Below are 127,976 nucleotides of genomic sequence, written 5' to 3'. Positions count from 1 at the left end.
CCCCTTTTTTCTCCCTTCCCCTCCTTCTCCTCTTCCTCCTCCCTTTCTTCTCCTCCCCCCTTCTCCCTTCTACCCCTTCTCCTCCATTTCTTCTTCTCCTCCTTCTCCCTTTCTTCTCCTCCCCCTTCTCCCTTCTCCTCCTCCTCCCTGTCTTCTCCTCTTCCTCCCCCCTTTTCCCTCCTCCTCCTCCCCACCTCCCTTCTCCTCCTCCCCCACCTCCCCCCTTCTCCTCTTCCTCCTCCCTTTCTTCTCCTCCTCCTCCCTTTCTTCTCCTCTCCTCTCCCCCTTCTCCTCCCATTCTCTTCCTCTTCCTCCCCCCTTTTCCCTCCTCCTTCCCCACCTCCCCCTTCTTCCTCCTCCTCCCCCCTTCTCCTCCTCCCCACCTCCCTTCTCCTCCTCCCCACCTCCCTTCTCCTCCTCCCCCACCTCCCTTCTCCTCCTCCCCCACCTCCCCCCTTCTCCTCTTCCTCCTCGCTTTCTTCTCCTCCTCCCCCCTTCTCCCTTTTCCTCTTCCTCCCTCCTTCTCCTCCTCCTCCTCCCTTTCTCCTCTTCCTCCTCCTTCATAAAACAACTCAAAACTTAGAGACTATAACTTATAAACTTCACCTGGTTCCTCTCTCACCCAACAGGGTCGCCCCCCTCCCCTCTCTGAGCCTGCAGATATTTATAGAGGAATCGTCTGTCAAACCCGTTGCTGTTGCTTATCTCCATGAGTGTGTGTGTGTGTGTGTGTGTGTGTGTGTGTGTGTCTGTGTGTGTCTGTGTGTGTCTCTATTTCTGCCTCTGCTGCTACATGAGTCTCAGCTCAGTCTCCGTCGTCCTGCTGGAGTGTGTGTGTGACCGTGTCAGTGTGTGACCGACCGTGGTGTTTTTGTGCGACCCGAAGGATTCGACCGTTTGGAAACTTTGGACGTTTTTTTTTACTCTTTTTTTTGGGCTGGATTTTAGCAGGTAACCACGACAACAACAACAACACAACAACAATCTGCTGTAAGTTTCAGTCACATTCTCCAGGTTTTTATTTATAGCGGACGAGTCGAGGCCTGACACACACACACACACACACACACACACACACACACACACACACACACACACACACACACACACACACTAACACACAGACACACACACTTCACTTCTCTGGAACATTTGAGTTTTTTTATTATTGATTATTGATTAATTCTGGTCAGCTGGTTGAAGGTTTTTAAAGTTTCTCATATTTAAATTGATTTAAAGTTAAATAAAGCTGCAATAATCGATTATTAAATGAATCGTCAACTATTCTGATCATCTAATAATCAGTTTCAGTCGTTTTTTTTAAAGAAATAAAGTCCAAATTCTCTGATTCCAGCTTCTTAAATGTGAATATTTCTGGTTCTTTGTTCCTTTATGACAATAAACTGAGTCTGAGGCATTTGAGGACGATGTCGTCTGGTGGTTTGAGAAACACTGGTTGATGTTTTTCTACATTTTTTAACATTTTATTGACCAAACAACTAATCAATTACTTATTTAAATAATCAACAGATTCATTTATAATGACAATAATCGTTAGTTTCAGCTGTAAAGTTTAAAAACACAGAGTTTAAGTTAAAACCATTTCGTCGTGGTCGAGGTGTTTACAGCGACTGACTCAGGACCAGCCGCCTCTCAGGCCTCATATGGAAGCAAAGCAGACACACCACAAGTAATCAGATTACAACAACACAGAGACATGAGTGTGAATTAAAAAACAAACAGTATATATGTGGTTTAAAGAGCAGCAGCTGGACATGTTGTATATTATGGGATGCAGGGGGGGAGACCCCGGCAGCAGCTGCAGCCGGTTGATTGATCTCTGAAAACACATTAGTTGGTTACTGTCGTCTGATTGGCTGGAGAGGAAAAGGCATGACTCAGGGTTTTTTTATTTTTTATTTTTCAGTTTTTTTGCTTCTTGATGTTGAAGAAAAGTTCAAATATCGATCAATTATGCAACAAGAAGACGAAGGTTCAGTAGCTGAAGAGTCAGAAATGTTTCTGTTTATAACCTGGTCTGATTCTATTAACTACTGACAACACTTCTCCCAAATTTAAAATGAAAATGTCATTTAGAAAATGTATTTATTGCAGAAAATGACAACTGGTTTACAATAAAATAAAAACCTGCAGTGTTTCAGACCTCGAATAATAATAATGCAAAGAAAACAAGTTCATATTCATGTTTTTAAACAACACAACACTAATTTGTAACTTAGGAAGAGTTCAGAAATCAACGCTGGTGGAAAAACCCCCGGTCAGTTTTTAATCTTTTTAATTTCTAATCTTCATTAAATATGACTGGGTTCAGTGTCTCATTAAGTAGAATGAGTTGAGCTTCTGTTGGAGTTCAATAAACTCTGGATTTAAACGACTGCTGAACATGTAGAGAAGCTGAGTTATTAACAACATGTTGGAGCGGTCTCTTCAGTTCTTCCAGAGCCGTTTATATTTGTATTATTTTGTAGATTATTGTCAAAATACGGTTGAAGATACACCCCCATTACATTATTTAATGATAAGATGTTTCTATATTCTCAAAGGATTCTATTCAGTGATTAGTCGACTTGGAATTACCTGCACTTCGCTAAAAGTGTCAGTAAGACTCTTAATAACTAACTTTTAAGTGCAGTTTTCAGCATAAGGTTGTTTTTACTCATTTATAAGTCGACTCTTAGCAGCGTCAGATATTAGGAGTAATTCTCAGAAGATGGATAAATACGGCCCCCTGATGTTCTGGAGGTGCAGACAACAGACGCACTCTGACTTAGAGCTGCAACTAACGATTATTTTCATTATCGATTAATCTGTTGAATATTTAAACGATTAATCGATTACAGTAGTTGTTTGGTCAATAAAATGTTTAAAAACATCAATCAGTGTTTCTCAAACCACCAGACGACATCGTCCTCAAATGTCTTGTTTTGTCCACAAACCAAAGAGAGACTCAGTTTATTGTCATAAAGGAACAAAGAAACCAGAAATATTCACATTGAAGAAGCTGAAATCAGAGAATTTGGACTTTTTTTCCTTTAAAAAACTACTTAAACTGATTATTAGATTATCAGAATAGTTGATGATTCATTTAATAGTCGATTATTGTTCTTTTGCTGCAGCTCTACTCTGGTTTCAGTTCATATTAATATTAATGATTAAATCACTAGTTGAATGTTCCTGCTCTTGTTTGGGCTCCTATGTGCTGTGTAAAGTTGGACAGACTACGGTGGCCCTGAAGGCTCATATATTGATTGATTGATCGATTAGGCCTCGTTTCAGCTTCAACAAACTCACACATCAATATTAATATAATAAATATAAAATCTTGTTGCAGATTTTCACTCACTTTCATCTCTCTGTCACTTCATCGTCAGGTTGTGTGTCGCTGCTCTCCCTCTCTCTCTGCACACACACACACACACACAAACACACACACACACACACCACTGTCACCGCTGCCGCTCTGAGATCCCACCTGGCTGACATCACTGTGACATCACTGTGACATCACCACCAGCTGACCACCCCCTCCTCACCCCCCCAGCCCCTCCCCCTCCTGTGCAACATGGCGCTGTCGTCACGGTTAAAACTGTGGGAGAAGAAGGGAGGTGCAGAGTCGCTGCATGCTGCGTTCAAGGAGCATGAGGAGCCGTCTGCACTGCATGTACATGTGTGTGTGTGTGTGTAACTGTGTGTGTGTGTGTAACTGTGTGTGTGTGTGTCCAGTAGTCAAGTTGTAAAAAAAAATTCAGGGGGGATGGTCTGGATTTTTTTAACCTTAAAAAAAAGGGGGGGATTCATGTAAATTCGATATCAAAACAAAACACTGAAAATAAGACTTCTTAATCCTCTCAAATCAAATCAAGCCAAGTTTATTTGAATTTTTTTATTTATTTGTGCCCTCAGATTTGATTATTTCTTTTATTCAACTCTCTAAAGATGAAATAATGAGGGCTGTCAATCTATTAAAATATTTAATCCCGATTAATCTCATGAATGTCGTACTTAACTCGCAATTAATCGCAAATTAATCGCACATTTTTATCTATTATAGCCTAAATGTCCCTTGAATTATCATTTTAACACAGGGTAAATACAGGAATCTTGAAGTTAATTTTAATACCTTTTTAAGACTTTTTCAAGACCTTATCAATATTTTTTAACACCTCACCGCCACTTCAAGCTGTAACCATTTACACTAGTGACACTGTTAACTGAACAGTTTTAGTTTGTGATAAAGACTATAGATCACTATGATGCTACAGAATTAAAAATAGGCTGAGAGAATAAATCAAAGGCAAATTTTATCAATTTACAAACAATTTACGAACGCACCCACAATAGCCTAGTTTTCTATGTACCGGTTCATCTTTGTTTTTTAATAAAACTAATAAATTCACACACTTTCACAATGTTTTTTAGGACTCTAGCTAATTCAGCTGATTCAGAAAAAATACCTTCAAAATTTAAGACCTTATAAAGCTGTGAAAAGACTTTTTAATACTTTTTAAGGGTCTTAATTTTCCCAAAATTGATTTATCACCTTTTAACCTACTTTTCAAGACCCCGCGGATACCCTGTAATACTTTTATCAACATGGAAAAGTGGATAGGCTTGATTTGTGCAAATGTTTTTTAATGAAATCAACTATCAATAGATAAAAAGAAACTGACGCCGTTAAAATTGATTTGACAGCCTATAATTACAAGTTATATGTCCAACATTTAATGTAAAAAGGGGAGGGATGGAGAGGGGGGTTGGCATTTTTTCAGGGGGGATGAGTTTGATCGTTTTTATTTCAGGGGGGATGCCATCTAATTCCCCCTCATCCCCCCTCAACTCGACTACTGTGTGTGTCCCGTGTTCTCGGCCTGAATCATCACAACATGTGTCACCGCCGGCTGTGATTGGTGCGTTAGTCATCCTGCATGTTCAAGCTACGAGTTCTGAAAGCTTCAATCTGTCACTGATATTTATACATTTATACATCCACGATCAATACTTTGATGTTTACTGTGTCAGTCATAGTAATATTTACTCAACCTCGGTACAAGTACCAATACAATAATGTGAAATAATAATTATGCGGTGAAAATACAACTTGAGTAAAAGTACTGAAAGGGAAATGAACTTTAAATCTTAAAAGTGAAAATAAATGCACTGCAAAAACTCATAATCTTTCCAAGAATATTTGTCTTATTTCTTGTCAAAATGTCTCATTTCTGGTCAAAACTAATCTCTTTCCACTTAAAATAAGACTCATCGCCTAAAAATTAACTTGTTTTTAGATCATTTTCACTTGTTTCAAACTAATTTTTACTTGAAATAAGTAGAAAAATCTGCCAGTGAAAGCAAGTTTTTTTTGTGTTTGTAATAAGAAAGAAAAACTTGTTCCACTATCAGATTTTTCAACTTATTTCAAGTGAAAATCTGCTTGAAAGAAGTAAAAAGTGTCTAAAAACAAGCTGCTTTTTAATGTGATGAGTCTTATTTTAAGTAGAATGAGATTTGTTTTGACTAGAAATAAGACAAATATTCTTGGTAAGATTTTGAGTTTTTGCAGTGTGATCCTGTGATTGATCCTGAATTATTGATCATTCAGCAGCGTTTAACCGTCCAGGTGGAGCTGGTTTTAACAAAATCATTCATACACTTTGATAGTTTAGTCCACATGGTTTCCAACCTCGGGGTCGAGTCCTAAAAGCGTCATAAATGTGATAAATCTGAAGCGTCGACTCGTCTGAGAGAAATAAAGTTCAGATAATAAAACTTAATGTCACTTTCACTCATTTTGGACATTTTGACTTTGTTTGATCTATTATATTAAAATGAAACCGTGAGATAAGTTCAGAGAGAAGTTATTAACAACTCACAGAAACATAAGACACAAGGTTGATTTAATCTTAGACAATATGTTTTTTAAATGTAAAATCTAAATCTAAATCTCATATTTAGAGCAACAGCAATCAGTCTTTTGATAGATGTGTTAATAGACAGAAAATTAAGATATTCCTTTATCCTGATAATTTCACATGTGATGATTTGCTGCTTGAACTATAATAAGCATCCTATAGGTCTAAAACGGTTATAAAAGTAACAGGAAACAGTCAATGTAAAGTTTCTTTTAAGTAAAGTTGGTGTTTTTTGTGTAAAAATTTATAATATTAAATAATAACAGTTTTATATTGTGGAGTTGTTAAGATTGTGTTTGAACCTGAACGCACCTCTCTTTAGGACCATTTTGCAACAGTTAAACTTCCCAAACAACGCTAATGTAATTTTTTTTTAAGTTAAGTTGTGATAATATAAAATATATTCTAATGTAATGGTTCTATATTGTGGAGTTGTTAATTATAGGAAAAGAGACAGAGGAAGGATTGTGTTTGGGACCATTAAATCTGTTTTATTTGACTTGCTATGAGCCGAGGTTCGTGGCATCGTGTCCGTTTCCTCTGGTTACTCATCCAACACGCAGCCGGATGATAAAAGCACTTTGAAACACTTCTGTGTGGCTCTGGGTCTAAATCTAAATCTGGCGTTTAGGAACTGCGTCGTGTGCGAGGAAGAAAATGATTCTGGTGATGGTTTTTACTGAGTCCAGTTAGTTTGCAGCCTGTTCTTGTTCTCGTCTACGTCTGATGTCAGTGTCATGATGTTTAGTAGGGGTGTGCCAAAAAACCGATTCACATAAGAATCGCAATTCTCATTTAATACGATTCAGAATCGATATAAAATGTCCCAAAATCGATTAAAAAAAATAAAACAATGAAACAAATTCTAAAGAAAATCCATTTCCTTAGAATTTAAAAGGCGGTCCTATCCTGCGTGTCATTCCCCTCCTCTCTGCCTCCCATTTTCTGTCTATCTCAACTATCCTGTACATTAAAGGCGAAAAAGCCCCTAAAAATATATTTTAAAACATTTTTAAAAGGCAGCTGTTTAACTGCACTATTTTTTTTATAAAGAGGGCACTTTTAATTTTGTTACTTAAAGCAGAAGTAAGCGGAATATTTGTGTTAATCTAAGTCTTAAATAGTTATATCTTCCGACAGCAATCACTTCTATAGAGTGTTTGGTCTGAAACACGGGTCTGTCAGTCACTCTGCTCTGCTCTGAGCCCAGGAGAAAACATTCCTTGTATCCTACAACCTTTATCCAATGAGGAGAGAGAACGGCATAAAGGGGCAGTCCTCTCTGTGTGTGCAGCCAAGGGATGCGCCTGAATGTGGTGACGTAGGGACGAGGGCGGGGACTGCTAACTCCATCTGCTGACAAGAAGTTAGACAAACCCACCGGATCGCTTACTGACAGCTTTAAGCAATATGTGATATTGCTTTTATGCAACAGTTTCAACAATTCCATCTAAGCATGGATAAATGTTTAAAACTCAATAAATGTGAAAAAGACACTTTAGTCATTCTGTCTTGCAGAGCAGACTGGAGTAGATCATGAGGATCCGTTGCACACCGACAGACTTACACCCCGTCCTGACATACAGCGATGCGACAGCAACATGAGCGAGCGAGCGAGGAAAAGTGATTAGACTGTGTACTTTTCAATCAGCCTGTCCTGACGCCGCGAAATTACAACCCTGAAATTATCGCTCGCTCTGTCTCTATCTGGATGACATTTCGCCCCTAAACACTTCTTATTGGTTGAGCAAGTTATCAGAGAGAGGAGAATATGAGAGGAATAAAATTTAAAAAACACTCCAAGATGTGAAAAACAGCAACCAGGAAATGCCAGGAATCTCAAAATAGCGCCGCAAGTTTGTGTAGCTACGTCCCTCGATAATTTGATTGGTTTGGATTCTGAACCAATAGAATATACTCACGACAAAATCGTCACGCTGCATATCAGGACACCTTCGCGCGAGTTTTCGTTGCTGTTTCGCTCGCTCGCTGTATGTCAGGACGAGGTGTGAAGCAGAAATCATTAGGAATCAAATCGTTTTGAATTGAAAATCCATTTTGAATCGAATCGTAGCCCCAAAAATCAGAATCAAATCGAATCGAATCGTGAGATAGTAAAAGATTCCCACCCCTAATGTTTAGCGTTACTGTCTTAAGTTTTCCCGTGGTTACAAACTGTAGGTTGTCAGACCAGGGTATATACAGGAATCTTGAAGTTAATTTTAATACCTTTTTAAGACTTTTTCAAGACCTTATCAATATTTTTTAATACCTCACCACCGCTTCAAGCTGTAACCATTTACATCAGTGACACTTTTAACTTAACAGTTTTAGTTTGTGATAAAGACTATAGACCACTATGATACAACAGAATTAAAAATAGGCTGGGAGAATAAATCAAAGGCAAATTTTATCAATTTACAAACAATTTACGAACGCACCCACAATAGCCTAGTTTTCTATGTACCGGTTCATCTTTGTTTTTTAATAAAACGAATAAATTCACACACTTTCACAATGTTTTTTAGGACTCTAGCTAATTCAGCTGATTCAGAAAAAATACCTTCAAAATTTAAGACTTTTAATACTTTTCAAGACCTCGCGGATACCCTGCAGACAATGTGCAGCAGCAGCAGCAGCAGCAGCAGCAGCAGCAGCAGCAGCAGCAGCAGCAGCCGTCCCACTGACCTTTATCACCTTCCCTATTGTGTCAGCAGGTGATGCCTATTAGTTTAATGTCAGGCCCCGGGCCACCTCGCCGCCTCCTCCTCCTCCTCCTCCTCCTCCTCATGATGATGATGATGATGATGCTCGTCACTGCCACTGACTCACATTTCCTCAGAAAGCTGGAAACACACACACACACACATGATGGAAAACATTAAGACGTTGCACTCAGACACAGATTAAGACGATGAGCTTCCTGTCCAGTTTACAGGATTACAGTGATGGATGGTGTGAAGTGTTCCTGGCCTCTTCACTGCAGACAGACACTCTGTCATATTTTATTTTTTTAAAGTCAGTTATTGAGGCCAAATCACAGTTAGCTATAACCAGCTTTTTTTTCTCTGATTATTGCTCTCAGCTTGACAAGGACATTTTGCAGTGAATGTGCAGAATGAATCCACTCCAACAAATAACTGTTTTGAGTGTGTTGATCAGCTTCACTGCTGCTGAGCCATATGCTGCTGCTTTACTGCTGTTTTTATTTTTAGGACTCTTGGCTGTTGTTTTAATGTCTGAGGGATTTATTTATCTGGTTTTAAAAAAAAATAGTTAAGTGAATAGATATGAAATACTATTGGGATGTTCCAATACTGAGTACTACTCTAATTTACATTCAGATAGATAGATAGATAGATAGATAGATAGATAGATAGATAGATAGATAGATAGATAGATAGATAGATAGATAGATAGATAGATTGATTATTAATTGTCATTCACACCGTGAAACATGAGGAATGAGATGCAGTACTCAGGTCTCAGTAGCCTACCTATAATAAAATAAGTAAAATGCTTAAATAGAAAAGGTCTATTTAGGTATAATAAATAATGTATTTAACGTACTATTATAAGGGGAAATAAAAATGAATTTAGGATTAACAATAAATCCCTGGCCGTTAAAATGCTGCCAAAATTTATAAGGAAATATAGGCCTATGAAGTTTTATGAAGTGCAGTATAAAACAGAAATGCAACGGTAGCTTCAAAATTAAATACATCCAGGAATAAGCAGCAATTCCTCTGAAAGAAGAACTACTAAAGTTCAACCAAACATTAGGAAAAAAAACAAAACAAACCTTTAGTATGTCAGATATGTCACCTTCATACTCGTGGGACTTTCCAACATGAAATCTTTCCAATCTACCAAGCTAGCTCAGGCTAACGTTACACTATGGCCCAGTAAAATAAAAGCTGAATTGCATACCGATGCTCCATCCAGTATTTTTGGCAGCAGCTCTAAATAGCAGAGAGTGTAAAGCTGTGTCTCAAATAGGACAAAGTAGGTCACAGTCAGTCAGTCAGTACATTCATACAGTAAATAGTAGCTACACTCATTATGTAAACCGTTCATTTCAAAATGGCGGCCTCATCCCTAAAAGAAAAACGTTCCTTCATTTGTAGAAGAAAATACTTTATTAATCCCAAGCCAATAAACGCTGCCTCCTTATGAACATTAATCATGATTAATCAATACTTAATCGATATTTATGCAGCCTCCTTATCAACAGAGAGACACTTTAAATGTCAGTAATGTGTTTTTCAGCTTCATTCAGTAACGGTTACAACTGTTAACACTGAGCAGTGGTGACAAGTTGACAAGGTTACTAGGCAACAGGAGCCGCAGCTGTAACGGCGGGAAAAGCTGATGACGCACCGTGAAAAGAACGGAGACTTTCCCTGACAACGGCCAAACGGTTAAATTTCAGTTGGGTCTTTGCGGTCAGAGCGATAGATATAACTGTTATATCTATCGCTCTGTTTGCGGTCATGTGGGACACAGATAAAAAACCAATACTCCATAGATACAGAAGATCTCAACTGTCGCTCACCTACCGGCCGCTTTGCTGCTAAAATCAACCATGACTAAACAGAATACAGATGGAGGCAGCTGGACGCCATGTTTGGCTAATATGAAAACATCAACAGGTAAGAAGAAGGGCGTGTCCTCCTATGTCCAGAATTCTTCGTCACTTTCCGGCTTGTGGGAGTCAAAACGTCTCTGGTCATACGCTCGTTCGCCTGTCACTCAAGTTAAAACGAGACATTTCTTCTTTAATGACCTGCGCTAATGTCAACTTTTAGCAAAAATCTTTCTTAGGTCGGCATTTTACACCATTTACAGTAGTCCTCCTGCCCCCTTCGACTTCAGATCCAAAATGGCGACAGTTGAGGGTAGGATACAAAGTTGGACCGTTAATATAATACATCCATGGACACAGTCAAAAATTTAAGAGCACAGCAGCAACAACAACAGAACAACAAACGAAAGATTTTCTGTTTTCTGACCGTTTTGAGCACATCAAGTTATAAATAAGTACTGACTGTTACCATTTATCAATACGAACATGGTAATGCTCTCAAAAGGATGTAAGTGCAAAAATTGACGCACAGCAGCACACTATAATCTTGATCAATGTGATTTAATTTGATTTGTTAGCACCTGGATTCACTGGTAAACTACATTTACCTCCACTGGTTTGGTATCATTATGTCAAAACCTGGACTGGACAACAACTCTTGATTAATAACTCTTAATTATCTGAATTCAACCAAAGTAGCCCAATCCTAACCTGCAATTTAAACCTGTCCACTTTATCTATGTCACTTATATCACCATTTACATTATAGAGTCAATTAGTAAGTTTTCTTTTTCAAAATTGAGTGATAGCCATGTGAAGGTACATGCAGATGTTTCTGTGATAGTGTTGAACTTTTAATATGATGTGTGTGAAGTGTGTGCTGATGCAAATGAAGACTCAATAATCTGACACAGCATGATGATGCATGCACCAAATGTAGTGTTCTGTGATATGTTCATAACCCCACAGTGACTTTTACTTCCTGTCTAATTGTACCTTAATTCGAACCACAGATAAAGGAGGAGAACACCAAGGAGGCGACGGCCGCCGTCCCTCCACCGCCTCTGTCAGCGCTGCCGGGCGGCTTCCTCAAACAGCTGGTCAGAGAGACGGAGAAGGAGACCAAACAGAAAGAGCCCGAGGTCAAAGAGGAGAAAGCAGTGAGTTTGATTTAATCTAGATTTGGATTTAAAGCTTCTTTAAAGGTCTGACATTTTGGGAAATGCACAGAAAATAAACCTTATAGTATGACCACATTTGATGTCATACAGTTCACATACAGTTGTCAGGCATAAAAGAAGCTAAATATTCATTTTTGTAGTACATGCTGTGAGAAAGAAGGAAAATTACCTCAAAAACAAGTCAAGTTTGCATGTTGGAGAAGGTAAAGCTGCTGTTGACCCACTAAAACCACGTGAGACAGAAAACCTAAACCTGTCATGTGTTGTTTTATGTCAATATCTAAAGCCATACTGCCTTAAAAATATAATATACATACACACTGAGTCAATTTTAACAGTTTCCTGTCTTTAACAAGAGTTTGCTGACTGATAAAGCTGTTTGCCATCTTTATTATAGCTATAAGATGAGCAGCTTTTGGTTATAACTCCATATTTACATTAGAAAAACACCACATTATTAAATTTTTTCATTTAATCTTTATTTATATCTTGAAAAATGTCCAATGACGTCGAGAGCACAATCCGAAACAGAACACAAAGCAGAGTTGGAAGATATGAAGCACATTCAGACAACAACAACATGTACAGTCATCATTAAAAACAGGTGTTTTTGATCATGTTTTTAATGATGATGATAATATTATATCTTAATTTTTGCGCCCACAGCCAAGCAAACTGAGCGACAACCTCGTACAACAGTTCCTCCTTCCGGATCAGACTCCCCCGATCCTGGAGGCTGAGATGTCGCTCCGGGCCGAGCAGCTGATTGGACGAAACTCGGCCCAGTCCGACGGCCGGTCGCCGTCCCAGATGCAGCACATCGTGTCACCTGAGCCCGACGGTAAAAAACAGAGCGTGACACCAGAACCATCGAAACAGCAGCAGCAGCAGCAGGACACAACGTCAGAGAGGAAGCGCAAGATGATGCTACAGATGGAAAAGAAGGAGGAGGAGGAGAAGGAGAGGATAGAGGAGGTGAAACAGGTGGAGAAGAAGAAGAAGAAAAAGGAGGAGGAGGAGAGGAAGAAGAAGGAGGAGGAGAAGGAGAAGGAGAGGATGGAGGAGAGGCAGGAGCCTGAGGGAAGACAAGCAGACACGGCTGTAACAGAACAGAACAGGAAGGAGGTATGAATGTTTTAAGAAAGTGAATATTATCATGCATTTAAGTTTTTATCCCATGAATAAATAAATCAATTCATTATTCAATTCATTATTTATCCAGGTTGTTGCTTACTGTACATATTGCAGTAAAACCCTGCTGTAAATAACATATATTATATATTTATGGGTCAATGACATGATGCAACCCAGTGTCAAGTGGTGTAACCAGTATTTTTTCATAAAAATCTGACTAAATACAGGGAAATAAATCTGGACTCAATTGTGGAAAAAAAAAATAAAACATTTTTGCAATGCAACACTATGTTTCTTGACAAACTTTACATCATGTTTTTAGTTTTTAGACCAGGTCCTGCTCAGTGTTGACAAAATGCATTCAAATGTGAATATAGAAATACAGCAAAAAAGAAAATCTATTTCAATTTAGCCTAATGTTTTCAGAAGAGAGTATTACGCTTAAATCCTCTGTTGTGTCCTCGTCTCTCTCTCTCCCAGGTGAAGGATGTGTGGTACGAAGCTGGAACAGTGTGGTGTGTCCAGAAGGATGGATTCACCCTGGGTGAGAACACACACACACACACACACCTCTTAGTGAAGCACATTGATTTTTAACACATTTTCTTACATAAATCTCACAGTTACACATGAATTCATTAGGTCAACAGCAGCAGCAGCAGCAGCAGCTCAGTGTCTTCATGTCAGACATGAATATACACAACCAGTCAAAAGTCTAGACACCTTCTCCTTCATGGTCTTTACTTATTTCTATCACTTTCTTCACTGTAAATTCAAACTGAAGACATTAGGGATGCACCGATTGTAAAACTCTGGGCCGATGCCGATACCGATGTTCTTTCTCTGTTGTTTAATCTTCTTTTGTGTAAAGGAAACCAAGAAATCTTCATTTCTCACAAAAAAATCTATAATTATTGCCATAAAAACATTTCTCAGAGGATTAGACAATTAATGATTGCATTATTTATTTATATATATATTTATTTTTGTCGCGTTCAAGCTGAGAATTAATGCTGGCAAGTCCGGCCACATCAACTTCAACACCCGCAGGTCGGACCGGGTCACGTTTTACTTTACTTTTCAACAGGAATGAAGCAGCTTAGAAAGGGCTCAAACAGGCGATCGTGGGTTTCAGAGGTTTTGTTCATTCACAAAAACGTGTAGAAAATAGAAATGGACCTGGCTTCTAATTGAGACCGGCGTCTATTTGCTCAAACCTGAGACTCAGCTTTCATTTGAGAATTTATGGTATATTAACAAACACTCTGTGATTTACAGTAATCTTCTCATCTCAGATCGGTGTCATTTTGAGTTTTTCTTTCAAAAACCGAAGCACGTTTGAAGTGCAGCGCGTTTCATTCAGTGTATTGTTGACTCCGCGGGTCTATTGTTAGTCCCCTGTAACTGTCTGTGCTGCACGAAGTTGCACATTGTTCATGTAGTGACAGTGAAATGCGCATTTTCAGTGCAAAAAACCTTCTTTGTCCCGACTGCTTCCCAGCAGAGTCACATACCCTCAAAGAGAGGGGGAGAGAGAAAAAAAGGCTTGATGATACCGATGTTGAGCCGATGCATCAGTGTGCATCCCTAGAAGTCATCAAAACTATGAAGGAACACAGATGGAGATATGTAGTAAACAGCAACAAGGTCTCAGCTCCTCTGGAAACTCCTTCACCACTGTTGGGAAACAGAAACGTAACATAACTCCATATGTGTTCCTTCATATGTCTTCAGTTTGAATCTACAAAAAAGTAGAAAGTGATGAAAATAAAGGAAAACCATTGAATGAGAAGGTGTTTGTTATACATCCAACAGACAGCAGTGCAAAACATAACACAAACCTATGATGCTGAATTTGACTAAACAGGAATTCACATTTATATCATATTAAATATTAAAAGATGAAATCAGAATCAAAAACAACTACTTTTCAATGTTCTCTCTTTCATTTTTACTACTGACTGTTACTCTGCTTCCTGTGCTTGTGTGAACATGTGAACAGTGTCTCTGATTGGGCCGTAAACTGTGTGTGTGTGTGTGTGTGTGTGTGTGTGTGTGTGTGTGTGTGTGTGTGTGTGTGTGTGTGTGTGTGTGTGGATTAGTGTGGGACTGCAGTAAATCCAGACTCAATCTCTAGTAATCTTCTAGTCTGTTCTATTACCTTGGTATCATGTTGCTACTGTCACTGTGTCTCTCATGCTGCTGCTGCTGCTGCTGCTGCTGCTGGTGACCATATGTGCTCGGCTCGGCTCCGTATCCATCTGTTCATCCCATCCATCCCATCATATCCATCCATCCATCCCATCACATCCAGCCACTTACCACACTGCACTGCACTAATCCCATCAGAGCTTCATATTCCCTCCTGACCTCTGACCCCTGACCCTGCTCTTTAATATCTAGGTATTAGAGGGTTATGATGAACATTTATTTCATTTTATTTATTCATTCCAGTCCTGGGGTTTGAAAGGAGCAGGATGAAGAGAACATATAAAACCTACTAATTTCTTAAAAAAAAAAAACCCACTTTCATCAGATGAAATTACATAATAATAATGAACCGGTTTACAGCCAACAATATAGAAATCAAAAATCCATAACTGTTCTTTTTTAGTACATGTTTTTATTTGCTTATACATCCTCTTAAACTGGAAGAAGAGAAGATTTGTGCAGCTTTTTCCTTCGAATGTTAAAGGGATACTTCACAGAAAATCAATAATTCACCAATCGTCTACTCACCGTCATGCCAAGGAAGGGTCTGGAGAACTTTCAGAGTCATCAAAACTCTTTAGGAGTTCCAGGGGGCAATGGATTTTCATATCACTTTTGATTGGTCCAAAACACACACTATGAAACATCCAGATACCTCCATACTGCTCGTCTGTACTGACCCAACTGTCCTGAAGCCGCCACATGGAAAAGTTGTTGGGGAAAAACATTAATGTGATCTCTCTCTATCTCTCTCTCTCTGTCTCTCCTTGCAGCCACTCAGCTGAAGCCGGACGAGGGAACACCTGAACTCCCAGAAGGCCGAGTGAGGGTCCGCCTGCACACGGACGGCTCGCTGCACGACGTCACCGAGTACGAAATCGAGAAGGTAACGACTCCGTCACAATACACACGTTCAGTCTGATGTATTTATAATGATATAAAGTCATGTAGATACTGTAACCGCTGTAGATGAAATTATACAAGAAATTTAGCAGATTATTAATGAAAACTAATGAAAATGTTTTCCACCACTGATTTAAAAATGTTTTCTTTTTTGGGGTTTTATCTTTAACATGATCAGAAAGGTGAGTAAAGTAAAAACATAGATTTAACACAGATCCATTGTGTTTGCTTCCAATAAAAAGTAAATGTATTTTTATTTTGATAATTCTTTACTAATTAACAATTTTTATAAACAAACGTGTGCAAAAATAAGTAAACAGTGATTTAAAAAAATGTGAAAATTAAGCTGTATTTAATTAACACACTGTAGAACACCAAATAGGATTTTTTTTTTTTCTTACAGTGGGTACTAGTTTCATTTGGACGTTTCCCTCACGTAACGCGTGATTCACGCGTTGCGTGAAGTTGTAGGTCACACTGTAGCCACTAGGTGGAAGCATCGTACTGAGATGCAGCTCAAAAGATTTTGGGATAATACCACGTTTGACCACAACGTAGCTGCAATGGAGAGTGGCGCTGTTCATACGCCATAGGCTACTTCATTTGCAGCTGTGGTCGAGAGAGCTAGAGAGTGAGTGGAGAGAGGGACCGCTACACCGGTCAATCAGATCAATGTTGTTGTTTTATTGTATCATTGGTTACAGACAGTAGCCTACGTTCAACAGGATCAGTGGTTCTCAGCCTTTTGGGGGTCCCCTGCATATTTTTGATCTCTCCTGTAGCCTGGCCGGGTCTGGCTCCAAGTTTGAGTAGTTTGAGTTCTGCAAGTTCTGGTGAATGTAACAATCCACTCAGCCCACGATCGCTACGTCCGTGCCAGCAGCCTGGACCCGATGCTGCTGGACTCACGAGCGGAGCAATAATGCACATCTGTCAGCAGCTGCTCTTGAAGGGACAGATTAGATGCTGATTTTGTTAACAGTGACTTTGTTGCATCCAAACATTTAGCATACTGTATCTGTCGGGTGCTGTCTCTTATCCGGTACAAAGTGGGAGATGACAGAACTACTTTAATCGAGGGAAAGCTACATTGTTGCGAGTTGACTCCGGCCGGCGTGTGCACATGCACTAAGCCTGTGAATATTCTCGTTTGTCCCGGACTCCCGGTCATAGCCTAGTTATCTCAAGGAAATTTAAATCAAATGCAACTGGACTTGGTTATTGGTCTAGGAAGACGTTTCACCTCTTAGGGGCCGTGTCCACCGGACGCGCTTTCAGCTCTGACAGCCTCTCAGCGCTGCTTTCCCAGCGCTTAGCGCGCTCTCTCTCTCTCCCTCGTCCGAATGCCGCTGTTGCTAGGTTACAAAACGAGTCCTCTGACACTTCCGTGTTCCGGCCTTGTTTAATGTAAACACTACAACGAGTGTCAGAAATACACAATAGCATTAGCAGCAGCTTTTGACATGGACCCTGAGGTCGGCCTACCTTCAATACAAGTGTGGGTCATGATATAAACCGAGCCACGTCTCCGGTTGTGTTGCTGTCGGTAACGTATGTCCCGCCCCTTCTTGATTCTGATTGGTCAGTGCGGGGAAAAGTGACATTGACGAGCGCGGCGCTGTTCTAAAAGTTGAACAGATTTCAACTCGAAGCGCTCTGAGCGCCGCGACAAAAAGAAGCAAGCGCCCAGGGCGTTTTACCGCCGAGGGCGCTGAGCGCTGTGAGCGCCCAACTCAATAGGGTTTGAATGTAAAATAGACGCCCAGAGCGCTGAAAACGCGTCTGGTGGACACAGCCCCTATCCTCTTGGATTACAAGTTACAGTTGCATTCGATTTAAATTTCCTTGAGATAAGTGCACACTGTTTCTGCTGTCAATTCGGTCATAGTTCATTTGTAACGTGTTTTCTTCATTCTTCATTAGGCTAATGTTAACACTAGAACCACCCAGATGGTCTCACACAGACGTTTGTGTTTTTCTTACGTAAATGACTTTGTTTACATTAAAACTACAGGTCTCTCAGTCCGTGACTTTTCCATGTGTGATGGTTTCTGAAGCTTACAACTTACACAAATGAAACATTCGATTTCTGGGCATTTATACCTCGGGTCGACAATAGCTTATTTTTTTTCTTCAATTATTGTTTTCATCTACAGTTATATTTATCATAATATGCCCAATTCGGGAGGGAGAGAGGGGGGAGAGAGTGCCACGGTCACGTTACATAATGTAACAGTTTCCAGAAAAATACAAAACAGGATATTTATTCATGTTACCCTCTGTTTAGGTAGATAAAGGTCTCAGTCACATTTGAATTAAAATAATGCAATTAGGCTTAAGGCTTTTTAAAAATAGGCCTATTTCATTTTTAGTTCCATAATTCAGAGATGATTTTCACTTAACGAAATGAAACGAAACAATGAAGCCTACAGTTTTGTCCTCCGACTTATGAAAAGTGTGAGGAGAGGTAGCTACTGTAAGAACCGGTTTTTCTAAGCTGACTGAACAGCTGTGTGAAGTTCTGTGGGGGGCAGGGCTGAAGTATCCACAAGCACACCTATTGATCAGAGATAAATGAAGGTGCTAATGTGTCGCTGATGTGTCTATTAAGCTGGTCCTACAGACCGCTGCATATAAACCACACTGTAGCGATAGCCTCGCTTTCAATAAAACACACACTAGCATTCTATAGCCTAATTGCAATCAGTGAAATATATGAAATCAATATAAAACACAATTTAAATATGAGAGTTGCTGTTGCTCTAGTTTAATAGCGCTGCAGCTGCATTTGCCGTGCGCCCTCATACTCCACTCCCAGAATGCCTCAGCACAGCACAACCATATATGGTCAGCACGTGCATAATTAAGTAGCCATGTGCTCTGTGGAGCGGCAACAAAGTAACAACAAAGACAACACCCGGAATGATGCTTCGGCGGACCTGCCCTCGCTTTTGAGGTCGGTTGTGAGAAAAATGCCAGCTGTCCAGTAGTGCTGCACGATTTGATAAAAATGTGCGATTGCGATTATGGTGGAAAATATTGCGATTTGCGATTGCGATTACGATATTGTAAATTAATGCTGTAAGGAGTCTATTTGCTTGATTATCAAGCACAGCACAGGAAATAACCATATTTTAGGAGTGTATTTCTCAAATAATAAGTGTTTCCTTACAGTATCTTTGTATTAAATAAAAATAGGTAACTTTTTGTGCAGTTTCATAGTCTACTGCGATGCCATCATTTATTACAATGCCTTTCTCCCCCCTCCCTCCTCTCACAGTACACAGGTAACACAGAGACAGACAGACAGACACACACACACACACGCACGCACGCGCGCACGCGCGCGCACACACACAGAACGGACGAGAGGAGACGGCAAATGAGTGTGGCTGTTACCGTAAAATAAAAATAAAAAATAAATTAAAAAGACAGTTAAAAGAAAACCAAACACCGGAGCTTTCTGGTCGTTCGCCCCAACAGGCATATACCTCCTCGTTTTTTAAACGCACTGCACATGTTGCGGAGGAAAACACAGTTCGCTCCGTGACGCTGCAGCTCCACACCTGCTGTAATCACGGGTGACGGTCCTGCAGCACATGGAGCGCTGTCTGCCAGCTGGGTAGTCACTAGGGCTGCCACAAACGATTATTTTGATAGTCGACTAGTCACCGACTATTTTTTTCGATTAGTCGACTAATCGGATCATACGTAAATTGAATGTAAAACATACAGCTTATCGCACCAGCATGCAGCTGCTCTTATATACCATCATTAGCTTTCAGCTTGAAGTGTTTAAGGTATATGCTAACTAAAAATAAAGACAATTAAGATGATAGTTCATTAAACTTTTAATGAAATATGCAGCTTTAACTGTAGCATAAAGTGCAAACAGCTGAGTAAAATAAGGATAAGGCACTGGCCTAAATAACACCAAAATAAATACTTAAAGGTTTTTTTGTCTTTCCTTCATTTGTCTCTGGCATTAAACATAGCTACATTTAAATAAAATGAGGTGGACACCTGAAACTAAGGAATTGTTCACAATAATAAAGTTTTGGTAGGCCTATCAATCAAATATAGCCTAACTTGTGCTCATTGTAGCTAAATAATATGAGTCGTTCTGTTAAAAAAAATCAAATAGTTTATAAGACAATCGTCTTGTCTGAAGAAATGTAAATGTGCCTTTTTACTGTCACAGAAGGAGAAACATGGAAAGACTCAACAGAAAGTTCTGTGTGAAACTGTCAAATGAAAACAAGTGAAACTGAGGTGCAGCTCAAACTCTGCAAGGTGCGGACTGTGATGAGAAGCTACCGGAAAATATTGATGTAGATTTACGCCGGGAGAGAAGACTTGCTCGTAGATGAGCGCTCATTACGTGACCAGGACGCTGTGACCAGACGCGGTAACGTTCCAATATAAGTCCGCGATTTTATTTTTAAATGACGAACGGCTGTTTTTCAGTCCGTGATTTAAAACGATGGAGCGGCGGTACCGCTGCTAGTAGCGCTTCTCATTTAAAATGACACACAGAGAGAGAGAGAGAGAGAGATAGAGGGAGGGAGAGGAGCGGCGGCGGCGGCGGCGGCGGCGGCGGGGGGGCGGGCGGGGGGTTACACCGGTGCCGCTTGATGAGGGACAAGACAGGTAGAGAGAGAAAAGAGAGAGACCACCTGTAAACTCACCTTGAGTGAGTGAGTGCATGTGTGTGTGTGGTGGGCGGCTGCAGCGGTGGGTGCGTGTGTGGATGGTGCCCCAGCAGTTTTGAGAGAAAAACAAAGTTTAAAAAAAAGAAAAGAAACGACGCATCGACTATTAAATTAGTTGTCGACGATTTTAATAGTCGACGTAGTCGTGACTAGTCGACTAATCGTGGCAGCCCTAGTAGTCACGTGATCAGACCTGCTGGTCACATGACTACTGACGGAGTCTGCTATGCTGCACACATTAGCGGCTCTGCTCCACACACTACAGGAGTTAAAGTCCCATTTACAGGCTCACGCGGTCGCACATTTATGTACTTAAAATCGCCAATCGCACTCTTTCGTGCGATTACGTAATCGCACGGCGTGACATCGCGATTGCGATTGCGATTAGATTAATCGTGCAGCACTACTGTCCAGACAACGGTGTTTTTTTTAAAGCACCCCTGCATTACACAAACACACACATACGGTATATATAGCCGCACATATAGGCTATAGCCTATCAGTGATCATAATAATGATGATAAGAGAAAATGCATTGTTCACTAAAACTGCACGTTGGCATCCCAGACTGAAATAAAATCTTTGCTTATAGTGACAGCTGCTCTACTAAGTGAACTATACCTTTCTTGCATTATAATGTTATTGTGTCTCGAGTGTTTCAGAGTCGGCCGGCTGTAAACCAGCTGACCCCGACTGAATTTTTTCTTTGCGGTCACATCAGCACGGCTGCATCTTCGGTCGCGGCTGCTGTGGCATTTGCCCATATTGCCCTATGGCCAGTCCGTCCCTGCCACTGGTTGTTTGTGTTGTCTGTCAAAACATGGATGAATGAAACCTATATCCACACATCTTGTAGCCTATTTCTATCGAGGGAAAGTTATTTCAGGATATCCTGTTTTATCGCCCAGCAGTGACATAGGCTATTGCCCGTTCATTCATGAGAAATCATCCAGCTACACTCTCAGTCAAACAAGGTGGAGAATGAACACTACTGTACAGTAGTTGGCTCATTTTAAAAACACACCAGCAGCATCGCCCACTGAGTTAATTAACTGCTGTGTGGAAAACCACGCTGTGGTGCGTAATCCCGGTGCAGATGGGTGTGTTTGGAGCTGACAAGAGGATCGATAAAAGAGAGTGAGACGTATAGCTGCCGTCGTTACATTTTTCTCATTGAAAAACTATACTGTATTATTATTATATTGCATTCCCCATTCGTGTTCACTGCTCCGTGCTGCTGTCTTATAGAGGCGATCTGCTGCTCACAGATGCCACCTGGCGGTTGTTTGGGCACATTGCAGCTTCTGGTGAAAACAGAATTACTCCTCCACAAAAAATCCGCGTGAGCCTCCCGTGACTCACGCGTGAATCTCGCGTGAAACCGTCCAAATGAAACTAGTACCCACTGTAAGTGAAGCAACAAAATGGAAAGGGGATTATTGATCCTCACATGTTGTATTTATAATGTATAACTCATATAGAGGCGTTAGAGAACTGCTGTAGATGATGTATGTCACAGAAATTACATAAGACATCGATATGTTTTACTTTTTCCCACCACCAATTTAAAAACATTTTCTTCTTTTCTTTTTCTGGTTTTATCTTTTCAAACATTTTCAACAAAGTAAAAACATAGATTGAACATAAATTGTTGTGTTTGTTTCCAAATCAGAAGTAACTAAGTCTCAATGATTGACTGACTGCTGACTACTGATTTACTAAATAACAATTTTAACAAACAAACTTGTGCAAGAATAAGTTCACAGTAAAAAAACAGTGAAAATTGATCTGTATTTATGTAGAACATCAAATAGGATTAAAAGCGACACAATAAAAAAGGAACAAAACATAAATCAGGTGTAGTAGAGTATTGATTATTGATCCTCACATGTTTTATAGACACAGAAATTAATCTGAGGATGGATTCAATAGGAAAAACAACCAACCAGCTGATCTCTTTGTAAATCTAATCTTTGTAAATCCAGTGTAACCCGTCGGAGCTGGACCTGTGCGAGGACCTGAGCGACCTGCAGAGCGTGAACGAGTGCGGCGTGCTGCACACGCTCACCAGCCGAGCCAAAGCCAACTCGCCGCTCACACACGCCGGACCCAACCTGGTCAACTTCTGGCCTCCGCTGCAGAGCCACAGCAAGGTGAGACCGCACCACCGCTACCAAACTGCCCTTTATTAAATATTATGGGTCAATCAGTTAAACAAGTCTTATTGGATCACTTTATTGCTGTATGGAAATGTGGACACTGTAATGAAGACAAGAAGACATCAGGTCCACTTTGTACTGTAGCTGCTGTTATGTGTTTGTAAAAGTGGACATTATGCTCCTCTTCCACAAATTAAAATAGTTCCCAAGTGTCTTATAGGATCCATCACCTGGTATTTATATCTGTTTCAGATGTTGAAGGGGTCTTAAATGCACATTTTTGAGAAATAATATGCAACATTCACCTCTATTTAGCCCGGTTTAGAGTAGAGAAGTATCTTTCTGTACCCTAACCATGTTATATAACTTAATAAAAACATTAAAAAAATACAATTAACTTAACATAAAGGCTACTAAAACAGTTCCCTTCCAGTGCCGTCATCAAGTTTTCACTTCCAGCTTCACTTTCACTCAATTCTTGAAGTTTATATCATAAATATTAGTGGATTGTCTGTTTGTCTTACATGAGTTTGTGTGTTTATAACAACAGGCTGCAAACCAACACCGCTGCAGGGACAATAAAGTTACTGCTGCACCACTACTCACAATATAATAATAGGGCCTATTAATAATACATTTTATTTTTAACACACTTTATATTTAACAAAAAATCTCAAAGTGCTACAACAGCAACCGAAAAAGAGAAATAATATAACCTGAGTTGCAATATACAAATCTCAGGGGGTGCAATTTTGTTTTTTGTTTTTTTTCTGTTGTACCGTTGTGTATTGTCGGCACTGTAAGTGTTGTGTTGCTACGGAGACGCCCTGGACAACAAATCATATTCTCAATAAGACCCAACACACACACACACCACATCATCAATTTTATATATTTTTTTTAACTGAAAATGAAGCAAAACTGACCGTTCACACTGAAATTGAAAGTGTAATATCTGCCAATAAAAATGCTAATATGATTTTTTTTCATAGTTTTATAGTTTCTTTTATTAGATCCAACCAGAAGCCAAAAACAAACCAGAATTCATTCAAACTTTTCATTCTCTTGATTATTTGAGTATTAAAGGGGACATATTATGCTAATTTCTGCTTGGGTTCTCTACACACCAGTTTCACAGCCCTGCTCTAAACGGTCGGTTTAGAGTCTTCGCTCTGGTAGCTGAGGTAACCATGGTAACCATGGGAGCGATGGGAGCGAGGGCTTGAATATTCACATCACCCAGCTTGTGATGTAATAAGCGGGGTGAAATTAAACCCAAACCCTACTAAAACCGAATGACAACGTTATGACATTGACATAATGTTTATGACATGTTCATGACAGTGTCATGTCAGTCTTATGACGATACCTTCAAGTAAAGTGTTACCAAACAGTTTCTGAATGTTAATCTATGTGTTGATCGACCGGTTTCCCCCTCCAGACGCCCAGGTCGCGGCGAGGAGAGTCGATGTGGGACGCCCCCCCGGCGCTGGCGGCGCTGGTGAAGCGGGTTTACGTGTCCATGGTCGGCAGCAGGAGAGACCACAGCGTGTGCGCGGTGGGACGCAGCGGGACAGGGAAGACGACGGCGTGTCAGGCCTTCACGCACGCTCTGCTCCGCCAGGCCGGGACGACCGGAGACAACATCAGCGGTGAGTTCAGGGGCAGTTGGACAGACGAGGACTCAGTCTGTGGTTGGTTTGTTTGGTTTTTTTAATACTTTATTGCAGGATTGCACAAGTCGTTAGTTCATGTTCCATTACACATCTTTTTAGCTATTGGAGCATTCCCTACAAAAATGTAACACTTTACTTGAATAGGTATTCATAAGATTGACATAACACTGTCATAACCATGACATAACAGCTGTCATAAACATCAATGAATACTTATGACAGCTGTTGTTAAGTGTCATTCTGCTATAGAGAATGTGAAGCTGACGTCACGCCACTTTGGCGTTGTGGGACGTCGGCGCCATCTTTGGAGGAACGCAAACGTAAACAGAGTGGGGAAAACGGAGGAAAACGAGCAAGAAGTAAAAGAGAAAGAAAAAGAGACGAGGAAGACGGACAAAAAGAAAAAAAAGAAATGGAGAAGGGGAAGGGAAACGAAGGAGGAACGTATCGTGATAAACTCAAATTTAACGAGAAACAAAGGTACACAGAAAAACTACAACTTATTAACGGTGTCGATCCCTACGTTTTGCTGTTAAGCGACTGGATTCAAGACCCAGATTTACTCCCTCCACTGACTCATCCAGACATCGTGAACTATCTTGTTTTTGGTATTAGTGCATATAATACTGTGGCAGCAGTACTGTCCCACCATGATTACTTTTAAGTGACTTTGAGGAACTTTTTTAGGGAGACGAGCAAGTGTTTACATCCGCGATCCTCCAAAGATGGCGCCCAACGTCCCACGGCGTGACGTAACTTCACATTCTCTAGAGGCGTTTTTCCAATCGTCGTCTTCTATTTGTATTTTGTGGTTGGTTTGTTTGATGCTGATGTCGTCTCTGTCTCCTCCTCTTCGTCCAGCGGAGCGCGTCCAGGCCATGTTCACCGTGCTCCGCTCCTTCGGCTGCGTCAGCTCCCTGCACAGCGACGCCTCGTCTCGATTCGCCACCGTCTTCTCGTTGGACTTTAACCACGCAGGACAGGCCGCCGCCGGACACCTGCAGGTACGAAACACACACACACGTAAAATGTATCAATATAATTTCAGTTAAAGCAGATATCATCGGCACGGCCGTTTCGGCTAATGCTGTGTTCAAGGCAGGCTTTTGAAACCGTAAGTTACAGCTTCAAGTCACAACTACGACTTGGTAGCGTTCCAGGTAACCCGTAGCTCGTGTTTTTACCGTCCTGTTGTCTGTGAAAGTTCCCTATAACGGCCACTCGTAACTTCCGACCCGTGAACTCGTACCAGATCGAACTGGTATGACTTCACAGGAAGGAAAAACACAAAGTACGAGTTTCCTTGAACGCACCATGAGTTAGCAGCCCCCGCCCTTGTCAGGCATCAATTGGTCCTCGTGCTATGTCACCACATTCACGCGCATCCCTTGGCTGCACACACAGCCCTTCATGCCGTTCTCTCCCCTCATTGGATAACACTTGTATCCCACAAGGAAAATTTTCTCCTCGGGTTACAGCAGAGCAGAGTGACGGAGAGACTCGTGTTTAGGCTGAAATACTTCATGTAAGTGATTGCTGACGGAAAATAGGACTATTTAGGACTTATATTAACAAAAACATTCCACTGATATCTGCTTTAATGTTTTTTTTTTGCGTTATATCCACTCTCTGTTGTCCAAAAACAGCAATATAGGTCATTAATAACTCAATATTCTCACAGTTTAAGTTATCAAACATAGTTTATTAAGTCCTAAAATAAACTGCTACTTGGAAATATTCAGAAATTGTTCAGGGACAGAGAGAAAGGGAGGTTATAATTGAAGTTTTCAAGTGTTTTCAGTCTCATTTTACTTATTTATTTGGTTATTAAAGGGATAGTTCAACATTTTAGTCAGATCCTCCTCTCACCATAACCCCTATAGTCATAGCAGCAGGTTCATCACCTTTAATTATCGGTGCATGTTGTTTTGAGATCGGCGGGGCAGAGACGTGACCTGCTCAGTGAACACAATGTATTATACAATCCAACAACTCCACAACGTTCTGGTGGACAAGTTGTGACCTGCACATTCACCACGCTATGAGATAATCATGTAACATTAGAGACAGAGTTGTTATAGAGGCAAATGCAACCGGAACTATTTGGTGAGGACTATTCTTCCTTGGGTCATTTTAAAAACAGACAACTTTAAATCACAAGACAGTCAAAATAGTCGAACAATTAAGTCAAACTACAACAATATACACTATCAACAACAATCCCATTATAATTAGTACAACAAATAGGATAAAACCCTTTAAAATAACTTATGCATTTCCCTCTAAAACAACTCTGTGTGGTAACGTTGTGTTATTATCTCATAGCGTGGTGAATGTGCAGCTCACAACTTGTCCACCAGAGCGTTGTGGAGTTGTTGGATTGTGTATTTGATGAGTTTGATGAGGGGCAGGCAGCCTGTACCGTTCACCTCCATTGTGTTCACTGAGCAGCTCACGTCTCTGCCCCGCCGATCTCAAAACAACATGCACCGATAATTAAAGGTGGTGAACCTACTGCTGTGACTATAGGGATTATGGAGAGAGGAGGAGCTGACTAAATGTTTAACTGGTCCTTTAACACAAAGTCAAACATGTTGTCATACAAACTCAGTCACGTCTCCTCCTCTTCCTCCTCTTCCTCCTCCTCCTCCTCCTCCTCCTCCTCCTCCTCTTCCTCCTCCTCTTCCTCCTCTTCCTCTCCATCAGACCATGATGCTGGACAAGTGGAGAGTTTGTCAGAAAACCCCCGGGGAGAGTAACTTCCTGGTTTTCTCTCAGATGTTGGCTGGAGTCAGCACAGAGATGAGGTAACGTCCAACACACAAGAGACTCACTGTAACTAGAGTAACTAGTTACTTCTGTTCTTATTTATATACAGCACTTTAAAATGCTCTATAAATACGTATATGTTACATAAAAAAACAGCAGGAAGTACTGTGATAATAGGAATAATTTATTGTGATACTTCAACTACAGGAAATAGTTTTATTGTGAAATCATGACCACGATACTGTCACTACTTTATTGTGATTCTTTAACCACAGAAAGTAACTTTAACTGTGATTGGTTACTGCAGGAAATGCTTTTATTGTGAAACTTTTACTCCAGGAAAAACTTGTTCTTTGTTACTGTTACTACAGGAAATACTTTTATTTTGACTCTTTAACTACTTGTAATTTGATACTTTAACCACAGGAAAGACTTTTACTGTGAAACTTTAACTAAAGGAAGTACTTTAACAATGATACTGTAACCACTGGAAACACCTTTATTATGACACTTTAAGTACAGGAAATACTTCTGCTTTGATATTGTAACTACAGAAAATACTTTTATTTTGATTCTTTAACCACAGGAAGTACTTTTACTGTAAAACTTTATTTTTTATTTAAACTTTATTGTGACACTTTAACTTCAGGAAATACTTCTGCTTTGTTACTGTTACTACAGGAAATACTTTTACTGTGAAATGACTTTACTGTGATACTTTCACTCCAGGAAATACCTTACCTTAAAGGACAATTCCGGGCAAATTCAACTCAGGCTGTATGTTCCTAACATTTTAGGTCTAAAAGAAGGAATCTGAAGGTTTTCAGTTTAATATCTCCTGTTTTGCGGTAGTTGTGTCTGTCCCCGCGTCGCCACGGCAGCGATGAATGGGAGCGGATTGAAGTTCTGCTGCTTAGGCTGTTTCCATCCCTCAAAGCCACAGACAGCGTCAGATGGAGACTCAAACATGCAGCCAGAAGTTTATTTACTTCAACAAGCCGACATGTTTGTAAAACTAGATCTAATTCAAAGTCTGGCGGAGTCGAGACCCAAGTTGACGCTCGGTGTGTTCAGGTGCAGTGGGAAGCTCCCGTTTGTGTCATAAACACAGGAATATCAACTCTGGACTTGCTTCAAGTAAAAAAAACTTCTCGGCGCATGTTTGAGTCGCCATCTGACGCTGTCTGTGGAAAAAAATGTACACTTGAAGCAAGTCAAGAGTTGATATTCCTGTGTTTATGACACAAACGGGAGCTTCCCACTGCACCTGAACACACCGAGCGTCAACTTGGGTCTCGACTCCGCCAGACTTTGAATTAGATCTAGTTTTACAAACATGTCGGCTTGTTGAAGTAAATAAACTTCTTGGTGCATGTTTGAGTCTCCATCTGACGCTGTCTGTGGCTTTGAGGGATGGAAACAGCCTAAGCAGCAGTGGAACTTCAATCCGCTCCCATTCATCGTTGCCGTGGCGACGCGGGGACAGACACAACTACTGCAAAACAGGAGACATTACACTGAAAATCTTCAGATTCATTCTTTTAGACCTAAAATGATAGGAACATACAGCCTGAGTTGAATTCGCCTGGAATTGTCCTTTAATACTTTAACTCAAAGAAATACTTGCACTTTGATACTTAAACCACACTAAAAATACTTTTACAGTGAAACTTTAACTACAGGAAACACTTTTACTATGAAATAACTTTATTGTGACATTGTTAACACCAGGAAATACTTTAATATCTACACTTTGAGTATATTTTAGGTTTTTTTTTAATGCACTGCATGTTTTATTTGAACAGTATCAGAGTATTGTCTGTATTTTCTGCACCAGTACAACATGTTTTTTTTCCCTGATGATCTGATGTCTCTGGACTTTTACATATTTATAATTTCACAGTGACTCGGCAGCGCTGATTAAATCCTGTTGTTGATTCTTCATTAGGACAGAACTGCAGCTGCACCAGCTCCCCGAGGCCAACTCGTTTGGCATCGTTCATCCCACCAAGGTACAGTCAGTGTGTGTGTGTGTGTGTGTGTGTGTGAGTGTGTGTGTGTGTGAGTGTGTGTGTGTGTGTGTGTGTGTGTGTGTGTGTGTGTGTGTGTGTGTGTGTGTGTGTGTGTGTGTGAGTGTGTGAGACTTGCAGCCAGTCAGCACAGTGAGAATCGGGTTTGTTGTTGTTGCCAGGTTGGTTTTTCCCACATTCGAGGAATTAGTTTCAGTGTTTTGGTTCAGAACAATAAAACAACACGACTAATGCAAATCATGTTGTTTAAAATGAATATTAATAGAATCATTTACATTCACTCGCTGTGCGTCCTTGGTCCGGCCTTCACACATGTTTTGATGATATTAAATATTTAAAGAATATGAGATAACGATTATTCCAGCAACAGTTTGACACTAGATGATTTAAATCATTTTACTTTTTATTTCTAAGGTCAGAACAGAAATGGGGAAGAAACATTTTAGGTTTTCTGCTCCAACTACATGGAACATTTTGCAGCCAGAGCTCAAACTGGCTCCAAAATCTGGTATCTATGAGTCTATGAGTGTATTTAAGTCCATGATTAATCCCATTATATCCAGGTTTCATGAGTGCAAATGTTTTAATAACAGAACGTTACCACACAGAGTTGTTTTAGAGGTAAAATTCATGCAAAACCACTGATGCACGTTGCCTTCAGGGACAGTTTTTCATCAACAGTCTCTGTATTTCCCTCTAAAACAACTCTGTGTGGTAACGTTGTGTTATTATCTCATAGCGTGGTGAATGTGCAGGTCACAACTTGTCCACCAGAGCGTTGTGGAGTTGTTGGATTGTGTATTTGATAGGGATGGGACTTTTTGTCGACAAAACGGCCGACATTCGACACATGCTCCCCTCGACAAAAAAAATAGTAGAGTGTCGACATGTCGAGGGGGGCGGGGCTTGTGGGATTTCCATGTGTAAATTGCATTTTGTCTTTCAATATTTCCTATTCAAATAAACAGCAGAAAGTGCCACTTTCCCCCTAATGAAATAAAATATTTTAAATAAAACAAATCCACTTTTTCTAAATGGGATAGCTACTTGAGTTGACCCTCATTCTACTTCACATGTGACGGGAGCGTGCGCGCATGGTCAAAACAGGTGGATGCAATGGTTGCATTCTTCGTAGAGGATCGCGGACATGCAGGGAAAAAACAAAGAAAGAAAAGAAACCGAATGCGTGCTGCCTTGTCCGCTTGTGCCAAAAGGAGCGTTAATAAACCACAACAAAAGTACGTGTAGCCCCCCCGCATATCTGCTGCTGCTGTTAAAAAAAAGGGGGGGCTGACAATTCGACAAAAAGTCGACACATGGGCCTCGACAATCGATTTTCCAAATCCTGTGTCGTTCCCATCCCTAGTATTTGATGAGTTTTTAATGAGGGAAACCAAGAAATCCCATAATGAGCCTCTGTAGCGTAGCTCTGAGCAGCTCACGGCTCTGCTCCGCCGTTCTAAAAATAGCTTGCACCGACAATTAAAGGTAACGAACCTACTGCTATGACTATAGGGATTATGGCAATGGGGCAATTTTATAACCAAAAGCAAACTCCTCTGGGCCTCTTAACATTAAACTCAACCTGCTCATTCTCCTGCTGGCTGCTGCTGCACAGGGACTGTTCTCAGATCTGTCACCTGCTGCTCAGGAACGCAGCTTCATGATAAGTTTATTTATTTAAAGGTGTTCAGAAAAGAACATTGAATTTGAGCCCACTATGGGTCTTAAAATTAGTGTAATAACTCATCTATCAGACGATGTCGCCCAAACTTTGTGCAAAATTCAATTTTAAGTAAATCCGGGGTGAAAGTGGGATAGTTTTTCTTCGCATTAGATAATGCAGGCACACAAATTATGCATCACTTTGCTCACGATTCATCAGCCAATGTTATCAGCATCCGTCATCTGTCAATCAAACGTCTGAGGTAAATTCATCTGCGTTGCCTTCAGGGACAGTTTTTCATCAACAGTCTCTGTATTTCCCTCTAAAACAACTCTGTGTGGTAACGTTGTGTTATTATCTCATAGCGTGGTGAATGTGCAGCTCACAACTTGTCCACCAGAGCGTTGTGGAGTTGTTGGATTGTGTATTTGATGAGTTTGATGAGGGAAACCAAGAAATCCCATAATGAGCCTCCGTAGCGTAGCTCTGAGCAGCTCACGGCTCTGCTCCGCCGTTCTAAAAATAGCTTGCACCGACAATTAAAGGTAACTAACCTACTGCTATAATGACTATAGGGATTATGGCAATGGGGCCAGTTTGCCGCCAAAATGTTGAACTATCCCTTTAAAGAGGTGAAATGATGCAGTGAAGCCGTGACTCAGCTGTTCTTCTCTGATTAAGTGGCTGATTCTCACAGACCTTCCTCACTCCCTCCCTCCCTCCCTGTGTGTGTGTGTGTGTGTGTGTGGTCAGGTGGAGGAGAAGCAGCGAGCGTCCGTCGCCTTCACCAAGCTGCTGGTTGCCATGGAAACGCTCGGCTTCTCCGCCGCGGAGCAGAAGGCGATCTGGCACGTCCTGGCTGGTATTTACCATCTGGGCGCCGCCGGGGCCTGTAGAGGTAACGCACACTGACTCATCTTCATCATCATCATCATCATAATTTATCACCATCTTCATCATCACTCACACACACACGGTGTCACTAATGTCCTCGCTACACAAAAACACACACACACACACACACACACACACACACACACACACTGTTAACAACACAATCAGAGAACTAAAGAGAAAAGCTGCTGCATCTCTAATAAAAGACACATTTATCAATACAACTTCAGTTTATTTGCTCTGATGTGGCTCAGACAGTTCATTAATATCCACTCTCTATTGTCCAAAAAAACAGCAATATTTAAGCTTCGCGTCGGGCCGAACAACGCCCCTTAGCCGTGGTATAATGAGCATATACCACGGCCTGTCGTGATATATTGCTTTTATAAAACGGTTACGAATAATGACAATATGAAAGAGGGATACGTAATCAATTTCATGTAGTTTTATTCAACCAGAAATACATATTATTCAATAAAATAGCCTCACTGTGGAAAAAATAGTCCCACCTCTCCAGACGTTAGCTCCTAGTTAGCTCTGTATCTCGTCTTTTCCTCCGCTTTTTTTTCAGGTGAAAGTCACTGCTCAATCCCCTCTACCATTGTTAACCCTCCCCGCAGGTGAAAGTTCACCTCAAACATGTGAATTCAACTACTTTAGTCCGTTTTTTAACAACGTAAAAACACAGACTGTCTTTTGCTACGGACTGCAACAGTCCGTTGTCATGGATACATGACAACAACTTCCATTCATACCAGTCATACGTGCCTGAGGCGGAGTGATAGCCTAGAATAGTAGCCGTGGTATATGCTCAATATACCACGGCTAACAACCAATCAGATCGCCGGATTTCACCTTTCCGTTTTATAAAGATAATTAATAGCACTTGGTATCATTTCAGGATCACAATAACTCATTATTCTCACAGTTTAAGTTATTAAAAAACAACATAAATAAAGTTTTTTAAGTCCAAAATAAACTACTACTTAGAAATATTCAGAAGTTGTTCAGGGACAGAGGGAACAGGAGCTTATAATTTAAGTTTTCAAGTGTTTTCAGTCTTATTTTACTGACTTATTTGGTTATTTAATATGAATTATTTCTTTGTTTATCTTAGTTTAGTGTATATTGACTTTGAGTATTGAGTGAATTATTAACAATGAGTGATTTTTGGGGACGAGCAGTGGGATTAAATATGTTTTTTTTTTTTTCTTCTTTCCACTCTGGAACAATAATGTGCTATAAAACACTTTTTTTTTTCTTTTTTTTTAACAAATTATTTCTCGTCTTTCATTTCTTGTTCATTTCATATTAGAAATATCAATTTTTTAGTTCATTTCAGCTGTTTTGATTATAATATCATTACTCTAATTGCACATATTTGACTTTTGAGTATTCAGTGAATTATTAACAACGAGTGATTTTTGGGGACGAGCAGTGGGATTAAATATGTTTTTTTTCTTCTTCTTTCCACTCTGGAACAATAATGTGCTTTAAAACACTTTTTTTTTTAAACAAATTATTTCTCGTCTTTCATTTCTTGTTCATTTCATATTAGAAATATCAATTTTCAGTTCATTTCAGCTGTTTTGATTATAATATCGTTACTCTAATTGCACATTATGACATCAGCTGTGTTTCTCCTGCTGTGGTTCAAATGAAAAATTTAATGAAGGATTCAGTTCATCATTATTATTTTCACGTTACTGTCTAATATCATCATCAATCACTTCACCAGAAGTGTCAGCGTGTTTTACTTTTTTCATATAGTATTTCATACATTCACATTAATTAGAAATATGTTTAGAATATTTTAGAAATTGATGTTGCTGTTCTGAATTTGTGGCATGTTTCATATAAATTACAGTGTTTCATAGGGGTGTGCATTGGCACTGCCCTCACGATTCAATTCGATTACGATTCAGCAGGTAACGATTCGATTCGATTCGATTCGATTCGATTCGATTGTACGATGCATTGCGATGCATCAAAATTCTACTGCACGCAACACGGCAAATTTTTCATCAATCATGAGATAATGAACAACAGATTTTTCGGCTGCTATGTATTATCACTCTTGAATGGTACAGGGTATTGGATATGGCATTTTCAAACCTGAAAAAGAAAACATAAATCACTTCTAAAAATTAGCCGACCAAAATTTCATTGGTCGATTGGTCGCAGGAAAAAACAAACCTTTGGAGCCTTGTCTTGTCAATATTAACTCAAAATCAATATAAAAGACTATGTGGCTTTTATTAGCTACAGGCTGCGCATGTCGTTGCTCCGGAAATGACCCCGGAGGTAATTGAAACTTCACAACTTTATTTGAGGCCAGAAAATAAACAGTGACATAATCGATTATGGCACGTTGCTGCATCGATGCTGAATCGTGCATGTCCCGCATTACGATCCATCGCCGAATCGATTATTGTTGACACCCCTAGTGTTTCATGTTAAAGCAGGTTACCTGTGTGTGTGTGTGTGATGGAGCAGAAAATGAAGTGTTGATGTAGCAGAGTGAAGCTGCTGATGTTTTTAAACCGCGTCTCTGCTGCTGCTGCTGACACAAACCACCTGCTGCTGCTGCTGAGAGGAGTCAGCACTTTACTCAACGCCTCACATCACACACCAATCTTTCTCTCTTTTCCCCCTCTCCACACCTCCTCTCCTCCTTCTCTCCTCCTCTCCTCCTCCCCTCCTCCTCTCCTCCTCCTCCTCCTCCTCCTCCTCCTCTCCTCTTCCTCCTCCTCCTCCTCCTCCTCCTCTCCTCCAGTGGGCCGTAGACAGTTTGTGAACTTCGACGGTGCCCAGGCGTCCAGCAGCGTGTTGGGCTGCGAGGGCGAGGAGCTGCACACGGCCGTGTTCAAACACCACCTCCGCCAGCTGCTGCAGCGAGCCACCGGGGGCAGCAGAGAGAGGAGCGCCGCTGCAGAGGCAGAGGAGGGTGAGACACACACACACACACACACACACACACACACACACACACACACTAGGTGTTGCTGGTGGGAGGCCAAAGCAGGAATAACCAGGATACACTTGAGAGAGACTCTGTGGGTGAAGTTAAACAGATCAGACACACGCTGAGGCACTTAAACGCATTTAATTAAAATATACTAATGCTAAAAATACTGGAATCAGCTTAAAACTCCTTCAAAATAAAGGTAGATGTTTGTGTTAAAGCTCCATACAGTATAAAGGTAGATGTTTGTGTTAAAGCTCCATACAGTATAAAGGTAGATGTTTGTGTTAAAGCTCCATACAGTATAAAGGTAGATGTTTGTGTTAAAGCTCCATACAGTATAAAGGTAGATGTTTGTGTTAAAGCTCCATACAGTATAAAGGTAGATGTTTGTGTTAAAGCTCCATACAGTATAAAGGTAGATGTCCATGTGTAGTGTGATTATAAAGCAGCTCTAGGTTCTATATTAATACTGTGAAAGTATCAAAGCCTCAGTCCACAGAGAAATGCACACAGCCTGTATTCAGAAACTGAGCCTTAAAACCAGCCGTCAGGACTTCCTGTCACTTTGTGATGTCACAACAAAGCCCCGCCCCCCTCACCACCTGCCCTTCAAAATAAAAGACACTAATCTATAATCGTCTTGGTCTCTGCAGGTCCCAGGTTGACGGCTGTTCAGTGTGTTGAAGGAATGGCTGCAGGACTTTATGAAGAACTCTTTTCTGCCATCGTCTCACTCATCAACAGGTACACACACTAACACACACACAGAGTGTCCGTTAGGGGTGGGAGAAAAAATCGATTCACATAAATATCGCGATATCCTTTTTGGCGATTTTTAAATCGATTTTTTTTTCTAAAATTTTTTTGCATTTTTTTGAAATATTGTCCAACACTGCAAAAACTCAACATCTTACCAAGAATATTTGTCTTATTTCTATTCAAAACAATCATATTATACTTAAAATAAGACTCATCACATTAAAAAGTAGCTTGTTTTTAGACACTTTTTACTTCTTTTCAAGCATATTTTCACTTGAAATAAGTAGAAAAATCTGATAGTGGAACAAGTTTTTCTTATTACAAGCACAAAAACCTGCTTTCACTGGCAGAATTAACTACTTATTTCAAGTGAAAATTAGTTTGAAACAAGTGAAAATGATCTAAAAACAAGTTAATTTTTAGGCGATGAGTCTTATTTTTAAGTGCAAAGAGATTAGTTTTGACTTGAAATGAGACATTTTGACAAGAAATAAGACAAATATTCTTGGAAAGATTTTGAGTTTTTGCAGTGAATGTGCATTTGTTCACCTTTTTTTACATACAGAGAGTACAGGTTTTGAAAAGGGTTTAAGTTCACTTGATGATGATGTGGTGTTTCTCAGGGCTCTGAGTGGGCAGCAGCTGACCTTGGCCTCCGTCATGGTGGTGGACTCTCCGGGCCTCAGGAACCCCAGACACTCGTCGGAGGAGCGAGCGGCCGGTTGGTCGGAGCTCTGCCACAACTACCTGCAGGAGCGGCTGCTGGAGCACTACCACACACACACCTTCAAACACACTCTGGAGAGGTACACACAGGTAACTACACACACACACCTTCAAACACACACTTGAGAGGTACACACACGTAACTACACACACACCTTCAAACACACGCTGGAGAGGTACACACAGGTAACCACACACACACCTTCAAACACACACTGGAGAGGTACACACAGGTAACTACACACACACCTTCAAACACACACTGGAGAGGTACACACAGGTAACTACACACACACACACCTTCAAACACACTCTGGAGAGGTACACACAGGTAACTACACACACACACCTTCAAACACACACTGGAGAGGTACACACAGGTAACTACACACACACCTTCAAACACACGCTGGAGAGGTACACACAGGTAACTACACACACACCTTCAAACACACACTGGAGAGGTACACACAGGTAACTACACACACACACACCTTCAAACACACTCTGGAGAGGTACACACAGGTAACTACACTCACACCTTCAAACACACACTGGAGAGGTACACACAGGTAACTACACACACTCTAAAACATGCGCTTCAACTGGGAGCCGCAAAGTCTGGTAGCTCTGAGTTTTTGAGTTTTTACTCAACATTTGCTTTATTTTTGTTGTGTTTTTTGTTATCTACTGATGGATGCTTCTCTGGGGAGAAGAGATTCTTCAGAGATGAGCTTCTTTCATTGAAAATGGACAGATCTGGAGGACACCACCATCCTGTCCTCAGATGATCTGAAGAGGTGCTTTTGTGGTGGTTGTTGTGCTGCTGCTGGTGCAAAGTTAAAGGCTTGGAGGTGGAGATGTCCTATCAGTCCTTTCTGAGGTCAGTCATCATTGGAAATATCAACTCTCTGCCCAACAAGAGTGATGAAGAGCTGGAGATATTGGTGAAGACTCAGAAAGTAGACATTTATTTTATTTTTTCGAATCATAACAACACTTGTGTACATCCCACCTAATGGCAACTGCTTAAGTTCCATCTGAAGTTCTCCATGAAGTTGTTGCTAGGATACAGACTAAACATCCTGAGGCACTAGAGCACTGAAGAAGGAGGAGGCAATTCTGGACGGCCTGGATCATCCACTTCATGGCACCTTCACTGACCAGGAAAGCAGCGGTGGTGGACGGCTCCTCTCTCCTTGCTGCAAGATGGAGGAATATAGTAGTGGGGCGGATAAGCAAAATGATTTGGCCCCTCCACCAATGATCCTGATCCACCTAGCTGCCTCTTCACCATCGGTCCTGCTCCACCCGGCGGCCCTGCTCCACCCTGCGGTTCCTGCTCCATCCGGCGGTTCCCGGCGGTTCCTGCTCCACCCGGCGGTTCCTGCTCCACCCGGCGGTTCCTGCTCCACCCGGCGGTTCCTGCTCCACCCGGCGGTTCCTGCTCCATCCGGCGGCCCTGCTCCATCTGGCGGCCCTGCTCCATCCGGCGACCCTGCTCCATCTTTCTTTCTTTTTTGTGTCATTGTCGTGTGAGCTACTACACTAATATGAATTTCCCTCCTCGGGATGAATAAAGTATTCTCTACCCTACACTACTCTAATCACAACCAGAGGTCAATACTGTTTTCTGTTTACTGTTTTATTTTTATTTTTTTTCTGTTTTTCTGACAATTCTTTTTTCAAACTTTTTTTTTCTGTTTTTCTGACAAAAATTTTTTTTTTCTGTTTTTCTGACTTTTTTTTCTGTTTTTCGGACAAATTTTTTTTTTCTGTTTTTCTGACTTTTTTTTCTGTTTTTCGGACTAATTTTTTTTTTTCGTTCTTTCTAACTTTTAACTGACTTTTTTTTTTTTTTTCTGTTTTTCGGACTCATTTTTTTTACTTCTGTTTTTTAGACTAATTTTTCCTGACAAAAGTTTTTTTTCTGTTTTTCTGACTTTTTTTCTGTTTTTCTGACTAATTTTTTTAAAAAGTTTTCTGTTTTTCTGACAAATTTTTTAATTTTTTCTTCTGTTTTTCTGACAATTTTTTTTTCTGTTTTTCTGACTAATTTTAAAGCAGATATCAGTGGCACGGCCGTTTCGGCTAATGCTGTGTTCAAGGCAGGCTTTTGAAACCGTAAGTTACAGCTTCAAGTCACAACTACGACTTGGTAGCGTTCCAGGTAACCCGTAGCTCGTGTTTTTACCGTCCTGTTGTCTGTGAAAGTTCCCTATAACGGCCACTCGTAACTTCCGACCCGTGAACTCGTACCAGATCGAACTGGTATGACTTCACAGGAAGGAAAAACACAAAGTACGAGTTTCCTTGAACGCACCATGAGTTAGCAGCCCCCGCCCTTGTCAGGCATCAATTGGTCCTCGTGCTACGTCACCACATTCACGCGCATCCCTTGGCTGCACACACAGCCCTTCATGCCGTTCTCTCCCCTCATTGGATAACACTTGTATCCCACAAGGAAAATTTTCTCCTCGGGTTACAGCAGAGCAGAGTGACGGAGAGACTCGTGTTTAGGCTGAAATACTTCATGTAAGTGATTGCTGACGGAAAATAGGACTATTTAGGACTTATATTAACAAAAACATTCCACTGATATCTGCTTTAAATTTCTTTTTTAATTCTGTTTTTCTGACTAATTTTATTTCTGACTTAACGAGATTTCAACATCCCATTAAGTTTATCCCGGTTTAACTGCTGCGTTCAAGTCAGCCTCCACTTCATCATGCATCTATTAGATCTTAGATCCACGAGATATGCTGCACTTCAAAAAATACAGTCGAGCTCTCACCGGCATTGTTTTGTGCTACATGTTTATACTATTTCAAAATAAATGTCACCTTCCAAAACAAATTTAGATGCATAGTTTGCAAGGTGATGTAGATTTTCAAAGAAAAATCCCACTAATGTTTCTTATTGTCACTCGGTTCCCTGTAAATTCAGATATTGAGAGGAGACAACCTGTTATTTATTATTTTGCTTCTGTATACCCTACACTTATTTATTATAAATACTACAGCATTATAACTGTGTGTGTGTGTGTGTTCCAGGAGAAGGTTCCCGTGGAGTTTGAGTGTCCAGAGAGCAGCCCGGCCGAGGTGGTGTCTGCCCTCGACCAGCCGCCGCCACAGGTAAGAGACTAAGACCCCGTCCACACAGATACGGATTTAATGAATCCGCGTACGTTTTTTTATCGTTTCAGCGTTTCGTCCAGATGGAAACGGCGTCTTCAGGAGGTGAAAACTGTATTATTTGGAAAGGGTTTTTTTCAAAATGAACAAGAAAGGGATCGTTTGGGGGCGAAGCTCCGTTTCCGTGTGGACGAGGCCTGTGACACGAGGGGAGGAGGGTTTATTGACAGTTAACTCTGCTTATCAGCTGTTTCCTTACTACTTTACATTCTGCGGTAGATTCTTGCACTTATTAGCACTTTATTACGAATTACAATACGAATCAGCACTTTACTGTATAATCTTGCACTTTATTACGGCCGGGCACATCCTGCATTAGAATACAGCGGTAGCCTACATAACTTAGCACCTTAGGCACTTTTTCCCCACAATCTAGCTCTTTATATGGGCACTCCTGCAATACAAATTAGCACTTTACCGTTAGCCATTCTATTTTCTTTTTACACTTTACCATGTTCACAATAGAATTTTAACATTGAGCTAGTTGATCATGTGTCATCCCAAACATATTTACATTTTTTTTATGTTCATTAATATGCATTGTCCCATTTCTTAAATAAACAAACTTGAAACTTGATTCCTCCTCACAGGATGATGGAGGAGGTGGTGAAAATATAAATCTCTCTTTTTCTTAATTTAATTTAATTTAATTTATTGGTTTATTTGACAGGGACAGTGCAACACTGATCAACAGAATAAAAAAAACTGCAAGTGAGCCAGAGTTAGCCAGAGTTAGCCAGTAAGGCTAATTTTCATCTGTTGTCCTTGGCCAGATGTTACACAGGCAACCTAAGAACCAAAAAAACAATTAAGCAATGCATTAAAATACAGCTGAAATGACATATCAATTTACCTAAAAGCTCATAATAACAAATAAGACATGTACATAACAGCTCATAAAGGCAGGTGACACATAGCAACACTGGCATGCAGACATAACATGCAGACAGAAAGAAAGTAGATAGCACATATGACATTAACACTATCAGTCATTAAAAAACAGGACATGCAATGGCAAACATATGGGAAACAGCACGAACAATAACAAGACAGTGACAGACATGACAAAGCATAATGTGGTTCACATGATTGATTATTGATTAACCACTGCCTTGACTGCCTTTTAGAGGAATGCTGAGTATTTGATTCTCTTTTTTCTTTCCTCTCACATTTTGACGCAGCCACGAGTTCCCAAAGTTTTAGTTCAATTTAAACTTGAAAACAGTGTTTCTCTTTTGTGGTAATCCTGCTGTGTGTGTGTGTGTGTGTGTGTGTGTGTGTGTGTGTGTGTGTGTGTGTGTGTGTGTGTGTGTGTGTGCTGCAGGTGCGGGCGGCAGATGGAGACCCCAGAGGTCTGCTGTGGGTTCTGGATGAGGAGATGGTGACACCGGCCGCCACAGAGAACAGCGCCCTGGGGAGAGTCTGCCAGTACTACAGCAGCGCCGGTACAGAGCTGCACACACACACAAACACAGCATGTGTGTGTGTGTGAGCTTTATTAAAGGGATAGTTCACCCAAAATTGAAATTTTTACTCATTATCTCCTCCCCCTCATGTGGACTAAGGGCTGGGAGAAGTTTCAGAGTCCTCCGTGGCTTCTCTGAGTTACAGGGGGTCTCGGCGTAGCAGTGCATGTCCATATGACGGTTGCAAATGGATACCAACTGTCTTCGTAACAAAAAGACACACCAAAAAACATCCAGATACCTCCATGCTGCTCGTATGTAATGTCCGTCTTGTATTGAAGCCCCGACATGCGAAATTGTCCTGAAAAAAATTAAATAAGTCTATATTTCAAGCTTGTTTGTAGCGGAAGCTCCTCTTGAGAAGCTTTTCGGGGCTTCAATACAAGACGGACATTACATACGAGCAGCATGGAGGTATCTGGATGTTTTTTGGTGAGTCTTTTTGTTACGAAGACAGTTGGTATCCATTTGCAACCGTCATATGGACATGCACTGCTACGCCGAGACCCCCTGTAACCAGAGGTGTATAGTAACGAAGTAGATGTACTTCGTTACACTACTTAAGTAGTTTTTTTGAGGATTTGTACTTTACTGGAGTTCTTTTTTTAATCAGGACTTTTACTTTTACTTCACTACATTTAAAAGTTAAAAAATATACTTTTACTCCGTTACATTTACGTTTGCCACCTCGTTACTCGTTACAAATTAAAATAGAACTATAGTCTAGCCTATATGACCAAATAATCGCCTGCGTGCAAATATGCGCATGTGCTCTAAAAGCCGTTGAGGGTCCGACCTCATTCAGTAAAAGCCTGTTCAATGAAATGCCCGGGCGATTACTAGGCTAGTATTTGAATCTGCGATAGTGAAGCATTCACACAGTCTCTGTCACTACGACCCACTGCTGCTGCTGCTGCTGCTGCGGAGAGCTGTGGCAGCAGACGGCTCCAAAGATCCTCTATGCGTGACAGGATCGATCACTCTCATTAATCATGCGCCGATTGATAAGTTTCGTTTTTACCGTGCACCACTGCCATGCATGGTGCCTGTTGCAAATACCTGCCTGGTTCTTAGAAACGCCTGGGCTCCAGTTGATTGAGCATATCAAACGCCCGGGCCAATAATGATCATCATATACGGTACAGACACAGACAGACGCTTGCTTTATGTTCTCAGGCAGTCACAAGACACTTGATTCACTCACTCTACATGTTTGCTCAGGTGTTTTTTGGTTTTATCATTCCACATCTATTCACCTGAAAGTGAAATAAAACAACACACAAGTAAAACAAGTGGTTGTTTTGCTTCTTTTTATGCTAAATACTTTGTACTTGTACTTGTACTTTTGATACTTGAGTATATTTTTTCACAAGATACTTTTGATACTTAAGTACATTTAATGTGAGCTACTTTAAGACTTTTACTCAAGTAATTTTCTTATGCGTGACTTTTACTTTTACCAAAGTCGTTTTTTGTTATGGTATTTCTACTTTTACTTAGTTACTTTTTTCAAGTACTTTATACACCTCTGCCTGTAACTCAGAGAAGCCACGGAGGACTCTGAAACTTCTCTCAGCCCTTAGTCCACATGAGGGGGAGGAGATAATGAGTAGAAATTTGAATTTTGGGTGAACTACCCCTTTAAACACATGGTGTGTGTGTGTGTGTGTGTGTGTGTGTGTGTGTCCCTGCAGTGCGTCAGTGCGAGCAGCCGCTGCAGTGCGAGGTGAACCACCTGATGGGCTGCGACCCCGTCCGCTACGACCTGACTGGCTGGTTCGGTCTGATCCAGAACAACCCGTCTGCTCTCAACGCCATCTGTCTGCTGCAGAACTCCACCATGTGAGTGTGTGTGTGTGTGAGTGTGAGTCACTGTGTGTGTGTGTGTGTGTGTGTGTGTGTGTGTTGAGGCCTGGAGGCACGATGCCACCACACATCGACGACAACGACACGTCTAAATTTCATGATCAATATGGGCGAAAAGGGCGAAGGCAGAAGCAGCTTATTAATGCCTATACCCTGTTTACAGGAAGAAAAATTACAATAACAAAACAAAACCAAATTTGTAGGAAGATTACACTGGAAGAGTAGAGTAAGTAAAGTGAATAGTATCAAAACAAAACAAGCAGAACCACCTTTTAGTAATATAATGAACTTACTTTATCCTAGTGTTAAATATTTATTCAATACATTGATTTTAAACATCCTTTTAAATTGGGTAATAGTTGTACATGATTTAAATTCATTGTCAAGGCTATTCCATAATTCTACTCCAATAACAGAAATGCATTTGGCTTTAGTGTTTGTCCTTGCTAGGGATGTCACCATTACTTGCTTTCACAATTAATCGCGGTATTAAACGCCACAATTAATTTATCACAAAGATTCCTAAATACCTTCACTTTCCAAAAAAGATTATGTCGAAACCATCTTGACAAATGTGCGCCAAAGTAAAGGTAAATGCACAGAAACTGGTCCATTTACCTAATGTAACATCGAATCGGTACGAATTTAAAAGTTTGCATGTCATTTGCAATTAAAAAAAACAATTAAAAAACGATTTAAATAAACTTAAACATTTGGTAAAGATGACAATTAATTCCCCTGGGGAATAGAATTGGTCCTTTATTAATAGATAGAGTAGAGTAGAGAGTAGAGAATACTTTATTCATCCCGAGGAGGGAAATTCATATTAGTGTAGTAGCTCACACGACAATGACACAAAAAAGAAAGAAAGATGGAGCAGGGTCGCCGGATGGAGCAGGGCCGCCGGATGGAGCAGGAACCGCCGGGTGGAGCAGGAACCGCCGGGTGGACAATTACAGATACCTATATATATAAATTTGATTTTACACGTACATATTGTTGGGAAATTAATTAATGCATAATAATTGTGATAATCGTAATACCGTGATTATTTCTCTGATAATAATCGTACCAAGAAAATCTATAATCGTGACATCCCTAGTCCTTGCTTTTGGTTTGTTTAAAATGCAGGTCCCCCTGAGGTCAAACTGGGTCGGTAGATTCACATTTTAACCAAAACAAAGCGACCAAAACTCTGTGGACACGTCAAGTCTGTCTGTCTGTCTGTGTGAATCTTTTTTGTTTTTTTTATTTCGAAAGCAACAAAACAGCAACTGCACACTCAAAAACCACACAGTGCTTATATCTATTTATTTCCAGCTTTCGGTCATTGTGGCCTGAAGAAGGTCACAATGACCGAAAGCTGGAAATAAATAGATATTTAGTTGTTTCTACAGTAAGTTTAAAAGTTCAGCTCCAGCTCCTCTCCGAAGTATCTTGCCTACGGATGAGCGGTGGCCTTTTTCACAATATATTTATTTCGAACATGTGAAACAAAATAAGGCACAATTTCAGTTTGTTCCTTGATGCATAAATAACATGGACAAGTTGAAGTAACAACAGCAACAAAACACAAAAGCAGAGTCATACATATTCAAAAAGGAGTGAGAAGAAGCTGTTCCACAAATCATGAATAGATCGATTACTTGTCCCACTTCATTAAATGCTCTTTATTCCTTTGTTAGAAAGAAAAAAGAAAATGAAAAAAGATAAAGTAAAGAAAGATACATAAAAAAAGTAAGTAGTCTGAACACCATCTTCCCTGTAAACCCCCCCAGAGTTATGTTTTTGTACATTAATTCATAATTTAGACTGTTCCATAATTTCGCAGCCCCACATAGTATGCTTTGGTTCCCTCAGTGCATTATGGGATGTGAGGCGAGCTCATTGTTTCTATGGTTTCAAGGTGAACTACAGCTTCGTTCAGCTGCTGTTTGTCCAAACTGGCTCCATCACACATCGTCTTATATTAGCTGTCAGCATCAGCTCTTTGTGTTGTTACCATGGAAACACAGACATCTTCACCAGATAAATTTAATACTGAATTGAAACTTTTAGATCAGATATTATTATTATTGATCCCTAACTGTGAAAATCACTGTCACTGCAGCAGGTATACACATCACATGATACCAATAGAACAATAACAGTAAAGAATAAAGTTTTGGAATAAAAATATATACACATAATATAAAGAATAGTGTATATACATGTTATACATATCTATATAGACATAAGACATAGAACTTTTTATTGATCCCATGTGTGGGAAATTCACTTACAGGACACGTAAAGAAGTAAGGAATAAAAAAAAAAGACTTCACTATGTACAAAAATATATATAAAGCAAAAATATAAAACTAAATATGTAATATTATGTACAAATGATGATTTAAATAGAGAAAAAACGGCATGTACATGTTGTTTAATCAGAGATAATGCACAGTGTGGATCGGTATGAATAAAACAGCTTGTATGAACTGAGCAAGGTAAAATACACAAGGATAAATTATGCGGAAGAGAAAAATAACGTTACTCTTGCAGCTTTTCTTTCCTTCTCCTAATTTAAAAATCAGATTAGTGGATGTTTATTTTCACTCGACACTTGAGATAATTATTATTTGCCAAGTGTTTGGAAAGTTGTGAAACTGCATCTGAGCAGAAGCCGCTCGGAAAATCTGTAAATGTTTTTATTTATTCACACTTTTCTGCACTGACTGGTGTGATTCTGAATGTTCAGATATTGACCCTGCAGATGCTACAGTTGTAATCTGATTACTCCCTCTGCAGCGCGGCGGTAAAGGCCATGTTCACCCCCAGGGTCTCTCTGCCCCCGCTGTGCCGAGGCCTCGGGGGTCTGGAGGGCAGCAGCCAGCGCTCGCTGCAGAGGAACGGCACCATCAGGAAAACCTTCAGCGGCGGGATGGCGGCCGTTCGCAGACACTCGCAGTGCATCGCCGTCAAGCTGCAGGCCGTGAGTCACACCTGGACACATCTGTTTCACATCTGGTCACACCTGGTCACCTGGGTTTTAATCTGGATCAATCCAATCCAAACTTTATTTGTTGTGCACATTAAAACATCCACAGTCGACCGAAATGCTGCACAGAATAATACATAAAAGCATCAGAAATAAAGACAAAACACCTTACTGTACTGTACATAAGGCGTAAAATTACATATAAAAACAAATAAAATCAATTAAAAGGCATACAAACCCTCAATTTGTGTTGTTCAAAACATTTTTAGTAGAATCAGGAAAACTTTGATCCAAAAACATCAGGTTTATTCTGATCCCAGCAGTTAAAATGTGATTTAATTTGAATCCAAAAGTGGTTAAATAAACAACTTTAACTAACTCAATTTATCTGTTTATATTCTGAACCTGGTTTTTAAACCTTTGCACTGATAAAGTAAATAAAATTAACTTCTGAGATGGTTTAAAATTCAGGTGCCAAGTATAAATCAATCAATAAATGTTTGTAAACTACATTTATAAATGTTGTTTATTTGACCAGTTTGAGTTTAATTTAAAGGGATAGTTCAACATTTCGTCAAATTGGCCCATTGCCATAATCCCTATAGTCATAGCAGTAGGTTTGTTACCTTTAATTGTCGGTGCAAGCTATTTTTAGAACGGCGGAGCAGAGCCGTGAGCTGCTCAGAGCTACGCTACGGAGGCTCATTATGGGATTTCTTGGTTTCCCTCATCAAACTCATCAAATACACAATCCAACAACTCCACAACGCTCTGGTGGACAAGTTGTGAGCTGCACATTCACCACGCTATGAGATAATAACACAACGTTACCACACAGAGTTGTTGTAGAGGGAAATACAGAGACTGTTGATGAAAAACTGTCCCTGAAGGCAACGTGCATCAGTGGTTTTGCATGAATTTCCCTCTAAAACAACTCTGTGTGGTAACGTTGTGTTATTATCTCATAGCGTGGTGAATGTGCAGCTCACAACAGAGCATTGTGGAGTTGTGTGAGATCTATCTATCTATCTATCTATCTATCTATCTATCTATCTATCTATCTATCTATCTATCTATCTATCTATCTATCTATCTATCTATCTATCTATCTATCTATCTATCTCTGTGTGTCTGGTGACTGACTTTCAATTTTGGTCAAGTGTAGTGTCTTTATGGGTTAATTGGTTGTTGGGTTATAATATATATATTAATATATTCATTCATTTGTGTTGGCTCTGCTGTTTTTGGCCACATTGGCAATTATAAATAGCTTTAAAGGGCAAATTTGTTCAATCTATGAAACTAAAAATTTAAAACTAAAACTACTATAAATCAGTACTGGATTACATAGAGTTGTTTTAGAGGCAAATTCATGCAAAACCGCTGATGCACGTTGCCTTCAGGGACAGTTTTTCATCAACAGTCTCTGTATTTCCCTCTAAAACAACTCTGTGTGGTAACGTTGTGTTATTATCTCATAGCGTGGTGAATGTGCAGCTCACAACTTGTCCACCAGAGCGTTGTGGAGTTGTTGGATTGTGTATTTAACCCCTCCTCCCCCCTCCTCTCCCTCCCTCTCCCCGCTGCAGGACGCTCTGGTGAATCTGATTCGTCGAGCCCGGCCCGTCTTCCTGCAGTGTGTGAACGCCACGATGGACGGCGGCGGTTTCGACGTCCCGGCTCTGAGGGTCCAGCTGCACTCGACTCAGATCCTGTCGGCGCTGCAGCTCTACCGCACAGGTCAGCAGGTCCAAGCTAATCAATAATTAATAATCAATACAACACGTTAAAGTATGTGAGTCTCAGAGGCGTCGTAGAGAAAAACAGTTTGTGCCTCATTTAATAATTCATGTTCCTGGTTTAGTTTCACTTCACTGCAAAAACTCAAAATCTTACCAAGAATATTTGTCCTATTTCTAGTCAAAATGTCATTTCTAGTCAAAACAAATCTCATTCTACTTAAAATAAGACACATCATATTTAAAAACTTGCTTGTTTTTAGACACTTTTTACTTCTTTCAAGCAGATTTTCACTTGAAATAAGTAGAAACATCTGACAGTGACAGTTTTTCTTCCTTATTACAAGCACAAAAAACTTTTTTTCTACTTATTTCAAGTGAAAATTAGTTTGAAACAAATTAAAATGATTTCAAAACAAGTTAATTTTTAGGTGATGAGTCTTATTTTAAGTGGAAAGAGATTAGTTTTGACTAGAAATGAGACATTTTGACAAGAAATAAGACAAATATTCTTGGAAAGATGTTGAGTTTTTGCAGTTGTTAATGACATCACTCCGTCCTGCAGCTTTAACACTCACACTGTCTGTCTGTCTGTGTGAGTTTAATAAAGTTTTATTTCAAAGTTTCACACAGGAATATGAACAACAAACACAATGTTTTGTTATCTGCTCTCTGAATTTTATTAAACCTCCTCCCTGAAAATATTTGTTTTCACAGATTAAAAAAAAAAAAAAAATCCTGCAAGAAAAGTAAAATAATAATAAATCTTATAAATATTTTTGTTGTTCTCAGATTGAAAAGTGTTGACTGAAGAGAGGAGGTTAAATATAATATTTTCTCCAGGACGCGTCCCAGACTTTCTTTATTATGTGGTTTTACACAAACATGAGCATATGTTTGTCTTTAATTTTAGGTTTTATTACACCATATAACACATTTTATCATATTTAATCATTATTTCTTTAGTTTGTCAAACATAAATACAAATTCCTACACTGATAATTTGCAGTTATGGCTTTATTTCCTTTCCCTCCTCCTCCTCCTCCCCCCCCCCCCCCTCCCCTCAGGTTTTCCGGAGCACATGACTCTCAGTGACTTCAGGTGTCACTTCCAGGCTTTGTCTCCTCCCATCATGAAGCGTTACGCCTCCATGTTCGTCAGCCACGACGAGAGGAAGGTCAGTGTGTGTCTGTGTCTGTGTTTCTGTTAACCCTTTCCCACTGGCCAAAAAACCCGTTTAAACCCGCTAACAATCGGCTTTTGGTGGCAGTGGGAAAGGCACCGCGCCGGTCAAACGACTCGGCAAGCGACGCGGGTTAAAATTGCCTTTAAAGCAGAAGTAAGCTATCCGGTGGTTTTGGCTAATGCTGCGTTCCAGGCAGGCTTTTGAAACCGTAAATTACAGCTTCAAGTCACGACTTACGACTTTGTAGCGTTCCAGGCAACCCACTCTTGTTTCTCCGACCTGTTTTACCTGTGAAAGTCACTATAACGGCCACTCGTAACTTCTGACCCGTGAACTCGTACCAGATCAAACTGGTACGACTTCACAGGCACCATAACGTCTTGTCAGCAGATGGAGTTAGCAGCCCCCGCCCTCGTCATGGATCTATTGGTCCTCGTCCCTACGTCACCACATTCAGGCGCATCCCTTGGCTGCACACACAGAGAGGACTGCCCCTTTATGCCGTTCTCTCTCCTCATTGGATAAAGGTTGTAGGATACAAGGAAAGTTTTCTCCTGGGCTCAGAGCAGAGCAGAGTGACTGACAGACCCGTGTTTCAGACCAAACACTCTATAGAAGTGATTGCTGTCGGAAGATACAACTATTTAAGACTTAGATTAACACAAACATATCGTTTACTTCTGCTTTAATCGGCTCGGCTCTGCTCGGCTTGCAGTGAGAACGCCAGACCCGCGTCAACCCGCTAATTTACGTGATGACGCTGAGCGTTATGTGACGCCACGTCATCGCGCCGGTCGCGTCTCATATCACGTACCAAAACAAAGCTCTTCTCTCATTCAAGACTGGGATCAAAAGATCAAACAACACTGACCAAAAACGATTGAAAAAAAAAATAGAAGCGACTGTCTGTTTAACTGACGTGTTGGGGCCGTGGACGGCAGACTGGCTGTCCTCCGTGGTCCTGGTGTTCAGGTCAGCCAGGCGCCTCGTCTGCCTCGGCGGACGGACACTCCACGGCGGCTGGCTGTGGCATGACACTGTGTTTCTTGCACCGCGGATGAGAGCGGGGCAACTGGTTCATGCCGATTGTTAGCAGGTCGACCCGCGTTTAAAAAACCTGTGTCGACCCGCTAATTTTAGTGGGAAAACGGCTTAAGTGTGTGTGTGTGCTCCAGAATCAATACATTGTTTCCCTCTGTCTGTGTGTGTGTGTGTCTGTGTGTGTGTGTGTGTGTGTGTTTCCAGGCGGTGGAGGAGCTTCTGGCTGAACTGGATCTGGATCGAAGGAGCATCGTGGTGGGCGCCAGCAGGGTGAGGCCATGTTGGATCTGCTCCAATCAGACGGCTCTGCATCAATGAACCACGACTGATGTGTGACCTCTGCCTCTTCCTCTTATTCCTGTTCTTCTGCTTCTTCTCCTCCTCCTCCTCCTCCTCTTTCTCCTCCTCCTCCTCCTCCTCTCAGGTGTTCATGAAGCGCGGCGTGCTGCGTTACCTGGAGCAGCAGAGGGACCAGCAGGTCACCGGTTGGCTGGTTTACATTCAGGCTTCCTGCATGGGTCACCTGGCCCGCCAGAAGTACCGCAAGCTCAAGGTCAGCAGCACTTTAATATGACAATACACTTATAATCTACATTTATTTCATTTTTTCTCCATTAATCTATAAAATGTTAAAAAACAACACAGTTTCTCTGAGCCTAAAGTGACAAACTCAAACAACCAATGAAGAAAAACACATGTGAGGAGCTGCAACTAGAGAATATTTAACATTAGTGTGTGACAAAAACGACCTTATTGTAAGTTTTTCCTAAAGTTCATACATTCAAATTAATTAGAAATACGTTTAGAGTCTTTTAGAAATGAATTTTGCTGGTCTGATTTGAAAATGCAAACCTAAAGACAGAAGAATAAGAAGATATTAAATGATAATCTGTGGCACGTTTCATATAGTAATAATAATACATTTTATTTGTAAGCCGTTTTACAAATGCTCAGACACTTTACATTTAAAAAAAATCCTAAAATAGAGCAAGTCACATATAAATTACCCCATAAATTAAGAATTAATTGAACTGTGTTTATTTAGCAGCTTTAAAATGAAGCTACGATTCATGAACCTGTGTGATTTAATTCACCTGCTGCTGCTTTTATTTTGAAAGAGGAGTCCACATTCAGTGATTCATGTTAAAGCAGTTTCCCCGTGTGTGTGTGTGTGTGTGTGTGTGTGTGTGTGTCCGTGTGTGTGTGTGTGTGTGTGTGTGTGTCCGTGTGTGTCCGTGTGTGTGTGTGTGTGTGTGTGCAGGTGCAGCAGATGGCCGTCAGCTGTCTCCAGAGGAACCTCCGAGCTCTGAGGGTCGTGTCCAAGTGGAGCTGGTGGAAACTTTTCTGCCGAGTTCGTCCTCTGCTCGACGTCAACATGGACAACGAGAGGCTGCGAGCCAAAGAGGTACGACGGTGCATTCAGGGACACATCGGAGATCTGAGCACTCAGTGGTCTGGACCACATGTCTGCACAGTGGAGGTCTGGTCTTTGTTTCAAATGGATAAAACTTTATTTAATTGTAAGAGCTGGGCTTTGTTTTACAGAAGCGTACTGCATTCACTTATAAAAATGTTAAAAAAGCTCAGTTTTCAGAGTAATTTTTTTTCGGACTTAACAAGATTTCAAAATCCCGAAAAACAGAAAAAATATTGGTAACACTTTGTAATAAGTACATACTATTTAGCATTAGTTAAAGGGACAATGAGGAGTTTGTATTTGGTTCTAAAAGAGTCTCATATTGATGTGGATGAATCTACGTTACCACTTGTTAATGGGTCTATTGTAGATAAATATATCGTTTTGTCTTTATAGTTATTTTAATATTATTATTTAGTGGTCGACTCGTCCAGCATTTCCTAGTTTCAGTTTCCTGGACGCTGCCTGGCGGGTCACGGGAATAACGCCGCCGGATCGCGAGTTGGCATCGTTTATGGTCTTCCAACCTCCAACTTTCGTTCTTGATCAATGAAAACATTCTTGACAAATGTTTTCGCTTTCATCCGTCTTGCGTCGGTCCAAGAATTTCACCGTGCACGCAGAGGCTCATGGGAAATGTAGTGTGGAAACACTTTGCTTTCCAAAACTCCTTGTTGTCCCTTTAAGCTTTAATAAATACTGAATTCATCATTTATAACTCATGAATACTCTAGTATGTAGTTTATAAAGACAGTTAGTGCCGATCAATGATGAGTAAAACATTTTAACTGTATTTATAAACTACATACTAATGAGTATTCATGAGTTATAAATGATGAATTCAGTATTTATTAAAGCTTAACTAATGCTTAATAGTGTGAACTTATTATAAACGGTTACCAAAATATTACTCTGAAAAACAGAGCTTTATTTTTTTCAAATGAAATTCTGTATTACTTAATCTTTCCTTTATTAAGTTATTAAGCTATTATGAAGTTATTATTAAAATTATTATTTCACTCCAGCCCTCAGCCGATTACTGTGATTGATCGCTGAAGACGCAGGTGTGAACGGGGCCTCAGATCTAAGTGGCAGCTCTCATCCTGCTCTACACAACGCAGAGTGACATTGTTTCCGATTGATGAAGATGTTTCAAACAGACTTTGCTGCAGACGATAAAAACACTGAACATGAATCAACAAACAGACGATTGATCAGTCGCCGCCGCCACAAAAAAGAGATGAGACGATTTTAAACGACGGCAGCGAACAAACGTCTCGTAGAACAAAAAACAGACGTAGTGATGAGACAGAGAGTTTGATTTCAAAGAGTCGTCGTCTGTCTCTTTTTCCGTCAGGACGAAGTTTCCGCTCTGAGGCGACGTCTGGAGAAGTCGGAGAAGGAGCGGAACGAGCTGAGGCAGACGGCCGACGGCCTGGAGACCAAGGTCTGAGCTACACACACAACACACACACACACACACACACACACACACACACACACACACATGCTATGATTTTGCTATGATTGTCACCTAGTTGTCTTGGCCTTTTAAACTTAAATTTGCATGTACTTCTTAACTGTGTATTGTTATTGTTTTTGTTTTAACTGTGAAGCGCTTTGTGACCCTGGTCTGTGAAAGGCGCTGTACAAATAAAGCTTACTTACTTACTTACATAGACAGGGTATCCACAGGGTCTTGAAAAGTATTAAAAGGTGATACTGTAAATCAATTTGGGGAAAATTAAGACCCTTAAAAGGTATTAACTCATTGAGTGCCGCGCTCCTTTCCAAAGTTTTAGTCAAGTGTACCGGCAAATTAGACCATATTTGACTTTTTATTTTAGAGCCATAGTGTATTCTATATTATTGCCACCAACACATACTGTAGCTCATTTGAAAGGTTTAACTTTATCCTTCAAATGGCCACAAACCGTTTGTTTCTACGTGCCTCCGTTCCTGAGAAAAGTCAAGCTAAACATGGCTGGGTTTCACCAAAATCCCTCCTTTTTTTCTAGAAAAGGAGATAGAGCGTCTTTTATGAAAGGTGCGCTGTTTGTGTCTGTCGCTCTTCAGACACTCGCATTTCTGGATCAAAGGGCTCGTATAAGATAAATATACACAACAATTGTTGTTCTATTCACAAAACCACCATCGGGGGCGGGGGGGGCGCCACTAAACAACAATAACACAGACGCACCGTGCCGTGTCACAGCCTCTCGCCGCGGAACGTGAGGCTCTGCCGGCCACAGCGGCTCGCGAACACCGGTCCCGCCGGTGGTCGCGGTCCGTCTGTGGTACGGGTCGGTGGTGCCGGTCTGCTTTGACCCAGAGACCATCAGATTTTACCGCGGGAGGACTTTGGGGAGGACACGGTGTTGCTCCAGATGAAGACCGGGCGGGACTGTGGGCTGAGAGCTTCCTGGTTCAGCTCCCAGCTGCTGCAGCCTCGCGGGTGAGAGCGGAGCAGCAGCGGAGCAGCTGCTGCATCCACATGCAGAACTCCGTTTGCAGAAGCTGAGTTATGATAAAAACTTCCAGATCATGAGCTGTCATGTGACTTTGATCGTCATCTATTTCAGTTCTCCTCGTCGTAGAGTCCCCAAATTTACATATAATGTGTATTAAAGTGTCTATTTTCATAATTTAAAAAAAAAGCAAAAAACGAAAAATTTCGTTTTTGGCACTCAACGCATGGGAACGAAAAACGAGAAATTACGTGGTTGGCACTCAATGAGTTAAAAAGTCTTTTCACGACTTTATAAAGTCTTAAATTTTGAAGGTATTTTTTCTGAATTAGCTGTCCAAGAGTTTGAGTCCTAAAAAACATTGTAAAAGTGTGTGAATTTATTCATTTTATTAAAAAACAAAGAAGAAGCGGTACATGAAAAAAGAAAATAAGATTGTTGTTTTTGTTTTTTGAGAGTGGTTATAGTTACAGTTATAAACTTTGCCATATCCCAGCCTATTTTGAATTCTGTAGCATCATAGTGGTCTATATAGTCTTTATCACAAATTAAAACTGCATGTTACGTTAAAAGTAGGGGTGGGCATTGCCAAGGACCTCACGATACGATACGCATCACGATACTTGAGTCACGATACGATACGATATTGCGATATCCAAATTTTGCGATATATTGCGATATATTGCGATATTCTACGATATTCTACATAGTTCACTGAAAAATGTAAAAGGCATTATGCATCTTAAAATCCGAGTTGTATGTACATCAGATGATAGTGATAATTCATGGGACAAACTGAGTCAAAACAATGTAATTCAAATTATCCATGCCAGTTTATACAAGTGCAAGTTACAACAACATATTTGCATGAACAACACACTGTCTGAGGTAGCAGTACAGTGACACCTCGCGGAGCAGAGGTGCGGAAGTCGTACTGGATTTACGTCTGAAACATGATTTATTATTTGAAAAAGAAAAACATTTTTTTGAATTTTTTTTTTTTTTTTTGAAAAAGAAAAAAAATCGATATTTAAATATTGAATATCGATATCGTATCGCGATATAAAGTATCGCGATATATTGCCATATCGATATTTTTGCCCACCCCTAGTTAAAAGTGTAATGATGTAAATGGTTACAGCTTGAAGTGGCGGTGAGGTATTGAAAAATATTGAGAAGGTCTTGAAAAAGTCTTAAAAAGGTTTTAGAATTAACTTCAAGATTCCTGTATATCCACAAGTTTCCGAACGTCATCTATGGTCAAAACTGGCTTCCGGTTTGCCGGTTTGGTGGAATTTTACGTTTACGTTTCCATGGTTTTCAGGCGTTGTCATAGTTGCGGTAAACGCATGGGTCTATTAACGCTGGCTTTTAACACGGATGTCAATTTGTGTGATATCCACTGTTAAAAGCTGCTGTGATGATCCATGCGTTTTACAGATTTTCATTGGGGGAAAAAAAAAAAAAAAAAAATCCATGCATTTACCGCGGCTACTGAAACCATGGAAACGTCAACATAACATTCCAAAACCGGCAAAACAGGCTACGTTTTTGACGTTCGGAAAAAGGTGGATAGCAAGATAGAGACACACACACTAACACACACACACAGACACACACATAGACACGCACACACACACACACACGGCGAGGTCTTCACGCTGTCGTTCCCCGTCTGCAGGTTACCGCGGTGACATCGGAGCTGAGTGACGAGCGTTTCCGTGGCGACGCGGTGGGACAGGCGCTGGACGTGGAGCGAGCGGAGCGACTCCGACTCAGCAGAGAAAACAAAGAGCTGCAGGTACTCAGGGGGGAAGTAATCTGTAATCTGTTACACTTAGTTACATTAAGGTACACAGTGTTAGAGTAGTTACTGAGGAACTAAAGAGTAGTTACTGAGGAACTAATGAGTAGTTACTGAGGAACTAATGAGTAGTTACTGAGGAACTAATGAGTAGTTACTATGGAACTAATGAGTAGTTACTGAGGAACTAATGAGTAGTTACTGAGGAACTAATGAGTAGTTACTATGGAACTAATGAGTAGTTACTGAGGAACTAATGAGTAGTTACTGAGGAACTAATGAGTAGTTACTGAGGAACTAATGAGTAGTTACTATGGAACTAATGAGTAGTTACTATGGAACTAATGAGTAGTTACTATGGAACTAATGAGGAACTAATGAGTAGTTACTGAGGAACTAGTGAGTAGTTACTGAGGAACTAGTGAGTAGTTACTGAGGAACTAATGAGTAGTTACTGAGGAACTAATGAGTAGTTACTGAGGAACTAATGAGTAGTTACTGAGGAACTAATGAGTAGTTACTGAGGAACTAATGAGGAACTAATGAGTAGTTACTGAGGAACTAATTTATTTATTTGGTTCATTTCGGGCATGTCAATGAGGAACTAATGAGTAGTTACTGAGGAACTAATGAGTAGTTACTGAGGAAGTAATGAGTAGTTACTGAGGAACTAATGAGTAGTTACTGAGGAACTAGTGAGTAGTTACTGAGGAACTAATGAGTAGTTACTATGGAACTAATGAGTAGTTACTATGGAACTAATGAGGAACTAATGAGTAGTTACTGAGGAACTAGTGAGTAGTTACTGAGGAACTAGTGAGTAGTTACTGAGGAACTAATGAGTAGTTACTGAGGAACTAATGAGGAACTAATGAGTAGTTACTGAGGAACTAATGAGTAGTTACTGAGGAACTAATGAGTAGTTACTGAGGAACTAATGAGGAACTAATGAGTAGTTACTGAGGAACTAATGAGTAGTTACTGAGGAACTAATGAGGAACTAATGAGTAGTTACTGAGGAACTAATGAGGAACTAATGAGTAGTTACTGAGGAACTAATGAGTAGTTACTGAGGAACTAATGAGTAGTTACTAAGGAACTAATGAGTAGTTACTGAGGAACTAGTGAGTAGTTACTGAGGAACTAGTGAGTAGTTACTGAGGAACTAATGAGTAGTTAATGAGGAACTAATGAGTAGTTACTGAGGAACTAATGAGTAGTTACTGAGGAACTAATGAGTAGTTACTGAGGAACTAATGAGGAACTAATGAGTAGTTACTGAGGAACTAATTTATTTATTTGGTTCATTTCGGGCATGTCAATGAGGAACTAATGAGTAGTTACTGAGGAACTAATGAGTAGTTACTGAGGAAGTAATGAGTAGTTACTGAGGAACTAATGAGTAGTTACTGAGGAACTAGTGAGTAGTTACTGAGGAACTAATGAGTAGTTACTGAGGAACTAGTGAGTAGTTACTGAGGAACTAATGAGTAGTTACTATGGAACTAATGAGTAGTTACTATGGAACTAATGAGGAACTAATGAGTAGTTACTGAGGAACTAGTGAGTAGTTACTGAGGAACTAGTGAGTAGTTACTGAGGAACTAATGAGTAGTTACTGAGGAACTAATGAGGAACTAATGAGTAGTTACTGAGGAACTAATGAGTAGTTACTGAGGAACTAATGAGTAGTTACTGAGGAACTAATGAGTAGTTACTGAGGAACTAATGAGGAACTAATGAGTAGTTACTGAGGAACTAATGAGTAGTTACTGAGGAACTAATGAGTAGTTACTAAGGAACTAATGAGTAGTTACTGAGGAACTAGTGAGTAGTTACTGAGGAACTAGTGAGTAGTTACTGAGGAACTAATGAGTAGTTAATGAGGAACTAATGAGTAGTTACTGAGGAACTAATGAGTAGTTACTGAGGAAGTAATGAGTAGTTAATGAGGAACTAATGAGTAGTTACTGAGGAACTAATGAGTAGTTACTAAGGAACTAATGAGTAGTTACTGAGGAACTAATGAGTAGTTACTAAGGAACTAATGAGTAGTTACTGAGGAAGTAATGAGTAGTTAATGAGGAACTAATGAGTAGTTACTGAGGAACTAATGAGTAGTTACTAAGGAACTAATGAGTAGTTACTGAGGAACTAATGAGTAGTTACTAAGGAACTAATGAGTAGTTACTGAGGAACTAGTGAGTAGTTACTGGGGAACTAATGAGTAGTTACTAAGGAACTAATGAGTAGTTACTGAGGAACTACTGAGGAACTAATGAGTAGTTACTAAGGAACTAATGAGTAGTTACTGAGGAACTAATGAGTAGTTACTGAGGAACTAATGAGTAGTTACTGAGGAACTAATGAGTAGTTACTAAGGAACTAATGAGTAGTTACTGAGGAACTAATGAGTAGTTACTGAGGAACTAATGAGGAACTAATGAGTAGTTACTGAGGAACTAATGAGTAGTTACTGAGGAACTAATGAGTAGTTACTGAGGAACTAATGAGTAGTTACTGAGGAACTAATGAGGAACTAATGAGTAGTTACTGAGGAACTAATGAGTAGTTACTAAGGAACTAATGAGTAGTTACTGAGGAACTACTGAGGAACTAATGAGTAGTTACTGAGGAACTACTGAGGAACTAATGAGTAGTTACTGAGGAACTAATGAGTAGTTACTGAGGAACTAATGAGTAGTTACTAAGGAACTAATGAGTAGTTACTGAGGAACTACTGAGGAACTAATGAGTAGTTACTGAGGAACTACTGAGGAACTAATGAGTAGTTACTGAGGAACTAATGAGTAGTTACTGAGGAACTAATGAGTAGTTACTAAGGAACTAATGAGTAGTTACTGAGGAACTAGTGAGTAGTTACTGAGGAACTAATGAGTAGTTACTGAGGAACTAATGAGTAGTTACTGAGGAACTAATGAGTAGTTACTGAGGAACTAATGAGTAGTTACTGAGGAACTAATGAGTAGTTACTATGGAACTAATGAGGAACTAATGAATAGTTACTGAGGAACTAATGAGGAACTAATGAATAGTTACTGAGGAACTAATGAGGAACTAATGAGTAGTTACTGAGGAACTAATGAGTAGTTATTGAGGAACTAAGGTACACAGTATTAGAGTAGTTACTGAGGAACTAATGAGGAACTAATGAGTAGTTACTATGGAACTAATGAGGAACTAATGAATAGCTACTGAGGAACTAATGAGGAACTAATGAATAGTTACTGAGGAACTAATGAGTAGTTACTGAGGAACTAATGAGTAGTTACTATGGAACTAATGAGGAACTAATGAGTAGTTACTAAGGAACTAATGAGTAGTTACTGAGGAACTAATGAGGAACTAATGAATAGTTACTGAGGAACTAATGAGGAACTAATGAATAGTTACTGAGGAACTAATGAGTAGTTACTGAGGAACTAATGAGGAACTAATGAGTAGTTACTGAGGAACTAATGAGTAGTTATTGAGGAACTAAGGTACACAGTATTAGAGTAGTTACTGAGGAACTAATGAGGAACTAATGAGTAGTTACTATGGAACTAATGAGGAACTAATGAATAGTTACTGAGGAACTAATGAGGAACTAATGAGTAGTTACTGAGGAACTAATGAGTAGTTACTGAGGAACTAATGAATAGTTACTAAGGAACTAATGAGGAACTAATAAGGAACTAATGAGTAGTTACTGAGGAACTAATGAGGAACTAATGAGTAGTTACTGAGGAACTAATGAGGAACTAATGAGTAGTTACTGAGGAACTAATGAGGAACTAACTATTACTTAATCATTAGTTACCTGTATCTTTAAGTAAAGTGAGACATCAAAATGAGTAACTATTCTAATGTTGTGTACCTCATTGTAAAGTGTTACAAAGTAATCTATTACTTCCTGCTACAGTGACAGTTGTCTGTTGCCATCGTCTCCTCTCAGGCTCGTCTGGACCAGTGTAAGGTCGCCATGGAAACGCTGGAGAAGCAGCTGGAGGAGGAGAAGCAGAAAGTTCAGACGGCCGAGAGCCAGAGAGGAGGAGGAGGAGGAGGAGGAGGAGGAGCAGCGACAGGTAACAACGACAACATCCCTCTGCTGCTGCTGTTGCCATGGGTTACACAGTGGAGACGATGCTCAGCTCATCATTTAATATAAAAAAAACGTCACATTCAGGAGCTTTTTTCTCTTTAACCAGTCGACTCTGATCCGTCGACGAGGTTTGTTCTCCTGTATAAACTGAGTCTGAGCGTCGGTGGCTCTGAAGCTTCAGGTGTTTTTATCGGTCGTTCAAACTCATAAATGTAATAAATCAGTGATGCAGTGAGAGTCAGAGCTGTAAAATCACGTTCTACTCCATCAGAGCCGGAGCTGCTTCCTCCCTCTGAGGTTGTTAGATTCTGTCATAACCAGCTCAGACACACACACAGAGATTCACTCTTGATGAAATGATCAAATGTCGGTCACAACACCCAATGATAAAGTTATCATTTTTATTATTGGTTAAATCTTCGTTTATCTTTTTTTTCTCCATTAGTCTATAAAATGTTGAAAAAACACAGTTTCTCTAAGCAGAAAGTGACAAAGTGAAACACAACCAACAAGGAATAACACACATGAGAAGCTTCGGCCAGAGAATATTTAACATTAGTTCGTTAAAAATTAATTAAATAATTTAGATTATAGTCAACAAATCAAAAAAAAGAACTTATTGTATGTTTTTCCACATATTTCATAAATTCAAATGAAAAATAAATTTAAAATGTTTTTAGAAATTAATGTTTCTAGTCTTAATTGGAAAATAATGAATTAAAAACTATGGTAATTGATCATGTGTGGCATGTTTCATGTTAATTACCCCATAAATTGGGTAATTAAGTAAATTGTGTGTATAAAGGCAAAGGTAATATGTTCTGTTGCCTCCTTATTATACTGTAACTGTAATTAAATGATTATTTGTGGCATGTTTTATATGAATTACCCCATAAACTGGGTAATTAAGAGAATGGCGTGTATAAAGCGAAAGGTAATAATGTTCCGCTACCTCCTATTATACACAACCAGTTTAACCCATTGAGTGCCATTGACGTATGTATACGTCAAATGCACTTTTCTGCGGCTGGTAAATGGGGACGCTCTCGCGCACACTGTGAGTAATTTTGGGGCTTCTGGGATGTGTAGAACGAAGAAGACTGTAGATCAGAGCAAGAAGTGAAGAAGGAGGAGAAGACGAGCGCGATCGGTACAGAGAAAAAAAAGTTGGGAAAAGTTTCTATTTCTAGAGGAAAACGACGGGCAGAGCCTGGAACAAGTGTAACATGGAGCTGGAGGAAAGCTTAGCCACGGTGCTGTTAGCATAGCTCCAGCATGAAGTGATCAGAGGAGGCAGGAAAAGTAAACTCATCTAGATGATCAGCACCAAAATGCCGAAGCGAAAGCGGATCGCGGAGTCAGTTTCACCAGTTGCTGTCTAACCGACGTGACGACGACCGAGAGATCAGCGCAGTGCGTCGCTGCCGCGGCCGCGTCCAGCAGAGAGGCTGAAGACGCCACGACGTCTCCCTCCCTTCAGAGACGATGCAGCAGGAGGAGAAGTAGGAGAGGGGAGGGGAGGGGAGGGGGTGGAGGGGGAGGGGGGCGTAGGAGAGGCTGAGGGGGCAGCAACCGCTCGTACTTGTTGTATTTTAGTTGTTGTTGTTGTTGTTTTGTTTTTTGTGGGGGGGGGGGGGGGTGTCAATGAAAAAACACGTGAAATGAAATACATACATACTTACATGTTTTTGAAGCTAAAATTAAAAAAAGTGGTCTTTTTGGTGCAACCAGGCTCTATTCAACTTAAGATAAATCAAGAATGGAACAAGGTACAAACAAATGTTTTTTTCCCTAGTTAAATAGAGAGTCTCCTCTTTCCTTTGAGCTGTTTGGTGTTTTCAGAGTCATAGTACAAAATATTCTCTGGGTCTTGACATATTACTCAAAATGCCCCAAAACGCTGGCACATGGCACTTTTATAAAAGGTCTGGCACTCAATGAGTTAAACAAATACAGAAAGACTGACTGTGATAAAATGATGATGTTTTTGATGAGCAAAAACAACAAAATTCGATTCAACGATACAATAAATGGAAAACAGATGGACAGATCTGAGTGAAGGAGTTACAGACGGATAAATGAAGAACAATATTTGATGGTCTGGTGATTCTCCAGGAAGAAACGTCACCGTTGACCTCTGAGAAAACTGGTAAAACTAAAGTGACAGATAAATGTCAGCTGACCTGTCATGACCCCTGACCTCTCTGCCCCCCCCTCCTGCCCCCGCCCCCCCCAGAGAGCGAGCTGGTGCTGCAGCTGGAGTGCAGCCAGACGGAGGTGGAGTTCGTCCGCAGACGCCTGAAGCAGACGGAGGAGAAGCTGGAGACGGAGCGAGAGACCAGACAACAGCTCGACTCCAAGGTGACGGAGGAGGAGGACGAGGAGGACGTGGAGGACGGAGAGGACGGAGGATTAGACGGCTGGAGATAACACCCTGTCCCTGTGTGTGTGTCTCTCTCTGTGTGTGTGTGTGTGTGTAGGTGTCGGCGCTGCAGGCCCAGCTGGAACAGGCCCGGAGGAGCGTGACGGAGCTGAAGCGTCATGGCCGCCGCGTCACCTCAGACCTCCAGGACGCACGAGTCCTGACCGACAGCCTGCAGGGACGCATGCACGAGCTGGAGCGCAAGCAGAGGAGGTGTGTGTGTCTTTGTGTGTGTGTGTGTGTGTGCACCTGGTCCTCTCTGACTCTAGCCATGTTTCCATCAGTGTGTTTAGATGCATCTAGATGTATCACATCAGAAAATGATGATGGAAACGCCGTAATTCGAACTAAAATCCCCTGATTCGCACAAACTAAAATACGCTCACTAGGGCCGGTTTTGATTGATTCAAAGAGATGGAAACAGTTCTGTTTGCATTAAGTGTGACATAGCCACTTTCACCCCAACTGCTCCTGTGTTTGCAGTTCACCCACAAGACAACAACATGGTTTCCACGCCGCCACGGCAAAATAAAAGCCCCCACACCTTCAGAATGATGTTTTTTTCTTTCTTTCCTATGATAAAACAATGTAAAGCAGGGTTTCCACTACCAGTTACCATTACTTTGCCCCTTTCCACTACACAGTTACAACTCTACTCAACTCGGTTTAGATGCTTTTCAATCACAGCTGAGTTCTTCATAGTTCCTCCTCAGTAAAAATGAAACTTATCAACCAGCGCATCCAGTGTTTGCCATTAATAAACGAGTCTGTGGCGGCCGCGACTCACACACACGCACTTACACACACGGGCACATGGACAGGTCGGTAATAAACATATGCGCTGGTTATTATAGGAGGGGGAGGGACCGAAGTCCGTACTTTTAATGGAAACACACAGGATTCAAATTTCTTTTAATGCGCATTTCCCATTAATTCGAATCACTTTGGATGGAAACATGGCTAGTGAAATCACCTTCCTGTGACATCATCGTGTCCTTTTCCCTGCACAGTGTGAGAACAAATACTGAGTCCTGATGGTGTGAACCGTAACACCAGTGATTATAGAGCAGGTTATTGATCAGGAGAAGAACTGATTCTGATCTAAAGATTCTTATAAATATTAACACACAGACACAAACTGAGTTGAAACAAACAGGAAACTGTTTAGTTTAGTTTAGATTAGATTATTTCGGTCTTGACATTGCACCCCATTGTACAATAGAAACTACAGCTCAACATAAATACAGCAGCTGGCGTGAAACAAGTAAAAAACACAGCAATAGTTGGTTATAATTTCTTAGAGCACATGGTGATGTCTTCAAATGTCGTATTTTGTCTGATCAACAGGTTTGACAGTGAGCTGACTCAGGCTCTGGAGGAAGCCGACAGTGAGAGGGAGCAGAAAGACAAATCCTTCCTGGAAAACACGGCGCTCGGGGCCGAGATCTACAAACTGCGCCGCGACCTCCAGGTGAGTCTGTGTGTGTGTGTGCGTGTGTGTGCGTGTGTGTATTTGTGTGTTTGTGCTCTGGACTGAAGAGACTGAAGCTGTGGTCTGAATATGTCCAATAAAGTTGCTTCCTTCCTTTACAGTACCACAGTGCATCCATAGTAACCAGGCATTGTACTGTATGCTCTTATTGTGAAAGGGCAGAGACAGGAAACAGCAGAGAGAAGAGAAGAGACGTTCGTCCTTGAACAAACAAACACTGAGTTCATGTAGAAAACAGAAAATGTTCAGTTTTCAGCTCAGATAAAGACTCTGCAGCAGCAGCTTCTTTTTCTTTTCACTATCTATCTATCTATCTATCTATCTATCTATCTATCTATCTATCTATCTATCTATCTATCTATCTATCTATCTATCTATCTATCTATCTATCTATCTATCTATCGTTCTATCGTTCTATCGTTCTATCGTTCTATCTATCGTTCTATCTATCTATCCATCTATCTATCCATCTATCTTTCTATCTATCTATCTATCTATCTATCTATCTATCTATCTATCTATCTATCTATCTATCTATCTATCTATCTATCTATCTATCTATCTATCGTTCTATCTATCGTTCTATCCATCTATCTATCTATCGTTCTATCTATCTATCTATCTATCTATCGTTCTATCTATCTATCTATCTATCTATAGTTCTATCTATCGTTTCATCTTTTGTTCTGTTTATCATACTATTGATATATCTATCTATCCATAGTTCTACCATTTTATCTATCTATCGTTCTACTGTTCCATTGTTTTGTCTTTTGTTCTTTCTATCTTTCTGCCACTCTATCGCTCTTTCATTCTATCACCTATCCATCCATCCATCCATCCATCCATCCATCCATCCATCCATCCATCCATCCATCCTCCACCAGAGACTTTTTCTTTCTCTTCCTTTCTTGTAGTTTCTCACAGTTTCTGCTCAGGACGGAGGAGAAGATCTGATAAACACACTGTCTTACTGACTCTGTGTGTGTGTGTGTGTGTCTGTGTGTGTGTGTGTGTGTGTGTGTGTCTGTGTGTGTGCAGGAGAGCCGGTTGGAGGCGGAGCGTCTCCAGAAGCAGAAGGAGGAGTTGTGCGCTCAGATCCGTGACCTCAGTCGTCCTGTGGACTTGACCTGTGAGTCTCTGCCCGACCTGAAGAAGCAGCTTCGCCTGCTGGAGACGCAGAGCAGCGAGAGGAGCGAGGAGATCAGTCAGCTGACGGCTCGAATCCAGCAGCAGCAGCAGGTAACACACACACACACACACACACACACACACACACACACACACACACACACACACAGGCCCTGTCCCATTATGTGCATTTATGCTGCGTTCAAAACAACTCAGAAATTTCCAACTTTCGACATCATTACGTTCACGCTGCAGGAACTCGGAAGAAAGAAAACATTGATACCCGAAGGAAGTTTGGCGTATTATTGTGTCTCATAGCTGAACACAAAAAATATGTGCAGCAGTAAATGATGTTTGTTTTGGAGGCAAATGAAGAGAGAGGAGACGCACATATAACGTTATAGCCTAGATCAGTGGTTCCCAACCTTTTTCTTAAGGGACCCATATTTTTACCATTGAAAACTTTGGTGACCCCCCCCCCCCCTCCGATGAAAAATAAAACAAGATAAGGATCATCATAACTTCTTTTACATGAAATACTTTATTATATTTCAGTAATTTAATAACAGCATGGAACAAACAATCAGAAGAACCTGTGTATTATTACAACATATTTCTTCAGAACTTGTACTTTTAAAAATATAATTGTGTTTTTAAAAGTACAAGTTCTGAAGAATATGTTGTAATTTTACACAGGTTTTTTCTCATTGTTCCATGCCGTTTTCCAAATTCATTGTGACTGATATTGCCCTGCTGTATATTAGCCTACGTATTTAATGTTTTAAAACTGTTGATATTCAATCATCTATTGATATAGGCTTATCATTTATTTGTTTATCTATTTAAATACACAAATAAATGTTTAATGTGGCCCTTGAATTTAGTTGATTTTGTCACATATATGAATTAAATGCTTAGCCTACTCATTTATTTAACATTTTAATTACATTAAAATTATTAAACCCCTTAAAATCAAGAGGGCTTCGCGACCCCCCCTGGATCTTTGGCGCCCCCCAGGTTGGGAACCACTGGCCTAGATAACAGTTAAACGTTATTTCCGTTACATACGAGTAACCACAATTTCACACAATACAACAATCACAGCTTAATATAAACGTATTTCATATACATTTCGGTACCTGAACGCACCTTCATGTCACATTCGTCAGCGAGAGTGCACTGCAAAAACTCAATCTTTCCAAGAATATTTGTCTTATTTCTTGTCAAAATGTCTCATTTCTAGTCAAAACTAAACTCTTTTCACTTAAAATAAGACTCATCACCTAAAAATGAACTTGTTTTTAGATCATTTTCACTTGTTTCAAACAAATTTTCACTCGAAATAAGTAGAAAAATCTGCCAGTGAAACAAAGTTTTTTGTGCTGAAGAAAAACTTGCTCCACTGTCAGATTATTTTAAGTGAAAATCTGCTTGAAAGAAGTAAAACGTGTCTAAAAACAATCTACTTTCAATGTGATGAGTCTTATTTCAAGTATAATGAGATTTGTTTTGACTGGAAATAAGACAAATATTCTTGGTAAGATTTTGAGTTTTTGCAGTGTGGATATGGGAATGTCTGTCTGACGTGAATATTCGAGCCCCGCCCTTCCCTTCAACACACTTCAACACGAAGTCTCCTCTCATCAATACGTGAATATATGGCTGTAGGCTGGAGTCTCTCCATGTTTCTCCTTCTGCCACAGGAAAACGGGACATTTTTTTGATCAGCTGTTGCTGTGTGCACAGATTTAGGCTTGTTCAACCGCCGCCGGCAGTTTTTTTTCCCAGAGGCAGTTTATAATTAGCGGGATGATGAGCAATAAATCAATTCATCCTGTTGCTTCCCTATAGGGGCAAGCTATAGAAATAAACTCTGTGGCAAATCCTCCATCGGCCACTGGCGGGTGTGTGTGTTTTTGTTTTACACGCCAAACTCATTTTTTACCTTCCACTAGCACAGCCACGCAAAACCTTCATTTCAACACATGTTGTCTTTTTAGGCACTACTGTATTTTGTTAGATGTAAAGTAGCTGTACATAAACACAAGTCAAGTCTAAAAGAAAGCTTTAATTGTGTGTTATTTAATTTTCAATCAGTGTTTATCTACATAATTCTATAGGGATGATATTATAGAACATAGATCTATACAGTGATCTAAGACCGACTGTCATGCAGCAAAGGAGGCAGATGCGAGCAGAGATTTGAAACTCAAGGTCAAAGACTTGTGCGCATCTCTGACACACACACAGACACACACACACACACACACACACACAGACACACACTCTTACAGGTACCTCCCTCTCTATATGATATGCACTGCTACATTCTTCTTTTTCCTTCTTTTTCATATTGATTGCCATTGCACTATTATATTATATTTTTAAATTTACTACCAACCTCTTTCGGTTTTAAATACCCTTCTCTTTCTTTCTTTCTTTCTTTTATTTTTCTTCTATCTCTATTAATGTTATACAAATGACCAAAGGTACATAAGAATTTCACTGTAATTATTACTTGTAATTATATGTGACCATAAAGTAAAGTTGAAACTTCTCTTCTCTCAGATCCACATGAGGTTTGAGATGGAGATGGAGCGGATGAAGCAGATGCACCAGAAGGAGCTGGAGGACAAAGAGGAGGAGCTGGAGGACGTCCACAAGTCGTCTCAGAGACGGGTCGGTCCACACACACGCACTACGATCAGTCCGATTAATCCACTTAAAGGACAATTCCGGGCAAATTCAATAATTGCTAAGAACAATTAAACCGAAAATCTTCAGATTCCTTCTTTTAGACCTAAAATCTTAGGAAAATACAGCTCCGAGTTGAATTTGCCCGGAATTGTCCTTTAATCAATGACTGTCAGTTATCATTTATACCTCACACACACACACACACACACAGAGTTAAAGTGTGTTGTTGTTTTATAGAAGATGGTTTTGGACCTTATCTCTCTCTCACTGCTCTGTGATGTAGAATAATTACAAAGTCCTTTTAATTCACTCTTATATAATAATTCAGTCTAAATCCACTTTATTCCTCTGGTTCGGCTTCATATTTAACTCTGTTGGATTTATTTAACAGCTCAAGTTGAATTAATGATGACGCTCACTCGCTCTATTATGGATTAAAAACACCCGACAGAATATAAAACAGTTCTCACAGCAGCTGAAACATTAAAGTGCTGCTTATACGCTCATCAATCAGTGATAAAGATAATCCATTAATATGATATATACAGTGACATGGGAGCACTTTAATATAAAGGATACATTAAGACCCGTTTACTGTTACTGTTAATACCCAGAGTGCCTTAATTTAGATTTTAAGGAGTAAAAGAAAAGAATAAAGCTATAACCTGGGGAACGGATGCTTCTTTAATTTTGAAAAATCTACTTTTCCACTATCTAATTGTTTGTAATTCACCTGTAAAGCATGAAGTTTAGATTCACCACCTGAGTGGAAGTCTGATAAATACACAGAATAAATGTATGTACAAGAATCTATCTATCTATCTATCTATCTATCTATCTATCTATCTATCTATCTATCTATCTATCTATCTATCTATCTATCTATCTATCTATCTATCTATCTATCTACCTACCTATCTATCTACCTACCTATCTATCTATTGTTCTATCTATCTATCTATTGTTCTATCTATTGTTCTATCTATCCATCTGTATATCTATATATCTATCTATCTATCATCATTCTATCTATTTATTGTTCTATCGCTCTATCGATCGATCGTTCTATCTATCTATTTATCGTTCTATCTATCTATATATCTATCTATCTATCTACCTATCTATCTATTGTTCTATCTATCTATCTATCTATTGTTCTATCTATCCATCTGTATATCATCATTCTATCTATTTATTGTTCTATCGCTCTATCGATCGATCGTTCTATCTATCTATTTATCCTTCTATCTATTGTTCTATTTATCGTTATCTATCTATCTATCTATCTATCTATCTAGCGTTCTAGCATTCTATCTATCTATCTATCTATCTATCTATCTATCTAACTATCTATTTATCTATCTATCTATCTATCGTTCTATCTATCTATCGTTCTATCTATCCATCATTCTATCTATTTATCGTTCTGTCGCTCTATCTATCTATCGATCGTTCTATCTATCTTTTAAATTCTGTTTGCAGCTGTTTTCACTGATTATTGACATGAACGTAGAGATGAGAACATGGTTCAGACGTGTAATAACCCTGGAGCTGCTCCTCTTCATCTCCTCGGGGTAGAAGGAGGAGGAGGAGAAGGAGGAGAAGGAGGAGGAGGAGGAGAAGTGAAGATTCCTCTTCTGTGTCTGGTTCACTGTGTTGTTTTCTGCTGTTTATGTTTATTCTCAACAGACGATGATGTTGGTGGTTTTATGTTCAGTCATTACAGAGAAAACTCTCCTGTCAGCAGCCATAAAAACTCAGAGATCGCTGCTTCATCTTCTCCTTCTTCTGTTTCTCTTTTGTTCTTTTTTCTTTTCTTTCTTTCTTTCTTTCTTTCTTTCTTAATATTGATCTATCTATCTATCTATCTATCTATCTATCTATCTATCTATCTATCTATCTATCTATCTATCTATCTATCTATCTATCTATCTATCCCTCTCTCTGGGTTAGGGTTGCCCCATCTGTCTGTCTTTTTACTTCTTTCTTTCTTTCTTTCTTTCTTTCTTTCTTTCTTTCTTTCTTTCTTTCTTTCTTTCTTTCTTTCTTTCTTTCTTCCCTCTGTCTTTTTACTTCTTTCTTTCTTTCTTTCTTTCTTTCTACCACCTCTCTCTCCATTTGTCTCTTTCTATTTATCCATCCCCTTTCTTTCTTTCTTTCTTTCTTTCTTTCTTTCTTTCTTTCTTTCTTTCTTTCTTTCTTTCTTTCTTTCTTTCTTCTTCTGTCTCTTTCTATCTTCTCTTTCTCTTTCTGTTTCTCTTTCTTCTCATCTTTCTTTCTTCTTTTTCTCCTTATTTTTCTGTTTCTGTTTCGGTTTCTTCTCCTTTTTCTGTTTTTCTTTCTTTCTTTCTTCTCTTTCTCTTCCTTCTCTTTCTTTTTCTTCTCTTTCTTCTTTTTCTCTTTCTTATTATTATCTTTCTGTTTTTCTTTCTCTTTCTTTCTCTTCTTTTCTTTCTTCTGCTTATTCTCTTTCTCTTTCTTCTCCTTATCTTTTTTTCTCCTTGGCGTTCACTCCCAGCTAAGCTAAGCAAGCAATCTTGGCTCTCTCTCTCTTTCTCTCTTTTTTACTCTCTTTTTATTCTCTCTTTTTAATCTAAATTAGTTTTAAATTGACTATTATCCCTTGTGTTGTTTTTTTTGTATTAACTATATGTTGTGCTTTTGCAATTGTACAGCACTTTGGTCGACTGAGGTTGTTTTAAATGTGCTCTGTAAAGAAATTTTGACTTGACTTTTTCTGTTTCCCTTCTTCATCCTTCTTATCTTTCTTCTGCTGCTTCTTTTCTTTCTCTTCTTCTGTTTCTCGTTCTTCTCTTTCTTTTTCTTTCTTCTCCCTCTGTTTTGTCGTTGTTGTGTGTGTGTAGCTGAGGCAGTTGGAGATGCAGTTGGAGCAGGAGTACGAGGAGAAACAGATGGTGATTCACGAGAAACACGACTTGGAAGGACTGATAGCAACTCTGTGTGACCAGGTACACACACACACACACACACACACACACACACACACACACACACACACACAAAACTCCACACAGGGTTCTTACGGATCCTTAAAAAGTCTTAAAAGGCATTGAATTCATTAATCTAAAAATCAAGGCCTTAATTGGCATTAAAATGTCTTAAATCAATTTTGCAAAAGTCTTAAAAATGTTAACACATGATAAGTGGTATTTTATGGTTGTAATTAGTCTCAAATCTCAAAATAATTGGTAACATTTCGACGTAGAGAAGTTTTAGTGGCGGCCGTCAACGCTAAATTTCTCACTGCCACCAACTCCTGAGTCAGTGTTTTTTTTTGTTTTTTCGGACTTTTTATGCATTTATTTTATGCATTTATTTTGAAAGGACAGCTGGAAAGAGACCACAATCCAATGTTCATGTAGCAGTCACTTTACCCTGGATCACATAGGAAAGTGGGTAAAATTGTCCCTATAACCCTACGTATGTAATTGATGTGGTGTGTTTTTCTTTTCTTTTTTTCTGCATTTGTGTTTATTATGAAGTCAGTCTTAAATTTAATTTCAAGTGGCTTTAAAAAAGTCTTAAAAAGTCTTACTTTTTTTTTTTTTTTTAATACTTTATTTACAGTTTTTAACTTTACAAAACTGTACAAAACATAACACAGTAAAGGAACAGTCACACATAAAAGAAAACAGAAGAAAAGAAAAAGAAAAAAGGGGCTGCCAGACATTTGTAGATTTACCTTTTACATAAATAGACTCACAGAAAGAAAAACATAGTTGCAGTTGTTAAAGTAAAGCAATTACCATGTGAAAGTTTAAGTCAGGTATCACACCTGACATTGGGTCAGGAAGGGTCCCCAAATTCTCTCGAATCTGTTCTGTTCATTGGGTTTGTGCAGGCGCAGTCTTTCCATTTGAATAACCGATAACATCTCGCTGAGAAAAAGTCTTAAATTTAACTTGGCTTAAGCTGTAGGAACCCTGTACACAAACTACACAAAAACTGCATCTCACACACACACACACATTCTTTCCCTCGTCATGTTTTTGTGTGTGTGTGTGTGAAGTTTTAATGTGACAGAGTGTGTGTCCGGGCGGCGCGAGCAGCTCGTCCATCATTGTTATTGTAGGTTAATGTTTCTCAGGCTGATGGATGTGTCGCTGCCACATTACGGGCGCCACAAAACAAGCATATGCTTCAAAGAGGCTAATTTAGCCTCCTGTCACCGTGACGACGGCTGTAATTGTTGCTGCTGCCGATAATAAAAGTCGACCTGGTCTGTGGCCAAACCGGCAAATAACAGCAGTTCAAGGGTTTTAGAGCGTTTAGAGAGAAGAAAAAGAAGAGAGAGAACAAATATTAAAGCTCCGTAAAGGTAGATGTTTGTGTTAAAGCTCCTTCAGAATAAAGGTAGACGTTTGTATTATAAACTCCTTCAAAATAAAAGTAGATGTTTGTGTTAAAGCTCCTTCAGAATAAAGGTAGACGTTTGTATTATAAACTCCTTCAAAATAAAAGTAGATGTTTGTGTTAAAGCTCCTTCAAAATAAAGGTAGATGTTTGTGACTTTAGAAAACAATCCTGTTGTTACTAGAGCTCCAGAGAGAAGCTGAAAGAGAGAGGAGATGGAAAACCACACTGAGATGGTTTTTACATCTTCTCATGGATCCGCCCTTCAAAATAAAAGACAGACTAAGAAGAAGGAAACATGGAGCTTTAACGTTAGAGATGTGCTGCCGTAGAAACCAACTTCTCAAAGTAGATTTACAGTATTTAACCCTCTCTCTTGTCTTGCAGGTTGGACACAGAGACTTCGACGTGGAGAAGAAGTTGAGGAGAGACCTGAAGAGAACTCACGCTCTGTTGGCCGACGCCCAGCTGCTGCTCTCCACCGTCGACAGCCCCGGGCTGCACCTGCCCAACGGCAGCAAGGACCAGATCGAACGGCTGCACTGTCAGGTAAACACAGAGAGGGACAGAGAGACAGAGAGACGCTGCAGTGTTTTTTAAAATTTTATTTAACCTTTATTTAACCAGGAAAAATCCCATTGAGATTCAGAATCTCTTTTGCAAGGAGGTGGAATCCACTAATTACTTACTTTGGACTAACATTACAGGACACCTAGATGATTCAGCATAGACGCCTACAGGCCTGGACCCTCAAAAATAAAAGGGTGTATTTCTGTTTTTATTATTTCATTTCATGAGTATCAATCACCATGAGAATTCTACTCAATTTGACTTTTACATAATTATCAATATTTTTTATTATCTGTTCAACCATTTATTTTAACTTTCAGACCTCTGACACTGTCATAAGAATATGGAATAACCTTGCCGATAGGTTCTCTGTTCATGCTGTTCCTATTTTTGGCCTTTTCTACTTTTTTTACTCAGATATGGAACAAAAGAATTTAAAGCTTTTGACAAGAATAATTCTGTAAGTGTGTTTAAGTATGTAAAGCTTGAAATATCAATAAAGACATTTGTTCAACAACAAAACAAACATAAAGACAGCTAAAACAGTTCAGCAAATCACATCATTACAGTATAATCACCAGCTGCGTTCGGTGAGAGAACATGTACATGCAGCAGTCAAATAGTCCTTGATCCTATAGCTTTAAAATCTTCCATACTTGGGAGGTAATCCAATTTAAAATGACTAATGACTGAATGTAATTTATACCAGGATGAGGGTGCGAGTGTCTCCTCCTGTCTCCTGTGATGGACAAACACTCACACTCTGTCTGTGTCTGTGTGTGTCTGTGTGTGTGTGTGTCTCTGTCTCTGTCTGTGTGTGTCTGTGTGTGTCTGTGTGTGTGTGTGTGATCAGCTGGAGGAGAGCGAGGCGAGCCGCGTGGAGGCCGAGAGCGTCCAGACGACTCTGTCCCAGGAGCTGGAGAACACGCAGATCGAACTGGAGAACATCTGCAAACAGAAGAGTCTGGTGAGTGTGTGTGTGTTTACCCTTTTTTTTGGCTTGTAGGTTGCCTTTAACATCCGGCCAGGGACAACGGACGAAAACTAGCCTTGTTGGCTAACTCTGGCCCACTGACAGTTTTTCTTTTAACTCTGTTGATTAGTGGTGCACTGTCCCTATGAAATAAACTAATAAATGAAACAAAAAGAAAGGAAAGGCATGTACTACCCCACTACTCCCCAGTACCTTGAATAAGACTTTAAAGGTCCAGTGTGTAGTATTTGTCAAAGTTTATTGGCAAAATCTGAATATACTACCCATGAATATATTTGTATAAGTGTATAATCGCTAAAACATAAGAAGCTCCTCTTCAATACAACATATAGAAGCTGTGAATGCAGCTCATTGATGGTGTGTTCAGGTGTTCTCGGGGTTTGTAATTTTTTAACATCTAACGTCTACAAGTATATATAAACATTATATTTTGGAAGTTTGACTTCCAATGTAAATAAAACAAGATCAGATGAGATAATCCTTTGTTTGTCTCACAGCGGGGAAATTTAGGAGGTTGCAGCAGCAGACAACAGCAAAGAAATGTACAGCACAGATAATAAATATTCATTCATTTCATTCATTCATTTTCTATACCACTTATCCTGCACTAGGGTCACGGGTGAGCTGGAGTCTGTCTCAGCTGTCAGATAATAAATAGCAATAGCAGCAAATAGAAAGCAGTATTTGTCATTGAATATGATTTATGAATAATAAGAAAAAGAAAAAGAAGTTAGTATTGACCCCAAGAGTGTTATGTAAGGGATAATGTAGAATTCGCTTTGCGTCAGGGTTTCATACATCTTGAAGTTGTTTAGAAATAGTGAAATAATTTCAGACGTAATGTTGATCAAAATGCGACTTTTATTGATTTGGAAATTGCATCATTTAGCAAATCTGCAAGTCCGGTCACTTTCTCCGCTGTTTTGCTAACCCTCCTCTGGTCGTGTGCGTCTGTTTTCAATGAAGTCTTTAATAATCAATCAGCTGATCAATGGATTATCATGTACCTTGTCTACCATGTGTGTATTTGTGTAGTCGTATCTGTCATAAACAAGAGATTATGGGTTACCGGGCGCGTTTGTGTCGCGGACTCGCAGTGCCACAGAGACGAGAGCTGTGACACCGGGTCCGAGGCTCTGATCGCAGGTTTGGTTTCCAACCACGATGTGGAAGGAACCTTCACTCTCCCTGTAACGAGTTACAAGTCATTTATCTAACATCACTATTAGTTCGAAGCTGTTTAATGACTCCACCAGCCGCCACTGACTGTGTGTGTGTGTGTGTGTGTGTGTGTGTGTGTGTGTGTGTGTGCAGGTGGACGAGCAGTTGTCGATGCTGCAGCATGAGAAGTTGGACCTGCTGAAGAGGCTGGAGGAGGATCAGGAGGATCTCAACGAGCTGATGAAGAAGCACAAGGCGCTGATCGCACAGGTACAGTCACAACTCCACTGTTTCCTCTTCCTCTTTCTCCTCCTCCTCCTCCTCCTCTCTTCTTTTTATTAACCACTCCTACAAATCAAATCATAGATATTGATTACATAAAGACTGCAGAACACTTCAGAGAAACAAGGTGATCAAGTTTACAGTCATTTCAGTTTTAGTACCAATCTTGCATGGTTATTAAAGAGATTTACCACAAAACTAATGCTGCAAATTGTACAGAGAAGGAACTCTCTTACCTGCTGCATTATTGATAATATTAATGTTTAGGCTACATTAGAAAAGGTTAAGCAGATACATTATGCACATTCAAGAACCACTCCTAACTCCTCAGTCCAGTTTCATATTTCATTTCATAATCATATTAAATAGGAATGGGCAATGATTTTCAAATAGTCTAATAGTCGTTCAATTAAAAAAATATTCGAATAGTTTATGAGACAAAGTGTAAATGTTCAATTTTCACTGGCGCAGAAGGAGAAACATGGAGAGACTCCGCCAGAAAGTTCTGTGTGAAACTCTGTCAAATAAAATAACAAGTGAAACTGAGCTGCAGCTCCAACTCTGCTGCAGGCTGTGATGAGAAGCTCCCGGAAAATATTGACGTAGTTCTCCTGTACGCCGGGAGAGGAGACTTCCTCGTTTAGATGAGCGCTCATTACCGGCACCGAGTCTCACAGTCTGCGAGTTCATTTTTAAATGACAGACGGCTGTTTTTCAGTCGGTACCGCTGTTCCAGTAGATAACACTTAAGCATGGCCATCCAACCTTTTTATAAAGAACACAGTGATGGTTTGGATCACATCTCCAGTGATTAATCAAAGTGCATGAAGGGGCTTCGATGTGGAGAGAGCAGCATGCACGTAAATAACATCACAGTAATCGAGTGCAGATAAAAAAAGTGACCTGCATCCCAATTCCTATCTTAACCCTCAATCTCAGAAATGCACACTCCCACAAAGTGCTCGTTCTGTCCTGATTCTCAGGATGTTAAGTTGAGGGACAAGTATAAGGGCTGTATAGCCTCAATATTGAGATTCGCCGACAAGGGTTACCCAGAATGCAATATTTACTCGTAAATATTACGAAAACCATTGTATTATCTTAGTTTAGGCCCATTTTATGGATTATTTACCTCATCGTTACATAACATTTATTTTTTTAAATTTACAATCTTTTGTCAATAGCCGGCCGGTGCAGACAAGCCATGTTGCTGTTGTTTAGTTACAAAATGGTCATTTTTCTCGGTGGTAATGTAGTTGTTAAAGCAGAAGTAAGCGATCCGGTCGTTTTGGGTAATGCTGCGTTCCAGGCAGGCTTTTGAAACCGTAAATTACAGCTTCAAGTCACAACTTACGACTTTGTAGCGTTCCAGGCAACCCACTCGTGTTTCTCCGACCTGTTTTACCTGTGAAAGTCACTATAACGGCCACTCGTAACTTCTGACCCGTGAACTCGTACCAGATCGAACTGGTACCACTTCACAGGTCGGAAAAACACGAGTTACGAGTTTCCTTGAACGCACCATAACAGTCCTCGTCCCTACGTCACCACATTCACGGCGTCCCTTGGCTGCACACACAGCCCTGCATGCCGTTCTCTCTCCTCATTGGATAAAAACTGTAGGATACGATAAATGTTTTCTCCTGGGCTCAGAGCAGAGCAGAGTGACTGACAGACCCGTGTTTCAGACCAAACACTCTATGTAAGTGATTGCTGTCGGAAGATACAACTATTTAAGACTTATATTAACACAAATATATCACTTACTTCTGCTTTAAGTTGTTTTATCAATGTCATCGCCCGTAGCCACAGAGTTACAGCTGGTGTTAATTTTCAATAAGCTGTGGTATGCGGTGACTTCCAGCTGAATATGTCCCTGGTTGTGGTATTTATACAGATTATTTGTTTGAATATCAACTTATAACTAACTCAACTCATTTATAATCTGCCAAAAAAACTAATAACCAAAGTAATAACTGACAGATAGTCCACAACAATTTCAAAAACATGGACCTGATGGAGCCGTCGATGATACAGTAGCTGCATTGTGGCTTATGATTAAACTGGCAGGGTTAATAGTGCAAATATAACAAAATAATAAACTAATGTCAAACCCCCACAGTCTGAAGACGTATCTGCATTTAAGGGGTGTCCCATTTCTAAGTCACAAAATAACCCTTAACTCTTGGTTTTGAGGGCTGCTAAGATTAAGGCTTGAGCTTGAGGGTTTTGGAATTCACTTTTCTGCTTTCTCATGTCTCCGTTTCCGTCCAGTCGTCCAGTGACATCGCTCAGATCAAGGAGCTGCAGGCCGAGCTGGAGGAGGCCAAGAAGCAGAGGCACTCGCTGCAGGAGGAGGTAATCTGCTGTGAGACGGTCATGAACCAATGAGCTGCTGCCGAGTCCGAGTCTGAGTCTGTCTGGCTGAATAATATGAGCTCGTTATGGATTTCTGGCTCGTTTAACCTGCTTGTTACCGAGCTCAGTGTAACTAACCACCGGCTTCAGGTGCAGCGATGTCACACTCACTGGTCTGTGGGAGGATAATAAGGCTCTCTCCTCCTCTCTCCTCCTCCTCCTCCTCCTCCTCCTCTCTGTGATGCAGCTGCAGCAGTCGGTGTCCCGGGTGCAGTTCCTAGAGTCGTCCACCGTGGGGCGCAGCATCGTCAGTAAACAGGAGGCGCGAATCTGTGACCTGGAGAACAAGCTGGAGTTTCAGAGAGGGCAGGTGAAGAGGTTTGAGGTGAGAGCAGCTCTTCATCATCATCTTAATAATAATAATAATCTCAAAGTTATTGTCCCTTTTATGTTTTTTTCAACATCTTTTGTGGCCATCCTGGATTTCCGACTGTGAAAAATGCAAATTTAAAACCTATACAGCTGCTGCACTAAACGTCCTTCAGAGATTTCCTTTTTGTTTTGGCCTGAAGAGTTGGTAGAGATGGAGATTGCAATGATTTAATCATGTAAGGTGCTTAAAAACTCAAATAAACACAAAAAATGTTTTTAAAAAATGGTAAAAATTTGATGGTAACACTTTATAATAAGTACACACAACAATAAACTATCAATAGGATGCATGAGGGAGGACTACACACTATTAAGCATTAGTTAAGCATTAATAAATACAGAATTCTTCATTTATAACGCATGAATACTCATTGGTATGTCGTTTATAAACACAGTTACTGCTGATCAATGATGAGTAAAACATTTTAGCTGTATTTATAAACTACATACTAATGAGTATTGCGTTATAAATGAAGAATTCAGTATTTATTAATGCTTAATAGTGTGTATTGTACTAAAGTGTTACCTATTTGACCATAGGAACTCCTCCTCCATGCATCCTATTGATATATAGGATATTTTTTTCTAACTTTTATATTTTTACAATCTTCAAGTTGTCTAGTAAAGAAATGTTAATAATCTCAACTTGAAATGTTGTCCCATGTGATGAATGTTTATTTATTTGTGCTGTATCGGTTACAACCCTGGATTTCCTAACATTAAAAAACACAAAAATGTTCAAATCTACGTAAATAACTTTTGAATTTTACATCATGCAGAGACAAATGACCCAATTTTCTGTTTCATTTTAGCATGAGACATTAGTGGAAATGAATTCACATGGATTATTGAAACAAAACAACAAAAATACCTCACTCATATCTTCCAAAACATGTAGACGTTTAACAGATTCCCATTCGAATGTACTGAAATTGTAGCCTGACAAGCCAGACTACATCATGAACATGTCTAGTGTGTCAACGAGCGGTAGACCTCGGCTCAGTCCAGGGGGCGGGATGAAGGCTGTCTGTCAAACTGCCTCTGCACCAATAGGGTAGCGCTACGACCAATCAGAGCAAAGAGCAGGATGACGTCGGTAGATTAAACTTTTCCCATATCCCATCAGTAAAACACCAAATCCATCCTTCTTCCTAATGAACGACTTCAGTGCAGTTTCTGGCTCAACTTTTAAAGAAAATGACAAGTTTAATTCTTTCAAAGTTGATGCCAACGCCGATTCAAACGATTCCTTTGCCAAAGCCATCTATCTTCTTGTCATGTTTTTCACCATCGTAAAGTATGTCGTCATGGCGTTAAACCCGCCCAACGACTCTCTAAACAGATAGAGCGCTGTGATTGGTCAACACAAACGGTGTTGGAGACTCAAAAAGTTCCTATGGCTCGTTTCTAGACCCACCTACGGAGCAAAGAGATCTGCTGCCGCTAGGGTGCAGCTAGATTTCTAGGCTACTGAAATTGAAATTTTTGAGTAAAACGTGAGTCAAATAGGTGAAAACATCCTGGTATGGGATCTTTACACTCAGATAAATGTTAAAAATGTTAAAGCAGAAGTAAGCGATCCGGTCGTTTTGGCTAATGCTGCGTTCCAGGCAGGCTTTTGAAACCGTAAATTACAGCTTCAAGTCACAACTTATGACTTAATAGCGTTCCAGGCAACCCACTCGTGTTTCTCCGACCTGTTTTACCTGTGAAAGTCACTATAACGGCCACTCGTAACTTCTGACCCGTGAAGTCGTACCAGATCGAACTGGTACGACTTCACAGGTCGGAAAAACACCAGTTACGAGTTGCCTTGAACGCACCATAACGTCTTGTCAGCCGACGGAGTTAGCAGCCCCCGCCCTCGTCATGGATCTATTGGTCCTCGTCCCTACGTCACCACATTCAGGCGCATCCCTTGGCTGCACACACAGAGAGGACTGCCCCTTTATGCCGTTCTCTCTCCTCATTGGATAAAGGTTGTAGGATACAAGAAAAGTTTTCTCCTGGGCTCAGAGCAGAGCAGAGTGACTGACAGACCCGTGTTTCAGACCAAACACTCTATAGAAGTGATTGCTGTCGGAAAATATAACTATTTAAGACTTAGATTAACACAAATATATTGCTTACTTCTGCTTTAATACAATTAATTAGAATTGGTCCAGAGGAACCTCAAACTGCAAACTGTGATGTGATGTTTTATATTGTCTATAATCTGGACTCTCATCATCATCATCGTTGTGTGTTTTCGTCAGGTGCTGGTGCTGCGTCTGCGGGACAGCGTGGTGCGTCTGGGGGAGGAGCTGGAGCAGAGCGCCGCGGCCGAGGCCCGAGAGCGCGACAACGCCAAGTACTACCTGCAGCGCCTGCAGGACATGAAGCTGGAGATGGAGGATCTGATCCAGAGGGAGGGGGACAGCGGCCGCCGCCGCATGGAGCTGGTAACCAACACACCCCCACGCTGTCTTTAAAGGGATAGTTCAACATTATGGGGAAATTGTGCCCATTGCCATAATAATCCCTATAGTCATAGCAGTAGTTTTGTTACCTTTAATTGTCGGTGCAAGCTATTTTTTAGAACGGCGGAGCAGAGCCGTGAGCTGCTTATTTAATTGTAAGAGCTGAGTTTTATTTTACAGAAGCGTACTGCATTCGCTTAGGAAAAAAAAAAAAAAAGCTCAGTTTTCCAGAGTAATTAATATTTTGTCTGTTTTTATCTGACTTAACGAGATTTCAAAATCCTGAAAAACAGAAAAAGTTATTACTATAAAAACAGAGCGAGTACACACTATTAAGCATTAGTTAAGCATTAATAAATACTGAATTCTTCATTTATAAGGCATTAATACTCATTAGTATGTAGTTTATAAACACAGTTGGTGCTGATCAATGATGAGTAAAACATTTTAACTATATTTATAAACTACATACTAATGAGTATTCATGTGTTATAAATGATGAATTCAGTATTTAATGCTCAAAGGGATAGTTCAACATTTTGGCAAATTGGCCCATTGCCATAATCCCTATAGTCATAGCAGTAGGTTCGTTACCTTTAATTGTCGGTGCAAGCTGTTTTTTAGAACGGCGGAGCAGAGCCGTGAGCTGCTCAGAGCTACGCTACGGAGGCTCATTATGGAATTTCTTGGTTTCCCTCATCAAACTCATCAAATACACAATCCAACAACTCCACAACGCTCTGGTGGACAAGTTGTGAGCTGCACATTCACCACGCTATGAGATAATAAGACAACGTTACCACACAGAGTTGTTTTAGAGGGAAATACAGAGACTGTTGATGAAAAACTGTCCCTGAAGGCAACGTGCATCAGCGGTTTTGCATGAATTTCCCTCTAAAACAACTCTACGTAATCCAGTTCTGATTTATAGTAGTTTTAGTTTTAAGTTTTTAGTTTCATAGATTGAACGAAGGGTTGAAGGGTTGAAGTTATTTAGCTTTTATACACACCTGCCCTTAATCCTTCCCATTCATTTGCCCTTTAAAGCTATTTATAATTGCTAATGTGGCCAAAGATAGCAGAGCCAACACAAATGAAAGAATATATATATTAACCCAACGACCAATTAACCCATAAAGATAGATAGATAGATAGATAGATAGATAGATAGATAGATGGATAGATGGATAGATGGATAGATAGACTCCCAGCTCTCAGACGTCCACTCAGTCTCACCCTGATCCTCCTTAATGTGTCGATGTTGTTGTTGTTGTATCATTTAGTTCTTTCATGTCTTCATCATCTGATTCTTTCATGTTTTGTCTTTAACGTCTCTCTGGTGTCATGTGGAGGAGATAAGAGGAAGATCACAGTCACGGCAGAAACAGCCGCGGCTCGTTGCTCAGATATTCAAGATTCAGAGTGTTTATTGTCATTTTGCACAGTAGGAAACATGTTTCCCCGACAATTACATTCTTACTTTGTTGTCCACATCACAAATACCAGCATGAAAGATATGAAACTAAGTATACAAATAAAAAGACAATTAAAGAGCAACAATAATATAATAACAATAATAAAAAAATATATCGCTCTTCGTCTCATTGCCCAAGCCTTTTCAGGAAATAAAGAAAATGCAAATATTTTAAACTGAAAAAGACGTTTTAGCTTCTCAGCATCGTCCAACCACACAAATCCGTTATTTGGATTTACCTTACTTAACTGTTTTTGTCTTATAAAGTCATAGAAAGGACAGTAGAACACCGAATGCATTTCATTCTCCACCTTTTGGAAGTCACACAAAGTACAAATCCTATCGTCTTCTGCTGTGCAAACAACATATCTGCCTGTTTCGATATGAAGACCAAGAATACCAGCTCTAAACTGAGCTCACTGGGATCTTTTCTTCTTTCACAAATTATACAAAACATATTTTTCTGGGCCAGATACCTGTTTTATTTCACAGGAAGTACGCCGCTTTGCCCATCTATCTTTACTTTTAATACATTAATCTCCACTTTCTCTTTGTCATAATTATGGTCTTCATCTCCAGCTCTCATCCAGATGTCATATACAGTATGTCTGTGTCCCATGCCCCATTAGTCAGTGTCCTACTCAAAGATTTTATATTTATACACAGTGGGGAAAATAAGTATTGAACACGTCAACATTTTTCTTAGTAAATATATTTCTAATCGAGCTATAGACATGAAAGTTTCACCAGATGTCGACAACAACCCAAGTAACGCACACATACAAAGAAATCCAAACATTAATGTCCATAAATTAAGTAATGTCAAGGTCAAGGTCAAGGTCAAGGATCAATGATGTGAACATAAAAAACACAGTAAGAATAACAAAAATGGAAAAAGAAAGAATAAAAATAAATAAATTAATTAATTAATTAGAAACACAAGCAATTTGTTTTAACCCTCTATGGTACCATGTTGCCCTCAGGCAACATACCACTTTTTGTCCTGTCACATCTCCACAATTCATCCCATTTAATGCTGTAATACTTTAAAAAAGAGAGGAGACCTTAGAGAACCAATAACAATGCTTTAATTTATCACATGACTTTCAAGAAGCCACTGAAACCCTTTTTTGCAGACTTTTTCAAAGGAAACAGGTTTGCCATTTTGCTGCACTAAAACGGTCTGAAAACATACAGTAACTTCCTGGCCCTTTTTCATCTGGAAAAATATATTTACACTAATAGATTAGTAAAGTTTAATTTTTAATAGTTCCATGCAATTTATTTACTTATTAAATAATGGAAACTTGTTAAAATGCACCTGTTGCCCGAAAGCAACAACGCACCATTATAGAAAATTGCAATTTTGCCTTGAGGCGACAGTGGACCATTATGGAATCAAAATTGCATTATGAGACTATGGTAGTGTGTGTTTAGGTGTAAATATAATGTTCAAAAACATATAATTCATCATCATTCTGTTTTTTATCCTTAATAAATGTGATTTTGGATGCAGTAAAGTAAACATCAGGCTATTATGATGATGATGAGGAAGATGAGGATGAGGCCAGTGAAGGGTAAAGTCTACAGAGACTGGTGTTTCTAATACAGTAGATGATGAACCATAATGGTACAATGTTGCCTACAGGCAAAAAATCCCCAAAACTTCCAAAAATAAATAATTTTAAAAAAATGTCTTTAGATTATGTTTATTTAGTCTATTTTGAGACATAAAAACACACATTTTTTTCCCCACTGGCATCATAATGCAGCGTACCATAGAGGGTTAAGATAGGAGTGTAGTGACATCCTGAAACAATGAAAAGAGGTAATAGAACACAAAAAAAGGAGGGAGACTATTCCAATCCGATGATTGTAGACGTGTCTGAATGAACCGTTTTATCCGTGTTTTATCTGTTAATCCAGAACTAAAAAGAACATTTTACCATAAACTGGACACGACCAGGTCCTCACAAGTCGAGTCAGGTACAGTTATAAAAAACAAAACAATGTGTAGCTAATCCATTTAACCGCCATGGCCTCTATGCTGCTCACCATGCAGGTCTATTGACACGTTCAATACTTATTTTCCGTGCTGTAATATAAACCTAAAGCAGCAGCAGCAGCTTCAGTCTTGTTCCAGCTGTGAGCCGCTGTGTCGTAAAGAGTGAGAAGCTGCAGCTTTAGGAAATAAAAAGTCCAATAAAAGCAAACGCTTCCTGGAGGCGGCGATTTGAGAGAAAAGTGCAGGTTTTTTTTTTTAGAAGAGTCAGTGTTTCTGCTCCGTTCTCATTAACAGAAACAACAGCTGGTGAATTATCTGGAACATGAGGAAACATCACTGTCATTACTGCACAAGTTTGATCAGAGCAGCAACGAACAGCAGGAGGGAGGGGGGGGGGGGGCTGCAGCAACAACAACACACACACTCTCTCTGTCTGTGATGCTCAACGTTTAGTTTAATCATCCTGGTTTAGGAAACATGACGATGATGATGATAGTGGTTATATAAATAATCATGACGAAGCTGTAAATGAAATAATTTGTTTTTTAGATGGAAACAGAAACAGACTCTGGTCAATAATCAACTTTATTTCTGTTACTGTAACTCATTTCAGTGTTTCTCTGTTTTTAAAGGATCATTCAATGAAAACTGGTGCTTTAATTTTCCTTCTATGAGACGACGACAACGTTTCTTATGTAGAATTATTACCAAGAAGTTTATTAAGTTAAAGGAAGAAATGTAAAGTTGAACAGTGAAATTCATCTGAACCTGTGGCATATTTATTTTCTCTGCGACCGACAGTGAAAGAAACTAATACATTAAAAATCGTGCATAAGTTTTAGTTACACTTTACTTTATTATTATTAACAGTTTCATATGTTGGTACAAAACTGTGCACACATGAATTAAACCACTGTGTATCAGTTACAGTAATAAAGAGCAAAAGAATAAACATCTACAAGATACTTTCAATTCAAAACAACTCCATCTGTACAATAACAAACAAATAAATTAAAATTTGTGCATAAGTTTTAGTTACACATATATAAAATAAAGATATAAGGCTGAAATATTAAAATAATCAAATATAAACAGAGAAATATAACATTGAACCCCAGCAATGAGACAGTAATACGAAACACAAAACAAAACAAGGCAATAAGGGTATAGATAGATAGATAGATAGATAGATAGATAGATAGATAGATAGATAGATAGATAGATAGATAGATAGATAGATAGATAGATAGATAGATAGACAGATAGATAGACAGACAGATAGATAGATAGAGAGATAGAGAGATAGATAGATAGATAGATAGATAGATAGATAGATAGATAGATAGATAGATAGATAGATAGATAGATAGACAGATAGATAGATAGATAGATAGAGAGATAGATAGATAGATAGAATGAAAGAAAGAAGTACAGAAAGAAAGAAGGGGTGGATAGATAGAAATAGATAGATAGAGAGGGGGACGTAGAAAGAAAGAAAGAAAGAAAGAAGGAAGGAGGTAAAAAGAGAGAGCAGGGGTAGAAAGAAAGAAGTAAAAACAGAGAGGGTAGAACGAATGAAAGAAGTAAAGAAAGAAAGAAGGGGGATGGATAGAGAGAAAGAGATAGATAGATAGATAGATAGATAGATAGATAGATAGATAGATAGATAGATAGATAGATAGATAGATAGATAGATAGACAACTGAACCCACGGTGTATCAGTTATTAAAGAGCAAAAGAATAAACATCTATAAGATACTTTCAGTTCAAAACAACTTTATTTGAACAATAACAAACTCAGGCTCTTTACTTTATTACATGAAGAGAAACTGAACCTCTCCCACGGATCTGACCTTTAAATGAAAATATAAAAAATCTCATATTTCAGTAACAATAAACTGAAGAAAAAAAAAGTTATTTTCTTTGTTAGTCACAGTTTGCAGCTTTGACCCGACACTCTTGTTCCTTCACAACAGATTCAGACCTTGAGGAGGTTCCTGATGTTTCCTCGGTGAACACAATAACTCACTCTTCACTGTAGATAAATAAATAAATAACCAACACAACAGAACAAACTGTTTCTGTGATAAAAAAAAAACACATGAAAGTAAAAATCTGTTGAAGAAGATGAGAGGAAATCTGCTTCACCTGCTTCTTATTGGTCAAATCAGTGACTTTTAGTTTTAGATAGAAGAGATAAACTGTTGGTTTATTTCATTTTTAAGGCGAGACACTAACAGGCAAAAACACTGGTGTTTCATGCACTGATCAATTTTGAATTTTGGGCTATTTTTCTTCCTTAACATGTATTCTTTCAGAAATGTCAAAAGAAATGGTAGAAAATCCACATTAATATCGTTATTTTACTTAATTTTGTCTCTTTCGTCAGTAGATTTCTCCTAAACTCACCAAACCTTAGTCTGACCCATGTCATGTCAGGTATTGTAAAGCTCTCTCTCTCCTGAACAATTATGTAGCTCCAAAAATTCTCATTTCCTCTGTATCTGCAACCAATCGTAAAAGTATGATTTACATTAACAATCTATGTAATTTTACAGTCCGAGTCTTTAAAGGCCGTTTTCTCAGAAAGAGTTTTTCAGACTCAGACTCTGAGCTAGAAATCTCCACTTCAGCAGCACTTACAGACACCAAACCTTCCACTTTGATCCCTTTCTATATTCTGAAGGGTTTTACAGAGGAGATTGTTGATATATCATTCACAGCCTCATTTATACAACATTTTATTCCTAAAAACATGGAGAAATTTGATTTTTTTTAGTTCTGGTGACAGTATTTTCTCATTTACAGAGCGATAAAAAGAGATATCCAAAATCCTCTTCTGTAAAAACTTCTGGCTCTAATGTGTCAACAAAATAAAACAAAGTAGCTTTACCCATTGTTCAGATTTCTGTTCTGGAAATGTATGCAAATTAGCGCATATTTAATTAGATATTGCCTCATTTACATATTTAAACATAAAATTTGACAAAACTTGTAATACAAAAAATATTTGTCTTAATGTGAGTGATAAACTTGGGAAGTTTCATGGTGATATCTGTTAGTTTAATTTTTTACCCTATTCACCTGTAGTGTTTCAACCAATCAGAACCAATAAATGATCAATTGATCGATCTGCAGCAGAGAGGCGTTCACTGTCCATGTCGTTTATCTGTAAAACCGAAACACAAACACGTTCAGAAACAGGATTTTTTTTTTTCTCAGTGGAGATGTCGACACACACACACACACACACACACACACACACACACACACACACACACACACACACAGACACACACATTCCTCCGTGACCTCGAGCTTCAATAATTATTCTGTTATTAGCACAAAGAAACGCACACAAGGATGCCCTTTAACAACCTACCAAGCAACTACACACACACATATAGATCCCTCATGAATAGACATATTCATACGCACACGCACACACACACACAGACACACGCACACACACACACACACACAGACACACACACTCCTCCTCCACCTTCTTAACGTCATCTCTCTCTCATCCTGCTTTCTCCCTCTGACTGTGATTAATCCTCATTGTCTCTTCAAGGTTATAGGCACACACACACACACACACTGACACACACACACACACACACACACACACACACACACACACACACACACACAGACACACACACTGATACATGCTTATGTGTCACTATGACAACCACTGCACCCACACCCCGTCTCCTCAAAGCCAACAAAGCCAATAACTTTGAAAGCCTGGATGCTTGTGTGTGCGTTTGTGTGTCTTTGTGTGTGTCTCAGTGTGTCTATGTGTGTGTGTTTGTGTGTCTCAGTGTGTGTGTGTGTGTGTGTGTGTGTGTGTGTGTGCGTGCGCCACAGAGGAGCAAACAACAGAAACAGATTAGATGAATTAATAAATCACTCTTTTCCTCTGGTGTCAGTCTGCGTATGTAACGTCTCCTCGTCAATAACACGTCTCACTCTGTGTGTGTGTCTGTGTGTGTCTGTGTGTGTGTGTGTGTGTGTGTCTGTGTGTGTGTGTGTGTGTGTGTGTCTGTGTGTGTGTGTGTGTGTGTGTGTGTGTGTGTGTGTGTGTGTGTGTTGGAGGACACCGTTCACCGTTTGACTGATGAGGTAATACGGCCGACGGCGGCGGTAATTGCTGTGGTGGATTGGACCTCGGGCTCCGAGCAGGAAGGTGAACGGGTCGGAGTCGACTGACGACCTTCACCCAGGAGCCTTAAAACGTCTTAAAGGGCGATTCCGTGCAAATTCAAAAACTCGGAGAGGCTGTATGTTCCTAACATTCTAGGTCTAAAAGCAGGAATCTGAAGGTGTTCAGTTTAATCGCTCCTGTTTTGCGGTAGTTCAATCAATCAATCAATACAACTTTATTGTCCCTGCAGGGAAATTTGTCATGGACAGTCATGTGCCGCAAGTAACTGCATTACATAAGTACACAAAACAGATAAAAAACCAAGTACATTTGACATTCCTCGCACAGTTCTCACATACACACAACTCTTCCATTCACACAGATACATATGAATATGGTAGATAAAAAGTACTGATGGGAACTATTAAAAACTCAAATAAAGTGCAGGAGTATCAGGAGCATTAAAAAGATTAAAAAATATATATATAATAAAAAAAAAATAATAATAAAAAGAAGCACAGTCTCAAGAAATAGTTGTGTCTGTCCCCGCGTCGCCACGGCAGCGATGAATGGGAGCGGATTGAAGTTCTGCTGCTTAGGCTGTTTCCATCCCTCAAAGCCACAGACAGCGTCAGATGGAGACTCAAGCATGCAGCCAGAAGTTTATTTACTTGAAGCAAGTCCAGAGTTGATATTCCTGTGTTTATGACACAAACGGGAGCTTCCCACTGCACCTGAACACACCGAGCGTCAACTTGGGTCTCGACTCCGCCAGACTTTGAATTAGGGCAAAAAATCATATACGAACTTCGTTTGTTTATTAATATAAATATTCAAATATATTTGAATATTTATTGATAATATCTCTGTGTGTGTGAATGCCAATAAGAAAAGACATGCGGCGTGGTGTATTTGCGACAATTAAAAAAAAAAGAAAAACTAAATTTGAAGGAGCTAAATGAATGTAGAGGAAACACTGTATATTTCAACTTCTCCCTCCGTGGTTTGTAGCCTATATATCTATGGTCGCACTCGCAGCCTTTTGCTCCGCCATTGTTTATCAGGCGTCAGGCGCTAACGACGTGATAACGTCATACAGTAAGTACAGGAGCCCCAGGTGATCAATGCTAATGAGCTGCGTTTCACAACTTCAACAGGCTGAAAAAAGCCTCGAATCTGGATTGAAAACTATGTTTTCAGGCAAACACATTTACCAAAAATAATGCTTATTACTGTTGTTTCAAAGTTGTTGGAGCTTCTTAAAAACTGACGATCACTGCCGTTTCTCATTCAAGCCGATCATATTTACTGATTTAAACACGGAAACACTGTTACAAGCGAGGAAAACAAAACAACGGCGACATAAAAGTACGAGGAGGAAATTGCAGATTCGTTACTTAGCAACAGTAACATTCTTTTGTAGCAACTAACGTCTAAACGCTACACTGGTGGAAGACAACATAACACATTCTTATTTCAAAATAAAAGCATTTGTTATTGTAACCTATTATCTTATTTGTCAGAGAAAAATATTTACAACAATTGACCCTTTGTCAAGGCCCCGCCCCCCACGGTTACTGTTGCTAGGTTGGACAAACAATGGTCACGGAAGGGTTAACTCCCATTGGAAACCATTGAAAATTAGGAAGATTTAAATTGCTAGTAAGGGAAATTTGAATTAACTTACATATCAGAAAAATGGTGTCCGTGATAGAAGACAGACGTGGCTAAAGAGCGATTGAACGGGCATTACCCGACTTTTCCGAAAAATGGGGAAAAATCATTGTTTTGGTCACTCACTAGCTAGTAGCTAACGGCGCTAGCTAATGTTAGCTACAAGCTAACGCTTAATCTCCGCCGATCTCCCGTTTCTCCTCGTAAAACTTCACAAAGTTAAAAAGACATTAGTGGCGGTAATGTTACGTTTGCTAGATAACTTTGAAGGTATTAGATCTTCTCTGTCTATGAACACGACCAGAGAGTGGACTAGAGAATGAATGAGCTTAGCACTTAGCACAGTACAGCCAGGGAAAACGGGCTCACTTCTCATGAGGACTGCACACAACAACAACAAACAAAACTTTGCAGTTAACCCCTGACCTATGCCTACAGCTCCCCCTAGTGGACCACCCCCAAACCCTATTATTAAGCTCAATTAAATACGTAACAGAAGCTTAAAGTAATATTATATGTTAGGCTAAGTATGTTTATTGATGTCTTGTGTTTAGGGAATGGGATAAAAACGACTCCAATACGTTCCAGATATTGTGAGTCGCTATTGCAGGAACCCCAGACACACATTTTAACCATATTGAAAAATTATAAAGTAGTTTTTGCCCAAAAGTTGCTGTCTACCTATATTGTTTCATAGGGTTTCATTCCAGGGTTGTCCAACCTTAGAATGTTGCGCAACACGTGACATGGGGAGAAGCGCTCTGATTGGTGGAACAGCAGACCAATCAGAAGGCCAACAAAGGGTCAATTACAGGTTTGAATATAGAGCTGCCCTAATATTCGTTCGAATATCACTTTTTTTTAAATATTGAAATTATATTTGAATAACGAAGTTCGATGTCAAAGCCCTACTTTGAATTAGATCTAGTTTTACAAACATGTCGTCTTGCTGTGTGTGTGTGTGTGTTGTAGGAGATGCAGGTGGAGGAACTGAGCGCCGTGCGTCAGGCGCTGCAGGCCGACCTGGAGACGTCGATCCGCCGCATCGTGGACCTGCAGGCGGCGCTGGAGGAGGTCGAGTCCAGCGACGAGAGCGACAGCGAGAGGTAGAGTAACTAAGTACTTTTACTCAAGTTACTTCCTCTCATCATCGTGACACTTTAGAGGAACATTGTTTCTCTAGATATTTACACAGAAAACAGACGAAGATTATAAAATATTAAACTTTTTTGCCGTTGTAATCACAACCAGAGATGATTAATACGTTTTTGTTTTCAGGTTTTGACCAAAAACAAGAATAAATGTGATCAACAGTTCTCATTTAGTTCTTTTAAATTCCTCTAAATGAGTAAAAATCCAAACAGTAAAAATCCTCCTCAGTTTTCAGTTTAACTTGTTTTTCACACTTTCAAAGTGGAATAAAAGTTTAAAAACTAGTCTGGAAACATAGAAAATAGAGCAGTTAATGGATTTAACATCTTTTATTTCCACAAGTTGACCTGATTGGTTTCTTGGTGGAAACAGAATTAGTCGTCATGTGTCTCATGTTTTATATAAAAAAAACATCATATGGTGTGTTAATACAATTGAATTTAAAGTTCTTCTCATCAGTGGATCTTTAAAAATCAATGATGAATGAATAAATGAGGAATGAATCAATAATAAAAGTCATTAGTTGCAGCTGATGTCATCATGATGTCATCACTCTGCCCTTCAGTGTTCAAACGGCCGTGGAGTCGCTGACTCGAAAGAGAGACCTGTAAGAACCTCTGGAGTGTGTGTGTGTGTGTCTGTACAGGTGTGTGTGTGTGTACAGGTGTGTGTGTGTGTGTGTGTGTGTGTGTGTGTGTGTGTGTGTGTGTGTGTGGCTTCGGACCTTGAAGTGTCGTCATTAAACGTCTTCGTCATAATTAATTAGATGTGAAGGAGAACGTGGCTCACACTCGGCCATCTTGTCTTTCACTAATAATAATGATAATGATTATAATAATAACATTATAGTCACCATGGTAACGGCTGAGAGCTGAGACACGGTGATAAGCCAGTGGAAATGTAACCTTTCAAATGAAATGTCAAAGATTAACACAAATAAATAAAAGATTCAGTCGGTGTTGGATCAGTTCTTGTTCAGTGAACGAGACTCTTCATGTTTGTTTTCATGCATTTAAACCTGATTATTTAAGGTGGATGTGTCGTTATGTTAAGGCGAGACACTACAGGCAACAACACAGTTTGGGCTATTTTGCTTCCTTAACATGTCTTCTTTCAGAAAAGTCGAAAGAAATGGTAGAAAATCCACCTTAAGGTTTTTATTTTACTCATGTCAGGTATCATTGTAAAACTCTCTCTCCTAGACACCAAACCTTCCAGTTTGATCCCTTTCTATATTCAGAAGGGGATTGTTGATATATTATTCACAGCCTCATTTATACAACATTTTATTACTAAAAACATGGAGAAATTTGATGTTTTTTTTAGGGCTGGTGACAGTATTTTCTCATTTACACAGTGATAAAGAGAGATATCCACAATCCTCCTCTGTAAAAACTTCTGACTCTAATATGTCAACAAAATAAAACAAGAGTTTTGAAAGTAGCTTTATCCATTGTTCAGATTTCTGTTCTGGAAATGTATGCAAATTAGCGCATATTTAATTAGATAAGATTAGATTTACATATTTAAACATAAAATCTGACAAAACTTGCAATACAAAAAATATTTGTCTTAATGTGAGTGATAAACTTGGGATGTTTCATGGTGATATCTGTTAGTTTCACCTGTAGTGTCTCACCTAACCCAACACTCATCATTTCTTCTGTTGAGTCTCAACTTTTACATAAAATCACATCAGTTTACACCATTTACCTTTGTTTAAATGAGTTGTGATGCAGCTGCAGGTTCGTTAACGACCCGTCTCTGATCTCAGCTCGTTAACTCGGTGATTAAAATGTTAAACTGGATGAAACTGAGTGAACATGGCTGCTGCTCGGCTACTGACTAACTCCATGAGCCGTCGCTTTGTTAGAAAATCTGAAATCTGAGCTTCATTAGCATTTTTCCTACTTTTTCCATCAGCGCCTGAACGCAGCAGAGATGGATCTGTATGTGTGTGTGTGATGCTGCTCAAACTGACCAATCAGTGGCTGTGGCTGATGATGGGTGATGATGTAATGGGAGGAGGGGGGCGTTGCCTTGGTGATAATCAATAATCAATGACTGTGATTGGTCCGCAGCGACTCGGTGTCGAGCGTGGGCTCCATCGGGACGGAGGATGTGGGCGAGGGCATCCGCCACTGGCTGGGCGTCCCGCGGGGGGGGTCGCGGGGCGGCGGCTGTCCCTACGGCGGCCAGGGGGGGCGCCAGTCTGTGGCCGACACCATGAGCAACTACAGCTTCCGGTGAGATCAATAATCTATATATTCACTGCAAAAACAAGAATATTTGTCTTATTTCTTGTCAAAACTAATCTCTTTCCACTTAAAATAAGACTCATCAACTAAAAATGAACTTGTTTTTAGGTCATTTTCACTTGTTTCAAACATATTTTCACTTGAAATAAGTAGAAAAATCTGATAGTGGGGCAAGTTTTTCTTTCTTACTACAAGCACAAAAAACTTGCTTTCACTTTTTCTACTTATTTTAAGTGAAAATTTGTTTGAAACAAGTGAAAATTATCTAAGAACAAGTTAATTTTTAGGTGATGAGTCTCATTTTTACTAGAAATGAGACATTTTGACAAGAAATACGACAAATATTCTTGGAAAGATTTTGAGTTTTTGCAGTGTACATTTTTTTTTGACAAAACCTCTGAAATCTGAATATTTATTTCTCATCACAACTCCTCACACTGCAAAAACTCAAAATCTTTTCAAGAATATTTGTCTTATTTCTTGTCAAAATGTCTCATTTCTAGTCAAAACTAATCTCTTTCCACCTAAAATAAGACTCATCACCTAAAAATTAACTTGTTTTTCACTTGAAATAAGTAGAAAAATCTGCCAGTGAAAGCAAGTTCTATTTCATTCTTCCTGACCGCCAGAGACAGTATGAAATACCTGGATAAGCATCACGCGCATGCGCAGATCGAGACATAATACCAACAAAGTCATGTGACCTGGGTGACGTAAGCGACCTGATAAAGGGGCAGGCACACAGAAATCGTCTCCTTTTCATCTTCTTGCCTTCCCCGCCGTGCATATCCGACCACTGCTCGGACAGCGACAGGTAAGTAGCTTGTTTTTCATCGCCGGGGGGCATGCTTCATCCCCGCTAAGTGCCTCCGCTCAGCTGGGTTGATTACCTCGTTTGTTAGCCATTTAGCTTCCTGCTACTACTGCCCCCTTGAGGGGTTTTTCGCCTCCCTAACTTCTGTTTCGGTGGTTAGCAAACACTACCTACGGTGCTAAAAATAATTGAAAAAAGAAAAAAGAAAAGAGGGTTGTTGGCTCCGGTCAGGCTAGCGGAGTGTTTTCGCTCTGTTGCTACATCGTTAGCTTGTTTGTAGCCGAGTGGTTTTCGCTCTGTTGCTACATTGTTGGCTTATTTGTAGCCGAGTGTTTTCGCTCTGTTGCTACAACTTCGGCTTTACGCACTACAGGTGCTGGGTTGACAGACTCGTAGCCGAGTGTTACTCGCTCTGCTGCAGCGTCGCTACTCGCTGGTGCTATTTTTTCACTGTGACACGGTGCTGGGCTGGTTGTAGCTGGGTGTTCTCGCCCTGCAGCTACACCGCTCACCTTTCGGCATCACTTGCTGATTTATTGTTGGACTGTATTTGAGTGTTCCCGCTCAACTGCCATACTACAGCCTCTGTAGCTATGTTGTGTGTTTGCATGTCCTGCATGGCTCCTCTGAGCCCAGAGGATGGCCATGACAAATACCCTTCGTGTCTCGGCATTGAACACCTTAAGCAAGCACTGACTGAAAGTGCTTGCATTAATTGCACCTGCATGCCATTAGCAGAAAGGACTGCGAGGTTGGCTAAACTTGATAAAAGCTTTGCTGGGGCTGGGTTGCCCCCTTCCGGCGGCCCCAAGCGCCGCGGACACACACATGACGATGCCCCCGTCACTAAGAAGAAACGGAGGGGTGATGAACCCTTGGCCCTTAAAGTGGACACTTTGGCCTCTGAGTTTGCCCAGATTAAGGCCCTCCTTCTTAGTCTGCAGCCTAGTGGTTCCTCAGATGCTTGCACCGCTGCCTCAGAACCACTTGAAAAGCCATCACGGAGCTACGCTGAGAGTGATAGCCTAGCTTCTTTGCCCCACGTGGCTAGCCAGCAAGACGAGGACACGCTTTCTATTGCGGCCTCTGGGAATCTTTTTACTGACGATGAAGCAAGGGGAGATCCCCCCTTCCCTCAGTGACAGACTCTCATGAGTCGGGTGCAGACTCGTTGAGGGATGCTGAGGCCAGTCTTTCTACAGTTAAACAGGCCATCCAACTGGCCATCTCTCGGCTTGGGTTAGATGCTGCCCCTGTGGAGGCTGCCCCCTCTAATGCTTTCTTCAAACATGCCCCTCAACCATCTTCCTTCAGGGTTCCACCCTCTGAGCCATACATCACTGAACTTCAGAGATGTTGGCCAGACCCCAAGACTTTCCTTCACCTGCCGAGTGACTGCAGAGCTCTGGCTGCCGTGAGGGACGCCGACCAATATGGTCTGGATCAGATGCCTACCATTGATGCCTCAATCGCTTCTCTGATAGTGTCTCCTGATGAAGCCCTCAGACCTGATGCCCGTTGTCCACGCCCACATTGTAGGTTAACTGATGACCTCCTTACTAAGAGCTATGATATAGCGGCTCGGATGGGGCGTATTGGTAACTCCCTTTCCCACCTGGTTCTGGCTCTGTCACAGACTCTCCAGACTGCTGGAGCAGATGCCCAGGCACAGGGCCTCAGTGATGCTTCACTCCAGGCGTTTGCCTTCATGACCAGAGAGCTTGGGAGACTGATGTCCACCTTGTAGAAAAGACACTCTACCTGTCATTCCAGGCCAGATGTTCGGACCTGCGGCCCAGCAGGCTTTGGAGCGCAGTGTGCAGGTGAATAAAGTTAAGCAACAGTTTGCTGACTTACGCCAGGCACCATTTCCTAGACCAAGGCACACTAGTGCTCCCTCAGGGTGAATCAAGAGCCGGCCGCCCCTCGTTCCAGCAAGGCCGCTTCCATAGGGCCCCTCAGCAGCCTGCCTTTCGGGCGCCTAAAGACAGGGCGCCCAGGTACGGACCACCTGCGGACCGAAACCCCAAGCTACCCAAAATCATGCTGTATGCCAACCGGTGGAAACTCTGGTTGGTGTGGCAGTCAGAATGTGGACCCAGAGCATTGCTCTGTACCTGTACTGCTCAGATACCTGCAGACGTTGCTGGATAAAGGGCTCTCTGCCTCTACTATAAAGGTGTATGTTGCTGCCATCTCTGCTCGACATGCCTTTGTGGATGGTCAATCTGTGGGATCACATGCTCTGGTGGGCAGGTTTCTCAAAGGGGCTCTCCGATTGCGGCCTCCACATGCTGTTAGGGTGCCTTCATGGGATTTGCCTGTCGTCCTGGAAGCCCTGTGTTCTCCTCCATTTGAGCCCCTGGAACATGCTGACCTCAGGTGGCTGTCTTGCAAGACTGCCTTTCTTCTCGCAGTTACATCTGCGAAGTGGGTTGGTGAGCTTCACGCCCTGTCTATCGCCAGTGAGTGTTTGCGGTGGAATCCTGATGGATTGGGGGTTACTATGTGGCCTAACCCCTTTTTCCTCCCAAAGAGGCTTTCTGCTTTTCATGTTAATCAACCTATCAGTTTGGTGGCTTTTGCCCCAGAGTCAGGTGTGGAGGAACTACCTCCTGGTGTCACCTTTGTCCTGTTCGCACCTGAAACAGTACATTGAGGTTTCTGCTGGTTTTCGTAAGTCTGATGCTCTGTTTGTCTGTCATGGAGGGCACAGGAAGGGTTGTGCCTTGTCCAAACAGAGGCTCTCACATTGGGTTGCTGATACCATAGCTCATGCATACAGGCTCAGGGGCCTTCGGATCCCCCCAGTGATCCCTCCATTCAACCAGGAGCGTCTCCACGTCGTGGGCTGCTTTCATGCTGCAGCTGCGTGGGCTTCTTCCTGTACCTTTGTCCGCTTCTACAGGGTCAATGTGGCCGCTCCCAATCCTGTGGCGGCAGCTGTCTTGTCTGTTCCTTCGGTCTGCAACTGAATCTTGGTGAGTGCGGATTCCTCATGACTTTGTTGGTATGGGTCATCCAGGTATTTCATACCGTCTCTGGCGGTCAGGAAGAATGAAATAGAACGAGTGTGTTACAGATGTAACTAAGGTTCTATGAATTCTGGATGACCGCCAGAGTTCATTGTCACTCGGAATCTTGACGAGAAGATTCTGTAGGAGACGATTTCTGGGTGCCTGCCCCTTTTTCAGGTCGCTTACGTCACCCAGGTCACATGACTTTGTTGGTATTATGTCTCGATCTGCGCATGCGCGTGATGCTTATCCAGGTATTTCATACCGTCTCTGGCGATCATCCAGAATTCATAGAACCTTAGTTACATCTGTAACTCTCGTTTTTTGTGCTTGTAATAAGAAAAGAAAAAAAGAAAAACTTGCTCCACTATCAGATTTTTCAAATGAAAACAGACTTGAAATAAGTCAAAAGTGTCTAAAAACAAACTACTTTTTTAACGTGAAGAGACTTATTATAAGTAGAATTAGATTTATTTTTATTTTTTCTTGGTAAGATTTTGAGTTTTTGCAGTGTTGATCAGAGGAAACTGGATGTGTTTTACTGAGGCTTTTATTTTGAAGGGTCTGTTTCCTGTTTCAGCTCCTGTGTGGATCCTGATGACGGCGGCTCTGAGGTGGCCGGCGCCGGCGGCCGCGGCCCCAGTCGGGCGCCGTCGTCTTCGGCGCTGTCGGAGCTGCTGGAGGGTCTCCGTAAGCGGCGAGCGGGCGGCGACGACGCAGCGAGCAGCGCCGTGTCTCTGCCCGTCTACCAGACCACCGCCGCCGCCGCGCTGAGGCGCCGCGCGTCCGCCGCCTCGCTCGGCGCCGCGGACGGCGAGCCCCCGGAGCCGCGGAGCATCCTCAAACCGCCGTCGCCCAAGCTGCCGCGCGCCGCCAGCAGCCGCTCCGTCACCGAGGCGACGGCCGCCGCCGCCAAACCGTCCCGCTTCGGCTCCAGCGACTCGCTCTCCTCTGTGCCCTCGCTGCCCCGCCTCTCCTCGCTCGCCGCTCGCCACCGCCCCCCCTCCCTGTCCATCCCCGAGGAGGACGGCGAGGAGCCGCCGCGCTGCGTCACCGCGCCCATCAAGCGCTCGCCGCAGCCGCCGCGGCGTTGCATGCTGGGAAGTCTGGCGTCTGAGGACGCCGGCGAAGCGTCTCTGGGCTCGGAGCCGATGGTCTTCCAGAGCCGCCGCCTCGCCGCCGGAGACAGTAGCCGTGGCGACAGCGACGCCGCCTCCGACTTCCTGCCCGCTATCCGCCGCGCCCAGTCCGCCAGCAGCCTGGCCGGGTCGCTGCGCGGCGGCGGCCGCCGGGCGCTCAGCGTGCACTTCGGCGAGCTGCCGCCGTCGAGCCGCAGCAGGAAGAGCTCCGAGTCGACCGAGTCGTCGTCGAGCTCGGGGTCGGCGGCGTCGAGCTCCCAGGGGGCGGGGCCACGACTCCGCTACGAACGACCACAGGGAGAACGACTGGAGGCCGAGGGCAGCGAGGGAGGAGACGTGGCCTCGGTCATGAAGAGATACCTGAAGAAGGAGGTCGACTGAGGCACAGGTGAGGGGGGGCAGGGGGCGGGGCCACGGGGGGGCAGGGGGCGGGGCCACGGGGGGCAGGGGGCGGGGCCACGGGGGGCGGGGGGCGGGGGAAAGGAGACGTTTTATGTAAATCTCACTCTCTGAGGCTTTTTAAAGGGACAACGAGGAGTTTGTATTTGGTTATAAAAAAGTCTCATATTAATGTGGATGAATCTCCGTTACCACTTGTTAATGGTCCATTTTAGATAAATCTATGGTTTTGTCTCTATGGTTATTTTGTTATTATTAGTGGTGGTGGAAATGCTGGGCGAGCCGACCAGCGTTTCTTTACTTTGGGTTTCGTGGCGAGTCATGAGAATAACGCCGCCGAATCTCCGTTTATGGTGGGAACTACGACGGTATGTGATCGTCTTCCAACCTCTGACTTTAATTCTTGATGAATGAAAACATGAGTCTGTCTTGCGCCGGTCAAAGAATTTCACCGTGCACGCGGAGGCTCATGGTAAATGTAGTAGGAAAGACTTTGCTTTCCAAAACTCCTCGTTGTCCCTTTAATATTTATCTGGGTGTTTGTCTTCTGGCCCCAAAACATGAGAATTGACAACTGACAATGATGTCATTAGTTTTCTAATTAGCATAATCCCGCCCCTACCTGTGAGTCCAGGTAGCTGTAAAGGGGGCGTGGCCTGGTGAGCAGTCGCTCATTTTTATTTAAAGGGACAGACACTGAAACCAGAGAGAGCTGTGATGTTTGATCCTTGGAGGATTTTGTCTTTAAGAACCTGGGAACTGTTTTAATTTTTTTAATTTTAAGAATACGTCTCCTTTAATAAAACTATACACAAAGTTTTATTTAGCCTTTTTCTGCATCAAATCCGATTTTTGTTTTTGTTTTGTTTCCATAAAACATTTCAACTTTGTATTTTCAATTTAATTTTAGTTTTCACTCATTCTGATCCGCTGCTTTAGGAAACATACAACTTTAATGAAACCCTGTTAGAGAAGGAAGAAAAAGACATTTAAAGACGATTGGTGATAAATGAATGATGAATGAAATTTTTTGTATATGTATAAAAAAAATCATATTTTTGATGAGTGCCCTTTAGAATAATGCTGATGAAGCTCAAACTCTCTATAAAATCATTGTACAACATGTGAACATTGTCTCTGCAGTGGTTGATTCTGATTAATTGAAGCAGGACAAAATGATTGAGATTTTACTACAAAATATCCAGGCGAACTTTCCAAAATGTCCATTTTTGGCACAGCTTGGAACCACCTGCTACTATAAACTATTGTTTAATCTTTATTTTCACACAATTTGGATAAACTAACTGAAAATAAATCTACTGGAACCGATTGGAAATAACTAACATAGTGGATTCAGTGTCTCTGCGCCCTGCTGCACTCTCAGAGCAGCTTCTGGGGGGGTTTGGCTTTCAGCCTCTATCTCTGCAGCGGAGTGGTCGATTCGAGTGAGTGGCGGCTCATTTTAATTTTAGTTTTCACTCATTCTGATCCGCTGCTTTAGGAAACATAAAACTTTAATGAAACCCTGTTAGAGAAGGAAGAAAAAAACATTTAAAGACCATTGATTTTGAGGTAAAACTAGTTTCAATCTTACAGAACCGTGAGTGTTTGTGTATTTTTAGTCTCGGTCCATGTTCCAGTGAAGTGATCCTGAGGTGTTGGATGAACAGGCTCAGACCTGTTCCTCCTCCTCCTCCTCCTCCTCCTCCTCCTCCTCCTCCTCCTCCTCCATCTTGTTTCCTCTCTCACCGTCTCCTCTGTCTCTTCTCTTCTCTTCTCTCCTGGTCCAGAAACATCGGCGGCTGCATCGAGGCCGAACTCGGCTCCTCGAGGACGTTTCTGATTCTTCACACTGATGTTTTAATCCAGATGAAAAAAAAAACACATGGTTTTCAGTTTTCAACCCACAGGCACTCGATCGACTTGTATTTCAGATAAGCACTGTTTGTTTGTATATGAATAAAAATGAAAAATGAAAAGAGTCTCTGTGGATTCTTGAACATTTTTCTCTGTTGTTGTTGTTGTTGTTGTCAGTTAGAAGCAAACAGCTGCCAGATGTTCAGCGATGTTTATCAGAATCACTCAACTAGTCGCTGCAGAAACACCATGAGTTTTAAACTTTATAGTTTTAACTCGTCCTGTGACATATTGCAGCATTTAAAGGGGCAACGCCACTTAGGAAGAAGAAGAGATGTCATTAGTTAACATGAGAGTTTGTTTTTACATCTGGAGACAGATGTTGGAGAGTAAGTTTGACAATAAACAGCAGCTTATGCTAATGTTAGATTTGTAAATGCGCAAAACTTACACATTTTCTCTTTAAAAGAATAATTCATTGATATTTATGGTTCCACATCATTTATTTTGAAGGTCTTGTTTCTTTTTTCTTCTTCAAATTACATTATTATGGTCACAGCTGGATCAACTGGACAAAGACTGAAGGACTGCACGTCGACTGGTTCTTGGTCATTTCAATTAAATCAATGAAAATAAAATGTTAAATTAGGTGGATTCTACATTGCAACTTAAAACTCTCTGTTTCCTTCCTCTCCTGTCTTTTATTTTTGAAAAGTTGATTCATGAGAAGATGTAAAAGTGTAGTTGTCCATCTCCTCTCTCAGCTTCTCTCTGGAGCTCTAGTAACAACAGGTCGGTGTCAGCCAATCAGAAGAGAGGAGGAGGCTCTGAGTCTCTCTTCTGATTGGCTGACTGTTCTCTAAAGTGATCCAATAAAAAAAAAAGGTAACACTTTACAATAAGGGTCCCTTAATTAACGTTAGTTTTAAGCATTAATATATAAACTAATGTGTTAATTAATGCTGAGTAATGCATACATAATGATAACTAATAACATTATTCAACTTTTATTATTACTTAATAATTTATGAACTAACTTTGAGTAGTAAACATTAATTAACTGCTTACTAATAGGCTACATTAGTTAATGTGTTTCCTAATCCTAATACATAATAATGATTGTTAATATATCTGTAAGAGTTAATTAATGCTTAATAATTTACTCACTAACGTTAATTAAGGGACACTTATTGTAAAGTGTTACCAAAAAAGAGAGCAGATTTCAGAATAAAACACTCAGAGAAACTAAAAACCCTGCAAGTTGTTGGATGGTGTTGTCCAGGTGGTGAGGGGGGCGGGGCTTTGTTGTGACATTGTGACATCACAAAGTGACAGGAAGTCCTGACAGCTGCATGGTTTTTTTTAAGGCTCAGTTTCTGAATAAAGTGACATTTTTGGGAAAAAAATAAGAGCATCCTGGATCCTGATTGGCCGAAGGAGTGAAAGCAAAGACAGAAAAGATGAAGCAGTGATGGAGGAAGAAGAGGAAGAGGAAGAATCTCTCCCACGGTGAATTATTTATATATTTTCTCTGCATCCATGAGTCCATTGAACTCTTTGTGTTTTTATATTCACAGTTACTAACACCTGCAGCAGGAGGAAGAGGAAGAGGAGGAGGAGGAGGGAACAGCTGATGAACTCAGTGTTTCCTTCTTTTCTCCAAACTCATTTTCATTTTCCAGCCAAGTTGAAAAAAAAAAAGCATCAGCGTCTGAAATGTGGCGAGACACCGGAGGCGTGAACGGACTCTGACCCGTCCAACCGTCTGCAGTTTATCTCTGTACAGACATTCATTATTTATCAGGAGAAAAACAAAAACTCAGATGTGAAAACACAAAATCTCAACGGGCAAATAAAGTAAAGTAAAATAAAATACTAAAATGTGTTTATTTATTTCCAGGGAGGAAAGAAATTCTTGTCTCTCGTGAAAAACAAACACACACACTGAAAGAACATTAATACAATTCAAACACACACACATATCACTGGTGGACGAGTTGCAGAGTTAAAGGGAGATGTTCAACATTTTGTCAAATTGGCCCATTGCCATAATCCCTATAGTCATAGCAGTAGGTTCGTTACCTTTAATTGTCGGTGCAAGCTGTTTTTAGAACGGAGGCTCATGGGATTTCTTGGTTTCCCTCATCAAACTCATCAAATACACAATCCAACAACTCCACAACGCTCTGGTGGACAAGTTGTGAGCTGCACATTCACCACGCTATGAGATAATAACACAACGTTACCACACAGAGTTGTTGTAGAGGGAAATTCATGCAAAACCTCTGATGCACATTGCCTTCAGGGACAGTTTTTCATCAAGCAGTCTCTGTATTTCCCTCTAAAACAACTCTGTCTGGTAACGTTGTGTTATTATCTCATAAATGTTGAACTGGCCCTTTAAATATGAAGAAGTTCCATCAGTGTGGTACAGACAGAGAAGTCGTTCTTCTCACCGTGACCTTGTCGACCTTTGAGCCGCAACGTCTAAACCTGGAAACAAGATGGAGCAAATAACGCAAATAACATACAAAGAAGACTGTAAAACTGTGTGTACACCTGTGTTCATGTGTGTGTGTGTGTGTGTGTGTTCATGTGTGTGTCTGTGTGTGTGTGTGTGTGTGTGTGTGTGTGTGTCCCAGTCTGAACTGGTCACTGGTTTTGCTGACGAGACGTTTCACCACTTAACGCAGTGACACGATGACACGAAACACAAAGGCTGCTGGGAAATAAACAGGTCACTGAGCAGGACAATTTAGTCTGGACATGAAATTAAACACACACACACACACACATTCACACATTGCTGCAGCAGCTCTAGGACACACACACACACACACACACAGGCTGCTGCAGTGTGTGTGTGTGTGTGTGTGTGTGTGTGTTTTGCCCCGAGGCTGAAGATTTACTAAAGTGCGGCTTCTCTATTGTTCAGTTTCTCTAACAAGCCACATTTGGCTGCAGCCGTCACACACACTCAATAACAACACACACACACACACACACACTCAATAACAACACACACACACACACACACTCAATAACAACACACACACATACTCAATAACACACACACACACACACACACTGATCTACGGCTCCATCGGCCGATCATCAATTATTAAGAACTGTTTTTTCTTCGTCTTTTCAGTTTCATCAACTGGATTTATATCTGAAGGTCGTTAACGGTGCGTTCAATGTCAGTCGTCGATCCCAGTGACACTGATCCTGATGGAAATCAAGCAGCAGTTAAAGGGATAGTTCAAAATTTGTCATAGCAGTAGGTTCGTTACCTTTAATTGTCGGTGCAAGCTGTTTTTAGAACGGCGGAGCAGAGCCGTGAGCTGCTCAGAGCTACGCTACGGAGGCTCATTATGGGATTTCTTGGTTTCCCTCATCAAACTCATGAAATACACAATCCAACAACTCCACAACGCTCTGGTGGACAAGTTGTGAGCTGCACATTCACCACGCTATGAGATAATAACACAACGTTACCAGACAGAGTTGTTGTAGAGGGAAATACAGCTGGAACTACATTCCAGACACAGCTGCTGCTGGGCGGAGGGATTTCAGAAGTAGTTCAGAGTATTTGCTTCATGTGTCGTCATGATTATAGGTTTTTCTTGGTGCGATTATTGTCGGAGAAATAATCATGGTATTACAATTATTATTATTATTTCACACTATGAATGTATAAAATCAAATATAGTCAAAATATAATTACATTACTAATTAAATACACAAGATATTTTAAGTATCTATTGATATAGGACCAAGTTACACATACGATTGTTGTGTAACTTTGTTTTCGTTCGTGTGTCTTGCGCTGATCTGCCGACGTGGTTCCGACATCATCTTTTTTGGAAAGTGACGGTATTTAGGAACCTTTACGATTAAATACATTTAACATTTCATACCGCAATTAATCGTGTGACAGTCCTAGTCGTAATGTAACATAATTATACGTTATTATTTCATAGCGTGGTGAATGTGCAGCTCACAACTTGTCCACCAGAAAGAGGAGGATCTGACTAAAATGTTTAACTGTCCCTTTAACACAAACCTTCACTTAACTGACGAGAGTTTGTGGGTCAAACATCTTCAACAACCTCACACCTTTATTACAACAGTGTAGACAAACAGGAAGTGAGTGTAAGGTGGAGGTTTGATCTGAAACAACAACACAACAGCAGCGTGAGAACGAGGAGCGACGGCACGAAAGACGAGAGATGAAAGAGATGAGATCAGGGAAAGAAGAGAGAGAGAGAGAGGATTAGACAGAGGGAGAAGGAGATGAGGATGAGGACGGATGACACAGCCAGTGAGCCGGGGGGGGAGGAAGGGGGGGAGTTCTACAGATATAATGATATCTACTCTCCTTCACATTCATTTAATCTGGTGATACTTTAATTTACAGGCCGGTAATTACGTCATAATGTCAAGAAATAGCCGAGAAATAACAATTAATTGCTTCATAAAGAATAGAAATAGCCTATAATAACGGTCAATTTCATAGTAATGTCATGTTTTTCATAAAGGTAATAGATTACACATGCTTGAGAAAGGCCAGAATGTTTCTCCACCAAGTCGTTGTAATCAATCAATCAATTATATCTGGACTATTTCTATGCAATCAATCGTTATTTCTTGGTTGTATTTCTAGATATTATTATGAAATTGACCGTTATTTCTCGTCTATTTATGACGCATTTAATTGTTATTTCTTGACATTATCACGTAATAAATGGCCTGTAAATCAAATGGTGACCTTTAATCTTTGTTACCATTGTTACTCATTAAAGGAATAGTTCACCAAAAAATGAAATTCATAAGTCACTAGTGACTCCCCCTCATGCTGATGAATACTCCGGAGTAGTTTCTGGAGACCCAGGAGGCCGGTTCCTAGTCCAACCAAAACTTTATATGAGAATCAATAGTGTCTGACACAAAAACGTCCATAAAAATACACAAAAACCATTTAATATTCCTCCACACTGCTCGTCCACTGCAATCCAAGTGTCCTGAAGGGAGATAGTCCAGAGTTTACCCGAAACGACGTCATTAATACTCAATTAATTCAATCCAGGATTGTTTAGGTTGTAAAAATGTCCTAAATGAGGTAGTTTCCAGTAAACTCTGGACTATCTCCCTTCAGGACACTTGGATTGCAGTGGACGAGCAGTGTGGAGGAATATTAAATGGTTTTTGTGTAGTTTTATGGACGTTTTTGTGTCGGACTACTGTATGAACCGGCCTCCCGGGTCTCCAGATGCACTTTGAGGAATAAAAAACTACTCCAGAGTATTCATCAGCATGAAGGGGAGCCAATAATGACTAATGAATTTCATTTTTTGGTGAACTATTCCTTTAATTATTGATTGATCAACAAACGTCACAGAGAATAAAAAACCGTGTCGTGTCTCCGCTCAGAGCTACAAGTGAAACTTCCTGCAGGAGCCAGACAGCTGTGGTAACACCGAGTCTAATGAGGTGTGTGTGTGAGAGAGAGAGTGTTATGAGTGTGTGTGTGTGTGAGAAAGTGTGTGTGTGTGTGTGAGAGAGTGTTATGAGTGTGAGTGTGTGTGAGAAAGTGTGTGTGCTGCTTCTTTCCTACTGGAAAACCAACCTTGAAGCTCCAGATGGACGAACTGTACCTTTATCTTTGTGTGTGTGTGTTTTCCCCTCAGTGTACAGTCAGTGTCGGCAATTTTGAGGATTTCTTACTACTTTTCAAACAGCCACAGAAAATGTTGTGCTGTGACTAAAATGACACAGAATATCTCAAATGAAAGAGGAGACTCTCTACTTCCACCAGGAAAAAGAATGACTTCGTAGTATGTTCCACTTTTTAGTTATCCTCATTTGAATACAGCGTGTTTTCTCTAAATTCAGCAGTGAGACATAAAGAAGCAGCAGCTGCAGTTCCTCTCCTCACCAGTAGAGTGAGTCAACGTGTTTTACAGACTTACTGTTTATTCAACTCACCTGTTTACACTGAATTTAAACCTGAACTCTCCAGGTCTGGTCTCTCCTCCTCTGTGTTGCTAAAGGTGCGTTCACACCGAACCTTTTACCTTTGTCGCTGTCGCACGGTGGAGTTGTAGCCTATTACGTTTCCATGGTTTCAGTAGTTGTTATAGTTACACATAGATTACCGCGGCCAATCAGCGCTGAGTGAGGGGGCGGAGTCAGACGCTGCCAAGATGGCGACAGTGGAGCAGCTCTGGAAGCATCTAATCAATATTCAATATATAACTGATCTGTTTATGATTTATTAAGGGTGAAAAGTCATAGAGAATTGAAGGCGTGGCTTCTTTGAGTGACAGATGTTTGTCAGCTCCACCTTTTTTTTCCTATTTGTTTTTTTGTTTTATTTTGAAATTTGGGGGCGGAGTGAATTATAACTGATCTGTAGGTTAGCTACAGAAGAACATTAGGGCCAACAACTTCGAGAATAAAGTGGTACATTTCCGACTTTATTCTTGTAAATTTGTTATTGTAATGTTATAATTTTTTTCTCGTAGGAAATGTACGACTTTATTTTTGTAAATTTACAACTTTATTCTCGAAGTCTGTGTTTTTTTTTTTCTCGATGTGGCCCTAATACTCATACTCGTACTAATGCTACTCCGTCCGTAGATGTGTAACTTTAGTTGTAATAACTTTGCCCCTCATGCTAAGTGTGTTAGCTTCACGTGTTTCCTAGAAATTCAACATTTAAAACCAAACAGCTGCTGGTTGTTTGGTCCGAACCGGTCTGAACCGGTCTGAGGACTGGGTGGAGACCAGTAGCCTATGAGAGGATGAGGTCTCTGTTTGTTTTCACAGTGTTTATGAGCTGCAGGTTCACTGTGTGTGAAGCTGCGCACTGAAACACACACGAATACTGCTACTCATACAGATTACACCACACACACACACACACACACACACACACACACACACACACACACACATCCTGTAAATCTGCACTACATGGGACAGTGTTATTTAGCCTCTCTCTCTCTCTCTCTCTCTCTCTCTCTTATGTAAGTGTGTCCTGATCTTCCTGCAGCTACAACAGTCACAACAGTCACCCTGACACACATACACACCCCCTCTACCCCCCCCCCTGCCCCCCCCACTGCCCCCCTCTCTTTCTACCCCCCTCCAATCCCCCCTTTCTCTTTCTACCCCCCCGCCCCTCCTCTACCCCCTCCAATCCCCCCTCCTCTCTCAATCACCCCTCTCTCTCCCTCTTTTTCTCTCTCTCTCCCTCTTTTTCTCTCTCTCCCTCTTTTTCTCTCTCTCCTCTCTCTTTCTTTCTTTTTCTCTCTCTCTCCTCTCTCCCTTTTTTTCTCTTTCTCTCTCCCTCTTTCTCTCTCTCCCTCTTTTTCTCCTCTCTCTCTCCCCCTCTTTTTCTCTCTCCCTCTTTCTCTCTCTCTCCTCTCTCTCCCTCTTTCTCTCCCTATTTTTCTCTCTCTCTCTTTCTCCCTCTCTCCTCTCTCTCCCTCTTTTTCTCTCTCTCTCCTCTCTCTCTCCCTCTCCCTCTTTCTCTCCCTATTTTTCTCTCTCTCTTTCTCCCTCTCTCCCTCTTTTTCTCTCTCTCTCCCTCTTTCTCTCTCTCTCCTCTCTCTCTTTTTCTCTCTCCCTCTTTTTCTCTCTCTCTCTCCTTTCTCTCTCCGTCTCTTTCTCTCCCTCTTTTTCTCTCTCTCCCCTCTTTCTCTCTCTCTCCTCTCTTTCTTCCTCTTTTTCTCTCTCTCCTCTTTCTCTCCCTCCTCTCTCTCCCTCCTTTTCTCTCTCTCCTCTCTCTCCAATCACCCACCTTTCTCCCCCCTCCTCTCTCTCTCTCTACAGTAAAAGTTTCATTATCATTAAGGTCAGGTTGTGTGTGTGTGTGTGTGTGTGTGTGTGTGTGTGTGTGGAGGGGGGGGGGGGGTGAGGGGGCGCAGAGAGAGAGAGAGGAGAGAGAGAAAAGAGAGAGGCAGGCAGTGAGAGAGTGAAGAGTGAGAGAGGGAGAGAGAGAGATAGAGAGAGAGAGGACAGAAGGAGGACACACACACACACACACACACACACACACACACACACACCGATCGGAGGAGGAGGCACGAGCCGCTTCTTCTCTCTCAGTCTCGAGGATGCTGCTGCTGCGCTCGCACGCGGACAGAGTCTGATCCAGCTGAGCTTCACCGCGAGGACACACACACACACACACACACACACACACACACACACACACACACACACACACACACACACACACCTCCTCCTCCTCCTCCTCCTCCTCCTCCTCCTCTTCCTCCGGACCGGCTCGGGCTCCCGTCGCCATGCCGACGCCGCCGCTGCCGCTGCCGCCTCGCGCCGCGGTTCTGGTCCTGGTCCTCGCGCTGTGGAGCTGCGTCTCAGCGGGAGGTAGGAAGGACTCATTCCTGCGGTCTCATACACCTCCTCTTTCCTCCCCCTTTCCTCCCCCTCTCTCTCTCCCACCCCCACTCCTCCTCCTCCTCCTCCTGCATGCCTCTACTCCTCCTCCTCCTCCTCCTCCTCCTCCTCCTCTCCTCCTCGTGCAGCGTCTTGTTTCTGTTGCAGTCTGCTGTGTTTTTGCTCTGTGTGTGTGTGTGTGGTTTTATTGTTTTCTTTACTGTGCAACGAGCTGCTTTTAGTCCGAGCTGCTGCACGCGCATCCTCATCAGAGAGAGAGAGAGTCTCGCATGCGTGGGTCGCGAGAGAGAGAGAGAGAGAGAGATAGAGAGAGGGAGAGAGGGAGAGAGGGAGAGAGCTCACCTGTCAACAAGAAGCTCTGCTGCAGTTGGACTGTTGTTGTTACTGGGTGAGCATCTGTGTGTGTGTGTGTGTGTGTGTGTGTGTGTGTGTGGTCCAACAACAGTATCAAATATACAGTTGAAAAAAAAAACACAAAACATAATAAACATTATAAAAATTAAAAACCAAAAAAAACCCCAAGTGAGCGATGTGTTTAACCTAACAAAACAACAACAACAGAGTAGCTAAGTGTTTACGTTTCTTAACTGAGCTTCATTCATTCTTCCTTATATTAATTGTTCACATACTGATCCTATTACCCACATTTCTACATATCATATATATATAATACTGTACATCATTACACATCACACATCATACTCGTATATACATTCATTCTACAGAATATATATAATATATAATGTGTGTGTGTGTGTGTGTGTGTGTGTGTGTGTGTGTGTGTGTTGCTGCGGATGTTGTTGATGTTTCCTCTGTATCATCAGAAGTGGTGGTGACCCTGGTAGGTTTGGATGTTTGGTCTCTGAGTTCAGTCTTTCTTTATCTTACTGTTGTTGTGGTTGTTGAAGTCGGCGTCGCTATAGGCAACAGAGACCAGTAGAAACAGCTGGACTGTAGAGGTGAAGACTCAGTCGCTGCATCAACGTTCACACAAACATTAAAACACTTTGTGATGTTTTAAGTTTCATTTAAAAAAAACTTTATAGTGTTTTTGTTTTGTTTTAATCACATCCAGGCTTCAGGAGTGCAAATGTTTTAATTGAGTGCAAATGTTTGACTAATCTTGTAAATTATTTTAACTAATTTTGAAAATTACATTTTTTGTTTTGTTTATTCGTTTGTTTTATGTTTCTAATTAATGTGACTATGTGTTGAAACTATGTGCTGTCATTCTTGGCCAGGTCTCTCTTGCAAAAGAGATCTTGAATCTCAATGGGACAAACCTGGTGAAATAAAGGTTAGAATAATAATAATAATGCACAAATTGTAAAAAATGTGTAGAAATCAAACGCACTCGTCGTATATTTATATTATAGGCTATATAATATTTATTTTGAACATGTAAAACAGAATAAGACACAGTTTCAGTTTGTTCCTTCGTATGTAAGTAACATTAACAAGTTAAAGCAGCAGAAACAACAACAAAAAACCCCACACAACATAACATTTGTTATTAAAGGACTAAAACACAACAGCACTCCTCCTCTGCTCAGTGACGTCATCAATAAATATAAATAATGACTCAATATGTTTCAGGATCCACGATAAATAACCTCCATGTTTAATATTAAATCTCTAATGAAGCTTTGAATGAAGAGAATGAACCAGAGTGAAGAAGAGATTTGACCTTTAACGACCTTTAACCTGAACCACAGCGTCTGAACGACTTCACTTTAGCACATTAAGACCTTAAAGATCCATTAATGGAAACTAACACACTGCAATCTATAGGCTACGTCGCCATGGAGATATTTTACTGCATCAAGTTTTTACAGTTGGATAAACATGGACTTGTTAAAATGTGTTGAGAAAAACAAAAACTCTGTTCATTAATGAAGTTGTTTTTTGCTGCGAAACGATGCAGCGGTTTTATGTCGTTGCTGTTTTTATTATTAATGTCATTTTACACATTTTATTTGTTTTTTTATCCAAAAGAATCAGAAACGTCAGAAGAAAACAGCAAAAACAATTTATAATTCACAAACAAATGAATAAATAAATCATATTAATCTTTGAACTTTACAACATACAGGTATTGAAGGTTCAGTCACTAAAGATTCAGATTCTGGTTTGTAATGTGAAACTTAAAGAGGAGAGAGATTTAAAAACAAGTACAACGATGGATGGATACGAACGAATGAAAGAGAAAGAGAGTGGGGTAGTAAGAAAGAAAGAAGGGGGATGGATAGATAGAAAGAGAGGGGGTAGAAAGAAAGAATGAAAGAAAGAAAGAAGGAGGTAAGAAGAGAGAGAAGGGGTAGGTAGAAAGAAAGAAAGAAGTAAAAAGACAGAGAGAGGGCAGAAAGAAAGAAAGAAGGAGGTAAAAAGAGAGAGAAGGGGTAGGTAGAAAGAAAGAAAGAAAGAAAGAAGGGGGATGGATAGATAGAAAGAGAGGGGGTAGAAAGAAAGAATGAAAGAAAGAAAGGAGGTAAAAAGAGAGAGAAGGGGTAGGTAGAAAGAAAGAAAGAAAGAAAAAGAAAGAAAGAAAGAAAGAAAGAATGAAGGAGGTAAAAAGAGAGAGAAGGGGTAGGTAGAAAGAAAGAAAGAAGTAAAAAGACAGAGAGAGGGCAGAAAGAAAGAAAGAAGGAGGTAAAAAGAGAGAGAAGGGGTAGGTAGAAAGAAAGAAAGAAGTAAAAAGACAGAGAGAGGGCAGAAAGAAAGAAAGAAGGAGGTAAATAGAGAGAGAAGGGGTAGGTAGAAAGAAAGAAAGAAAGAAAGAAGGGGGATGGATAGATAGAAAGAGAGGGGGTAGAAAGAAAGAATGAAAGAAAGAAAGGAGGTAAAAAGAGAGAGAAGGGGTAGGTAGAAAGAAAGAAAGAAAGAAAGAAAAAGAAAGAAAGAAAGAAAGAATGAAGGAGGTAAAAAGAGAGAGAAGGGGTAGGTAGAAAGAAAGAAAGAAGTAAAAAGACAGAGAGAGGGCAGAAAGAAAGAAAGAAGGAGGTAAAAAGAGAGAGAAGGGGTAGGTAGAAAGAAAGAAAGAAGTAAAAAGACAGAGAGAGGGCAGAAAGAAAGAAAGAAGGAGGTAAATAGAGAGAGAAGGGGTAGGTAGAAAGAAAGAAAGAAAGAAAGAAAGAAGGGGGATGGATAGATAGAAAGAGAGGGGGTAGAAAGAAAGAATGAAAGAAAGAAAGGAGGTAAAAAGAGAGAGAAGGGGTAGGTAGAAAGAAAGAAAGAAAGAAAAAGAAAGAAAGAATGAAGGAGGTAAAAAGAGAGAGAAGGGGTAGGTAGAAAGAAAGAAAGAACTAAAGAAAGAAAGAAAGAAAAAGACAGAGAGAGGGTAGAAAGAAAGAAAGAAAGAAAGAAAGAAAGAAAGAAAGAAAGAAAGAAAAAGACGGACAGATGAGGTAGATAGAAAGAAATACTGGAAAAAACTAATATAAAAAATAGGAATTTCAAAATAAAAGCCCAGTAATCTCATTGTGTTTTTTTTTTGGTTCAAACAAACACAAAAACACGACCTCAGACATCCAACAAGTTTCCTTTATTATTGATATGATGCTGATCAGTGATGTCATCAGTGATGTCATCAGCGTGTGTCCCACAGCGACGTCCTGAGAAACTTCCCACTGAGCTCATTTAACACACACACACACACACACACGTAAACACACGTTCATCATCAGCGCCGCTCAGCAGGCCACACACACTCCTGTTGCACACACACACACACACACACACACACACACAATGACACACACACACACACACACACAATGACACACACACACACACACACACACTCCGTATCATCGCTGCATCACTGGCTCCATGTGTGTGTGTGTGTGTGTGTGTGTTTAATGAGATCACCCAGCAGAGATGTAGTGTCACTGAGCTGGTGTGTGTTGATGTGTTTAAGTGTGTGTGTGTGTGTGTGTGTGTGTGTCGCTGCTCGGTCTAATTTCCCGGGCTGAGAGCGATAATCTGCTGAGACTCGACAGCTGAGCAGAGATTGGACCGAGCTCCAGCTGAGACACACACACACACACACACACACACTGTTCCTCCATCGACACACACTAGGGGTGTTCCAACAAGGAACCTCACGATTCGATTTGATTTTAGGAGCTTCAATTATTCGATTTTTGCCATTTTTAATGCTGTTTTCCATATAAGACTGATTTTGTCTTCATCTGTGGCGACCGGGTCGTCCGATGGGAGCGGGGAGGGGGGAGGGGGGAGGGGGGAGGGGGGGGGTCAGAGTTTTGCTTTTACCGCGTAGCCTACTGCTGTCATGCATGTGCGCAACTCTGTGTGTGTTAACGCCAACGTTGTGTCCGACAACGGGAGGGTTTTACAGTTGACGTCCTGATGTTAGCTTAGCTACCGCTGTTAGCTCATAGATAGAGAGATATAAACACATAGACTGTAGTCAGAATGGATGTAGCACCCGTGACGTCACCCATTGGTTTGGGGGAGTCTGTTTTGTGCTGCTACTACGGGGGTTTGAACCGCGCCATGTTGGATTCTACTTGCCATATTTGGAGCGGTGCGGCCGTTGGCCGGCCGAGAGCCCGCCCACTGGCCTCGTAGCAGCGGTCTCCAGACCTGTCACTCAACGGTTCCGCGCCCTAATTGGCCAGAACTTTAAACCTAATAACAGTAAAACGGTAGAGTTTAAAAAAAATTCACCCCCCTCAGAGTGTGTGCAGGGGAAGAATTGAGACCAAAAACATTAAATGTACCAGGCTGTAAATGTGTTTTTTTAAGCTGTAAAGTCGGCTATTTTAACATGGGGCTCAATTGGAGTTGCTCCCTTCTGGAGCCAGCCCCCAGCGACAGCCGGGGGGATTGCAGTTTGTTGAACGCGGAAGTGAGCTTCACTTCTCAGACCCACAACTGCCCCCTTGGTTACAGCCTACACATAGATGCCGCCTCTGACGCTGCTGTCCATTGGAACAATACGTAAATGTATCTATGCCGTTAGCTTAGCCACTGCTTAGCTAATGCCGTTAGCTCATAGATATCTATGCTGTTAGCTTAGCTACCACTGCTGTTAGCTTAGCTGTCCCTGTCAGCTGCGGCCACTGATGTTTTCTCCGGCGTAAACTTTGTTCAGGTGTGTTACATAAATTGGCAGGGCTAACCGTTACTGTTTAACTTTAATAGCTCAGTGACATGGATCTATAGCCTAACAGCCAGACTATCTCAGTAACATCATCATCTAGTCTGGCAACGAGCGGTAGACCTCGGCTCAATCCAGGGAGCGGGATGAAGGCTGTCTTTCAAACTGCCTCTGCACCAATAGGGTAGCGCTACGACCAATCAGAGCAAAGAGCAGGATGACGTTAGCCTGACGAGCCAATTAAAATGTATGTCGTCATGGCGTTAAGCCGCCCAACGACTCTCTAAACAGATAGAGCGCTGTGATTGGTCAACACAATCGGTGTTCGAGACTCAAAAAGTTCCTATGGCTCGTTTCTAGACCCACCTACGGAGCAAAGAGATCTGCTGCCGCTAGGGGGCAGATAGATTTATAGGGTACTAGATCTAGATAATGTAATACATCCATGCTTAGTGGCGGCTCAGCTTAGTTTGTTGTCGTCCCACTTAGTAAACAGTCTGCGCTAAGGTTCTGGTTAGCTACATGTTTTTTGTTCCGGTCTTGCGGTAAAGCATCAACGTTAATTAAAGCAGAAGTAAGTGATATATTTGTGTTAATCTAAGTCTTAAATAGTTATATCTTCCGACAGCAATCACTTCTATAGAGTGTTTGGTCTGAAACACGGGTCTGTCAGTCACTCTGCTCTGCTCTGAGCCCAGGAGAAAACTTTCCTTGTATCCTACAACCTTTATCCAATGAGGAAAGAGAACGGCATAAAGGGGCAGTCCTCTCTGTGTGTGCAGCCAAGGGATGCGCGTGAATGTGGTGACGTAGGGACGAGGACCAATAGATCCATGACGAGGGCGGGGGCTGCTAACTCCATCGGCTGACAAGACGTTATGGTGCGTTCAAGGCAACTCGTAACTCGTGTTTTTCCGACCTGTGAAGTCGTAGCAGTTCGATCTGGTACGAGTTCACGGGTCGGAAAAACACGAGTGGGTTGCCTGGAACGCTACAAAGTCGTAAGTTGTGACTTGAAGCTGTAATTTACGGTTTCAAAAGCCTGCCTGGAACGCAGCATTAGCCAAAACGACCGGATCGCTTACTTCTGCTTTAATCGATGCCAAATTCTCACGTGACGCATCGCAATGCATCGTCACATCGATGAATTGCACCCACCTCTAACACACACACACATACACACACACACACTGTTGTGTTGCTGCCTCATTTAAGAACATGGATCCTCCTCTTCTCAGAAACTCGTCCTTTCTCTTCTCATCACATCACCTCCTCCATCCCTCAGCCTCTCTCCATCTCTCCATCTCTCTCTTTTTTTTATTGTATCATTAGTTGAGTGAGAGGAGGATGGATGGAGGAGGAAGAGTGGAAGTGAGGAGGGGGAGACGGAGGAGATTGTTTCTTCTGGTTGGGTAACTCTGTCCTAATTATACAACTGGATCCTCAGGCTTCAAACTTTTACAGAGTGTTGTGTCAAAACGAGAGAGAGAGGGAGAGAGAGGGGGAAGGGAGGAGGGAGGGGGGAGAAGTTTGAGAAAGAAAAGTAGAAGAAGAGAAGAGAAAGAGGGAGTTTGTGCCCCAGAAGCAGGAAACATAAACTCAGATGGTCGACACCCACACAGGAAGAAGCTGTGAGTTCATCATCGTTTTCTGTTTCTTTAGTTGTTTTCTCCTCGATCGTGTTTATTAAAGAACAGAAACAGAAAAAACTCCTTCAAAATAAAGGTAGATGTTTGTGTTAAAGCTCCTTCAAAATAAAGGTAGATGTTTGTGTTAAAGCTCCATACAGTATAAAGGTAGATGTTTGTGTTAAAGCTCCTTCAAAATAAAGGTAGATGTTTGTGTTAAAGCTCCTTCAAAATAAAGGTAGATGTTTGTGTTAAAGCTCCATACAGTATAAAGGTAGATGTTTGTATTAAAGCTCCATACAGTATAAAGGTAGATGTCCATGTGTAGTGTGATTATAAAGCAGCTCTAGGTTCTATATTAATACTGTGAAAGTATCAAATTATTAATATTATTCAGAAACTGAGCCTTAAAACCAGCCGTCAGGACTTCCTGTCTCTTTGTGATGTCACAACTAAGCCCCGCCCCCTCACCACCTGGATCCATCATCCAACAACTTTGCAGTATTTGGTTTCTCTGAGTGTTTTATTCACGATTTTCTCACACAAAAAGTAGATAATAATTTTCTTTAACAGTAGAAAATCATAAAACTCGCCCTAATGAAGCTTCAGAAACTTTAAAAGCTTCATAAACAAACTGGAAACTAACTCAATAACTCAACAACATTTGGCTCAAACACGACTTCCACGTTAAACACAGTCATCTTTTTTTTATCCATGTGCCTGAATAACCTGAATAATAAAAAGTGAGTGTAGATAAAAGGTCCAGGTGGAGACGAGTCAGCGTTTCACTGAGACACGTCATGACTGATCGTTAATTAGAGGCTCAGCTGTAATTTAACAAAGTGAGAGAGTCATTAAAAAATAAAAAATGACTCAAGCTGTCAGATAAAAAATGAAACATGAGATGAATCAGATGAAAATTACACACACACACACACACACACAAAAAAGAAACTTGAAAAGCTCTGAACTTTAGAAACGCTCGCTAATCAAAGAGTTTTTGTATCAGTGACAGATTCAACTCATGTAAACTGATGCCAATAAAGTTTATTCAAACAAAACTTTATTTTGAAGAGGCGTCGAACCTGTGTAACGTGAGTCAGGTTGCTGCTCATTTTATATCGAAGGTTCAGTCACTAAAGATTCAGATTCAGGTTTCATTATTTTATCTTTAATGTGAAACTTAAAGAAGAGAGAGATTTAAAAACAAGTACAATGATGGATGGATGGATACGAATGAATGAAACAGAGAGAGGGGTAGTAAGAAAGAAAGAAAGAAAGAAAGAAAGAAAGAAAGGTTTGTTTTTATTTTACAAATCATTTTAAAATCCAAAATACATTTTCAATTCATAATATACAGTAGACATGATCTTGTAAAAAGGGTAACCCCAGAAGCGATCTGTAGCTTACTGTAAGAAAGAAGTAAAAAGACAGAGAGAGGGTAGAAAGAAATAAAGAAAGAGAAAGAAAGAAAGAACGAAAGAAAGAAGTAATAAGACAGAGAGAGGGTAGAAAGAAATAAAGAAACAGAGAGAGAAAGAAAGAAAGAACGAAAGAAAGAAGTAAAAAGACAGAGAGAGGGTAAAAAGAAATAAAGAAACAGAGAGAGAAAGAAAGAAGTAAAAATACAGAGGGTAAAAAGAAAGAAAGAAAGAAGTAAAAAAGACAGAGAGAGGGTAAAAAGAAATAAAGAAACAGAGAGAGAAAGAAAGAAAGAAAGAAAGAAAGAACGTAAGAAAGAAGTAATAAGACAGAGAGAAGGTAGAAAGAAATAAAGAAAGAGAAAGAAAGAAAGAAAGAAAGAAAGAAAGAAAGAAGTAAGAATACAGAGAGAGGGTAGAAAGAAAGAAAGAAAGAAAGAAAGAAAGAAAGAGAGAGAGAGAGAAAGAAAGAAAGGACAAAAGAAAGAAGTAAGAATACAGAGAGAGGGTAGAAAGAAAGAAAGAAAGAAAGAAAGAGAGAGAGAGAGAAAGAAAGAAAGGACAAAAGAAAGAAGTAAAAAGACAGAGAGAGGGTAAAAAGAAATAAAGAAAGAGAAAGAAAGACAGAAAGAAAGAAGTAAAAATACAGAGAGAGGGTAGAAAGAAATAAAGAAAGAGAGAGAAAGAAAGAAAGAAAGAAAGAAAGAAAGAAAGAAAGAAAGAAAGAAAGAAAGAAGTAAAAAGACAGACAGATGGGGTAGATAGAAAGAAATACAGACAGAGAGAAAGAAAGACAGAGAAAGTGGGATAGATAGATAGATAGATAGATAGATAGATAGATAGATAGATAGATAGATAGATAGATAGATAGATAGATAGATAGATAGATAGATAGATAGATAGATAGATAGAAGGTCCTGGTTGTAACATATAAAATATATAAAGTTGAATTATTGATCTGAGCACATTCACAAAGTCAAACAAAGTTTCCCGTGGTGCAGTGAACGCCTCATTGCTGCGAGCTGCTCTGTGATGCTCTGATCCTCCGTAGCTACTGTCGACAAATCCCATAATACAACCAAACAACAACAACAAGGAGTGAATTTTAAGACGCTCGACAACAACAACAAAGATCCTGACGCTGAGTCGGACTGTTCGCGCCTTTTATGGGATTTATTTCACAACAATAACACAAATACAGGATTTTACCAAAGAGCTCAACACACTGATAGAACACAGCGACGTGTCGACAGGATTAAACGTGTTGTGTTCAGGGAACTCTTCACAGGACGGTTATCTGTAAATCATGTCATTATGGCTTTTTAACCGTTTAACAAAAAGTTCAGCTCCAGAGGTTTTGTGTTTTTTGTTGTGATGCATTCAGGTACTCGTGCTTTTTTGGAGCATTTCAAGTGATGCATTCAGAGGCACATGTGGGTTTTGGACATTTAACATAGCTAGGTGTTTTTTGTAGTTTATGTTTCTTCTGTGATGCTTTCAAGACACATGTCATTTCAGAAGTTTCACATGTGATGCATTCAGGAACATACAGGTGTTCAGCATTCAGAGGTTTTGGTGGTTTTTTGGATGTTTTACAACATGATGCCTTATAGGTAAATGTTTTGCATTCCAGTCTCTAAGGAGTCTCAGCCGTCTCTATGCAGCATATGTGATGCATTCAGGGCACATGCACATACTTCAGATGTTTTCCACATTATGCATTGGCAGGAATATATGATTTTTAGCAAGGCCGTAACCATGGAGTCAACATTGGGGGGGACCAAATCTCTCTCTTTCTATATATACTGTATATATATCGTACTTTTCGGACTATGAGCCGCTACTTTTTTCCCCGCCCCGGTGTCTCAGCTCTCGTCTCTGCACACTGCAACACAAACACGCTCCGTAACCCGTAATCTTTTGTTTATGATGGTTAAGACGACACAAATACACACACCATAACATCGTATATGTTCTGTAACGTTATCCACCGCTCCATTTATTGATTTTTCACCGGCTTCGTTGTAAACAGATGCACATGGGCAAGAGGAGCGTAACCAAAACAGCGGAAAAGTGAGTGGACTTGCACAGTTCTCTACTGTCTTTCTGTGGAAATATCTCATGTTACAACATGAAAACCTGCATCTTATATTCAAGTGCGGCCTAGATATGTATTTTCTTTTAAAATGTAGCTGGTGCGGCTTATACAGGTGCGTCTATAGTCCGGAAAGTATGGTAAATTCGCTAACACATGGGATACTTTTTTATTTTTTAATCAGCTAGCTCTATATTGGGGGGGACATTATGAGCATATTTGAATATTGGGGGTGATGTGTCCCCCCTGGCTTTGATTTTTAGTATTTTGGACATGATGCATTCAGGGCACACATGGTTTAGGCTTATATGTTTTTTTGGGAAGTTTCATATGTGATGCATTCAGGGGACATGCTCTTGTCTGATGTTTTACATGTTTTGTGGATGTTTCATGTGTTATTTTATTGTATTTAAATGCTTATGAGTTGTATATGATGATGGTTTCAGTGAGTTTTTGAGCGTCGTGGTTTCCCTCCTGTCAGGTCTGAGGTCTGTGCAGGTTTGTTTCTCCTCTGTAGATGAAACCAGCTGCTGCCTGGAAAGATGAAAGTCCATTTTTAAAAATTCATGTGGTGGCGTTAACGTGCACCGACGAGCGCAGGTTGTAGCTAAACGGCTAAAAACAAACAAAAGAGCCAAAAAAAAAGAAAAGAAAAGTCGTTTAAAGATTCAACACTTCATTTACAGCAGCGACGTGGGTTTTGGGGTTTTTGTTTTTGTTTTTTTTGAGGATTGTTGCATTTGTATCTTTGTCCTGACTCCTCCTCTGTGTTTGGCAGCGTGTGTGTGTGTGTGTGTGTGTGTGTGTGTGTGTAGTGGAAGCTCAAGCTGCTGCTGTGTTTGTCAATTAGCCTCAGAGTTCATTAGCAGCAGCGACTGCAGCTTCTCTCTCTCACTACGACATCTGGTCCCAACAAACTTACCAGAGAGAGACGACAACATCCCAGAGAATTAATCAAAGATGCTGTGCGCCTATGTGTGTCTGTGTGTCTGTGTGTGTGTGTTTGTGCATGCATATGTGTGTGTGTGTGTGTGTGTTACATTCCCTGGAGCTCACCACCTTCCTCTTCCTCGGAGCAGGAGGCTTGAAGCTCTGACATCTCCACCTTCAGCAGGTCTGCTCTGCTCAGACCTCTGTGACGCGGTGCAGCATTTCAAAGGGTTTAGATGTGTGTGTGTGTGTGTGTAGTGTGTGTGCGTGCGTGCATGAGTGTGTGTGTGTGTGTGTGTGTGTGTGAGAGAGAGAGGGAGAGATGCCTCAGTATCCAGGATTATCCTCTCTAGGATGGCTGCAGGACGGCACGGATGCTGCTGACACTTCTCCACAATGGAAGCAATTAACCGAGGCTTAACTTTGTGTATGTCTGTTTTAAACCACGGATGTTTCTGTATGTGTGTGTGTGCGTGTGTGTGTGTGTGTGTGTGTGCGTGCGTGCGTGTGTGTAGTTGAAACTAAACACTAAACCAATCAGGGTTTTTTTTTCTTTTCTCCCCCTTGTCTGTTATCCTTCTCCATTCCTTCCTGGATCCTCATTTATCAAAGCAGCCACAGAACAAGTTTTCAGTGTGTGTGTGTGTGTTTCTGTGTGTGTGTGTGTGTGTGTGTGTGTGTGTGTGTGTGTTTGTGCCGCCGGCGTTTCGCTTTACCCCAAATAAATAAAGCTAAACATGATTCGTCTTCAGGGAAACGTGGGAAACATTTATGCAGATTTCACCCACATGTTTGTGTTTCTGTGTCGGGACCGAACTGGTTCAGACCAGTCGGATCTACTGTTGTCCTGCTGGGGGAAGGAGGGAAGGAAGGAAGGAAGGAAGGAAGGAAGGAAGGAAGGAAGGAAGGAAGGAAGGAAGGAAGGAAGGAAGGAAGGAAGGAAGGAAGGAAGGAAGGGAGGACGAAGGGAAATAAGGAAGGAAGGGAGGACGAAGGGAAAAAGGGAAGGAAGGAAGTCAGGCAGGAAGGATGAAGGTAAAGAACCAAGGAAGGAAGGACAAAGGGGAAAAAGGAAGGAAGGCAGTCAGGCAGGCAGGCAGGAAGGAAGGAAGGAAGGAAGGAAATAAGGACGAAGGGAAAAAAGGGAGGAAGGAAGGATGAAGGGGAGAGATGGGAGGAAAGAAGGAAGGAAGGAAGGAAGGAAGGAAGGAAGGAAGGAAGGGAAAAAGGGAAGGAAGGAAGTCAGGCAGGAAGGACGAAGGGAAAGAAGGAAGGAAGAAAGGAAAGAAGGATGAAGGGAAGGAAGGAAGGACGAAGGGAGAGATGGGAGGAAAGAAGGAAGGGAAAAAGGAAGGTAAGATAGATGGAGGGAGGGAACAGATTGGGTCAAAAAGGAAGGAAGAAGAAGTAAGGATGAAGGGAACAAAGGAAGGAAGGAAAGAAAAATGGAGGGAAGGAACAGATTAGGTCAAGGAAGGAAGCAGAAGGACGGATGAAGGAAGGAAGGAAGGAAGGAAGGAAGGAAGGAAGGAAGGAAGGGAAAAAGGATTGTGGAAAGAAGGAAGGGAGAAAGGAAGGAAGGAAGGAAGGAAGGAAGGAAGGAAGGAAGGAAGGAAGGAAGGAAGGAAGGAAGGAAGGAAAGAAGGAAGGATGGAGGTGGTGAACGGTGATCCACACACAGCTGATACGATTGTAACGGATTAGAGCGACTTTAGATTCTCTGTCGGCCTCGCCGGCAGCTGATTGGCCCCGTCGGCCCCGTCGGCAGCCGATTGGCCCCGTCGGCCTCGCCGGCAGCTGATTGGCCCCGTCGGCCTCGCTGGCAGCTGATTGGCCCCGTCGGCCTCGCCGGCAGCTGATTGGCCCCGTCGGCCCCGTCGGCAGCCGATTGGCCCCGTCGGCCTCGCCGGCAGCTGATTGGCCCCGTCGGCCCCGTCGGCAGCTGATTGGCTGATCCAGTGTTTCATTCCACAGGTTCATGTTGGTTAATCTGCTGCTCAAGTGTTTGTTCCTCTGAAACCTAAAACCTCGGCAGTGTGATAATCCAACGCTGCAGCGACGGCGCTTAGCTACGTCTGTCACGCCGCTCTGCTCCAATCAGCTGAGAGGAGAGAGGAGCAGTGCATTGTGGGAGAGAGAAGCTGTTTATTGGCTTCAGTCTGAAGCTGCAGCTCCTCTGTTCTCTGGACTCAGGTGTTGATGATTGATTGATTGATAATTGATAATTGATAATTGATTGATTGATTGATTGATTGATTATTGATTGATTCCTGTCTTGTGGAGACGAAGCTTCTCTGAGCTTCTGGGAAATTTATGGTCGAGGAGAGAGAGAAAAAACAAAGATGGCCGCTGGTCGGTCGTCAGGTCGAACTCCTGAAACTAAAACCCTTCTACTCTTTTTCTCCTTCTCCTCCTTCTTCTACCGCTTTTACTTCTCATCCTCCTTATTCTTTTACTCCTCCTCCTCCTCCTCCTCCTTCTCTTCTTCCTCCTCCTCCTCCTCCTCCTCCTCCAGCTCATCCAGCTCCTATCAGCTCTCAACAGAAACATTTTAAGCAGCTTCGCCGTCGGTTTGTGTGATTTTATTTTGACAGTCAGATTATTTTCGGAGCGACTTCCTGCAGCTGCTTTGCATGATTTTACACCACAGAAGAATAAGAAGAAGAATCAACCTGCACAGACAGCTGCAGGAGGCTGTTTTGTGTTTTTATTACAGTTTTTCTCGATTGCTAAGACACATTTCTCGAAAACTTCTCTCATTTTCTCTAAACTGTGAACACAAACCCCAATTTTCAAGCTACATTCACAAAACCTCAGACTCTTCTTGCAAAACCAAACTTTCACCTCAAAACAGTTCAATCTGGTGCCCAAAACTGAACTTTGTCGTGCCCCGAGTCAATCAAAATTAAAAACACTACTGAGCAGCCACTAAACACTACATAGAAAAATAGAAAACACAAAGCTCAGCACATGAAGCTGTAGAAATAATGTTTATCGTTCACTGTAGCTAAATGCATGTTGCAAAACAAAAAACCTGTGCATTTACACTGTAGCACTTCTCTCCTTCCCTTTCTTTCACCCTCCTCCTTACCTCTCCACATCCATTTCATCCCCTTTTCCTTCCTTCTTTTTTTCTGCCCAGTTCATCCCTCCCTCCCTCCCTCCCTCCCTCCCTCATCCTTTCTTTCTTCACCCTGTCATCTCTCATCTTCTCCTCTTGCAAAACAAAAAACCTGTGCATTTAGCACTTGTACATAGTACAAAAAAAAGAAGTACAAAAAACAGAAATCTTGTGCATTTACACGTAGCACTTGTACAGTACAAAGACAAACAGAAATCTTGTGCATTTAGCACTTGTATACAGTAAGCCTACGTAAAAATAAAGTACAAAAATATAGAAATGAGAAGTGCACAACTCAGCCACAGCATCATTTCTCTGTACTGGATCAGGCCACAGGACTTCATCCTGAACTAGCTACAGTATATGTGCCCTCACATCATTGGACACAAGTGTGATCAGTTTTGAGTTGTTGTGTTCAACCGGTGAAACTTGTGCTTTAGTTGTGTTTGACTTTTGCCACCTGTGCTCAGCATTATGCAACACAGGTGCATCACAATGAAAATGTGTTGGTAAGATGTGTCTAAACAGGTGAAAAGTGCTGATGGTTTTGACAAAAGAGTGACTGGTTCAATCAGTGGGTTCAGGCAACTGAGAATTTGGTTCAGACAACAGGGTTTAGTGTTTTAGCAATTGAGAAAAACTGTAACACTAAGACGATGCAGACGAAGCTCAAATTACTTATGTTTTGAGGGTCAGTGAAGTATCCTCTGAGCAGATCCAGAAACATGTTTATACTGAGGCCCCGTTTATACATGCACGGTTATTTTTTAAAAACGGAGACATTAACCATCGTTTGCACCCTCCGTTTAGAAGTAAACGGAGAATTTGCCCCTGAAAACGATGCTTTTTAAAAACTCTGTTTGCACATTTGCATGTAAACAGAGAAAAACTGAGATTTGGGAAGCCGACGTCAGACCCTGACGTCTAACCGTAACCAAAGAGAGTAGTGGAGTATCTTTGCTGTGTACACTAACCATATTACATAACTTAATAAAAGAAATAGTAATAATAAAATGTAATGCAGACTGATGTGTTCATTGTAAAACATTTATTTATTGATGTAACGTTAAATGGGGTGATTTCTGGCACTGCTTTTCATTCAAACAATAAACTAATGCTACTGCCATAGCTGTTAGATTTCATCAATGAGACCAACATGTATCTCCTAAAAATAATGTAACCAGCCGGTGGTAAACCTCTAAAAACCTGCGGGTAAGTTAATTAGCGATGTTTTTCTCCCCTCGGGATGACGACAGAGGTTGGCCGGCCGAGCAGCTCTGCAGAGCGGCTGCTGCCTCTGTGATGTCCCGGTCGCTGTGGAGCTTCACTTCTCCGAAAAACATCGGAGCAAACTTCTAAACAGCCGTCATTTGTATGAACTGGCCGTAGATTTGGCATCTAAACAGTTACTTTCTCACATGAAAAAAATATTTAAACTTTTTAAACTTTTCTGAAAACGGACTGGTGTGCACGCAGTTTTTTTTGTAAACGGAGAGAGTTTATGAAAATAGCCGCCGGACATGTGTAAACGTAGTCTGAGACTCATGAGGAGCGTTTTCAGCTTCATGGAGGGAAGTTCATCCTCTGGGGGAAGCTGAATAATAAACACAAGTAGTTTTAGTTTGATGCTGCGTTCAAAGACACCTGCAGCTTGCTTGGATGTAGGTGCTATCTAATTTGTGAATTAATTCTTTGTAACAAGGGGTAGACAGTATAAGTTTGCTTCTTTCTGCCCCCTTTCATTCAAGAGTTACAGTATTGTCATTGTTTATTTTATTTTCTGTTTTTATGCTCGATAAATGAATGAAATAAATGAATAAACTAAACTAAACTAAGCTGTAGGACAGAATAGATCCATGTGTTGTGTTATCATCATCACTCAGATCCGTTCTTCGCTCGTCGTCCTGTGATGGTTTTACTCCTGAAGGTCACTGATCGACGTCGCTAAGGTCAGCTCCGATTGATCCGAGCCGTGAAGTAAAAATAAAACATGTATATTTCATGTCAGCGGTAGGCGAGCGACTCCATCGTCCTATATAAAGACGTTAATGGACGTAACGGAGGCTCCGCTGCTTTTAGAGCCACATGTTCTATTCTATAGAGGAGAAGCTGCTCTCAGGTCAGAGCTGCTTCACTTCCTGGTCCGACTGAGGAGGAAGAGGAGAGTTATTTCTAAAGACGAATAGAGAAGGAGAAAATATAAGACTTTTATGATTCATTTACAGTGAACAATCACAAAGAACTGGTTTGTCTGAGTTCATTTGAACGCAACACTTCAGTTTGTTTCTTTATCTTCTCACTTCACCTGTTTCTTCTTTTTCTGCCTCATCTTTTATTTCTGAACGTCCTCCATGTTGACATGTGGCTCACGGCCACCGGAGGTTCAGGATAAAAGCTCCTCTTCATCCTTCTCCTCTTCCTCTTCCTCTTCATCCTCTTCTTCCTCTTTTTCCTCTTCATCCTCTTCTTCTCCTCCTCTTCCTCCTCCTCTTTTTCCTCTTCATCCTCTTCCTCTTTTTCCTCTTCATCCTCTTCTTCTTTCCTCCTCTTCATCCTCCTCCTCTTCCTCTTCATCCTCTTCTTCCTCTTTTTCTTTCTCCTCCTCTTCCTCTTCATCTTCCTCTTCTTCTCTCTTCTCCTCCTCCTCTTCCTCCTTTGTCATCCTCTTCTTCTTCCTCTTCCTCGTTCTACTTCCTCTTCCTCTCCTTCTTCCTCCTCCTCTTTTTCCTCCTCCTCTTCTTCTTCCTTTTCTACTTCCTCCTCCTCTTTTTCCTCTTCCTCTTCTTCTTTCTCCTCCTCCCCTTCCTCCTTTCTTCTCCTCCTCCTCCTCTTCCTCTTCTTCCTCCTCCTCCTCCTCTTTTTCCTCTTCCTCTACTTCTTTCTCCTCCTCTTCCTCCTTCCTCTTCTTTCTCCTCCTCCCCTTCCTCCTTTTCTTCCTCTTCCTCTTCTTCTTTCTCCTCCTCCTCCTCCTCTTCCTCCTTCTACTTTCTCCTCCTCTTCTTCCTCTTCTTCTTACCCCCCCTCCCCTTCATCCTCCTCTTCCTCAGCTCCTCTCACAGTTGATGTGGCCGGTGAAGCGATACGTCCACCTTTTCTTTTATTCATGGATTAAAAGCACAGAGCTCACATACCTGTGACAGGCCCACAGACACACACACTACACACTATACACACTACACATTACACACTACACACACACACAGACACACTACACACACACACACACACACACACACACACTGTGGGCCTGAGTGTAAGTGAGCCGTGAGCTCACGCCACAGAGAGAATGAGAGAATCTCTGACCACCGTGACGGGTTTATAGGTTGTTATTAATGATTTATTATGGGATTATAAATAGTTAACTAACCCTTTATTAGAGCAGCGTTGGGGTTGCCAGGTTGTGGGAAACTACGGAGGCCAACTAGGGCAGATAATATCTCCAAAAACCACCACATCGGGTCGAGATAAACAGAAGAACAGAGCAGATAAATATTCTGTTATCTCAGGAAAAGTTAAAGGGATAGTTAAACGTTTTGGCAAATTGGCCCATTGCCATAATCCCTATAGTCATACCAGTAGTAGGTTTGTTACCTTTAATTGTCGGTGCAAGCTGTTTTTAGAACGGCGGAGCAGAGCCGTGAGCTGCTCAGAGCTACGCTACGGAGGCTCATTATGGGATTTCTTGGTTTCCCTCATCAAACTCATCAAATACACAATCCAACAACTCCACAACGCTCTGGTGGACAAGTTGTGAGCTGCACATTCACCACGCTATGAGATAATAACACAACGTTACCACACAGAGTTGTTTTAGAGGGAAATACAGAGACTGATGATGAAAAACTGTCCCTGAAGGCAACGTGCATCAGCGGTTTTGCATGAATTTCCCTCTACAACAACTCTGTGTGGTAACGTTGTGTTATTATCTCATAGCGTGGTGAATGTGCAGGTCACAACTTGTCCACCAGAGCGTTGTGGAGTTGTTGGATTGTGTATTTGATGAGTTTGATGAGTTAGAAACCAAGAAATCCCATAATGAGCCTCCGTTCGTAGCGTAGCTCTGAGCAGCTCACGGCTCTGCTCCGCCGTTCTAAAAACAGCTTGCACCGACAATTAAATGTAACAAACCTACTAGTGATTATAGCAATGGGCCAATTTGCCAAAGTTTTGAACTATCCCTTTAAATTTAGTTGAGTTTAGTTTAGTTGAGACTTTATTGCCCCCGGAGGGTAAATCCTCTCACACCGCTGCACCAGAAAATAGATCCCAGTCGTGTGAAACTGAATCCTGACCTGAGGGAAACTCACAGGAGTTTAGAGTTTGAATCAAACAGCAGGAGATCGATGGATGGGAACTATTTTCAGCAGCGGATTAATCCACATTCATTATTGTAGTGAACGTGTCATTGTTCAGTGGGATTCATTGATGTGTTTTTGGAAACAATGGAGCTCCATGGCTCAGAGGAAAAAGACACACACACACAGACACACACACACAGAGCTTGTTAGAGGAGGGATTCATGGGATTTACATGGAGCAGTGGGAACAACAGAGAACAGCAGCTGAAGCCTGAACGTCAGATCAAATCCAGCAGCAAACGACAAGACGACGATGTTCAGTTTGTAGAGTTTGTTTTCCTCCTCAGGTCTGATGATGTCACACAGCTCATCTTCATCATCATCATCATCAGTCACTATTATAATATCACTGTTAGTTAAACCCTGAAATCTTGTTGTTCCTGCACAGATAGATTAACCAACAATGAATCCTTTAATTTATAGGCCATTAATTACGTGATAATGTCAGGAAATAGTCTAGAAATAACGGTCAGTTTCATATTAAAGCAGAAGTAAGATATATTTGTGTTAATATAAGTCTTAAATAGTTGTATCTTCCGACAGCAATCACTTCTATAGAGTGTTTGGTCTGAAACACGGGTCTGTCAGTCACTCTGCTCTGCTCTGAGCCCAGGAGAAAACATTTCTCGTATCCTACAGTTTTTATCCAATGAGGAGAGAGAACGGCATGCAGGGCTGTGTGTGCAGCCAAGGAACGCCGTGAATGTGGCGACGTAGGGACGAGGACTGTTATGGTGCGTTCAAGGAAACTCGTATTTTTCCGACCGTGAAGTGGTACCAGTTCGATCTGGTACGACTTCACGGGTCAGAAGTTACGAGTGGCCGTTATAGTGACTTTCACCGGTAAAACAGGTCGGAAAAACACGAGTGGGTTGCCTGGAACGCTACAAAGTCGTAAGTTGTGACTTGAAGCTGTAATTTACGATTTCAAAAGCCTGCCTGGAACGCAGCATTAGCGAAAACGACCGGACCACTTACTTCTGCTTTAATGT

General features: G+C 40.9%; 1 protein-coding gene across 1 annotated transcript; it reads left to right on the top strand.

Annotated features, from left to right (window-relative positions):
- The first annotated feature begins 11,516 nt into the window (after positions 1–11,516).
- myo18b (myosin XVIIIB) lies at positions 11,517–99,969 on the top strand. The gene is made up of 42 exons (XM_085792582.1): positions 11,517–11,675; positions 12,363–12,821; positions 13,311–13,374; positions 15,815–15,927; positions 22,642–22,809; positions 24,257–24,467; positions 25,353–25,495; positions 27,198–27,298; positions 29,209–29,272; positions 31,710–31,854; positions 34,627–34,797; positions 35,472–35,562; positions 36,201–36,393; positions 39,357–39,437; positions 40,822–40,942; positions 42,658–42,805; positions 45,620–45,803; positions 47,399–47,549; positions 48,616–48,725; positions 49,980–50,045; positions 50,200–50,328; positions 51,037–51,180; positions 52,550–52,639; positions 55,342–55,461; positions 59,423–59,552; positions 61,806–61,930; positions 62,050–62,204; positions 63,339–63,462; positions 64,525–64,725; positions 67,183–67,293; positions 70,176–70,280; positions 72,073–72,234; positions 73,109–73,222; positions 74,564–74,680; positions 76,967–77,050; positions 77,298–77,435; positions 79,738–79,923; positions 90,220–90,353; positions 90,965–91,006; positions 92,481–92,645; positions 97,069–98,015; positions 99,817–99,969. Exons 2-41 carry the CDS (start codon positions 12,438–12,440, stop codon positions 98,006–98,008), a joined length of 6,225 nt encoding a protein of 2,074 aa, XP_085648708.1. The 5' UTR covers positions 11,517–11,675; positions 12,363–12,437; the 3' UTR covers positions 98,009–98,015; positions 99,817–99,969.
- Positions 99,970–127,976: the final 28,007 nt, after the last annotated feature.

This window comes from Trachurus japonicus, chromosome 12 (assembly GCF_045865225.1).
Source record: "Trachurus japonicus isolate A0001 chromosome 12, Traja_1.0".
Lineage (NCBI taxonomy): Eukaryota > Metazoa > Chordata > Actinopteri > Carangiformes > Carangidae > Trachurus > Trachurus japonicus.
This window is presented reverse-complemented; position numbering and strand designations above follow the sequence as displayed.

Bases quoted from the DNA above. Each gene is read 5' to 3' on its own strand.
- myo18b (XM_085792582.1), top strand. From the start codon at position 12,438: ATGTCGCTCCGGGCCGAGCAGCTGATTGGACGAAACTCGGCCCAGTCC. The intron at 45,804-47,398 runs GTGAGTCACACC...TCCCCGCTGCAG, and splicing joins TCGCCGTCAAGCTGCAGGCC to GACGCTCTGGTGAATCTGAT. The intron at 64,726-67,182 runs GTAACACACACA...CTCTTCTCTCAG, and splicing joins GAATCCAGCAGCAGCAGCAG to ATCCACATGAGGTTTGAGAT.